General features: G+C 45.8%; 1 protein-coding gene across 2 annotated transcripts; it reads right to left on the reverse strand.

Annotated features, from left to right (window-relative positions):
* Positions 1-6,782: 6,782 nt before the first annotated feature.
* On the reverse strand, positions 6,783-115,385 carry RELT (RELT TNF receptor). Of its 2 annotated transcripts, none has more exons than XM_040340053.1 (11): positions 115,315-115,385; positions 65,910-66,000; positions 48,258-48,374; positions 46,703-46,881; positions 38,736-38,815; positions 36,529-36,777; positions 29,042-29,125; positions 26,407-26,488; positions 24,020-24,241; positions 20,620-20,797; positions 6,783-7,742 (listed from the first exon to the last, which is right to left on the reverse strand). In XM_040340053.1, the coding sequence occupies exons 2-11, from the start codon at positions 65,952-65,954 to the stop codon at positions 7,731-7,733; spliced, it is 1,248 nt and encodes a 415-aa protein (XP_040195987.1). In that variant the 5' UTR covers positions 65,955-66,000; positions 115,315-115,385; the 3' UTR covers positions 6,783-7,730. The 2 variants fall into 2 exon arrangements, with proteins under 2 accessions (XP_040195987.1, XP_040195986.1); XM_040340052.1 differs by having other exon boundaries at positions 24,020-24,244.
* Positions 115,386-144,179: the final 28,794 nt, after the last annotated feature.

Here is a 144,179-nt window from a genome sequence, read left to right on the forward strand (position 1 = left end):
GGCACATTTGAAATTACGCCGGCGTATCAGTAGATACGCTGGCGTACTTGTACTGTGAATCTGGTCCTATATTTATTTGCTCTTTTTAATCACCATTTGTTTTTCCACATTCATTTTGCAAGTTTTTAGCGCAAACACCTTTACGATTTTTTATTTTATTATGTAGGAGGATTGGTTTCATCTCGGTGTTTCACCCAAAGCCAGTCCCCTCACTGGGTAGAAGCGAGAGTTTACTACCACTTTACCTCCCCATTTAATATCCCTTTAAATAGTTTGGGCCATCTTGGCCATTAAAGGTGGAATAAGTCTTTAAACAGCCGTTGTGCCCACAGCATTTGGATCATTTCAGGCTTGCAAAAGGGGCCCAGAACACAAAAAAGGCGCATCTCATTGGTGGTTATGGGTAGTAGTCACATTGATGGAGGTCTGCTCTGTTGAAGGACCTCCTGTAAAATGGCTTGCACTATTAGTGAAGCCTCTCACAGCAGGGGGTCCGGTGCATCCCTGTTCACTGTTTTAGGTCCAAATTTTTGCCTCAATTCGGACTTAAAATGGAGCCAAAGACGCACAGGACCCTTCTGCAATGCGCTTCGTGTCTGCCCCGAAGATGTGTGAACCGACGCCATTGACAGCCGGTCACACTCTCCTGTCATGCAAATTGGATGCGGGCATAAGTGTGAACCTAGGCTCACTTCCCGAGTGGACCGACTCTTTAACCACTTAAGACCCGGACTAAAATGCAGCTAAAAGGACCTTGCCTCTTTTTGCGATTCGGCACTGCGTTGCTTTAACCGACAATTGCGCGGTCGTGCAACGTGGCTCAGAAAAACAAAATTGGCGTCCTTTTTTTCCCACAAATAGAGCTTTCTTTTGGTTGTATTTGATCACCTCTGCGGTTTTAATTTTTTGCGCTATAAACAAAAAAAGAGCGACAATTTTGAAAAAAAATGAAATATTTTTTACTTTTTGCTATAATAAATATCCCCCAAAAATATATATATATAAAAAAAAAATTTCCTCAGTTTAGGCCGATACGTATTCTACCTATTTTTGGTAAAAAATAAATAAAAAAAATCGCAATAAGCGTTTATCAGTTGGTTTGCGCAAAATTTATAGCGTTTACAAAATAGGGGATAGTTTTATTGCATTTTTATTTTTTTTTTATTTTTTTTTTACTACTGATGGCACCGATCAGCGATTTTTTTCGTGACTGCGACATTATGGCAGACACTTCGGACAATTTTTGGGACCATTGTCATTTTCACAGCAAAAAATGCATTTAAATTGCATTGTTTATTGTGAAAATGACAATTGCAGTTTGAGAGTTAACCACAGGGGGTGCTGATGGGGTTATGTGTGACCTCAAGTGTGTTTACAACTGTAGGGGGGTGTGGCTGTAGGTGTGATGTCATCGACTGTGTCCCCCTATAAAAGGGATCACACGATCGATGACGCCGCCACAGTGAAGAATGGGGAAGCTGTGTTTACACACGGCTCTCCCCGTTCTTCAGCTGCAGGGACCGATCGCGGGACTCCAGCGGCGATCAGGTCCGCGAGTCCTGCTGTCACAGAGCTTCGGACCGGGCCGTGGGCGTGCGCCCGCGACCCAGTGGCTGGGCTTAAAGGACAACGTACATATACGTTGATGTGCCCAGCCGTGCCATTCTGCCGACGTATATCGGCGTGAAGGGGTCCTTAAGTGGTTAAATGACAGAGCTAGAACACATTGCAGGACACTGGAGGCCTCTAAGGTAACAATGGCATCCATCTTTGAAAGTTAACAATGTTCACTCCAAGATAAAAGTGACGTCCCTGTGCCAGCTTTCCTGGGACCACATGCCGCACATCACGTACGCATAGTTTCTAATCACTCTAATACTCTTCACTTCACACATGAAGACAAACAAAGCGCTGGGACACTAGATCAGACAAGGAAGAGGGATCAAATACGGCCAGATCACAGTAGACAGAAGCCAGGAGAGGGGCCAAGAGACATGTTTGGATGGGCACCAAAGGTGGTAATGTTACCAGTGTTCCCAAATCATCTGCTGCCTCTCACAGCAAAACAAAACACAAATGGAAGGTAATGGATGCTGTAAAAGGTTACAGTACAACACTTAAAGTGGTTGTAAACCTCAGACATGCAATATGAACAGAACATATCCGCAGGGATATGCAATTAGTGGACCTCCAGCTGTTGCAAAACTACAAGTCCCACCATGCCTCTGACTCTGGTTTCATGCTTGTGGCTGTCAGAGTCTTGCTATGCCTCATGGGAATTGTAGTTCTGCAACAGCTGGAGGTCCGCTCTATAGTGTGTACTTGTCTCAATTAAGAGGACCAAGTGTCCGTTTTCTGCTGCTTCGTTCCTCCATCAGCATGAATCACATCGGACAAGCTTTCCCAACACCAAGAGAAAAATGGTGACAAGTTAGACATTTTCACTTAGGGGTGTACTCACTTTTGTTGCCAGCGGTTTAGACATTAATGGCTGTGTGTTGAGTTATTTTGAGGGGACAACAAATGTACACTGTTATACAAGCTGTACACTCACTACACAACATTGTAGCAAAGTGTCATTTCTTCAGTGTTGTCACATGAAAAGATAGAATAACATATGTACAAAGATGTGAGGGGTGTATTCACTTTTATGAGGAGCAGCCCTGAGAGGAGGAGGACGGGGGGAACCGAGTCAAGGATGATCGGTGTGGCGGTGGGCGGATTACAAGCACTGATCTTCCTGTATAGATTTCAATAAAAGCAGCCGACAGCTGCGGGGGGTTTAGAGGAGAAGCAGCGGTCAGCTGCTTTATTGAAATCTATACAGGGGGATCGGTGCATGCAACTTCCACCACCGCCTCACTGATCATCCCAGAAGTCAGAGCATTTGCATGAGTTCAAACACATACATACATCCTCTGCATGTTTCTTCTGCCATGAAAGCTCTCTGGGCACGCACATTTTTAACAAATCGCATAGTGATACCGTGTTTCCCCGAAAATAAGCCCGGGTCTTATATTAATTTTGGCAACAAAAGACACAGTAGGGCTTATTTTCAGGGTAGGTCTTACCATGTAATGTGCTGTCTTCTCTCCCCCTCTCCCTCCCTGCCTGTCAGGAATCCCCAGTGTGAACTGAGTTAAAATGCTTGTAAAATCTTATAATCCACTCCATTACAGTATTATATAATGTACAATGTGTGTGTTTCTGTATTATAATTGTGCCAAATACCTTCTTTATAGCGCCGCTCTACACTTCTGTGACCCGCCGGAGCTCTCTTGCCCACATTTATATTACAGAAACACACATTGTACATTATGTAATACTGTTATAGAGTGGATTATAGGATTTTAAAAGCATTTTAAACTAGGTCTTATTTTTGGGGTAGGGCTTATATTGCAACACTCCTGGAAAATAACACTAGGTCTTATTTTCAGGGAAACAGGGTAGCAGTACATGCACAGCGAAGCAAGATTTCTGGATGTAGTTACTCCCGTGTGCGCGTTCAAGAGTCAGGCCATCCCAGCCAATAGAGAAGATGGCAGCGGTTAAAAAGGAAGAGCATGGCTCTCAATCATTGGATTTTGGCATTTTGCTAGGCAAGTGTACCATAATGTGGTGTGCATATTTGCAAAAAATTGGCAAAAACTCCTAAGAGCAGTGACGGCAAACCTCGGCACCCCTGATGTTTTGGAACTACATTTCCCATGGTGCTCTTGCACTCTGCAGTGTAGTTGAGCATCATGGATAATGTAGTTCCAAAAAATCTGGGGTGTCAAGGTTTGCCGTCGCTGCTCCTAGGAGTCCCCCAAACACTGTCCAGGGGGCTCCAAAAGTATTGTTCCGCTTTAGATTCAAATGGACGCCTCACACTATCCCCCCTATAGTCCTGTTTGCACACATGGCACGATTTTGAACTGGCTATTGATTGAAAATGCCTTAAAATACAGTTATCTCAGTAAAAATAAGACTTTTTGCCTTCGCGCTGCAGAGCTTTGTGCCGCCAGAGCGGAGTAATGGCCACACCCCTTAGCACAAGTTTCCTTACACAGACTTGTAGTGCAAAAAAAGGGGTGTGTCCAACCAGGTCTGTTACTGACAGCAGATTACCAAGTGCACTGGTCATGGATGGAACAAATCTCAGCTAGTTCAGCGTGGACTGGCAAAGATTCGATCAATCTATGGGGAGGGCTGGTTGTACCCAAGCCGATCCCATCTGCTGGCCAGGAAAGCTCTCCCTGCCCCGAACACAATAGTGCCCCGAGGGAGGGGTAGTTGGTACATATCTATGGGAGAACTGAATCACACCTGTGAGAAAATGTTGAAATTAAGTCTCCAGTTGGGTATCCCGAGAGACCAAATTAAGAAAAATAAAAAATACCAAAAAGTGATACAGACAGCTTCAATTCACAATTTTATTGCTACACGATAGATCACTGAAATGGTACCATACACTCATATGCAGAAGGCAGCCATTTTATAGCTTTATCCAATGGCCAAGAGAAAAAAAAGCCCATGACATGACATCACAACAAACCAGTGACATCACTGGTTCTAGGACACAGACGTGGGCCCCATTCACCATGAACACTGCTTCAGTTACAAAATAGCTGCTGGAATAGTCTTCAGAGAACTGGTTCACCTCATTGGACCCATGTCTTTTGAATGGCTTTAACTTTATTGACATCAGATTAAAACAAGCAGCAGTGGCATCCATCGTGGGCCAACAGCAGAAACCCACCGAGGGGCCAGAGCTCCAACACTATGCTGACAATTAAATAAATTTTATAAATACATTCCATGTTAAAAAAAACTAATATAATAAAACAAAGACATTATTTTTTTACCTTTAGAGCCACCTTATCAGAAAATAAAATGTCTTTCACATAAGACTTGAAAAGTATGACAGAAAGGTTTATGGCACTAATATCCTACTGCCTATGTGGACAGCTTGCCTTCACCATGTCCCTTCTATTTAGTGTACTGCTAAGCTAGTCTGTGATAAAACGTGTATGCGATTACTTGTTCCCGGCATGAGAACCTGCAGCTCAGATTTGGGCTCGCCTATCAAGTGTCTAAAAGGAAGAACCAATTCCAGTAATTGGATGCAAATTTGAGGCTTGGTTAAGACTAGCGTGACCCCCATTGTTGTGCAATACGTGTGCAACAGAGTTGGGACTCCAAGTCGCATCAATGTAGTGTAGGAACTTTGTTTTTTAAGACGCTGCGATTTGAGTCGCATAGATTGGAACGGGTGCCATTGAAGTAATTGGGTTTTGGCTTGTCATGCATCTTTGTGTCGCAAGTTGCATGACAAGTCACATTAGAGTGAACCAAGCTTTATTATTATAATTTTTTTTTTTAAGATGTGAACCTAGAATTTCCACAAAAACAAAATTGATATCCGCAGGGACCCCTCAGTGACATTTTTGTTTTAAACAAAAATGACAAATAGACCCATCTTCCTTTGCCAAGTACACACCCCCACCTTGCCCAAGGTAAAGTGATGTCTCTGCATACACCCCCCCGCCCCCCCCTTTTCTGCAGCAGTCATAGAAATGACTGGTGTTGGAAAACATGGGGAGGGGTAATATTTCCCCCAGTCATGCAACGGTGCTTGGGCCTAGAGCAGGGGTGGCCAACCAGTGGCCCGGGGGCCACATGTGGCCCGTGGAGCCCTCTGATCTGGCCCGCGACCTCCTGCTCTGGAATGGTGAGTTGGTAAGCCCAGATCGCAGGTTGCCGACCCACCATACCACAGCATCAGTGTTGTGAATGAAGCTGGTGGTAGAGGAAGAAAGCGGCTGCAGAGCAGAGCCCCATAAGCCGATGCTTCCTCTAAAGTGTCGGCTTTTGCCACAGGTGGACTCTATGGCAAAGTTCAGCTAACCCGCAGTATAGACACAGGTGCACTACGCTGCACCCACAGTGTGGGTAAACCGCAGCACATCAGTGTGAGCGACAGATGTTTGTTTATGCCCGCCTACCTCCAATCCGAAAAACAGAAGGGCATTTGTCCCCTTTCATCTGGGCGGGCCAGAGGAGGAGCAGCTCGCTGGTCGAGTATTGGTAGAGTATTAGCAGTTGTGGGGGGGGGGGGGGGGTTGAGGTAATGGGAATTTGGCAGAGGCAATGTCACTTTGTCCACTTTCCAGGCTTGGGATGTGGGTGGTGGGGTACTCTACATTTGCAGGGAAGCTAACTTTATCAAAGAGTCCTGTAGTGCTTACAGCACTGGCGTCATGCCACCAGTGCCAGCAACAAGACCTGCTGGCTGCACAGAAAGCCTAGTCTGCCTTACAGGAAAGCAAGCCTGCCTTAAGCCTCATACACACGCATGGGTTTCTTGGCAAGAAAACTGCTGGCAGAGCTTTCTTGCCAAATATACCGAGCGTGTGTACGAGGCTTTGAGGTTTCTCGTCAAGAAAACTGCCCAGAATCTCAACGAGAAAAATAGAGAATCTGCTCCATTTTCTCGTTGTGAGATTCTCGGCAGTGTTTTCCTGCCGAGAAACCAGAGCGTGTGTATACTTGCCTCTCCATGGAAAGCCGCGCATGCTCAAAATTACTGACGCATGCGCTGTCGCTTCCAAGGAATAGGTAGGGTGTAGCAAGATGGTGGCGACGGCATCGAATGTGACGAGCGCATGCTTGTCATACTCGATGACGTCACCACGTATGTGCCATTCAAAAGAACGCGGTTCTTTTGAATGAATGGCGTGTGTGTACACTCAGCCGGCAAGAGAATCTTGCCAGGAATCTCATCAGGAAAAAAACTGAGTTTTTTTCCTGATGAGATTCTGGGCTGTGTGTACAGGGCTTTACAGGAAAGCAAGCCTGCCTAGCAGGCCTGCCTTACAGGAAGAGGGGCCGCATGTGAAAATGCAAAGGGGCTCCTGGGTCCTTTAAGTTCCCACTGCATTATGGGAGAATGAAAGGAATCACATGATTAGCGGATACAATTGTTCCTCATTCAGACACTTAATAAGCGAGTTGTACGCAGCTGGTACTTCAAGTAATATAGAGCTACAGCTCCCAGCATGCCTTGCCAGCCTGCAGCAAGTCATGCCAGCACCAAAGAATACTGGGAATTCAGAAGAATGGCCAACACTTCTGAAATGATATACTTCCCAGCATGCTCTATGCTATACTAGAAAATATGAGCAGCAAACATTTTTCAGTACACATTCCAGCGGCAAAGTTTCCCCTCAGTAACATGTAAAGACGTAACCAGCGCCTATTGTGTTAGCGACATATGCAATAAAATTAAAAAGTAAAATAGCAGCAACACGTTTGTAGAGTTTGAAGATGGAGGCCGAGCTGTCAGTCTTCCGTTCCCTCCAGGTCTGGCGAATGCCGGCCTCCATATTGAGAGCGTCGGATTAGCTGCAATAAAAAGGTCTATTTCTCCATCCCTGCAATTAGTAAAAAATAGACTATTTCCTCCATGATCATGAAAAAACCAACAGCGACCTCTCAGAAAGTCACTTCCCGCTGCCTCAGACTCGCAGAAATCCCTGAATTGCATTTGCGTCGGGTGAAAATTTCTCCGTCATTGTCCTTGAAGGAAACTAAATGTAAAATGCGGTGCAATGCGGGGTGTAGACAGATCTGCGCCATATTCTCCACAATGTGCGCCCGTGTGAGACCTCCTGGGATCGGCAGGAGGACCCTCCCACCGCTAGTCGGGTCTGTGCAGGTGAATGGCTGTTCACGCAAGCTGGGCGGAGTCAGATGACATCCTATAGAGAAGTAGACAAAAAAAAAGTAAGTTAAGGAACACCATCTATAGATATCATTAAGAGAATATTAAACTGAAGGCAAAACTTTTTATAGTTGTAGATAGAGTGGAGAGGGATTAGAACGCCTGGCAGGTTTTTACTGTTGTCCGTGTCCCTGGGACCCTCTATTTACTGTTATCACAGAGAGTGAAAGCAAAAGAAAATCCAAATTTTGGGTTGTCCTCAAGAGTAAGAGGGGAAATCGTCCAATGGGGACACTAGTTCTGGTCACAACCAGGGATTTCCCTTAGTTGAGGGATTTCCTCTCACTTCCTGTTTTGGTTATGAGACAGGAAGTGAAGGGAAATATCATCAATGGGGACACAGACGACAAAGAACTGACAAGGGCTAGAACACCCCACACACTAACCAAAATGTAAAAAGTAAAAAATTACACACATACAGATATTTTGAAAACCCCTCAACCTCCTCCACCACCGAAGTACATTATGCAATTCAGAGCTCCACCCCCCCCCCCCCAAAAAAAAAAAAAAAAACTTCAGCATCTACAAATACTGCAGCTGATGACTTTTAATATTAGGACACTTACCTGTCGAGTGATCCCACGCCGTCGGCACCCCAGCCCATTTTTCAATCATAAGAGAAACTGGCAGTGAAGCCTTGCGACTTCACCGCCGGTTTCCTGCTGAATGGCCCTGCGGCGATGGATGGAGGAGGGGGGCCAAATTTATGGGAGACGGGATGTAGGGATGTAGGGATGAGTCCCTGTCAAAAACCAGGAACCCACTCCCTCCCTGAAATGTGCCAAAACCAGCGGAGCTTCCCCGTTTTGGGTGGAGCTTCACTTTAAGGTTGGCACACGCGGGCTGAAAATAGGTTAGCATCGGCCGGTTCAACAGGAACCGGCCGACATTCAGCAAGTGTGTACAGCAGCCAATCCGGCTTCTGTCGAACGGGGATACTGGTAAAACCAGTAGCCCATCAACATCCAATCAGCGACCGGTGTGTTCTGGCGTGGGGTGGTCCCCCTACCAGAACACAATAGGACAGTGGGGAGAATGCTGTACTAAATGTGAAGCCAGGCTTCACATTTAAGTTGTTCCCCCACTGCTCCTCTATTCAGCGTGTGACTCATGCAAACCAAAGTGCAAGCTAAAATGTTACTTTATTCCCAACAAGGGTTACCTACAGTAACAAACTTGATTAAGAGTTGCTAAGAAAGAAAGAAAGAAAGAAAAGCGAAAAAAGAAAAAAAAGAAAAAAAAGAAAAAGAAAGAAAAGAAAGAAAGAAAGAAAGAAAGAAAGAAAGAAAGAATTTTAAATTCTCATTATTACTCTTTCTCAAAAAGTAGGACTTAAAGCGGAGGTTCACACAAAAGTGAACCTCCGCTTTTTGGATCCCTCCCCTCTTCCGGTGACACATTTGGCACCTTTCAGGGGGGAGGGGGTGCAGATACCTGTCTGAGACCGGTATTTGCACCACTTCCGGGTCTAATCCCCGCGGGGAATCCAGCCTGTGACGTCGCCCCCCTCCGCTGACTTCTGGGAAACACTGTTCCCAGGAGAGAGCGGGGACCAGTGACGTTGCGCCACGAACCTCGCGGATGCACAGTAGGGAATTGGGCAGTGAAGCCGTCAGGCTTCACTTCCTCATTGAGGATGGTGGCGGAAGCAGCCGAGGACCGAGCGATTGCTCAGCCTCGGCTGCTGACATCGCGGGCGCGCTGGATAGGTAAGTGTCCATTTTTTAAAAGTCAGCAGCTGCCGTATTTGTAGCTGCTGACATTTAAAAAAATAAAAATAAAAAATCGGCGGAACCACCACTTTAATATCACCGAGTCGTTGCCCTCATTTATTCTGTATATATCATTTGGCCTTGAATAAACTGTTCATGCCGGTGGAAGTAAATGACGGATATGACGGCCTCATTAAAAAGAAAACTCTCCCTTCTATTTAGCAAGTATGATAATCTTCTCGGCAAGGAAACCGGTCTGGGCGATTCCTAATTCTTCTGACCTCGAGGCCTTTTTACCCAAAATTGTGACTCAGCGTTTCCATCCCTGACACGCCGTGAAATACGTGACCGGTGGATGCAACCCGTCCCTAAATAACCGAGCCAAATTCTGAAAATGGAGACACTGCCGTCACCCCGTCTGTAACAAACCCTCCCATTGCAGGAGACGTCTATCTATAGGACACTTTACAGTTCCATTGGTCTCAGTTTAGGTTTCAAAGATCCGTCATCTACACACAGCAGAGACGTTTAGTCACTCGCTAAATATACAGTGCAGCCCATTGGTTGAGTTATTCTTTTTTTTTTTTGCTTAGCTGATTTTTGTCGATGCACTATACACTTTATTAATCACTATACCGACCTCTATAAAATGTCTATGGCCCAGATTCAGGTAGAATTTGCCCCTTTTTTACGGAGGCACAGGGCAGCGTTTTTGCCCTGCGCCCCCGCAAATTTACTGCGCGCGATTCATGGACCAGTAGCTCCGTAAATTGCATGTGCGCTCTTTAAAATTGCCCTGCGTAAGGGCGCCTAATGTAAATGATCCCGTAGGGGGCGGGAATCATTTAAATTAGGCGCGCTCCCGCACCGAGCGTAGAGCGCATGCTCCGTCGGGAAACTTTCCAGACGTGCATTGGGGCAAATGACGTCGCAAGGACGTCATTTGCTTCAAAGTGAACGTGAATGGCGTCCAGCGCCATTCACGAATCACTTACGCAAACTACGTGAAATTCAAATTTCACGACGCGGGAACGGCGGGTATACTTTAGCATTGGCTGCCCCTACTATCAGAAGGGGCAGCCTTACGCTAAAGACGCCGTACGGAAACTCCGTAACTTGCGTACGCAGGGCCCGCGCAACATTGTGAATCGGTGTTAGTATGCAATTTGCATACTATACACCGAGCACAATGGGAGCGCCCCCTAGCGGTCATCGCAAGAATGCAGCCTAAAATCTGCGTGGCATAAGAGCCTTATGCCACGCAGATTTTAGGCTGCAGTCGGCGTTACAATGTTCCTGAATCAGGAGCATTCGTAACGCCAGAGCAAGTCAGCAATTGCGCTGTGTAACCTATGGTTACGCAGGCGCAATTGCTCTCTGAATCCGGGCCAGTGTTTTCTAAAGGAACATGTGAAAAAAAAAAAAAAGGAAATAATTGCGCTAAACCAAATAGTTTAAATATAACAAACCATCGAACATATGTGGGCCTCAGCCCAAGTTCATGTGCTATATATAACTATAATAACACTCTGATATTGCAGACCAAATGTGTTAATCATGCAGAGTCAGGGGGCCAGAACCACCTGAATCTGTGTAAAAAGAGATTATGGAACCCTTAGTGTTAAGTTGCTACAAAGCAGTCATCAACACAAGCATCACAGCACCATAGAGTTCTCATAACCATAACAATTGTGAACATAAATATATGGAAAAAAAAAAAAAAAAAGGTGGAAAAATCAAAGTCCATAAATCCAAGAATAAATTCAAGTGAACAATAAGTCCATGAAACAATCCATTGGAGATGTGAACCATCTCCATAGAGGTGCATGTTAAATCATCCCTCCAGCGTCTCGGGGCTGCAGCGGCGTCGCACTACAGGCGTATATACGCCTAGGTGTGAACGGGGGCTAACACTCAGCGAGGAGAGCTCTAAGAACTGATTGGAGGGAAGAGACACCCCCCTCCAAAGAGCTCACAGGAACAGAGAGCTGAGACTGTCAATCTGCTGGAGGGGACTCCCGTCACCATTTTTGTCTTGGTGTCAGGAAAACCTGTCAGAAGTGATTCATGCTGATAGCGAAGGAACGAAGCAGCAGACAGAAATGACACTTCGTGCTCTTAATTGAGACAAGTACACACTAAAGAGAAATAGGCTTTGTTCATATCTGAGGTTTACAATCACTTTAAAGAAAAAATCTGTACCAAGTGTGAAAGCTTCAGGCCTCTTCTAAAAAAAAAAAAAAAAAAAAAAAAAAAAAAAAAAAAAAAAGGTAAATGCCTGGCTGTCACGGCGACCCACTTCGGCAATGAGTCACGGGTAAGGAATAACGCAGAACTCGGACCCCGAATTCTGTCCCAAGCTGCAGGTTACTGTTGGAGAGCGTCTCGAAGCACTAAAGCCATTGTATCAGCAAGACAGCCAAGCAGCTAGCATTTTCAGAAACAGAATTATTGGCAGTTTCTAGGTTTCCTTTACAGGGAAAATTCCAGGCCTAACTAATCTTAAAAATGTCCCCTCCCCCCTCCAAACACAGATACCAACTAACCTGTGTAAGAAAGATAAACTGTATATAATTGCCCATTTTTAGCCCGCTCCGCTGTGGTCATGTGATCTGGCTCCCCTGTGACAGTCAGCAGCTGCAGGGGAGAGGGGGGAGTCACAGCAACAAACGGGCCATAGGAGCCTATGGGTGACGTCACCACTCAAGCGTCCTCTCCTCTCCCCTGCAGTCACCACTGCCTGTCAAAGAGGATCATGTGTCAGACCAAAGTGGGCTGGAAATATGTAACTACATATGCATTGTTCTTACACAGGTTAATCTGCATAGGCGTTAGAAGGTGGGAGGAAGCATTTTTATGACGGTTCGGTTTAGTCTGGAATTCTACTTTAAAGTGGTTGTAAACCCTTGTGGTTTTTCACCTTAAAGCGGAGTTCCAGCCACAATTTCACTTTTTAAATATAAATACCCCTATCCCTGACATTGCCTTGTATCCTTGCTTGTGGTGCATGTTGCACCGATTATTAACGTGTCTGTCATCCTTTTTCTTTATGCTCAATAAATGTCGTTTTTGATTTAAAAAAAAATATAAATACCCCTGTAATACACAAGCTTAATGTATTCTAGTAAAGTTAGTCTGTAAACTAAGGTCCGTTTTGTTAGGTTGTTACAGCATTTAGACACTTTATAAAATAGAAATTGACTGGGGCCATCTTAAGTGTGGGCATCATGAAGCCAGACTGTGTGACTTCCTGGATTTAAGCCTTGCAGATCTCGCACATGCTCAGTGCTGCACAAGCAGTGTAATAGGTTTCAGATCAGGTTTCAGCACCTGTACTGTCCAAGTCACATGATTCTACGAGACTGGGGAGTGCACAGACTCCTGGAAAGTTACACCCACTACATTCCCAGGAGTCTGTGCGGTGTAGATTAGGAAGCTTAAGCACCTAGGTGCAGGAAGTGGGAAGATGAACTATTCTGCCTAGCAACAACACTTTGAAGGCATCTAAAAAATAAAAATAAATTCTTAAAGGACTAATGACATTTTTTTTAAAACTACTGATGTAAGGTTATATTTATGGGTGGAACTCCACTTTAATGCAGTTTATGCAATAAAGCGAAAACCCTCCTGTGATGCAGCAGCCCCCTAGAGCCCCCCCTCCTTTTACTTACCTGAACCCCGTCTTTCCAGCGATGGGGACGAGTCCACCTGCTCCAGCTGGTGTCTCTGGTCCTCATTGGACAGATTGATCGCAGCACAGCCATTGGCTCCTGCTGCTGTCAATCAAATCCAATGACGTGGGGGGAGGCTGCTGTCTGTGTCAATGGACACAGCAGCAGGACACGAGAGCGCGCCTGCACAGGTGCCCCAGAGAGCGGCTCTCCAACGGAGCACTGGAGAAGAGGAGGAGCCAGGAGTGCCGCTGAGGGACCCCAGAAGAGGAGGATAAGGGCCACTCTGCAAAAACAACTAACAGAGGAGGCAAGCATTACATGTTTGTTCGTTTTTTGGTTCTTAAATGAACCTTTACATTGCCTTAAAAGGGGTTGTAAAGGTTTGTTTTTTATTTTCTAAATGGGTTCCTTTAAGCTAGTGCATTGTTGGTTCACTTACCTTTTCCTTCCATTTCCCTTCTGTTTTTTTCCCCCCTTTGTCTGAATTCCTCACTTCCTGTTTCTCCTCAGTAAGCTGTTCTGGCTGACTAACCCCCAGCCAGAACGGCTCGGATGTGGGGGGCAAGTTTACTGAGGAACAGGAAGTGATAAATTCAGACAAAGAAAAAAAAAAAAAACATTTAGAAGGGAAATCGAAGGAAAAAGGCAAGTGAACCAACAATGCACTAGCTTTAGAGCCCTTTCACACGCAAGGACAGCATGTCCGTATTTCATCCGTCTGTTTTTGGATAAAATACGGACATACATTAATCCCTATGGGATAGCGATGAACATCCGCTGACACCCGATCTCATCAGTCCCCTCTATGGTCCGATTCTGCAGAGGAAAATCCTCTCTTTTTCCATCCGTCTGTGGATCGGATGAACATGGACAGACAGTCCGTGTTCATCCGATCCCCCCATAGAGGAGAGCGAAGATCTAACAGGGCGGTCCCTGAACAGTGTGCGGGGACTGCCCGGTAATCTTCCGGCTCAGCGGGGATCAACAGAGCGATCCCCGCTGAGCAAGCGGATGAGAACGGTCCGGATCCTCACAGGATCCGTATGCGGGAAAGGGCCCCCAAAAGGAACCCATTTAGAAAATAAAAAAACAAACCTTTACAACCACTTCCCGACCGCCGCATGTAAATGTACGTCCACAGAATGGCACGTACAGGCAAATGGGCGTACATGTACGTCCTTGCCCCCCCCCCCCCCCGCTACATGCGGTGGTCGGGTTCCCTCGGGGAGCGATCCGGGACGACGGCGCGGCCATTTGTTTATAGCCGCTCCGTCGCGATCGCTCCCCGGAGCTGAAGAACGGGGAGAGCTGTGTGTAAACACGGCTTCCCCGTGCTTCACTGTGGCGGTGTATCGATCGAGTCATCCCTTTTATAAGGAGACTCGATCGATGACGTCAGACCTACAGCCACACCCCCCTACAGTTGTAAACACACACTAGGTGAAACATAACTCCTACAGCGCCCCCTGTGGTTAAATCCCAAACTGCAACTGTCATTTTCACAATAAACAATGCAATTTAAATGCATTTTTTGCTGTGAAAATGACAATGGTCCCAAAAATGTGTCAAAATTGTCCGAAGTGTCCGCCATAATGTCGCAGTCACGAAAAAAAAAAAATCGCTGATTGCCGCCATTAGTAGTAAAAAATAAATAATTAGGAAAAATGCAATAAAACTATCCCCTATTTTGTAAACGCTATAAATTTTGTGCAAACCAATCGATAAACGTTTATTGCGATTTTTTTTTACTAAAAATAGGTCGAAGAATACGTATCGGCCTAAACTGAGGGAAAAATTTTTTTTTAGATATATTTTTGGGGGATATTATAACAAAAACTAAAAAATATTGCATTTTTTTCAAAATTGACGCTCTATTTTTGTTTATAGCGCAAAAAATAAAAACCGCAGAGGTGATCAAATACCACCAAAAGAAAGCTCTATTTGTGGGGAAAAAAGGACGCCAATTTTGTTTGGGAGCCACGTCGCACGACCGCGCAAATGTCTGTTAAAACGACGCAGTGCCGAATCGCAAAACCTGGCCTGGGCATTTAGCTGCCTAAAGGTCCGGGGCTTAAGTGGTTAAAGGATTTCTCTACACCTTCTAACCCAGTTCCGTGTGTCGGGGGAACCGCTATAAATCATTTGGTGTTTTTTTTTTTTATGCAGAAGTTAATTACAAAAAAAAAAAAAAAAAAAAAAAAAAAAAAAAAAAGGTAGAAGTAGAAGAGCCTTATTGCAACTCAAAAGCCAATTGGAAATCTCCGCCGAGGTCCCTAAAGTAAACCGAAATCAGGTTTGCTAGAGAACCCGGCGTTTCATTTCTGCTCATCTGCAAGGACCTTTCCCATCAGAGTATAAATAAAAATCAATCAGCTGGTCTAGCTGCAGTGAAGACGGAGGATGTGCAGGGAAACATTAAGTTGCTGCAGCCAAAGGACGCTTGGCGTGCCCTTGAGATGGATTCACGTGCAGCACTGCGATTGGGACTCTTCTCCCCTCCGATGTCCTTTTAAATATTTCCGCAGAGCGCAGAGGAAAAGCTGAATCTACAATGCACATTTTCTGCTGAGCTGGGTTATGATCAGCCGACATTGTGTGGACAATGAGGTCTCTTGTGACAATGCTTCCTACAAACGCTCACATTCTCAGAAATGCGTTGAGCGCGGGAGGCTGGAGCCGGTGCAGACCCCCCAATGATACACCGCTCTGGACTGCAGGCAGGTCACAATGGAGATTTTGGGCCTCGTTACACTTTGCTGGCAGCTTACTGTAAATTTTATTAGGGAGTCTGACCAATGGAAAAAACGCCGCACTGAGGGCTGAAAGATAATTCCACTGCATGGTGAAGGTTCTAGATTTCCAATTACATACACAGAGCCAGGAGACTCCGAAATCCAAAAGCACAACATCCGTTTGCAAACAGCAACCTCAGCTCTAAACTGGGACTCTGCCCGCCCCCCCGGTATTGGCGAGTACTTGAAAAAAAAAAAAAAAAGTATCGGTACTTGTACTCGGTCCTAAAAAAGTGGTATCGGGACAACCCTAATAAAAAGAAATTATATATATATATATATATATATATATATATATATATATATATATATATATATCTAAAAACCGTAGTAGATGGATAATCTTAATAAAGGATACTAGTTCTGGTGATCTGGGGGGGTTCCAGGAGATTCCCTAATTTGGAGAAATATTCTCACACTTCCTGTTTTGGCTATGGGACAGGAAGTGAATGGAAATGGGATAACAGATGGCAAACTTCTAAATCTTCCTTTTATTTTCATTTTGGTTTTGTGCATACAGTAGTTCCATTTTAAGTGTGTGTTTGAATGCTGCGTTTGGTGGGGCTATCCCCACCCCAAAAAACAAACAAACAAACAAACACACACACACACACACAAACTTTAATAAAATGAAACAAAAACACACACACACACACACACACACACACACACACACACACAAACTTTAATAAAATGAAACAAACACACACACACACACACACACACACACACACACATTCATACTACATCGCACATCAAGCGTTAAAAGTGCTAAAAGCATTGCCAATTACAGGCTCAGCTTCCATTTCAGAGGCTCTCTGGAGAAGGAAGTGACTGCTGACAACATTCCCGGGAGAGCTCATTAGTGAGGGACGAGGGGACAGAATGTACAGCTGGAAACGGAAAGGGGCGAAAAGCCTTTTAAATATTGGTATTTGGAAGCTGAGATAGCCGCTTAAAAGAGCTTCATGTGAAGTATTATATAAAAGGTTTTAAAGCAGGAAAAAAAACAAATAAAAAAACACACACACACACACACACACACACACACACACACACACACACACACAAAAGACAAAAAGGCATAATGAGCTAGTATGCATCACATACCAGCTTATTTTTTTAATTACTTCCCTTAGAACAAAGCTCTCTCAGCGGTGTCCGCACACCGCTGATGGGGCTACATTTCCCCCAAAGTCTCTTCTGGGTTTCACGGGCTCTGGCGCTGTGATTGGCCGGAGCTGTGATGACGTCACTTCCACGTGGGAGCTGCCTGCCATGGCACAGGGCCCTAAAGAAATGGCACCGGTGGCCGTTTCTTCAGAGCGCATTCGTGCCACTGACATTGGCGTATATAGGAAATCTCCACTAAACAGTGCAAGTTTAGGAGATATTTACAGTACCTATTATAGGCACAATTAAAAAAGGAAGACTTTGCTTTCTCTTTAATGAAAGCTGTGAATTAAAAGAACTGAAAATGACTTGAAATTATAATAAAACACAAGTTTCTATGCTATCCCTCATTTGTTGGTGGAAAATCCAACAGTTTGTACGCTCCATCGAACAATTGTTGTCGGATTCTCCGTGGACAAATGTCGATTAGCATGCCTTAAAATTTTCCGTCAACAATTGTGTACTGTCGGATTTTCCGATTGTGTGTATACAAGTCCGGACAAAACACCAAAGTACCGTATTTCCCGGCGTATAAGACGACTTTCTGGATGCAAAAAAAAGCATCCAAAGTCGGGGGTCGTCTTATACGTCGGGTACAGTCAAGGTGCTGCGGGCGTCAATGATTTAAAAGACGCTCCTTCTCCTCAGAGTGTTCTGTGATACGCGGAACACAAATCTTCCCAGCAGCGCCTCTGTTCTGTGTTCCTCCTATCACAGATGCTTTCTCATCCTCGGACGAGACGAGAGGACGTCCGTGATAGGCGGAACACAGAACAGAGGCGCTGCTGGGAAGATTTGTGTTCCGCCTATTACAGAACACTCTGAAGAGAAGGCGCGGCTTTCAAATCATTGACGCGCGCAGCACGGAGACCGTCACCGCCTGTCTATTCACACAAAAAAGTGAGTGATTGCACTGTCTGTTTGCGGTGATTGCACTGGGGGGCAAGTTCAGGCACAGAGAGAGGGGCCAAGTTCAGGCACAGAGAGAGGGGCCAAGTTCAGGCACAGAGAGAGGGGCCAAGTTCAGGCACAGAGAGAGGGGCCAAGTTCAGGCACAGAGAGAGGGGCCAAGTTCAGGCACAGAGAGAGGGGCCAAGTTCAGGCACAGAGAGAGGGGCCAAGTTCAGGCACAGAGAGAGGGGCCAAGTTCAGGCACAGAGAGAGGGGCCAAGTTCAGGCACAGAGAGAGGGGCCAAGTGATGGCACAGAGAGAGGGGCCAAGTGATGGCACAGAGAGAGGGGCCAAGTGATGGCACAGAGAGAGGGGCCAAGTGATGGCACAGAGAGAGGGGCCAAGTGATGGCACAGAGAGAGGGGCCAAGTGATGGCACAGAGAGAGGGGCCAAGTGATGGCACAGAGAGAGGGGCCAAGTGATGGCACAGAGAGAGGGGCCAAGTGATGGCACAGAGAGAGGGGCCAAGTGATGGCACAGAGAGAGGGGCCAAGTGATGGCACAGAGAGAGGGGCCAAGTGATGGCACAGAGAGAGGGGCCAAGTGATGGCACAGAGAGAGGGGCCAAGTGATGGCACAGAGAGAGGGGCCAAGTGATGGCACAGAGAGAGGGGCCAAGTGATGGCACAGAGAGAGGGGCCAAGTGATGGCACAGAGAGAGGGGCCAAGTGATGGCACAGAGAGAGGGGCCAAGTGATGGCACAGAGAGAGGGGCCAAGTGATGGCACAGAGAGAGGGGCCAAGTGATGGCACAGAGAGAGGGGCCAAGTGATGGCACAGAGAGAGGGGCCAAGTGATGGCACAGAGAGAGGGGCCAAGTGATGGCACAGAGAGAGGGGCCAAGTGATGGCACAGAGAGAGGGGCCAAGTGATGGCACAGAGAGAGGGGCCAAGTGATGGCACAGAGAGAGGGGCCAAGTGATGGCACAGAGAGAGGGGCCAAGTGATGGCACAGAGAGAGGGGCCAAGTGATGGCACAGAGAGAGGGGCCAAGTGATGGCACAGAGAGAGGGGCCAAGTGATGGCACAGAGAGAGGGGCCAAGTGATGGCACAGAGAGAGGGGCCAAGTGATGGCACAGAGAGAGGGGCCAAGTGATGGCACAGAGAGAGGGGCCAAGTGATGGCACAGAGAGAGGGGCCAAGTGATGGCACAGAGAGAGGGGCCAAGTGATGGCACAGAGAGAGGGGCCAAGTGATGGCACAGAGAGAGGGGCCAAGTGATGGCACAGAGAGAGGGGCAAGTGATGGCACAGAGAGAGGGGCAAGTGATGGCACAGAGAGAGGGGCAAGTGATGGCACAGAGAGAGGGGCAAGTGATGGCACAGAGAGAGGGGCAAGTGATGGCACAGAGAGAGGGGCCAAGTGATGGCACAGAGAGAGGGGCCAAGTGATGGCACAGAGAGAGGGGCCAAGTGATGGCACAGAGAGGGGGCAAGTGATGGCACAGAGAGGGGGCAAGTGATGGCACAGAGAGGGGGCAAGTGATGGCACAGAGAGGGGGCAAGTGATGGCACAGAGAGGGGGCAAGTGATGGCACAGAGAGGGGGCAAGTGATGGCACAGAGAGGGGGCAAGTGATGGCACAGAGAGGGGGCAAGTGATGGCACAGTGAGGGGCAAGTGATGGCACAGTGAGGTGCAAGTGATGGCACAGTGAGGGGCAAGTGATGTAATGGCACAGTGAGGAATGTAATGTAATGGCACAGTGAGATTTGAAAAAGCCCGTTTCTGTCAGCGGTTGTTTTGGCTCCCCCTCAGCTTCCAGAAAGACTTGTAAGAAGGGGGTAGTCTTATACAGTGAGTATATCCCAAAACCAACATTTTTTCTGGAAAATTAGGGGGTCGTCTTATACGCCCAGTCGTCTTATACACCGGCAAATACGGTACAAACACGCATTCTCAGAAGCAATGCTCACCATAACACAACATTAGCAGAAGTTGCCCAAAGGGTGGCGCTAAAGAGCTGAAAAAACATGTTTTGTGTTTGTTGGCTCACAATTCTTTGCCGTTTTGTATGCAATACAATTTCCTGGCCAACGCCCTTCGGACAAAAGTCCTACGCTTTATCCGCAGAAAATCCAATCGTGTGTACCAGGCCTTTTTTAGTACAAGCATTTCCTATAGAGGTAATAGCAACTAAGCTGTGAGGGCTTTTCTGATTAAACAACTAAAGACGGTTTACATTACATGGTTCTGGTAGCTCCAAGGTCACATTCATACGGGCTTATTAATACGCATGCCCATGCAAAGGGCAGTCTTCAGTCACACGGGATGCACAGGTGTTCAGTGCAAGGGTGTGCTGGCATCTTGATAACAGACTGCATGCTGATCTATGCAAAATGCCTGCACAGATGTACACTGAGATGTGCGAGGAGGTCTGAGCATCCCTGGAGGATGAAGACAGACCTTCGCACAGGCGTACAGATCGCTATGTCTGATTTAGACCCCAAAAAAAAAAAAAAAAAAAAAAAAAAAAAAAAAAAAGGAAAGAAGGAGATCTCCCAGTTTTAAAGTGAGCCATAATTATCTGTACGAATAGCACAGCCATTACCTCCAACTTGCTGGTATCTTCTAGACTGTGGTTATTGGCCTTCACAGTGTCCGACATCAGCACTCTTTGCTCAGAAGGCTCACTGCTGGGGACATCTTGCTCATCCTCACCAACTTCAGAAATGGCCTTCACATCTGGAGGGTTTGTCTTCTGCTCTGGTATACGAGCCACACGGAACCTGGAAAACATATAGGGAGTTATCAAAAGTCTGGAATTATATGAAGTTCTGTAGGCATCAAAGACAAGTTCACGATTGCCATGAGCAACTGTAACTTTGCTATAACTTTCCTAGAGCAGGTAAAAAACCAAAGCGATAATGCAGAGTCTCATTTTGACCGTTCAAAGTCTTTAAAAAAGGTACTTAGGAATTATTTCTATTCCTCTGCTGTGCTGCAACTCCTTTCCTCTGCAGTCCAAACCCAAGTAAGTTCTGTGTCAGTATGCAGCGCAGTGGCAGGAGAGAACAGCGAAAGAGTGGGTGTGGGATGCGTTTTAACCAGTTCCGCCCAGGCCATTTGGCTGCCAAATGACCAGGCCACTTCTTTGTGATTCGGCACTGCGTCGCTTTAACTGACAACTGCGCGGTCGTGCGACATGGCTCCCAAACAAAATTGAGGTACTTCTCCTCCACCCCCCCCCCCCCCCACACACACCCAAATAGAGCTTTCTTTTGGTGGTATTTGATCCGCATTTAAAAATGTTTGTGCTATAAAACAAAAATAGAGCGACAATTTAAAAAAAAAAAAAAAAAAAAAAAAACATTTTTTAGGGCTGTTACTGATTAAAATTTTCGTGTTCGATTAATCGATTTTTTTTTAAATCGATTAATTATAACGCACATACAGATCCAACTACTTTTAGCTGATCTCCTTGCATTGCAACTCTGCATTAGTCAGTGGTAAACGTGGTATACACTATATACAATCACCCGACACTAGTTAGTTTCCACAATCCATGACTTAACTTCACATTCACACAAATACGTTTTAAAAATCAAACTGTAGCACTGACGTAAGTAATTTTTTCCTATTAAACTTTAAGAAAACGTAGAAAGTTAGTTTTAACTTTAATTATAAAACGTATCTAGTATATTCACTGTCAGTAACTTTATAGTAGGCAAGTAGGCATCACTTTAGCCAGTCATGCAGAAAACTGCTTAGGACAGGAAAACAATGGTTATTTTTGCCCCCTTCCCCTGATGGAGCCTGATGCATCCTCCTGCTCCACAGATGCAAAGGTACCTCAATCCAATGGGTGCAGTTTGCTCGCATCTAGCAGGGTAAGTCTCACTGTCCAGACTGTCCGGTGAGATCAAGAATTTTGATCGATCAAAAAAATTAAAGATTAAAATCGAGGAATTAATCTTTATTTTCCCCAGCCCTAAAAAATTGTTTTATAATATATATATATATATATATATATATATATATATATATATATATATATATATATATATATATATATATATATATATATATATATATATATATATATATATATATATATATATATATATATATATATAATTTTTTACGTTGTTATAATAAATATCCCCATTTTTTTTTTTAAATAAAAGACAATTTTTTTCTCGGTTTAGGCCGTTATGTATTCTACATATTTTTGGTAAAAAAAATAAATAAATAATAATCGCAATAAGCGTTTGATTGTTTTGCGCAAAAGTTATAGCATCTACAATATAGGGGGGTAGTTTTATGGCATTTTTATAAAAAACATTTTTACTAGTAATGGCGGCGATCAGCGATTTTTATCGTGACTGCGACATTATGGGAGGACACATCGGACACTTGACGCCATTTTGGGACCATTCACATTTATACAGTGATTGGTGCTAAAAAAAATGCACTGATTACTGTATAAATGTGACTGGCAGGGAAGGGGTTAAATACTAGGGAGCGGGGAAGGGGTTAAAGCGGGGGTTCTGCGGTCTGGACGTTTTTTTTTGTTAATTTAACTCTTGTAATGTTCTTAAAGCGGAGGTTCACCCAAAAATCAACTTTCTGCCATTAGATCCAGCATACTGCCGACATCTGCAGTATGCCGTTTTTTTTTTTTGTACTTATCGTTTATCAGCCGTTGTTATCCGGCTCCAAGCGGGGATTCCTGCGGGGAATAGGCATTTCTAAGCCAAGCGGATTTGATTGACGGGCTGCTAAAGCACGTCACGCCTTCCGAAAATACCCGAGGCGACACTCGGGTGTTTACAGCGCCTGCCGTGTAGAGCTGACTGCGCAGGCGTCGTAAACACTCGAGTGTCACTTTGAGTATTTTCGGAAGGCGTGACGCACTTTAGCAGCCCGTCAATCAACTCCGCTTGGCTTAGGAACGCCTATTCCCCGCAGAAATCCCCGCTCGGAGCCGGATAACAAAGGCTGATAAAACGAGAAGTAAAAAAAAAAAAAAAAAAAAAAAGCATACTGCAGATGTCAGCAGTATGCTGGATCTAATGGCAAAAAGTTGATTTTTGGGTGAACCCCCGCTTTAAAATAGTACTCACATGTTTCATGTTCCTAGTGCCCCGCATTCTCCCTCAGCATGAAATGTGTCTTTATAAAAATGTCTTCTGGCCGTTTACATTTTGCTTGTGGGCAGCGTGAAGCCCACAAGCAAATGCTTCCAGGAAGCTGTGAATTGTGTATTAGGAATCATCTCCTGGGAAGCGTCAGGAGACACTGCAATCCTGTCCCATGAAACACTGGGCCGCTGAGGAAAAGGGAGACACACCCACTCCCGCGGGGGGCATAGCATGGAAGTGGCTGCTATTATCTTCAGAATAAAAGGTAAGGAAATCGTTTTAAAAGATAAAGATAGCGGAATGTCGAAGCAAATACGGAGCTGGTCTGAATAAGGTGTAGATGATATTGAGGGTGAACCTCCGCTTTAAGTGTGTCCTAGGAAGTGATTCTAACTGTTAGGGGGCGTGGCTTACTGTGACACATCACTGCTGCCGATGAGAGGAAGCAGAAGACCAGTGTCCCGTCACTAGTCAGAACAGGGAAATGTCTTGTTTACAAAGGCATATCCCTGTTCTGCCGCTCCGTGACACGATCAAGCGGGACACCGGCGGACAGAGTCCACGGCAACGGTCACGGAGACCGCGTTCTCACAAGGGGGTAGGTTCAAAGCAACGTATATATGCACGTTGCTTTGCCTGCCCATGCCATTCTGCTGACGTAAATGTGTGTGAGGCAGTCGGCAAGCGGTTAAAGAGACTGTCATTTCCCAGAACAGTCTTTTTAAGTTAGTTTGATGCACAAGAACCCCACATAATGACTGGGTCTCCACCATTTGTTAGATGCTGAAAAAGTAAAGCACATTTTCCCCGTTGATCTGCTACGATTGCACTGACCCTGAAGGGTTTAGGGACTAACAAGACACTGACCTGCCCACGGAAAGGATGGTGACTTCCCCAGATCTGGAGGTCTTTAACTGATTTCTGCTGAGTTTTATGTTGTTGGCAGACTGCGATGTGGTAAGTACATTAGGCCATTTCTTTTGGCTGCAGCGAGTGCAGCACATGCCGGAGCGGGACGCCGGGCCCTGGACTGTGTGCAGGTGATGCTGGTGCTTGCAGAGGTTCGGCATCTGAGGAAGGAGGTGCATTCTGCTGAAATGAGAAAAAAGGAAAACTCAAGAAACTTTTCACTCATACACCACATTCCACGGGGATAGAAAATGCCATTATAAACGAGTGTGGTTACCAAAGGCAACAGTGGCATTTTTGTTCCACCAAGCTTTAAAAAGCCCCCCCCCCCCCCTACTGCATATGGACAGCAGAGGACTGATGGACTGAAGTAGAAAATGGTGGCTCCTTAAGCGTGTGCTTACCGTTTAAGGTTTATTGGGTCCATATTCCAAAATATATACCATATAATAAATGTTAGTTCTGTGTGGCAACCCAATTTCCTGCTGCAATTTTATATATTCTGGTGTTCATGCTGCCTTAACATGAGAAATATGGACAGTCCCCCCTTCACATCAGTGTCCCCAACAGAGTTCCCCCCCCACATCAGTGTCCCCAACAGAGTTCCCCACCACATCAGTGTCCCCCCCCCCATCAGTGACCCCAACAGAGTTCCCCACCACATCAGTGTCCCCAACAGAGTTCCCCACCACATCAGTGTCCCCCACAGAGTTCCCCCCCCCCCGTGTCCCCCACAGAGTTCCCCCCCCCCGTGTCCCCCACAGAGTTCCCCCCCCCCGTGTCCCCAACAGAGTCCCCCCCCCCCCCATCAGTGTCCCCCACAGAGTTCCCCCCATCAGTGTCCCCAACAGAGTTCCCCCCCCCCACATCAGTGTCCCCAACAGAGTTCCCCCCCCCCACATCAGTGTCCCCAACAGAGTTCCCCCCCCCCACATCAGTGTCCCCAACAGAGTTCCCCCCCCCCCACATCAGTGCCCAACAGAGTTCCCCCCCCCCCCACATCAGTGTCCCCAACAGAGTCCCCCCCCCCCCAACATCAGTGTCCCCAACAGAGTTCCCCCCCCCAACATCAGTGTCCCCAACAGAGTCCTCCCCCCAACATCAGTGTCCCCAACAGAGTCCTCCCCCCAACATCAGTGTCCCCAACAGAGTTCCCCACCACATCAGTGTCCCCAACAGAGTTCCCCACCACATCAGTGTCCCCAACAGAGTTCCCCACCACATCAGTGTCCCCAACAGAGTTCCCCACCACATCAGTGTCCAACAGAGTTCCCCACCACATCAGTGTCCAACAGAGTTCCCCACCACATCAGTGTCCAACAGAGTTCCCCACCACATCAGTGTCCAACAGAGTTCCCCACCACATCAGTGTCCAACAGAGTTCCCCACCACATCAGTGTCCAACAGAGTTCCCCACCACATCAGTGTCCAACAGAGTTCCCCACCACATCAGTGTCCAACAGAGTTCCCCACCACATCAGTGTCCAACAGAGTTCCCCACCACATCAGTGTCCAACAGAGTTCCCCACCACATCAGTGTCCAACAGAGTTCCCCACCACATCAGTGTCCAACAGAGTTCCCCACCACATCAGTGTCCAACAGAGTTCCCCACCACATCAGTGTCCAACAGAGTTCCCCACCACATCAGTGTCCAACAGAGTTCCCCACCACATCAGTGTCCAACAGAGTTCCCCACCACATCAGTGTCCAACAGAGTTCCCCACCACATCAGTGTCCAACAGAGTTCCCCACCACATCAGTGTCCAACAGAGTTCCCCACCACATCAGTGTCCAACAGAGTTCCCCACCACATCAGTGTCCAACAGAGTTCCCCACCACATCAGTCTCCCCATCATAGTTCCCCCTCCCTCACATCAGTCTCCCCATCATAGCCCCCCCATCAGTCCCCCCCATCATAATCCCCCCCCTCCCCACAGTCACATGAGGACAGAACTTCTGATGGGAAGCACAACATTGGTTGCCAATATGTAGGTGGGAACCAATGCATCGAGAGGGAAGGGGGCTGCGGACCAGATACAATCTTGTAGCAGGCCACATGTGGCCCATGGGCCATAGTTTGAAGACCCCCTGCACTAAACTTCATTGGAACTAGCCAACATAGCTCAAAATTAGACAAAAGGGCAGAATTAGGAAAGCATCAGGCATCATCTAGATGTATTTAGATTTTTCAGAATAATAATTAAATGGCTACAAAACCAAAACTAGTCTGCCGACCCTTCCTGCAGGAATGTCCATCCACTGTGACCTTCTGCCACAAGTGTCTATTTTTCCCTGTAGCCATGTCTGGTGACCACTAATCAGAAGTTTTGGCCATTTTACTTACCGTGGAGGCGACTTGCTTCCTACAGTAGGGATCTGCTTGCTATGATAATCCTTCAGTAGTTCTTCCAAAGCAACAGCATTTTCTGAGGGAAGGAAGCAGGAAATTTCTCATTTTAGAAGGTCAGTTTTGCTCAGTACATGGCCAATTTGTAACAGATAGGGTTTACAATATAATAGTGATTTTTATTTATAAAAAAAACAGCATTTCATTCTCCCAACCTATCAGAGACCTAGCATTTCTTTAAACCGCCAGAGCCCAACAACAGGCATGGCTAAGGAGAACAATGGTTGCGCCTGTAACCAGCTGGCAGCCTGCTCCCCCCTGCACTCTACCTGCAACTAGCTTGCAGCCTCTGCCCCCTCCCCTCTACCTGTAACTTGCTTGCAGCCTGCCCCCCCCCCTTCGACTTTACCTGCAACTTGCTTGCAGCCTGCGCCCCCCCCCCCCTCGACTCTACCTGCAACTTGCTTGCAGCCTGCGCCCCCCCCCCCCTCGACTCTACCTGCAACTTGCTTGCAGCCTGCCCCCCCCCCCCCCTAGACTCTAGTTGCAACTTGCTTGCAGCCTGCGCCCCCCCCCCCCTCGACTCTACCTGCAACTTGCTTGCAGCCTGCGCCCCCCCCCCCCCCCCGACTCTACCTGCAACTTGCTTGCAGCCTGCCCCCCCCCCCCCCCCTCGACTCTACCTGCAACTTGCTTGCAGCCTGCGCCCCCCTGGGATGTACCAGTGAGCGTGAAGCTTCAGTCTGCTGAAGTCGCTTTACATCCCATCCATGATAGAGACACCCCAGCAGCAGTCTCAGAGCTTTTTAAATGTTTATATAAGGGAGGCTTTTACAGACAAGGACATGCATCAAATTTGTTAAATGCCCATAAATTTTAATGGGAAAACAGTTGTTTAAATGAATGGTCTGTGAACTGGGTCTAATGCCGCGTACACACGATCATTTTTCGGGTTGTAAAAAAATTACATTTTTTTTTTAATGTCATTAAAAACGATTGTGTGTGGGCTTTAGAGCATTTTTCGGGTTCTGAAAAAGGGGCAAAAAAATTCAAACATGCTCTATTTTTTCACAGCGTTTTTATCGTTTTTCGGGTTGTAAAAAATTATCGTGTGTGGGCTTTGACGTGAAAAATCTGCGCATGCTCAGAAGCAAGTTATGAGGCGGGAGCGCTCGTTCTGGTACAACTACAGGTTGTTTACAACCTGAAAAATGATCGTGTGTACGTGGCATTAGAGTTACCCCAGCAAAAAGTCTGTGAACGGTATCTGTTAATCTATCTGGAAAACAAGTGCAACTGTACTAACACACTATTAGCCAGATTCAGAAAGACTGGCTTAACTTTGAGGCGGCGTAGCGTATCGCCGTAAGTCAGAGAGGCAAGTGCTGTATTCACAAAGCACTTGCCTCCCAAGTTACGGCGGCATAGCGTAAATGGGCCGGCCTAAGCGCGCCTAATTCAAATGAGTAACAGGGCGGCGTGTTTTATGTAAATGATTCGTGACCTGACGTGATTGACGTGTTTAACGAACGGCGCATGCGCCGTCCGTGGACATATCCCAGTGTGCATTGCTCCAAAGTATGCCGCAAGGACGTATTGGTTCTGACGTGAACGTAAATTATGTCCAGCCCCATTCACGGACGACTTACGCAAACAAAGTAACATTTTCAAAATTCGACGCGGGAACGACAGCCATACTTAACATCGACTAGGCCAGCTATTTGTTCGACTAAATTTACGCCGGAAAACGCCTTACGTAAACGGCATATCTTTACTGCGACGGGCAAGCGTACGTTCGTGAATCGGCGCATCTCGCTGATTTACGTATTCTAAGCGTAAATCAGCGTTCACGCCCCTAGCGGCCGGCGAAACTAGACAGCTAAGATACGACGGCGCAGGCAGTCGTAGCTTAGCTACATCTAAGTGTAACTCAATTGGAGAATACACTTAAATGTACGACGGCTTAGATTCAGAATTACGACGCTTTGTGAACCTGGCTATATGTCTACTCAACTAACCAATGAAATTATTTCTAAATAAAAAAAAAAAAAAAAAATCCAAGAATACTTTGTTCTTTTAAACATAGGGCAGCAAGTGGCAGATTAATTTCCTGCTGGATCTTCTGAAATTCTAGCCATGGGTGCCCTGTTGCCCCCACTCATCGCAACAAAAGGTCGGTTTAAAAATTCACTAAGCCGGGTGGAAAATCATCAGATGCAGTTACAGTTTAGGTATTCAGGCAGCAGCAAGTGTCATTGATGCCTAAATTCTATAGCCGGCAGTGGAGATTTCCGTCGGACATGTTCGGTCGTCTGTACAGACTCACCGTACATGTCCGCTCGGCCGAAAGCCCTCGCATGCGTCGAAGTGATTCGACGCATGCGTGGAAGCATTGACCTTCCAGGGCCGCGCACGTTGCCGCGTCATCGTCACGGCCACGTCACCGTGTATCGTGTCCGCGAGGATTTCTGTCTGATGGTGTGTACAACCATCAGACAGAAATCTCCGAGCGGACATGTCCGCTGAAAACGGTCCGGCGGACCATTTTCAGCGGACAGTCCGTCCGTGTGTACGAAGCCTAACATTACAACACAGATAAAACCACATGAAAAGACAACAATATTCCACTGACCTCTCTTCTCTGTAATAAGACGCACCAGAACCCCGATGGTGTCCTCATTGCCGTTCTCCTCCAATAGGATGGAGGGGTTAATGCCTGCCAATATGAAAACAGGGAAAATAAATTTCTGCTGCGTCGTACATTCTCCAAACAAACAGCATCTTATTTGACATTTGTAATCTGTCAGGACAGCACATGGTGTGCGAATAAAAGGCCACGTGAGCTCATCGCACCTTGGGCCACCCACGGGCATACGCCCGCCACAGGCTGATTGAATGCTCAGCAGACACCTTGACTAAACAATCTAGACAATAATGTGTATATGCAAATGACACTCAGAATTCAGATTTTCAAAACATGTAATTTCTATGGTATGTGCTAGGGATGTAAAAGATTTTGCAGAGGTCATGGTGACTTCATTGTACAATCACATTAAACATATCTGCAGGTTATAGAGTGCCAAAAATAATAATAAAAATAATAATAAACACCCCCAAACACACACACACACACACACACACACACACACACACTTTTTGCTGCACTGAAGCCCATTTCAATTATCACAGGGTGGTGGGGTAGTGAGAACAGGCCTCAGATTCTCTGTTCTGGTGTATAATAAACAAATAAAAATAATTACATAATTATTATTACTACTACTACAACAATCTTATGCCCCTTTCACACGTGCAGGCCGTATGTCCGCATTTTCAGCCATCCGTTTGCGGATGAAAAAAAAAAAAAGGGACATACATTGGTCCCTATGAGATTGCGGGTGTCAGCGGATGAACATCCGCTGACAACCGATCTCTTCCGCCTCCGCAATGATCCGATTCTGCAGACGGAAGAAAACCCTATTTTTCCTTCCGTCTGCGGATCGGATGAAGACGGACATACGGTCCGTGTTCATCCGATCCCCCCATAGGGGAGAGTGGAGAAAAGACAGGGCGGTCCCTGCACAGTGTGCGGGGACCGCCCCGTCATCCGCCGGCTCAGCGGGGATCAACAGGACGATCCCCGCTGAGCATACGGAGGCGGATCATTACTGATCCGCCGCGTGTGAAAGGGGCCTTACTGTATTGAAAACCAACAACAATAATGGAATGGATTGCTGCTTATTTTTTTATTTTGGTGGCTGCTTTGGGACTTATTTTCTCCTTTATTCTCACCTAATGATTCTGCCAACAGCACACACACTTCCTGTCCCTGAAGGAGCAGAGTAGTCACCCTAGACCAGGACTACAGAACACCTCCCCCTACTTTTCTCCATAACATAGGGGGAGGTGTTCTATATTCTAGAGATAACTGGGAACAATGTAACCAATACGAGTGAAGCATAGGCAGCAAGCACAGGAAGCTAGCTTACTTTTTTTCCTGCCAGGAGGAACAGATTATTATTATTATTTTTTGCGAAAATGTATAAGAAAGAACCGGGACGGCCACACTCCAAAAATAAAAATGTGTTCCTTTTAATAAAAACTGGTCACAACATGGATGTCACAGCAAAAAATCAGGAAAAAGGGCTAACGCATTTCACACTCTCATACAGTGCTTATTCATAGCTATGAAGTGCTTATTCATGCTATGAATAAGCACTGTATGAGAGTGTGAAACGCGTTAGACCTTTTTCCTGATTTTTTGCTGTGACATCCATGTTGTGACCAGTTTTTATTAAAAGGAACAAATTTTTATTTTTGGAGTGCGGCCGTCCCGGTTCTTTTATACATTTTTGCATACTATTGCAGTGCCTGCACCCAAGAGTTTGGACTCCACTTTGCAGTTCTCTGGGACTTCTGAGCGGTAAACTTTCTTTATTATTTTTTGCGCTTATAGACCAGGTATAAATGAAATGTTAGCCTAGGTTCACATTGGAGCGATTTGAGAGATCGCGTGACAAGTCGCAGCCTATTGGAGGCAATGACACCGTTTCAATTGGTGCGACACCTATTTTGCTTGGCCTCGGCGATTTGCAAAAGCAATTCCTGCGCTACTTTTGCCGATTTCAGGTGCGACTTCAATAAACAACTGTGTATGAAGACACACAGATGTATATCAAGTACCACCTAAATTCGCGCTGACCTTGCTGCTTTGAAATCGTGGTACTGCAAGTGAAGTAGCACGATTTCAAAGTAGCATCAATGTGAACCAGGGAAGATGCATTTGACACATCAAAAGGGAACAAATAAGAGAAGGACATGGTTGGGGTTTACACGCACTTATGCCGGGTACACATGCTGAAAAAATAAATAAAAAATGGCCGATTAAGCAAGAACTAGGTGACTGTGCACAGCTCCCTGCCCATCAAGCAGTCTCAGGCCCGCCTTCTTAAACAGGCATGCTGGAAAACCAGCATCCGATCAGTCCTGGCAGCCAATGGCTGCGAGCGCTGACTGGCGTTTTCTGGCCCCCTGTCAAAACACAATAATAGCACAGCAGGGGAGATCAATGTACTGATGGGTTGGAAAATAAAAAAAAAGTGTGTACCAGGCTTTATCATTTAAAGCATATATCATCACCCCAGAAACACTACAAGCATTCTATCATAATAGATCAATAAGCACAAAGCTGCAGCCCCTCCTGCTATTGGCAAAACTATAGACAAGTCATCCACAACCCTTACAAATGGATGGAAAAAAAAAAAAAAAAAAAAAACTCAAGACACCAACGCTGAGGGTTTTAAATAGGAAGTCAGCTGTGCTGGGACCATCTCCCTCCCCGGGGGGAGGGGAAGGCGCCTGTGTGATGACAATTTATGATCTGTCACATATGTCTGGAGCTCCAACATAAAGTGTCTACGGGGACTTGTTCATCCAAATGGGTATAGTCTGTTAGACAGAAACCACTCAATTCCTATAGCGACAATAGATTTGCTAACCTGGTGACATACAGTAGTCATATTAATGGAGAGTTATAGTCACAACTGAACACTGCTCACTGCAATGTTTCATGTATGGCTACAAAAAGGTCAAGTAGCTGTAACCCCCAACTAGATGCCACTTAGCTTGCTAAAGCACAATGTATCAAACCACTCTGCTTTTTTCCATAATAAAATGCAATTTTTCATGTTAGTGCTGTTGATATTCCTCAGCCAGTTACAGTGCAAACATTACAGTGTTGGCTAAACATCACTGCTCTGGACTGGTTTACCGATGCCGACACGTCAACCACTTGTGACATGCATTGTGACTGGGTACATGACTTGCGTCAAGGGTGGACCATGTCCAAGTCACTGATCTAGATCAGGGTGGACCATGTCTGCAATTAACTGATCATAACCAGGATGGGCCAGGTCTGTGCAATACGTGTCAGCATGGCTGCTTGTAGTGTCTACCAAGGGTGCATGCGACTGATGAGGCTCGATCTCAGCTGCGACATTAAAGCGGAGGATCACCCTAAAAAACTACTTTCTACCATGCCATGCAGCATACTAGCGTCAGCTACAGTATGCCTTTATTTTATTTTTTTGCGCTGTACTCACAGTGTAATCCAATAGTTTCGTTTCAGACTCCCGCGGGGAATAGGCGTTCCTATCAAGAGGGGAACATTATTGATGGCCGGCTATGGTGCGTCACGCTTCCCGAAAATAGCCGGAGTAGGTCTCGGCTCTTCATGGCGCTATACGGCGCCTGCGCACAGACTAGGAGCTGACTGCGCAGGCCCCGTGAAGAGCCAAGTCTTATTTCGGCTGTTTTCGGGAAGCGCGACGCGCCATAGCTGGCCGTCAATCATGTTCCCCTCTTGATAGGAACGCCTACTCCCCGAGGGAGTCTGAAATGGATTAAACTGCGAGTACAGCGGAAAAAAATAAAATAAATGCATACTGTAGCCGACGCTAGTATGCTGCATGGCATGATAGACAAAAAAAAAAAATTTTTTTTTAGTGTGAACCCCCACTTTGAGGGTTGGGTCAGAATTTGGTGTAAACATGAAAGCATGGATACATCCTGCCTTGTATCAACGGTTCCGGCTGGTGGTGGTGGTGTAATGGTGTGGGGGCAATTTTTCTTGGCACACTTTGGGGTCCCTTAGTACCAATTGAGCATCGTTTAAAACCCATGGGTGCTCAACCTGTGGCCCTCCAGCTGTTGCGGAACTACAACTCCCATCGTGCCTCTGCATTTTGGGAGACATGCTTGTAACCATCAGCCTTGTAATGCGCCATGAGACTTGTAGTTCCGCAACAGCTGGAGGGCCACAGGTTGAGCACCCCTGGTTAAAATGCCATGGCCTACACGACTATTGTTTCTGACCATGTCCATCCCTTTAGGGTTAGAGTGTACCCATCGTCTGATGGCGCCTTACAGCAGGATAATGTCACCATGTCACAAAGCTCCAATCATCTCACCACTGGTTTCTTGAAGATGACAATGAGGTCACTGCACTCCTATGGCCTCCACAGTCACCAGATCTCATCCAATAGTTACATAGTTAGTCAGGTTGAAAAAAGACACAAGTCCATCCAGTTCAACCACAAAAAACAAAATAAAAAAACACAGTAAAATCCTATACACCCAACTCCATACCCACAGTTGATCCAGAGGAAGGCAAAAAACCCCAATAGCGCACCTTTGGGATGTGGTGAAACTCGAGAGTCGATTCATGGATGTGCAACAAATCTGCAGCATCTGGGTGATGATATCATGGAAATATGGACCAAAATCTGAGGAATGTTTCCAACACCTTGTTGAATCTATGCCACAAAGAATTAAGGCAGTTCTGAAGGGAAAGGGGGCCCAACCCGCTACTAGCAAGGTGTACCCAATAAAAGTGGCTGCCGATGAGTGTGTATTTTATTATATTATATTTTTTTTAGATATAGATAGACAGAGATTATATATATATATAAAAAAATATAATATAACACACACACACACACACACACACCTGGAACACAGAACAGGGGCACCACAGCTTCCAGTTTTGTAGGCCCTCCTCCTCCTCAGCTTTTATATAATAACATTGTTGACCTTCCCTCTGCGCTTCCTATACACTGCCTAATCTCTTCCCATCTCCCAGCATCTGAAACGCATCACACTGGCATTATTGTGCAATTCAGTAGAGCCTTATGGTCTTGCAGTGTAAAGACTACCCACGCAGTTTTATAATTGCCATGCAAAAAAAAAAAAATTAAAACCATATGGCCATTTATAATATTTTATATTAAAAGTAATCTACTTCACAATTTTAATACATAATTGGACCATGGGGTGATTTCTGTTTTATATCTGCCTATCATTCTTCTTTCAAACAGATCCATTTTGTATTTTTTTCTCATCTAAAAAACCATTGCTGCCCAATACGAATTCTTTGGCAGTCAGTGATGGCAAACTAATTTTATTCGCTCAGTTGTCCAAATTAAACATGAGCAGATAAGAAGTCTTGTCCTGAAGGCTGTACAGTGGGTTCCTTTTAATGACACAATTTATTCCTTTTAGCAATATGTTTAACAAGGTGGCAACCCTGAACAGACCCGGGAAGCATGCAATTTATTAGCACACAAAGATTCATTCGTTCTCGTAGCGCTCTGCTCCTCTGAGGTCTGCAGACCCTCCGAGGAATTCGTCATTTGCGTCTGGTTTCATACTGCGTTCCCAGTCTGACGTCAGTCATGTACCCAAACACAGTGCATGAAACTAAAGTGATCCTGTCACAAATGGGTGCAGTACAAAGTATCGGAGGATCACCAAGTACCTGTAAACACCAGTACTGTCTACATAGGACCTGGGAGAAACTGAACCCTATGCATATAGCATGGAGAGCTCAACTTTTATCCTCCATGAATGGGGAAGGGAAACTGGAGGGGGTGGAGGCTAGGTGTCACCGGATCTCAAGTTCAAAACATTTCAAATTATACAAGCCATCAACCACCTTGAATTGATTATAAAAACGTCTAATTTGGCACCATCCCCAACTGCCACCAGGTTCCCCATTAGTCAAGAACTGAACCATCATTTTAAAAAGAATGGGTGGGGGGTTTGGCAAGAGGGAAGGAGATCAGTAGTCAGCGGATCTCATCACCTGCTGCGCCTACTATGCAGACTCACCCCCTTTATCCCTAAAGAGGACATAGCAGTTGTGGTGGGAACAATCATCAATTCCATACTTGACTACGCAAATGCCCTCTATTTAGGTCTCCCCAAATACCAAATCACTCGTCTGCAAGTGGAAGCTGTGGAATGCGCTACCAACTACCATCCGACTGGAGTCGGACCACTTGGCCTTCAGGAGAAAGATTAAAACCCATCTCTTCTGAGGTCAAGGGGTTTTCCTTACCCATGAAATGACTACAGCGCCCAGAGGCGATTCAGTTCGCATGTGTTGCGCTTTACAAGTTTCTCACTCATCAAAAACAGCTTTTATAGGCCAAGTCCAGATTTGCGCATAACATAAGCTGCGTTCATCTCTGGATTTTCGGATCGTATAAACCAGAGGTCTCTCAACTTTATAAACAAAAAGGGCCAGTTTACTGTGCTTCAAACTTTAGGGGTGGGGGGCTGTGGTTAGCAGGGGAAGAAAATTTCCTGGTGTCAGTGGAAGTAAACAATACCTTATGATTGGTATTATTAGGAGGAGGAAGAGTACCCCCATCATTGGTGTCAGTGGGAGGAAGAGTAACCCCATCAATGGTGTCAGTGGGAGGAAGAGTAACCCCATCATTGGTGTCAGTGGGAGGAAGAGTAACCCCATCATTGGTGTCAGTGGGAGGAAGAGTAACCCCATCATTGGTGTCAGTGGGAGGAAGAGTAACCCCATCATTGGTGTCAGTGGGAGGAAGAGTAACCCCATCATTGGTGTCAGTGGGAGGAAGAGTAACCCCATCATTGGTGTCAGTGGGAGGAAGAGTAACCCCATCATTGGTGTCAGTGGGAGGAAGAGTAACCCCCATCATTGGTGTCAGTGGGAGGAAGAGTAACCCCCATCATTGGTGTCAGTGGGAGGAAGAGTAACCCCCATCATTGGTGTCAGTGGGAGGAAGAGTAACCCCCATCATTGGTGTCAGTGGGAGGAAGAGTACCCCCATCATTGTGTCAGATATAGTGTCCCATCGATGGTGTCAGTAGGAAAAAGGACAAGAACGATGCCCCACTGTTGCTCATGGTAGAAAAAATAATGCCCCAAGGGCCAGATAAAAGCAAGTGGCCGCAGTTTGGAGACCGCTGGTATAAACATGCGTTCAACAAGAATAGCCCGGGTTAGTAACAAGTCTTTATTTGGTTATGGCAGCCTAAAGGAGGGAACAAGACAACTAATGACATTTTTCTCTATGGTTTCACTGGATGGAACCTCCCTATGGTCTCCTAAAATTGTACCTACCTTCTTTTCCCATATTCTGCCTAAAATTTCTGAATTATCCAATGAAGATAATGAAACCTGTTCATTACATCATTTTCATAAACTGATTTTAGCAGGTCTGCTAGATCAAGACATGCCAAAGTCACATGAACTGGTGGCCAGGAAGGTCTGTTGGCCAGTGAATGATGTCTACATGTCAAACTCACCTTCTTTCTCAGGAACAGCCTCCTCGTCTGGCTTATGGGAAGTGCAGCGATAACCTTTTTTCTTCAGCAGGTTACAAAGGAAAATGCCCGTCAGGCCCATCATACAGAAGACTGGCACGATTGCCAACACGGCATACTGAGTCCGAGAGTCATCCGGCATACCTTTATGCGTACCGTTTTGAGAGGCCTTATCTGCGTTACTGGCAGCCTCTAATGTCCTAGGAGCTCGAGGCCGCAAAGTTCTCTCACCTGCAACAAGCAAAAGAAACAAGAGGAAAATTAACTACCGTAACTTTGTCACCCTGGATCGAAGGCATACTAAGTGGGTGCATAACTTTAGAATAAACAATTTGGGTCTTAATAGTCAGCATACAAAACAGTAACAGGAAGCTCTGCTAAACATTCCTCAGTTTCTGGACTCTGAAGAGCTGTGAAGCCCTGTACACACGGCCCGGATTCTCGTCAGGAAAAACAACTTTATTTTTTTTATTTTTTTTCCTAACAAGGTTCCTGGCAAGATTCTCTTGCTGGCCGAGTGTACACACGTACGAATAAAACGAACCGATGTTCTTTTGAATGGCACGAACGTGGTGACGTCATCAACTATGTAGAGCATGCGTCATCACATTCGATGCCGCCGCCGCCATCTTGCATCACCCTACCTATGCCTTGAAAGCTACCGCGCATGCATCGAAGTCATTTCAAGCATGCGCGGGTTTCATGGAGACAGGCAAGTATACACACGCTCGAGTTTCTCAAAACACTGCCGAGAATCACAATGAGAAAATAGAGAGCAGGTTCTCCATTTCTCTAGTCTAGATTCTGGGCAGTTTTCTTGAAGAAAAACCTCAAAGCCTCGTACACACGCACGGTATACTCGGCAAGAGATCTCTGCCAGCAGTTTTCTTGCCGAGAAAACCGTGCATGTGTACGAGTCTTGAGAAGCAGCTTCTGTCCCGACACTGGTAGATAATAGGTAAAATGTATCTAAACCCAAGGCAGCTTCATTAGTTATATTTTAACCCGCTTTTTCCTTTATTTTTATCCGGCAATCCTGCCTGCAAGGCCCCTTTCACAGCGATCAGCTTCGCCTGTCTTTTTCAGGCGGACCCGATCGGACCATCCGTCTCCTCTATGGAGCAGCAGGGGTAAGTTGATGTGTCTGTGTACACCCGCCTACATCCGATCCCATCTGGAAAAAAACAGACAGATGGAGATCCATTCCCATCCATCTGGCGGATTGGATCAGATGGCAGTCAGGTGTAAATGGACAGGCGGTCAATTAACATCCGACCACCCATATAGGAGAATGAGCTGTGTCCGCTATACATAAGGAGAGCACACATACAGACCAGCCACCCGCCTGCGGGAAACATCAGACAGATTCACCACTGAGCAAGCCAAAGCTCACTTACAGTATCTATGAAACATTGTCACCCTAGCATTGTGTGTGCGCACTAAAAAACACCTCCCTTTCTAATCTCTAACACAGAGAGGTGTTCTGTAGTTCCAACATGCTTCCTGATAACATTGCTAGAGTAAGACTGAAGAACGGCTATTTGGCATGATCAACAGGTATTATTTCATACTTCTTAAGCCAAACTGAAGGGATATTAGCCAATAAAACTAAAATTGTTCTAAAGCATCAGTACGCAACAGGAATATTTTAGTTAAAGGTGGAGCGTAGTAGATGGAGTCAGCTCTTTGATATAGGCCTATACTCCAAGGAGTGAAATTTCCCCCCTAAAATCTCAGGCTCCATTCCTGTTCCCCTGGCAATTTCGGTTGTTCTCTTGTGTGCCCAACTCCTCCCCATTACCGGATTCATACCATAAAATAAATACATCTAGCAGGGATGGTGGTAGCCCCTCATAATGTGCACAGCAGAGATCTCACCAACAGAGCCCCCGAAAGATTAAATGGTCCATGGTTTTTGAATGGTTTAACTCCACCAGCATCTACCATGAAGTAAAATGTCTAGTTTGGGTGGACTGACCCTTTAAATTACCATAGTGTTCTGTTTGATGCCATTCTGGGAGAAATGCTAGTTTCAGGGCAGCCTGCACCAGTGCAAAAAAAAATAAAAAAATCGCAGTGCCCCAACACTAGAACCACCTCGAGGAATTGACCAATAGCAGGACAGATTGAAGCCTCCACTGACAGATATCCATGCTGACACGAACACTAAAAGGTACAGAACTGCTCACCTTCACATCCCACAGTTTCTGGAGGAGCCAGCCAACAAGCGACACAGACGTTGGGACTTTTGGGTACTAGAGGGAAATGCCTAAAAGGAGACCGACAAAAAGGACAAGATTTAATGTGCATTCCCACATTTCAGCAAAATACACAACACCTGAGTGCCACACCTGATGGGAAGTTCTAGGTGTCGAGATCAGACCAGGAAAAAGGCACAGCATGAAGCACACTTAACACATCTACATTTTTATATTAACATGCCTGAAGTCAGGGCAACTTAAAAGTCCAGCTTCAATAATCCCCCCTTCATACATATTGTGTTAGAGGTCTTCAGGCTGGTAACATAACACATGGGATGATTTACTAAAACTGGAGAGTGCAAAAATCTGGTGAAGCTGTGCATAGAAACCAATCAGCTTCCAGGTTTTATTGTCAAAAAATAACTGAATAAGCTGAAGTTAGAAGCAGATGGTCTTCCATGTATAGCTGCACCAGATTTTGAACTCCCCAGATTTAGTAACTCAACCCCGCAGTGTCCTTTTGGCCTCATCTCCAGTGCTCAATGATGCAGAGTTCTCTGCGCCACTGTATTATGAGTGCAGAGTGTTGCGATGACCACTCCTCGGCAGCTGCGGTGCATCCATAGAGGGCGCAGGAGCGCCGCCCTCTCTCTCCTGCACCGCCACTGAATACAATACATAGATTCATGCATTGCATGAATCTATGTTTTGTTGCTGCCGCCCATGATTCTGATGGTCGGCCCCCTGGCGAGTGCCAGCCATCTGAATAACGGCAGCTGGTTGGCTTTGGAAGTGCCTATCAGAGCCAGCGGCCTGAGGGCTGTAATCGGCTTCCAAATAGTTAACCAGGGGACGCACGGGGGGTGCATTCCCTGGCTAACACTGACAGGCGTCTCAGCCAATCAGGTTCACCATTTCTGGTTACCGGTAACCTGATTGGCTGAAGCGTCATCGAGGGTGGGAGAAGACAGACATCGAGGGACGGTGGAAGCAGGATGGCTGACCCCAGAAAGGCAAGTGCCGGGGGGGGGGGGGGGGGGGGGCGACAATCTGGCAGCATTTTACAGGGCACAGTGGCAACAATTAATGGGCACAGTGGCTGTGTTTGATGGCATGGCACAGTGGCGACATTTGATGGGCACAGTGAGGCTGCAATTGATGGGCACAGTGAGGCTGCAATTGTTTTGTTTTTTGTTTGTTTGCACCCCCCTAAAAATTTTGAGCACCAGCCTCCACTGCTTCTCGGGATGCAGACTCGTGACGCGCTGCACTCATAGAAGTAGGTTGAATGACAGCGTCAGTCAACATGGTAAGGACCAGCACTAGATCGCAGAGTGGTGAGTCTGCAAGGATAGCACTGGAGAGGAAGAGAGTATTGTAGCAAAGGCTGGAATTTGTTTAATTGATGGGCATCTATTAAAAATAAAACTAATTGGGCTTTAAACCGATGACATATGGGGGGGGGGGGGGTTATTTACTTAAGGCAAATCCACTTTGCACTATAAAGTGTAAACTACAAGTGTAAAGTGCACTTGGAAGTGCAGTCGCTGTAGATCTGAGGGGGACATGCAAGGGAAATAAAAAAAAAACAAAAAAAAAATAAAACAGCATTTTAGCTTGCACATGATTGAATAAAATCAGCAGAGCTTCCCCTCAGATTTACAGCGACTGCACTTCCAAGTGCCCTTTCAGGGCAATTTAAAGTTCACTTTGCACTTGTAGTGCAAAGTGGATTTGCCTTTCGTAAATAACCTCCTATGGTCTTTACTGATCACCAGATCCAGAGACATATATCGCTCAAGTCTTTGGCAGATTGTGACTTGTTAAAGTCAAGCTTAGGCCCACCCATTACTACCTTTGGATACTAAAGCAACCCATCATACTCAAGGATGTTCTAAGGTCATCAGTGGTGTACACCAAGGTTCAGTGTTGGGACCCTTACATTTTAACATATGTATAAATGATATAGGTTCTGGGATTAAAAGTACCATTTCAGTCTTTGCAGATGACAGAGATATGCAGTGGAATAACGTCCTTACAGGACATCTCCAGCTTGTAAGCCAACCTCAGTTCAGGATTTAATTGGCCAATTATGTGGCAAATAAGGTTTGATGTTGATAAAGTTAAGCACTTGATGGCTACAAACATGGGTACATCATGTATACTAGAAGAACAGCAGTGGGAGTCAATGGTAGCGAAGGATCTGGGTGTTCTGGTAGATCATAAGCTAAAAAGCATGAAAGCTGCAGCTTCTAAAAGGGGAGCAATAGCCCTTCTTGTATTAAAGATGCAGAGACTTCATGAAGACACATAATTTTGTCCCTGTACAAATTACACTGGTCTACAAGTGTTGGGAAATTATCGTATAATATGTATAGATCGATGGCGCAAAAACCAGGAGAGCACAGTCAATAATAATAATAATAAGTACATATATCATATGGTCCATGTCAATAACAAAAATAGGAACATAATAAATGAATAAAATAAGTCAATGGATCAATAATCCAATATAAGTCCGATAGCACAATAGTGGCAGCAAAATCCGGAGGTAGAAGCAGACTCTGAAAGATATGTTTAAAAAGAGAAAATGCGCCAACCTAAGTGCAGTAAGTAGGTATTTAATTCAAGCAGTTTGCACAGTAAAAGTGGCTACTCACAAAACCAGTATAAATACAGGCATGTAATGGAGGAGACGGCTGGTCCGATGTCACAACTTGTAGTCAGCAATGCAACAGGCTGGTCTCTTATCCTGGTCCCCCGGGTGATGGAAATAAAGGTCCAAGATGTTCGGGAGCCTTTGGGGAACCCCACAGAGAACAGGAGCCGTGGATGCTGTACCAGAAACGGCGTGCGTTCCAGCGTGGAACGCAACGTATCGCCGTATAACCGGAAGTGACGTAGGGGCTTCGGACAGCCAATGGGATGACGCGTTTCTCAGCCTCCGCTGGTTCATCAGATCTGATGAACCAGCGGAGGCTGAGAAACGCGTCATCCCATTGGCTGTCCGAAGCCCCTACGTCACTTCCGGTTATACGGCGATACGTTGCGTTCCACGCTGGAACGCACGCCGTTTCTGGTACAGCATCCACGGCTCCTGTTCTCTGTGGGGTTCCCCAAAGGCTCCCGAACATCTTGGACCTTTATTTCCATCACCCGGGGGACCAGGATAAGAGACCAGCCTGTTGCATTGCTGACTACAAGTTGTGACATCGGACCAGCCGTCTCCTCCATTACATGCCTGTATTTATACTGGTTTTGTGAGTAGCCACTTTTACTGCGCAAACTGCTTGAATTAAATACCTACTTACTGCACTTAGCTTGGGAAATTATCGCCCTTTAGAGATAAAAATGTGCAAATTCTTACATATTTTAAATTGGACGAATTAGAAAAAATACATGATAAAGGGTGCTGGTTGACTAATGTTTTCAATATATATTTTACGAAAAAAATAATACAAAAATGTATACACAGGAGAGTACATTTGCCTACAAGGGAGGAGGGTGTCCGATGATCACGATGCCTTGCAACTTCGACAAAGTACGGTAGAACAAAAAAAAACGGTACCACATTGAAGTGTATAAATTATTTTCACTTTGAGACTAAAGATTATTACCCAGCTGTAATTTATTAAAAAAATATGGGCTAACCTTACTGGCTAGTTTTTTTTTAATTCATTAAAGTAATTTTGTCCCCAAAAAATTGCATTTAAAAAGACTGCTGCGCAAATACAGTGCAACATAAAATATTGCAACAACCGCCATTTTATTCTCTAGGGCAGTGGTCTCCAAACTGCAGCCCGGGGGCCAGATGTGGCCCTTTGCTTGATTTTATCTGGCCCTTGGGGTGCTTTTTTATTCATTGGCACCAATGAAGGGCAGAATTCCTTCCAATATCACTAATGATGGGGCAGAATTTCTCCCAATGATACGGCAGAATTCCTCCCAGTTATTGGGCAGACTTACTCCCAATGACACCAATAATGGGGTCCAATGACACCAATGATAGGGGATTTTGTACTCTTGATGGCCACAGTCCGGCCCCCTTAAAGTCTGGAGAACAGTAGTCCGGCCCTTTGTTTAGAAAGTTTGGAGACCCCTGCTCTAGGGTCTCTACTAAAAAAAAATATATAGTGTTTGGGGATTCTAAGTAATTTTCTAGCAAAAAAAAAAAAAATGATTTTAACTTGATTTTAACCTGTCAGAAAAAGGTTTGGTGTTTAAGTGGTTAAACGTTCCCTAATTTACATACAGAAATGTATTCCTTTGAAGTGATACAGGGCTGGATTCAGATAGGAGATACGCCGTTGTATCTCTGAGTGCGGGCCGTCGTATCTATGAGCCTGATTCAGAGAATCAGTTACGCATAGATTTCCCTAAGATCCGACGGGCGTAAGTGTCTTACACTGTCGTATCTTAGGCTGCATATTTACGATGGCCGCTAGGTGGCGCTTCCGTATAGTTACGCAAGGAATATGCCAATTAGGTATTTACGCCGATTCAGAAACGTATGTCCCGCGGGCGCATTTGTTTACGTCGTTTACGTTAGGCTTTTTCCGGCGTAAAGTTACCCCTGCTATATGAGGCGTAGCTAATGTTAAGTATGGACGTCGTTCCCGCGCCGAGTTTTGAAAATGTTACGTCGTTTGCGTACGTCGTTTGCGAATAGGGCTTTGCGTAAGTTACGTTCACGTCGAAACCAATGCGGCTTTGCGGCGTAATTTCAAACATGCGCACTGGGATTCTTTCACGAACGACGCCGTTCACAAAAAACGTCAAATACGCGGGGTCAAGTGAAATTTAAATAAAACACGCCCCCAACATCCCCATTTGAATTAGGCGGGCTTACGCCGCCACACATACGTTACGCCGCCGTAACTAAGGGAGCAAGTTCTTTCTGCATACGGAACTACAAGGAAGGAAGGTGTCTGATGATCACGATGCGGCGGCGTAACGCATCTGAGATATGTTACGCCAGCAGAAAGATCCGCTGATCTTTCTGAATCCAGCCCACAATGTTTAGACTGAACGTTCCACTGATAAAGAATGTATTTAAAACTTGGCAGGCTGCCCAGACTGACTTTTGGCTGAGAGTAGACAGGAAATTCTTTGCATACCAAAGTGCAGAGAGAACATTATTTTCATGTTAAAGATCGCAAAACCCTGTGTCAATAATTGCAACAGGAAAAAGATTGCGATAACGATTCTTGACGATTAATTGTGCAGCTCTAATACAGATACATCTGGTGGCTTGTGAAAGTGTCATTACCAAGGAACAGTTGTGTGATATTTTTCCTCAGAAGACAAGATGCCTCGAAACTGTGTAAACCACGCAGGTAACTTCTGTTACATTTGTGGCGAGGTTACATTTCCATTTTAAAAGTGCAGAATGAAGGCCGTGGTAAAGGCATACCGCTTATATTGTGGATGAAAAATAGGGGGATCAGCACAAGAGTTGGGCCCCTCATTGTTGTTGAATTACATGTGCAACTTATCCGCGTCATTGGCTAAACAAAAAGTCCATGCCTTCTGCAGTCCCAATAGTGTGGAGCGAGCATGAAAAGGTTACATGAAAAAACAATAACTGAATGGCAAGTTATGTTCTTGGTATCAATCAAAAAAATAAATAAAAAGGTTTTATAATGATTGGTGTGGCACCATTCTCATTGTCCCCTCATAATTTTGAATTATTTTGATGCAATTTTGACCTGAAGCTGTAACTTGAAAAACTGGAGTCAATTAATACTCCGGGACTTAACATTTTCCTTTATTAGTGACTCAATTCTGGTAATATTTTGATACTTTCATTTCCAAGGTTTTCTCCTTGTAGACCAGTGTTAAGACCTCATCTGGAATATACAGTTCAGTTTTGGGTACCTGTTCACAACAAGAATATTGAGGAGCTGGAGAAAGGGCAGAGAAGGACAACCAAACTAAGAGGCATGGAGGAGCTTAGCTATGAGGACAGATCAGGGGAACTGAATTTGTTTTCTATTAGGAGGCACATATGATCACCATATATAAATACTTAAAGAGGAGTTCCACCCAAATTTGGAACTTCCTCTTAACCCACTCCTCTCCCCCTTACATGCCACATTTGGCATGTAATTTTTTTTGGGGGGGGGGGGGGGGTAGGGGCTTCAGGAGGAGTGGGACTTCCTGTCCCACTTTCTCCTTCCGGGTAGACGATTAAGCCTAATCGCCTAGGTGATTAAGCTTAATCACCTACAGGAAGGGGCTGCTATAGGCGATCGCCCAGGACACGTCACAGGTCCTCGGCGATCGCCTGTCCAATCAGACGGCGCCTCGCCGGGCCGCTCGCGCATGCGCAGTGGGTGCCCGGCCGTGAAGCCGAAAGCTGTCACGGCCGGGTGCCCACACTGAGCATGAAGACGCCGGCCGGCGAGGAGTGGAGCCCCGTCCGGCGCGTTGCTGGAGCCGTGGAGCAGGTAAGTGTCGGTTTATTAAAAGCCAGCAGCTACACTTTTTGTAGCTGCTGACTTTTAATAAACTTACAAAATGGGTGGAAAACCCCTTTAAGTGGTCCATATGGGGGAACTTGTTATTCACTTTCAGGTCATTACAGACAATAAGGGGGCACTCTATGTCCGCTTTTTCATCCATCAATTTACGGATAAATAAAAGGGGCACACTTTACATGTATCCCTATTGGATAGTGGGTGTCAGCAGATGAACATCCGCTGACACCCGATATCAGTCCCCGCTACGGTCCGATTCTGCAGACGAGGAAAATCCTATTTTTTCCCATCCGTCTACAGAGCAGATCGGGTGAACACGGACAGACGGTCCGTGTTCATCCAATCCCCCCCATAGGGGAGAGCGGCGATCTGACAGGGCGGTCCCTGCCCAGTGGGCAGGGACCGCCTTGTCATCTGCCAGCTCAGCAGGGATCAACGGGTAACTGGGTACTAACATTTATAGGTACAGTTGATCCAGGGAAAATCCGATTGTCTCTCGGGGGAAATTGGAGCATGCTCTGTTTTTTTTTGCCTTCCTCTGGATCAACTGTGGGTATAGAATTGGTTATATGGACTGTACGATATTTTATTTATTTTTATGGTTGAACCGGATGGACTTTTCCCGATTCGACCCCAAAACCAATTAGAAAAAAATCGAACAAACGTTCTTAAAAAAATAAAAAAAAATATTAAGGAAGATATTGTTGTATGGCCAGCATATAATATTTTACAGTTCTGTTTGAAAATTTGCAAAAAACAGTCTAACATTTCTTTTAATAAAAAAAATTGGATCTTGGTCTGATGATATTTACCAGATTCACCCTCTAATAGTATATACCGTATATCTCTTCGGTCTTACTCTCAGAGTGGATTAGAGATTTTGCTCCCTAACCATATAGTTGGTTATTTATATTTACCACTTTATAGAGATATTTAAGAATAAAAATTTCCTTTTTTTTTATTTTTTTAAGACTAAATTAATTATACACCACACTTTTTAAGGTTATTAACCGATTATTCGAAACAATCAATCGGCCAACTAATCGATTATGAAAATCATCGTTAGTTGCAGCCCCATCTTAAAAAAAAAAAAAAAAAAAAAACACAAGTAAAAACCCATACTTCTTTTAAACCCAAGCATTCAAGCCACTGCTCTCCCCCTCTTAAAAACTCCGATGTACATGGATTAAGTAAAAGCTGATAAAGGATCAATTTCAGGTACTTTGTTGCTTGCATTAAAAAAATATTAATGCATTCATTTGTGTTCTTTTTAGATCTTCAGCGCAAACTTCTATGGATACCTAAAGCAATTGGCATAGCCACAGATACAGAATGTTCAAAATTACCTGCTCATGTACCAGTTGGAGTTAAGGTAATAAAAAAAAAAAGCATTTAAAAAACTTTTTTTTAGCCTGTGCCACAAGTCCAAAACCACACAGGACCATCTCGGTCTATGAAATGGTTTTTGTTACATACCTTGGTATGCAGTCTCCACACACAGCATCTGCATTCGGTGTACCGACTCTCAGCGCTATCCGCTTTTTCTTGTCACACTGAGTGTGCATACTACAGGCGGCCAATCCATGACGGCTGGAGAACATGCCAGAGGCACAGGGCCTGCATCCAACCTTGGTGCCAATGCCAAAGCCACATACCTGCAAAGTTTAAATTGCAAATATTAGTACATTTCAGGAATCAGGGTACTGATCAAGCTTGGAATTGTTTACCAAATATTAGAGTGGAACTAAAAAAAGGCAAAAAATGCGAATAGGCAGGCTTTTTATTGCAGAACAGACATGCAACGTCTTCTGTTGTAAAACACACTTACCTGCTTGTTCACAATCCCCCTGTAGAATATACACTGAGCTGCATGTGCATTTACCGTATTTATCGGCGTATACCGTGCACTTTTTTGCCCTGAACATCAGGGCAAAATCGTGGGTGCGCGGTATACGCCGATAGCCGCTTTCCCGTGCCGAGTTTGAATACTGCGCCGACATATACCGAGCGCAGTACACTCGTGTATTGTCGGGCAGTCTCGGCTCCTCCCTCGCTGACGTCCTGGACGTCAGCGCGAGAGTAGCCAAGCATTGCCAACAATATACGAGTGTACTGCGCTCTGTATATGTCGGCGCAGTATTCAAACTCGGCGCGGGAAACGAGCGGGGAGGACGTCGGACCCGACGAAGAGGACACCCGAAGCCACAGACGGACGCCGGACCCGGCGAGGCCGGCGATGGACGCCGCGCAAGACACCAAAACTGTAAGTACAAAAAAAACTTTTTTTCCACAGGATTCGGGGCAACTTTAGGGGTGCGCGGTATAGGCGGGAGCGCGCTACACCGCGATAAATACGGTAGTTTACATTTCAGCACACTCGCTGGGATGACTGCACTGCTGCACATGCGCAAGAGTGAAATCATCTTGTACTTTACAACCAAAAGATGGCTGAAGACCGACACCTGGAAGAAGCCGGGAACACAATGTTACACAAGTTACTGGCTTCGGTTATAATATTTTGTATTTTTTCCTCCTTCACCGATGGGCACTGATATGCAGCACTATCAGGCATTACTGATTGGCATCCCTGGTGGGCATCGGTGGGTCTGCACTGATAATCACAGCAGACCCCCGTGTCAGGAAAGCAGCCGATTAGCTTGCGTCTGTCAGTGCGAGTAGAGGAAAAGCCGATAAAAGGCTATTCCAGTTTACACTGTGATTGGACAAAGCTAATCACATGGTATAGAGCCTACATCAGAGGCTCTTTACAGAGATAGATGTGGTATGTCAGGCTGACACACCACCGATCACTGCTGGACGTCATGCGACGTTCAGTCAGGAAAATTAAACCACTTTCCGAACATTCTGCTATATGGCAGGTGGGAAGTAGTTAATGTAGACACCAGAGTGAATATATTAATTAATAATATTATTAGCAAAATCACACAAGCCAGAAAGGCTGCACTGTAACAGGCTGGTAGGACAACCCTCGTCCACCGCACTACAGAGAAAAAGGAACAAAGATTATTACCCCTTCTGGTTCCTTCCCGGGCGGACACTTTGTGCAAGGCATACACTGCCCGCTGTCGTCCTGGTAATCCATTTTGCCGCACACTTCCTCCTGGGACAGCGCTTCCCACACCTGAACCTGTGGAAGACAAAATGATTATTAGAACATTTACCACTAGTGTGCAGCCTTAAAACAAAAAGGTGGTGTTAAAGCCCAACTCCGGCCAAAACTAATTTTGATGCCAACGGAGAATTAAACAGTAAGAAGAGTTAAAAAGTTTACAGAGAACATGAACTCTGGAAGGCAGGCTTACAATCATTTCCCCATTACTGAATTACTATGCTTTGTTTTGCACGGTGTCGCTGTATGTAGGTGGCCATCTTGGCAGAGGCAGGGCTTTGCCTCCTCATGTGAGAGCTTCCAGCAAGGAGAGCAGTGAACAGTATAGTGGTGGAATCCCTAAATGTCACTCCAAATCTCCATTCAGAGGCAGCAGTGGCTTAGATCTCACACTGCAGATATACAGCTAGTGCAAGGCGATTGTTTTTAGGCACTCCAGGGTCACTACAGGACATGACATTGATGTATGGGGGTCAGTGGGACAAAACACTGTGGGGACACAGGACGACGACACTCCTGGTTTTCAGCACAAGTAGCGAGTGAGGCAAGTATTTACACTAGGGTTGTCCCGATACCATTTTTTAGGACCGAGTACAAGTACCTTTTTTTTCCCCCCCATGTACTCGCCGATACCGAATACCGATACTTTTTTTTAAAATGTGTCCCCAAATGCAGCCATGTCCCCCCACATATATCCAGCCATGTCCCCCCACATATATCCAGCCATGTCCCCCCACATATATCCAGCCATGTCCCCCCACATATATCCAGCCATGTCCCCCCACATATATCCAGCCATGTCCCCCCACATATATCCAGCCATGTCCCCCCACATATATCCAGCCATGTCCCCCCACATATATCCAGCCATGTCCCCCCACATAATGCAGCCATGTCCCCCACATACCTGGATGATGCGGCACGTGCCGCGTTAATCAGCGTGCGGGGAACATTACAGCTTTCGTTTGAATAGCTGTATCCCCGCCGCGCATAGACACTCCCCCTTGCTCGGGATTGGACAGATCATCCGTCCAATCCCGCGCAAGGGGGAGCGTCTATACGCGGCGGGGATACAGCTATTCAAACGAAAGCTGTAATGTTCCCCGCATGCTGATTAACGCGGCGGCGGCTTTGCGGTGGGCAAGTATTCTATATCGGGACAACCCTAATTTACACTGCATTATATGCAATGTCAAAACCATTAGAAGATTCAAAAATAGGAAGCTGAAGCATGAAAATGTCAAAACTTTTCTGGTAAGTCACATTTCATGCCACCCTTTCTGCCACCTAGGCCATTCTATTTGCCACAGAGGCCGCTAGTCACATTAAAAAAGCTGGTTATACACTATGCTAGTTTTTTTTGTGCAGCCAGCAGGATGAAGGAAAAAAATAAATAAAAAAAATAAAAAAACAACCAGATTGCAACATTTATGATAGCAGCACATATATACGAATCTCACCCTGCTGAGCAATCAGACAGCCGGTGTCGGCGGCTGTCAGAAAAGCCAAACAGAAGATGCATCCGATTGGATGTAATGAAAATCACTATTCAGCCAACAAATTTTCCACCCTGCTACTTTTTTTTTTTTTTTCTCCTCAAGGAGGTTTGCTAGGAGGGGGTAACAAAGTAAAAATTTGCCATATGGGCAGCTTAAGTGCACCAACAAGGAGGCTCGACTCTCAAAGGATGTCTGACGTTTCCCAGATGTATGTGGCTCGCCTTCCACAATTAAAATATGCTTTTACAAAACCCAACACAGATAATCTATACCTATTTCCACAAGTATAGAAAAAATAAATAAAAAATAATTTATCTAGATCTATAGCTTTACCTAACCATCACCATTCCAATTTTAGACTCTGCTTGAAGATGCAATAAATCTTCCGGCCCTGAAGGTGAACTCTGTTAATTGCATAAAGAACATTAGCTGGATGCGGAGGCGAGATGTACTGCCCTCAGATGCACAACTGCCTCCCAGCCCAATGAGCCTTCATTACTCAATGGGGAAAAACATCAGACTCTGTCCTTGTGCAAGAAAACACATCAATGCCTTGTAAATATGAAGAGTTGCTCAATGCAGACTCAAAAAAACATTTATGTTTCCAACTGTTGGAAAGGATGAATTTGATTGGTGGTTGTGGGCAACACTGACAGCCTGGTGACCAACCATAAGACACGTGGCATCTCCTGGAAATTGAAGGCCAGGCATATAGTTGTATGACATTAAACCGATTGCTAAAGTGCTGGGAGCTGCCATCTCATTTGACATTGCCAAATCAGTTTATTGATCCTTCTTCTCTGGAAGAGATTTACAAATAGGTATACATATATATTAGTGTGGGGAGACAAGGCCAGGCAAAGGCACACATTAGCGACCCTATTGAAGCAACAAGTAGATTCATTTTCAGGATCAATAAAGTGCATCTAAACCCCAAAACAATTTACTATACAGCAGCTTATCAATCTTAAAAAAGGGACACTAAAAAGGTTCCCCCCATCCAAAAAAAAACAAACACACACACACACACCATGTTATACTTACCTCCACTGTACAGCTCGTTTTGCACACAGTGGCCCCGATCCTAGTCTTCTGGGGTCCCTTGGTGGCTGCCTCGGCTCCTCCCTGCAAGAGCTTACCCCCCCTTCATGGGAGCCCTCTCCCACGGGGGTTAGTTCTTGCGGGTGCGCTCACGTGATACAGCCAGCGGCTACAGTCGCAGACTGTATCACTTTGCCCCACGTGCACGCCGCGTCATCGGATTTGATTGACAGCCGCGCGATCCTATGGCTTTGCTGCTATCAATCCAGCCAATCTAATGGCCAGACTGAGTGGAGAAGAGGACGTTGTGGGGCGAGCGCAGCAGGTGAACGGGCTCAGGTAAGTAAAATGGGGGGGGGGCCTTCATTGCCAGGTTTTTTTTCTTTCACCTTAATACATAGGATGCATTAAGGCGGGGAAGAAAAAAAAAAAACACCTTACAACCTCTTTAAGATAAGGTGGCTGCATTCATTTTATTTTCAGGCTTCCCCCTCACCCACACTTTATTTTCATATCAAATTCTAGAGCGGCCATGTTCACTCTTCCACTGCATCTATGGGGGGGGGGGGGGCAGCCAAGGGAAAAATGCAACTACCACATCTAAGGACTGGTAAGCTGCAACATATATTACATTTTAAAATGAGGTTTTATTTTTGAGAAACACTGCTTATACCTGTAATAAATTGGGGAATTTTTCAGACCATAACTGGGCACACAAGGTAAAGATGCGCCTAGGCCACGTGAACAAGTTGAGATTATTCCAGTCTCCATTTTGTATTAAAGCTCACACTTGCAGTACATCTATGAGACATCGGCACAAATACATAGTTATGTTGGTCTAAGCCGGACCAATGTAATTATGTATATACCATAACTGTGGGATCCCTCTAGAGCAGGGGTCTCAAACTGGCAGCCCTCCAGCTGTTGCGAAACTACAAGTCCCATCATGCCTCTGCCTGTGGGAGTCACTCTTGTAATGCCTCATGGGACTTGTAGTTTTGCAACAGCTGGAGGGCCACCAGTTTGAGACCCTTGCTCTAGAACCTGGAAATCACTGTAAGACACCGCTATTTATTACAATGCCGATTTATAGTTATGAACAAACATATTTTTATGGGATACAGCGCCATCTATATATTTCTTAGGGTGCATGTACAGTAGGTACTGAACAAACTTGTGTATTGGTCCGTAGTAGTCCATAAAGCTGGGTTTTTGTTTTAGTGGATAATCTTTAAAACAAATATCAATAACAAATAAATAAAAAAACAGGCACTTAAAAAGGGGTTGTAAAGGTACAATTTTTTTTTCCTAAATAGCTTCCTTTACCTTAGTACAGTCCTCCTTCACTTACCTCATCCTTCCAGTTTGCTTTTAAATGTCCTTATTTCTTCTGAGAAATCCTCACTTCCTGTTCTTCTGTCTGTAACTCCACACAGTAATGCAAGGCTTTCTCCCTGGTGTGGAGTGTCGTGCTCACCCCCTCCCTTGCACTACAGGAGAGCCTCATGTATTAAGTTTCCAGTCTATGACCACTATAACAGGGTACTAGGAAAACAGATTGGGGTCTGCAGGGGCCCCCGAGGAGCGCACAAAAAGCGTCAAATGAGGCTCCCAGGGCGCAGATTGGACACCAGGGGTAAAAGGGTGCCATGCTGAAGCTTCTCAATTTCAAAGCTCAGTGGCGGGCAAGGGAAGTCGGGTTGCTATGCAGGGTTTCCAAACTGGACACTCTGTTTACCAAATGAAAGAACTTGGCGAGGTTTATAAAAACTGGATGGCTGCCAGACTCCAGCTACATGTCCCATCATCGGAAACCACTTCAGCTTTACAACTTGTGAAATCATAGCCCTTAAAAAAAACACACACACACACACACACACACACACACACACACACACACACACACACACTACAGAAGGGAAGTAATTATATATATATATATATATATAAAACCAGCTCTCTTTTTTTCGACTGACCTTTTCCCCGTCAGAAATCCCGAGCGTGTGTACTGGGCATAACTGGACACGTGTTACTATATGAACACGACTAAGGCCTCATTCACTCCTTATGTGCATAAAAACTGATGGAAAAACATGCAGATTTGACTTTATGTTTTGGGTTTGTTCACACTATGTGCAGAGACATGCATATTTCAAATGTAGGTCTCTGCAAGAACACAAAAAAAAAAAAAAAAAACTCCTCCATGTGCCCTGTTCTCACCACAATGTTGTGCAAGTTTTTTTCTGCTCAGAAAACTGCATTCATGTTGCACATTTAAGCGCATAACAAAAGCCTCACAATACCAGTGTTGTGGTCTGAACAGGGCACATGGAGATCAATTGGTTTCTTTGTGTCCTTGCGAGGCCTACGCTAGAAATATGCTGGTCTCTTCACATGGTGTGAATGACGCCCAAATCCATCATCTGTGTGAACGAGTTTATGAAGTAAAGGAAACCAAAAAAAAAAAGCCATTGGTGACACACACTATTTTACACACACACACACTTTAAAACTAACGCCTCAGGGTACACAGCTACCTGAGGTGGATGGTGAGGCCCTCTGGGAGAAATGGCACTCACTCTCTGTCAAAAAAATGGAGGGAAGGGACCTTAAATCTGCCTGCACTTTCCTCCTCAAATCAAGATGTAGCACAGCCGGCCATTTTATCTTATGGATATCACCGCATTGCTTTAATGACTACATTAGACAGATGCTGTACACACATTTGTGGTACATGGACAGCATAGTAAAGCAGCAAGAGATCCATGTATTCATCGCACAGCAGATTGTGGTTACAAAGAGACTGCGCAAGGCCTGCAACTTGGACACGGCATAAACAGATCTGTATTCAGTAAGTCAGCCTGACAGGATAAGAGAATCTGGCGGTTTCTTATTACATAAATGCATACCTCCCAACTCTTCAACTTCAGAATGAGGGACAAATGAGCATACCCCCCCAAACAAAGTTTGGGGGGGGAATCGCGGGACAATAGCACTGCTCGCGGGACTGCTGGATTTACCGCAAATCTCGGGACATTCCCGCGAAATCCGGGACGGTTGGGAGGTATGTAAATGCGTCGGCCTTCATTCGGAAAATGGTGGACGAAAAAAAAAAAAAAAAGTTAATGGTGCATGCATTGTTTACTTGCAAGTTCGGTTCAGCTCCAGACAGGTTTGTGACTGTATACTGGCAAATGTAGAGTATAAAGTTTAGGTCAAGCTAAAGTAGTGTATAAAAGTTAGGATGGGGGGGGGGGGGAATAGAACACCGGTCAGCTTTTTACAGCTCCATGTGCTGACCATTTTTGTATTCAACGACATCACAATTGGCCTTGAACCCTCTGGATAGCGGTTTAGTCCCAGTTTACACCAATGCGACTTGATATGCAATGTGACAGTTAAAAAATAAATGCATGACAAGTTACACCCCATTTGTGCCTATAGAACTGTTCAAATTGGTGCGACGCAGATTTTGAAAAAAAGATTAAAAAATAAAAAATCAGGGAGTTTTTTGTTTTGTTTCTGCACGTGTCTTGCACATTTTCCATGACTTCCTGTCTGATAAACACTTGTAAGGGAGGACAGAAAGCAAGAGGAAGTCTCTCCAATGGAGCCTCGGATAGCAGTAAAAAAAAAAAAAAAAAAAATTGGCTGGTCTTAGGCCTACTGTAATGCATTATGTTTCCATGTTACCAGGGATAGATAGACACATACAGTATCTCACAAAAGTAAGTACACCCCTCACATTTTTGTAAACATTTTATTATATATCTTTTTATGCGACAACACTGAAGAAATGACACTTTGCTACAATGTAAGGCTGCATTCACACCTAATCGCCGCGTTTTGTCCCGCGAATTGTGACGACAAATTGCAGCGGTTTGTACCGCGATTTGCGGCGACAAAAATGCCACGATTTTAACCCCCAGGTCCACATCTCCTATGCCGAACGCCGAAGCCGCCTGAAAAAAAGGGTCCGGGACTTGTTTTGAGCTTCAGGCGTTCGACGTGGAGATGTGAACCATCTCCATAGAGGGCAATGGTATTTCTTCCCTCCAGCGTATCGAGCGTCGGGCGTAAATACGCCTAGGTGTGAATGGACACTAAAGTAGTGAATGTACAGCTTGTATAACAGTGTAAATTTGCGGTCCACTCAAAATAACTCAACACACAGCCATTAATGTCTAAACGGCTGGCAACAAAAGCGAACACACAAGTGAAAATGTCCAAATTGGGCCCAAAGTGTCAATATTTTGTGTGGTCACCATTATTTTCCAGCACTGCCTTAACCCTCTTGGGCATGGAGTTCACCAGAGCTTCACAGGTTGCCACTAGAATCCTCTTCCACTCCTCCATGACGACATCACGGAGCTGGTGGATGTTGGAGACAAAATACCCCCTCCCCGGGGAACCTGCAGCCAGTATTTTTTTTCAACCCAGGGTTCTTTCTAATTACACTTCCCTGGATCAGGATATTTTAATTGTATCCTTCAATAACTACATCGGTGATATCTGCTGTAATTATTTTTATTATTTATCTTTATTAGTTTTCCAAATACACGTATCATTATTACTTAATACATAACATACATTTTTTTTTATTATTAATAGATCAAAAAATATCCTAAGTCCTCCCCACCTCTCCCCTCTAATTTATCTCCAAATTCCATATTCTCTCTTTATTATGTACTTTTCTCCTCCTCTTCCTTCTACCCAATTTATTTCAGATTTATTATATTGTCCTGTACCATATCATGTCATACGGAAAATACAATACCATACAATACTGCATAAAATCATACAACTATTTTATTATTTTTTTAAACTCCCATCACTTCTGCGTATATCTGCTATAACAACATCTCCAGTATTTGTTCAATTCCATTTATAAGAAACTGCAGCTGGGAGCAGTCATCGCTGACCTCCCAATAAGGTTAGCTGCCTGGCCGTTATCCTGAACCCCTGGCTTCAGCACTGCATCTAATGGGAGTTTCATAGTATAGTAATCAATGAGATCATGATTCCTAACTGGGTCTTGTACAGTGATAAAGAAAAGAAGGGAGGGCGCACCGACTTAGGATGCAGTACCGCGGCCGCCGCAAGTCTTTTTTACCGTCGCGATTCACAAAACGTCGGCGTGTCGTAACTTCGCGCAAAGCACGTCGGGAAATTTGCGACGGGAGCATGCGCAGTACGTCCGGCGCGGGAGCGCGCCTAATTTAAATGGGACTCGCCCCATTCGATTGGGCACGCCTTGCGCCGGATGGGTTTAGGATACACCGCCGCAAATTTCCAGGTAAGTGCTTTGTGGATCGGGCACCAACTTGGAAAAATTGTGGCGGTGTAACTTAAACCAGTTACGTTACGCTGCGCCCGGGCTATGTGAATCTGGCCCTTTGTTCTGAGGAGGGCTACAAGATTTTAGACTTTGCCGTGAGACTATACTACACCACCCGGGTTTGGCGAAACACCAGAGAGCAGGAGAATTTTGTTTCACTGTCTTGTACAGTGATGCCATCCATTAGGCCAGGCCCTAATGCAAACCTCCACCCTCCTTATCCATCAAAAGACTCCCCCCTACATCATTTTCTCCCACATTTCTAGTTTCTCACCCAAGACTGACATAGCTTCTGCTGCACACTTACATCAAGCATCCCAGGAGGCTTTGTGGCAATGCATAGCAAATTTGCATGCACCAAGTCTTCAGGAGCCTGGCTGGCTAATCCTGGTATTTACAGCCAGTCCCCTAATGGCAAGCGTAAGTATCAATAGGGGACTGGCTGGAAGAACCAGGAACAGACAGCCGACTCCCGATGTGGTGGTGGTGGTGGGAGGGGGCTATGTGTGGAAAAAAAAAAAAAAAAAAAACTCACGCATTAGGTGGGTCCTGAGGGTTACTTAAAACAGACACTGCCATCTGTTGAATGAATGACTGCCTGCACCTGATCAAGCTCCTTCCTTAAAGTGGTTGTAAAGCTTTGTTTTTTCACCTTAATGCATCCTATGCATTAAGGTGAAAAAAACATCTTGCACTCTCCGACCACCCAGCTGCTCCGTTTTACTTACCTGAATGCCGAATCTCCGTGGGCGCAATCCCGCAATGGTTTCTCCCAGCTTGAGGTGGCTCTTCATTGGATGGTTGATAGCAGCACAGCCATTGGCTCCCACTGCTGTCAAAGATGTGGCGCACCGGGGGTCGCGGCCGAGTGATACACATGGCGGGGATCAAACAGGAGCGCGCTTGCAAGCCAATGCCCTTGGGAGTGTGCTTCCCAGGAGGGGTTAGCTCTTGAAGGGAAGAGCCGAGACAACCACCGAGGGACCCCAGAAGTCAAGGATCGGGGCCACGCTGTGGAAAACAAACTGCACAGTGGAGGCAAGTATGGTACCTTTGTTATTTAAAAAAAAATAAACCTTTGCACACCCTTTAAATGTTTTATGCAGAGAACCAGAGGTCAACTTGTAGGCATTTCCTGAAAGTATGCATTGCTGGGATTAGAGTAAAGGCATAACCTCGTATTTCACATTTTTATAATATATATATTATATATATATATATATATTACACAGTGATGAAAATAAGTATTTGAACACCCTGCTATTTTGCAAGTTCTCCCACTTGGAAATCATGGAGGGGTCTGAAATTGTTATCGTAGGTGCATGTCCACTGTGAGAGACATAATCAAAAAAAAAAAAAAAAAACAGAAATCACAATGTACGATTTTTTTTAACTATTTATTTGTATGATACAGCTGCAAATAAGTATTTGAACACCTGAGAAAAACAATGTTAATATTTGGTACATTAGCCTTTGTTTGCAATTACAGAGGTCAAACGTTTCTTGTAGTTTTTCACCAGGTTTGCACACACTGGAGGAGGGATTTTGGCCCACTCCTCCACACAGATCTTCTCTAGATCAGTCAGGTTTCTGGGCTGTCGCTGAGAAACACGGAGTTTGAGCTCCCTCCAAAGATTCTCTATTGGGTTTAGGTCTGGAGACTGGCTAGGCCACGCCAGAACCTTGATATGCTTCTTACAGAGCCACTCCTTGGTTATCCTGGCTGTGTGCTTCGGGTCATTGTCATGTTGGAAGACCCAGCCTCGACCCATCTTCAAAGCTCTAACTGAGGGAAGGAGGTTGTTGCCCAAAATCTCGCAATACATGGCCCCGGTCATCCTCTCCTTAATACAGTGCAGTCGCCCTGTCCCATGTGCAGAAAAACACCCCCAAAGCATGATGCTACCACCCCCATGCTTCACAGTAGGGATGGTGTTCTTGGGATGGTACTCATCATTCTTCTTCCTCCAAACACGGTTAGTGGAATTATGACCAAAAAGTTCTATTTTGGTCTCATCTGACCACATGACTTTCTCCCATGACTCCTCTGGATCATCCAAATGGTCATTGGCAAACTTAAGACGGGCCTTGACATGTGCTGGTTTAAGCAGGGGAACCTTCCGTGCCATGCATGATTTCAAACCATGACGTCTTAGTGTATTACCAACAGTAACCTTGGAAACGGTGGTCCCAGCTCTTTTCAGGTCATTGACCAGCTCCTCCTGTGTAGTCCTGGGCTGATTTCTCACCTTTCTTAGGATCATTGAGACCCCACGAGGTGAGATTTTGCATGGAGCTCCAGTCCGAGGGAGATTGACAGTCATGTTTAGCTTCTTCCATTTCCTAATGATTGCTCCAACAGTGGACCTTTTTTCACCAAGCTGCTTGGCAATTTCCCCGTAGCCCTTTCCAGCCTTGTGGAGGTGTACAATTTTGTCTCTAGTGTCTTTGGACAGCTCTTTGGTCTTGGCCATGTTAGTAGTTGGATTCTTACTGATTGTATGGGGTGGACAGGTATCTTTATGCAGCTAATGACCTCAAACAGGTGCATCTAATTTAGGATAATAAATGGAGTGGAGGTGGACATTTTAAAGGCAGACTAACAGGTCTTTGAGGGTCAGAATTCTAGCTGATAGACAGGTGTTCAAATACTTATTTGCAGCTGCATCATACAAATAAATAGTTAAAAAAATCATAAATTGTGATTTCTGGAATTTTTTTTTTGATTATGTCTCTCACAGTGGACATGCACCTACGATGACAATTTCAGACCCCTCCATGATTTCCAAGTGGGAGAACTTGCAAAATAGCAGGGTGTTCAAATACTTATTTTCATGTATGTATGTATGTATGTATGTATGTATGTATGTATGTATGTATGTATGTATGTATGTATGTATGTATGTATGTATGTATGTATGTATGTATGTATGTATGTATGTATGTATGTATGTATATATATATATATATATATATATATATATATATATATATATATATATATATATATATAGCACTTGCCCTGGGCCCAATCTTTGTAGGGGGCCCCACGCTACCCGTGAATTAGGGCCCTGATGGACGGCTTTGCAGAGTGCAGTAGTGCACAGAGGACACAAGAGGCTGTATTCCCGATCTAGCTAGCAGTGAGGGGGCGGGGTCGGGAGCTCCACTGATGCAATGACCCCGCCCCATGTAGCCTGTATGCAGAGCAGCAGTAATAAGAGCAGTGATCAGAGTGGGCACGTCAGTGGAGATCCTGACCCCGCCCCCTCTATACTGGTTGGGGAATACAGAGGTCCAGGGGCCGGGAGCTCCACTGATGCACCCACTCTGATCACTGGCTCTCACTACAGCCGCTCTGTTCCGAGTGGAGCTCCCAGCCACGCCCCCTCTCTGCTGGCTAGCACGGGAATACAGCCTCCTATGTCCTCTGCAAAGTCTGTCATCGGGGGCCCCAATTCACAGAATCACAGGTAATCTCGTGCAGCATGTCCGCAGTCTCTGGTAATCTCGTGCAGCATGTCCGCAGTCTCTGGTAATCTCGTGCAGCATGTCCGCAGTCTCTGGTAATCTCGTGCAGCATGTCCGCAGTCTCTGGTAATCTCGTGCAGCATGTCCGCAGTCTCTGGTAATCTCGTGCAGCATGTCCGCAGTCTCTGGTAATCTCGTGCAGCATGTCCGCAGTCTCTGGTAATCTCGTGCAGCATGTCCGCAGTCTCTGGTAATCTCGTGCAGCATGTCCGCAGTCTCTGGTAATCTCGTGCAGCATGTCCGCAGTCTCTGGTAATCTCGTGCAGCATGTCCGCAGTCTCTGGTAATCTCGTGCAGCATGTCCGCAGTCCTAACTTGCTAAATTATTTGGGAATTGCTCAGTGAGTGGCAATGATGTGCACTAACCTATAGCAACCAATCGGCAAGCAGAAATTATGTGTTGTAACCTCTAGCAACCAGCCAGTGAGCGGTAAGGATAGGCTGTAACCTCTGGCAAACAATTGCAATTGCTGCGTGATTGGCTGCAGTAAACTGATTTTGAGTCTGCTATTTTTTTGTATGCTCAGGGCGTCTCCATTCTGAGACATATTAGCCTTTTTTAGCAATTACAGAGCAAAATCAGGTAAAACATGTGCAACAACATCTGCTAAAGTTCTTGCATTTTTTTTATTTTAGCTGACCAAAGCAATTTCTTAGCTCTAGTCTGATGTTCCAACACGAGCTTCATGAACACCAACCTGCCAATTCAATCCCCATCTGTGTATTACAGATCTGCCGGCACGCAGGAGGCAATGTCACAAGAGAACTCCCTGTCCTAGATCACGGTGGCCCAGCTCAGTGGAAAAATATACACTGTAGATTCAGCGATTCCTCTGTGCTGTAAAGAAATATATATATAAAAAAAAAAAATAAAAAAAAAAAGACATTGGAGGGGGAGAGGAGGAGAGAGCAGAGTCTCAATCACAGCGCGTCACCTGCACCTGACTGCAGTGCAGACTCAAGGACACGATTCTCTTTCACGCTGTGCGTCCGTCTGTCAGAGGCGGCTGCAGCGACGTCATCATTCCCTGCACATCATCCATTAGCATCACCGCCGCTGCAGCTATACCAGCTCATTGATTTCCAATTATAATCCAAGGGGCAAAGTTCTCACAAATTATACAGAGGAGAAATATCGCATGCAGGAAAAATGCTGCATTGTGTCGTAATGCACAGCAACCAATCTGATGTCATTCTTGTAGAGCATTAAAAAAAAAAAAAAAAAAAAAGTACAATCTAAATCGGATTACATTTTTAACCACTTCAAAACTGGGCACTTTCTTCCCAGACCAATTTTCAGCTTTCAGCAATCTTGCATTTTCAATGAGAATTGCGCGGTCATGCAACGCAGCACCCAAATTACATTTTTATAATTTTGTTCACGCAAATAAGAGCTTTCTTTTGGTGGTATTTATTCTGTGCAATATAAGCGGGGGGGGGGGGGACCTCTGTCATGGGCACATCACTGCCTGCATTTTATGAATGGGCTGTAAATTACAAGTGGTGGTGCAGGGTGGAGAGTGATATGGGGACTGTTGTAAACCATTCTGAAAAATCAAAGCTTCTCCTCCATATGCAAACACGTGAATGTTTGCCATTTTAAAATGGGCAGAGGGAGAGAAATACATGTGTTTTTCGTAACTTTAGCACTCATAATAATAGGCCTGCTCAATGCACATCAAGCTAGGACAAAAAATAAATAAAAAACACAACACACCCGAACTAATCATCAGATTAGCTGCATTAAATTTATGATTGAAGACATGTGGAACTGGCTGAGATTTCAACCATCTATGGGCAGGCTGACAACCAGCGATTACGGTCAGTGGCTATAGCCACTAGCAACAATCGCTGTGTTCCCCTTGCTCCCCGCTGAAAGCACAAAAATCAAATAAAAAGAAAATCTATCTATCTGTATTTATCTATCTATCTATCTATCTATCTATCAAAAAAATCAAATAAAAAAGAAAATATATAATGCCACTGAACTTTCCGCTATAAAAAGGGTTTGCCGTGGAAGGATTTAAAACGGAATCACTCCTTTTCTCGTAAGTAAAGTTTTGCAATATTTTTATGTTTACACATCACAGCAGAGCAGGAATCAGTAAAGACAACCTAAAGTCCCAGCTACCTATTTACTAAACACTCACATGGCACATGTCCAGAGGACGTTCCCTGAGCCCTTGACTTGAATACATTGAATGTTGCATGGAGAATGATAGTTGAGGGAGATCAAACAGTCCTAGAGATAGACTCCTTATAATACATACAAATGTTGGCCACACACCAGTAGAATTTGGCACGGACCTTTTTGTACACGTGTGCCAATTTCTAATGGTCACTGGAGGTCAAATCATCAATCGTTTTCAACCAAAGTGATGAGAAAATTAGGAGTGGGATGGAAATGTTAACTGGAAAATGCGGTCTTTGCGGAAGAAAAAAAATTAAACACATTGTAATGTGCAGTCCAGGTACAAAAGATATCGGTTTACTTCCAATCAAATAGCAGATCTGGGCAAAATTGAGGACTTTCGAACAAAATTGGTTGACTCAATGGTAGAAAGATGGAAACAATTCTTTATAATGTCTATACCAGTGATGGCGATCCTTGGCACCCCGGATGTTTTGGAACTACATTTCCCATGATGCTCATGCACTCTGCAGTGTAGTGGAGCATCATGGGAAATGCATTTCCAAATCATCAAGGTTCACCATCACTGGTCTATACAAAGTAAATTCAACTGGTGTATGGCCAGCTTTAGTGCACCTGTGCCCAGACTATGGATGTTAAATTATTTATTTATTTTTTTCTTCAATACCTTTAACCACTTAAGCCCCGGACCAATATGCTGCTAAATGCCCAAAGGCGTTTTTACAATTCGGCACTGCGTCGCTTTAACAGACAATTGCGCGGTCGTGCGACGTGGCTCCCAAACAAAATTTACGTCCTTTTTTCCCCACAAATAGAGCTTTCTTTTGGTGGTATTTGATCACCTATGCGGTTTTTATTTTTTGCGCTATAAACAAAAATAGAGCGACAATTTTGAAAGAAAATGCAATATTTTTTACTTTTTGCTGTAATAAATATCCCCCAAAAACATACACACACACACACACACACACACACACACAAAAAATTCCTCAGTTTAGGCCGATACGTATTCTTCTACATCTTTTTGGTAAAAAAAAAAAAAAAAAAAATCGCAATAAGCGTTTATCGATTGGTTTGTGCAAAATGTATAGCATTTACAAAATAGGGGATAGTTTTATTCGTTTTTTTTTTTTTACTACTAATGGCGGCGATCAGCGATTTTTTTCATGACTGCGGCATTATGGCGGACACTTCGGACAATTTTGACACATTTTTGGGACCATTGTCATTTTCACAGCAAAAAATGCATTTAAATTGCATTGTTTATTGTGAAAATGACAGTTGCAGTTTGGGAGTTAACCACAGGGGGCGCTGTAGGAGTTAGGGTTCACCTAGTGTGCGTTTACAACTGTAGGGGGGTGTGGCTGTAGGACTGACGTCATCGATCGAGTCTCCCTATAAAAAGGGATCACTCGATCGATGCAGCCGCCACAGTGAAGCACGGGGAAGCCGTGTTTACATACGGCTCTCCCCGGTCTTCAGCTCCGGGGAGCGATCGCCACGGAGCGGCTATAAACGAATAGCCGCGCCGTCGTCCCGGATCGCTCCCCGCGGGAATCCGACCGCCACATGTAGTGGGGGGGGTCACGATCGGACCCCCGACCCACGGAAAGGCAAGGACGTACATGTACGCCCATTTGCCTGTACGTGCCATTCTGTGGATGAACATATACATGCGGTGGTCGGGAAGTGGTTAAAACCAAGCCATTCCCAAATTCTCTAGTTTCTTGTAGCTTAAAACTACAGGATTTTAAATCCCTGTGGCTTTCGCTCATCTTCTCCAGCGCTGACAGGACAGGCTACGCAGGTTCCAATTGGACGGTGCCGCCCATGTGATGATGCCGACCAATTAGAATGCCTCCTATACGTACCTTTACGAGGTATGTGGATTAAGCCGCAGGGATTTCTGATCCCCAGACAGGTAAAGCATCTTTATGATGCGTCAGAGCGGGTGATCACCGAACTTCAGGTCAGCAGGACCGGGGAGGATGGGGAGAGGTGTAATGCTCGCCGTACACTATACGAAAAATCGTTCTAACCCATTTTTCGAAAAACAAACACTCCGTAGTGAGAGAAAACACTAGTGCCATCATGTAATTATAATAATAATAATAATAATAATAATAATAATAATGACTGATAAATCATTTAATGGACATAAATTAATATTTTGTTTGTTTTTTCACATATACCTAGTGCAAACAGTTTGGACGGGAAACGCATTGAAGCGGTTGTATACCCCACTTTGTAATTTTTACCAACAGGTAAGCCTATAAAAGCGTACCTGTACGTAAAATTAATATTTTCTAAACATGTACGGTTTAGGCGATATTCACCTTGCATGCAGCCGCTGATGTCAGGGGCGCATGTGCTCTGAAGGTCCGCAGATGCTGTTCCAAAAATCAGAGCTCCTTGCCGGAACAGAGGACTCCCACGCATGACATCATCACGGGTCCAGCCACTCACAGCGCTGGAGCTGCAAACCCGGACAAGAAGCTGAGGGAACAGGTCAGCTCCCTCAGCAGTGACCGGGAGGCGGTACGGGGGCTTTGTTCCAAGGTACACATTTCATCGTTCCAAGGTAAGCATACTCATAATGAGCTAGCATAAGGATTAGCACTTATGTTACCACTCTAATAGGCTGTGACAGTGGTCACATGATCGGGAGCCTGTCCCAGCTACCTTTTGTTAGTGGGGACCAAGAGCCATCTTCCACAGGTCGGTCTCTGTGCCAGGAACGCTCAGTGAGCATGCTTTCAGCAGAGACAGCTGCCCAATGACACATGTCTGGCACACGTGTTACACGGGTGGTAACAGATTAATTCTGAAAAGATCAACATAGTATTTAAAGCGGTTGTATACCCGCATTTGTTTTTTTGTTTTTTTACACCTGAAACGTAAAAGTCATAATGCAGTGCATACTAGCTCATTATGAAATACTTACCTTAAAACGAGATGTAGGGAACTTACCTGGTCCACGCCGAGCGAGAGGTCATCTTGCTCCGGCGTGTCTTCCGGGTATCGCCGCTCCAGTGCTGTGATTGGCTGGAGCGGCGATGAGAGATATCATTTCGGCAAGGGCCTGCGGTGGCCGGCCCTTTAGCCGAGGATCCCCCCTGCGCATGCGCCGCTGCAATCAGCGGCGCATTGCGAGGGGAATATCTCCTAAACCGTACAGGTTTAGGAGATATTCTTTTACCTACAGGTAAGCCTATAATAAGGCTTACCTGTAGGTATAAAGTCAAAAAGTGGGGTTTACAACCACTTTAAACATGACTGTATACCTTTTGAAGACCTACTTTTTTTTCCTGGGTGAGCACAGCTGTCCTGCATTGTGTGAACCCTTATTAGTACCGCAACAGTAGTTGGACTTGAGGATTTCCATTAGAGAAACACTGGGACTGTTGTGGATTAATGTAGCAAGGGTCATCTCCTTTATGTATTGGATAAATTAGATTTGCTATCAATATGCCCAAAAATATTAAAGGGGTTAGTTTACTAAAACTGGAGTGAGCAAAATCTGGTGCAGCTTTGTATAGAAACCAATCAGCTTCCAGGGTTATTTTTTGTCAAATCTTAAAAGTGCAACACACGCATGCCCACCCTCGCCTTCTTCTAAACCATGCCAAGTCAAATGCCCTCAACATGGTGTTTGGATTCAGCATCCGAACTTAGGCAAGTAGGTAAAAATCTGGTCTCAGTCATCATATACCATCATTGTACCACCATCTGAGCTGCCCAGACATTCAGTTGGGGCAAACGATCCTTCCGTTCGACCACAAGTGTGAATGACCAAGCTGGACACAGGATCATTAGGACATGGTGGAAGGTGTCCAATAATGCAATAATATTTTACCAGCTACTTCTTAGCCAGGGCAATTCCAGCCTTGGGAAGATGGCCATAACAACGGAGGAAGTGTTCAATGCCTATTCGAAGGATGCATAGACACCCCACTATAGTGATGTACCGGGTAAGAAACTAGTCTACTCACCAGTAACAAGCAAGAGGCCAACGCTTGGCAAGTGTTCCTCATCATGACGACTTGTAGGAGAGGGTTTTCTTTTTTTTTTACCAGAAATTATCTGTAAAAAGAAGAAGACAACCAATGTTAAATGGAATCCAACATAACCGTATCCATATAAAAAAAAAAATATATATATTATATTTTATATAATAAGAATATATAGACCAGCAGGAGGCCCGGATCCATTCCAGTTTTGGCATGGCTTCATAGCCTCTTGGATGGATCCAAACAAAAAAAAAAGGCATAGCTCCTTAGCCCCAAAGGGTCTATCTAGCAGGGCTTCCTTATCACTTCTCCACGCGTCCTACACCTTAGACACTGTTGAAAAAAACAGAGGTACTTCCCGGATGGGAGGAGCTATATGGAGGGGAACTGACTCCGATTGGTTTTGCCAGTGTCCAATCACCTCTGGTGAGCATATAACCCATTATGTAAAGACCTATAGCTGGATTAAGGTAGCTGTGCCTAACGTTAGGCAGGCGTAGCGTATCTCATATACGCTACGCCGCCGTAAGTTAGAGAGGCAAGTGCTGTATTCACAAAGCACTTGCGTCCTAAGTTACGGCGGCGTAGCGTAAATGTGCCGGCGTAAGCGCGCCTAATTCAAATTGTGAAGAGGTGGGCGTGTTTTATGTAAATAAAGCATGACCCCACGTAAATGAAGTTTTGAACGAACGGCGCATGTGCCGTCCGTGGACGTATCCCAGTGTGCATGCTCCAAATTACGCCACAAAGACTCATTGGTTTCGACGTGAACGTAAATTACGCCCAGCCCCATTCACGGACGACTTACGCAAACGACGTAAACATTTAAAAATTTGACGTGGGTCCAACGTCCATACATAACATTGGCTGCCCCATCTTTTTGGTGGATTATCTTTAGGCCTGAAAACGCCTTACGTAAATGGCGTATCTTTACTGCGACGAGCAAGCGTATGTTCGGGAATAGGCGCATCTCGCTGATTTACGCATTCTAGGCGTAAATCAGCGTACATGCCCCTAGCGGCCGGCGTAAATAGACAGCTAAGATACGACGGCGCCGGCGGTCGTATCTTAGCTACATTTAAGTGCATCTCAATTTAAGAATACACTTAAATATACGACGGCGCAGATTCGGAGTTACGACCTGTACGTGAATCTGGCTACTAGTCTCTGTGTCCCGTGGTGTACGATAAAGAAATGGGGATGTTTAGCTCTCATGGTAGATGCATTTGTAAAGCGAGTCCACGTCAAGCGGGAACAAAAGTGAAGGGGTTGGCAGCCCAAATTTTATTAAATGAAATTAAAGCAAAGTTCAAAACGCAGGCTACATTACAGAAGCTTTGCTGCGGTTGGCATTAGTATTCCTAACCACAAGCTGTCTTGGTTACAGCACCTTACAGGGCTGCTCCTGGCCCTCCTGACAGGGTTTTGCTTGCTCTTTCAGACTTCCTCCAGCCCCCCTGGAGCCGCTAGCTGCCTCAGCCCCCAGACCCTCCGCCTCCCAGACCTGCATAGTGGTCAGATTTCCCCAGTCCTTTGGGCCAGAAGTCCCCCTTACAAGGGATGCAGTCTCTGACAGGAACAATCAGATTTCCTGACGTGTCTCCAAATGACAGCAACTGCCCTGATTTACCCTCAGATCTGGCTTATAATGATCCTGCAGGCATCTAGCAAAGGTCTGACACAGGACTGAACACTCGATTCCATACTCTTTGGAACCGTCAAGCTCCAGGCCGCGATCCTGAACTACCAAACTAAAGCAGGCCATACACGGTCGAATTTTGAACAAATTTTCCGATGACACCACCATTAATTTTCAAAATTCGGCCGACCAAACCTTCATGTTCCCGGAGAGAAACGAATATTCCCGGCAATATTCTTTTCTTGCACATGCGCATTTTTTTCTATTACATTTCTCGCACGATTCTCCCATCATTGATCAGAAAATCTTTTTTTTCCCCCCAAAAACTTCCGACATGACGGATTCCTCAAATTTGTTTGCCGCATGAAAATTGGCTGTTGCTGCAGCCCACTAACGGTGCGAAATACATACGAAAATTCTTTGATAAGAAAATTCTTTCGGAATTCGAACCATGTATGGCCGCCTTGATAGAACACTTAAGACGCAAACCACCTTCTGGAACTTCGCAAAGTGGATGTTTGAGAGGCCGGTGTCATCTCTATACCAATTTACTCAACTAGAACTGCGGCAAGGTCTCCCACAGTCCTACCCCTGCTATGCAGTATGGTTGGATGGTGCAAAAAATAAATAAAAAAATTTAGGTCCTGCAATACAAAATTGCTTTGCATTCATTGAGAAAAGGCTGAAGGGCGCCCGTGTCTAGTTGTTCACAAAACAGCAGGGTAGCCGTGTCACAAAGAACCCAGAAACCAATGGAGATCTTTGTACTAGCAGTGACTACTACAGTGGATTCCAGCTTCTAGAGGGATCCCACAGATATTGTATATACATCGTTTCAAACTGGATCAATGTAATCAGTGGCGGCTGGTGCTCAAAATTTTTGGGGGGGCGCAAATGAAAAAAACCAAAACACAATTGCAGCCTTACTGTGACCATCAAATGCAGCCACTGTGCCATGCCATCAATTGCCGCCACTGTGCCCATCAATTGCCGCCACTGTGCCCATCAATTGCCGCCACTGTGCCCATCAATTGCCGCCACTGTGCCCATCAATTGCCGCCACTGTGCCCATCAATTGCCGCCACTGTGCCCATCAATTGCCGCCACTGTGCCCATCAATTGCCGCCACCGTGCCCATCAATTGCCGCCACCGTGCCCAGTAAAATGCTGCCGCTGTGACCTGTAAAATGCCCCCCCCCCCCCCCGGCACTTACCTTTTTGGGGTCAGCCGTGCTTCTACCGTCTCTCGATGTCCCTCGTCCCGCTTCAGCCAATCAGGTTACCGATTACCAGAATCAGATTACCCGATTGGCTGAGACGCCTGTCAATCTTATCCAAGGAACGCACCGCCGGTACGTCCCGAGGATAAGCATTCAGGAAGCCGACTACAGCCTCAGGGCTGTACTCTGAAAGCCTATCAGAGCCGCTGGCTCTGATAGGCACTTCCACACAGCCAACCAGCTGCCGTTATTCAGCTGGCTGTCGCTCAACATCCGGCCAGCTGAATAGTGGGCGGCAGCGGCGAAAATATATAGATTCATACAATGCATGAATCTATATATTTTAGTGGCTGTGCAAGAGCCAGAGGGGGCGGCGCTCTCTATGGACGAACTGCTCCTGAATGTAATCATGCAAAAAATACATATTCGGAATTCTTCGTAAAATATGGGGCATGCATCTTCCCAGAGTCAGCTTTAAAAGCCTTCTGTTGGGACCTCAGAAAAAAGTAAGGAGAACACAGAGAGCAATAAAAACCCAACAACATCAGAAACTCCTTCCTACTCTGAAAAAATAAAAATATGGTTGGGTTTTCAATTGTAAGTATTGCCATAGATAGCCAGACATTTACCGTATTTATCGGCGTATATCGCGCACTTTTTCGCCCTGAAAATCAGGGCAAAATCGTGGGTGCGCGATATACGCCGATACCCGTTTTCCTGCGCCGACATATACAGAGCGCAGTACACTCGCAGTACACTCGGGTATAGTCGGCCAGTCTCTGCTTCTTCCGCGGTCACGTCCTGGACGTACAGGACGTGAGCGCGACAGTTGCCGAGCCTGCCCGAGTGTACTGCGCTCGGTATATGCTGGCGCAGTATTCAAAACTCGACGCAGAAGGACGCCGGACCCGCCGAAGAGGACACCGGACACGCCGCAGAAGGACACCGGACACGCCGCAGAAGGACACCGGACACGCCGCAGAAGGACACCGGACACGCCGCAGAAGGACACCGGACACGCCGCAGAAGGACACCGGACACGCCGCAGAAGGACACCGGACACGCCGCAGAAGGACACCGGACACGCCGCAGAAGGACACCGGACACGCCGCAGAAGGACACCGGACACGCCGCAGAAGGACACCGGACACGCCGCAGAAGGACACCGGACACGCCGCAGATGGACACCCGAAGCCGCAGAAGGACGCCGGACCCGCCGAAGAGGACACCCGAAGCTGCAGAAGGACGCCGGACCCGACGAGGCCGCCGCGCAAGACACCAAAACTGTAAGTACAAAAATAAACTTTTTTTCCCCACAGGATTGAGGGTCACTTTGGGGGTGCGCGGTATACGCGGGAGCGGGTTATACCACGATAAATACGGTAATTGACAGGACATTAGATCTGCCCGAGTGCCCGTAGTTTTGAGACCAGAGGCTGTTAAAAAAAAAAAAACATGACATCGGGACAGGAAAAGAATGTTCACATACATTGAAGACATCCATCCATGTAATCCGCAGAAGCTATTCAGTATACAGGAAAAGCTACGTAGACAATAAGCACCTCTGCAGATCACACAAGCTGCCTATTACTCTTAAGGGCCTTACTTAAAATCTAGGTGTGTACGGATGCCCCAATCACAAAATCTGCACCACACTGCTACACAGGAAACATTTTCTAACATCTACCACAAACTTTTACTTCAATATGAAGCATCCAACAAGCTGCAATGCAGCAGAGAGACACCATTCTTGAACAAAGGCCAGATGGTTCCTGTCAGACATGTTCTGTCATGAGGCATGGAATGACACGCTTTCTCCCATACGGAAGTGACAGATTTATATCAGTAGTATTGCTCCAGTGATGACAAACCTCAGTGGGAGGTCTCTGTCGGTATCATACTGCGGTCGGCAGTTTCATTACACTCATCAGAAGCGCTCACGGTTCTCGCGGTCCTCTTTACTCATGACTGCTCCCGGGTCACAATGTGGACGGCTCACGACTCTGACATTCAGCCGTCTATATATAAAAAGGCTCCTTGCGTGATCTAATTAGAATTCTATTACGAGATATTGCATACACACTGAACAAGTATAACAAACGGGGAGGTTGATTTACTAAAAGGCAAAAGTACTGCAGTTGCTCTAGCGCGGAGGGGAAGTTCCAAAACGAGGGGAAGTTCTGACAATTGCGATCATCCAATCACATGCAAGAAATTTTTTTTTTATTTTTTTTTTTAAACATTTTTCTTGAATGTGATTGAGTATTCTTTGCAAAGTGAAGCTTTAGCTTATTTTATTTGTGTATGGGGGACTCACCCCCACGACAAAAGCTTGGCTCAAGGGATGACTTTCAATAGATCGCAGTGAGGTAGCTGCTCCGCTACGCACGAAACCCTGACCCAGGATCACGTCGTCTACGAGCGATTTAGCACCGGGTTCCCAACGAACATGCGATGCGCTCCAGGAGAGAGGCGGTCCGTAGCTTCTGTCCTGAGGCTATGCGCCGCCCCCCACCCCGGCGAAGGAGTGGTAGGGGCCGGCTATCCCTGGCACTGCGGTATCATCACCTTTAGGCTGCATTCACAGGCGTACAAAATCGCAGCGTTTTGTCCCGCGAATTGCGGCGAGAAAACTCTGCGATTGTGAATGCAGCCTCACCCCCTCTATGGAGATGGTTCACATCTCCTATGCCGAACGCTGAAAGCCGCCTGAAAAACAGGTCCGGGACTTTTTTTCAGGCGGCAGGCGTTCGGCGTGGAGATGTGAACCATCTCCATAGGGGCAATGTGTTTTCATCCCTCCAGCGTCTCGGGGCTGCTGCGGCGTCACACTGCAGGCGACAAAACGCCTAGGTGTGAATGGGGGCTTAGGAGGGATTCTGACTTGGAGGCGTTCAGTCATAATCCCACAGATGGTAGCTTCGCCCCATTGGCTCCTCAGCCAAGCACATACACCAAATGTCAAGCTTTACCTTATTTACCAAGCTCTGGATCAAGTGCACAGCATATTTGCCTTTACTAAAATCAACCCCAATGTGAGAAACTGCTACCACCGCCTAGATCCCAATTCTTAAAGTGGTAGTAAAGTCTTTCATGTAGACGCTGAATATCTTCTAAACCGTTTAGGACAGAGATAGGCAATTAGCAGACCTCCAGCTGTTGCAGAACTACAAGTCCCATGAGGCAAAGCAAGTCTGACAGCCACAAGCATGACACCCAGAGGCAGAGGCATGATGGGACGTGTAGTTTTGCAACAGCTGGAGGTCCGCTAATTGCATATACCTGGTTGAGGAGATATTCAGAGTGCATGCAGCCGGTGAGGTTACCGGCTCCCGCGCTCTGAGGCTGCATTCACACCTGAGCGTAGCGTTTTTGCGGCGTTTTTTACCGCGAAAAACCGCTGTGGTTTTTTTTACAGGTCTAGGGTCACCAATGTAAAACGCCTAAACGCCCAAATTCGAGCGACAAAAAAGGGTCCAGAACTTGTTTGGGCTTCAGGCGTTTTGTAGTGGAGATGTGAACCATCTCCATAGAGAATAATGTATTTTTTTCCCCCTCTAGCGTTTTGGGACGTCGCGCTTCAGGCGACAAAACGCTCAGGTGTGAATGCAGCCTTAAGGTCTGGCATAGTTTCGGACCTTCAGCGTCCGTTGCATAAATGGAGGCTCCCGCACACATGCGCAGGAGTGACGTTTTCACGCCCCCGGCCACCCATGTAGCCAGAGGATGCAAACCCGAAAGGAAGACTGGGGAAAGAGGTCAGACCTCAGCGGTGACAGCACTGCGCTAGAGGGCTTCATCTTAAGGCAAGCCTCTCATAATGTGCCAATAGCACATTATGACATTGCCTTGTAGGGGACCCCCCCCTCCCTCAATTAACTGCGGTTTACTACCACTTTAAAGTAAAGCTAAGGAAATTAAAATTAAACATTTGTTAGTTTTAAGGGGGGGGGGGGGCATGAGTTCTTACATTTAACAGACAGGGTTGCTTTAAAGTGAATTGAACAGCAATTTTCAGAGCTGTCTGAATGTGTGGTGTATTTTTTTTTTATCCCTTTTCTTTAATGGCAATAATGGAGGTCTTCTCTAACACGCCAATAGATCTAACCGTCCGCTGGGAGCCGCACATACGTTCGACCTACAGTTTCTAAATTAAGCAGTCAGCGGCGAGCTAAATATAGAAAAGAACGGCAAGGAATTTCTGCTATGTCATCACCTGAAAGACAGAGCGCAGGAATGAGCCGCCACCGAGTCATCTGTACAGTGCAGTGGATGTTATTGCCTACTGTATGAGAGGGACAGGGTGTGCCAACGATAGTGCCCATACAGCGACGACACTGCTACTTCCTACTTAATGGGGACATGTGGGGGGAGGGGGGATAGAAAGCGCCAGCTATACAGCAAGGACACTGCCACTTCCTACTCAATGGGGACATGTGGGGGGGGAATAGAAAGCGCCAGCTATACAGCAAGGACACTGCCACTTCCTACTTAATGGGGACATGGGGGGGGGGGGGGGGGGGAGTAGGAAGTGCCACCTATACAGCAACGACACTGCTACTTCCTACTCAATGGGGACATGTGGGGGGGGAATAGAAAGCGCCAGCTATACAGCAAGGACACTGCCACTTCCTACTCAATGGGGACATGAGGGGGGGGGGGGGTAGAAAGTGCCAGCTATACAGCAACGACACTGCCACTTCCTACTCAATGGGGACATGGGGGGGGGGGGGAATAGAAAGCGCCAGCTATACAGCAAGGACACTGCCACTTCCTACTTAATGGGGACATGAGGGGAGGGGGGGGGATAGAAAGCGCCAGCTATACAGCAAGGACACTGCCACTTCCTACTTAATGGGGACATGGGGGGGGGGGGGGGGGGGAGTAGGAAGTGCCACCTATACAGCAACGACACTGCCACTTCCTACTCAATGGGGACATGGGGGGGGGGGGGAATAGAAAGCGCCAGCTATACAGCAAGGACACTGCCACTTCCTACTCAATGGGGACATGGGGGGGGGAATGGAAAGTGCCAGCTATACAGCAAGGACACTGCCACTTCCTACTCAATGGGGACATGAGGGGGGGGGGGAATAGAAAGCGCCAGCTATACAGCAAGGACACTGCCACTTCCTACTCAATGGGGACATGAGGGGGGGGGATAGAAAGTGCCAGCTATACAGCAACGACACTGCCACTTCCTACTCAATGGGGACATGAGGGGGGGGATAGAAAGTGCCAGCTATACAGCAAGGACACTGCCACTTCCTACTCAATGGGGACATGGGGGGGGGAATGGAAAGTGCCAGCTATACAGCAAGGACACTGCCACTTCCTACTCAATGGGGACATGAGGGGGGGGGGGGGGGTAGAAAGTGCCAGCTATACAGCAACGACACTGCCACTTCCTACTCAATGGGGACATGAGGGGGGGGGGGTAGAAAGTGCCAGCTATACAGCAACGACACTGCCACTTCCTACTCAATGGGGACATGAGGGGGGGGGGGGAATAGAAAGCGCCAGCTATACAGCAAGGACACTGCCACTTCCTACTCAATGGGGACATGAGGGGGGGGGGATAGGAAAGTGCCAGCTATACAGCAACGACACTGCCACTTCCTACTCAATGGGGACATGAGGGGGGGGATAGAAAGTGCCAGCTATACAGCAAGGACACTGCCACTTCCTACTCAATGGGGACATAAGGGGGGGGGGGTAGAAAGCGCCAGCTATACAGCAAGGACACTGCCACTTCCTACTCAATGGGGACAGGAGGGGGTGGGAGAGTCTGGAGGAGGACTAGGAGGGCTGGAAGTCTCCAGCAGCTGCAGGAGAGGTGCGAGGGCCACATGAAATGGCCTGGAGGGCCGGATTCAGCCCGTGGGCCTTGTGTTTGACACCAGTGTCCTACTGCATCAGGATGACAGGATGGGAAGCCTTGCGGCAGTATAGTCATCATAGCCATCACTGGAGATAGGGAAAAACAAACGCACAACTATTCTGAAGGTTATCCACAGGATGTTTTGCTGACATTACATCCTCCTTTCAGACAGGAATGAAACAGGAACCACTTCCGAGAGCCGTGGCTTAAAGTGGGTCTGTGTTCCTTTTTATGTTATTGGCGTGTACATCTAGGAAAAAAGTACAGAACCCCCCATCCCCCGGACTCTCTACCAATGGACGATCCCCTCAGCATTCTCATGCCGCGTACACAAGACCGTTTTTCATGAGGAGAAAAATGCCATTTTTTTAATTGGTCGTTAAAAAAGGTCGTGTGTAGGCTCCAGAGCATTTTTCGCAACGAGAAAAACCTCCATTAAAAAATTTAGAACCTGCTCTATTTTTTGTTGTCGTTTTTCATGTCGTGAAAATTGGTCGTGTGTACGCCTTCAACGGGGGGGGGGGAAATGCGCATTCTCAGAAGCAAGTTAGAGACGGGGAAATGAGCATAATCAGCCCAAAGGGTGGCGCCATTAGTCACCGCGCTTTGCTCGAGCATTTTTTTTCCACAAATGTGTTTTTGCAAGGCAGGCTTGAGAGGAATCGCGTCAAGAAAAACGTTGTTCCCCCCCCCATGACATGAATAACGGTCGTGTGTACGTAGCACAACATCCAATGCAGGATCAGGCAAGAAAACCGGTTTTACCCAGTCCAAGAGACCTAAACAAAGCAGTTATCTTTTTTCAGCAAGCGTTCAGATTTAAATTAGGGGGGGGGGGGGGGAGGTGCTGTAGTCTCCACCTAAAAATAAATAATATTTCTTCATCCTTGAACTCCACCCTGTGACTTTGCAGCAGACTGATGGCATCACCTCAGCCTTGGCAAACACGAGGAAGCATTTCCCACAGTGTTTACGACTTTGAAGCAAGTCACAGTCACAAGGTGGGGAGGTGGCAGCAGGGGCTGATCTGCGTGGCCCCCTCAGGTGAGGCCTTCATCCTTCTGAGGAGAAAAGTAGAGTAAATCATTGCCAGAGGGGAGTATGGTGAACTCAGAGAGGGGCAATACCCAAGTGTATTACACCAACATGGTCCAGATGGCACCCCCCCCCCCCCCTTTTTTTTTTATTCGCAGCGGCCCCACCGCTTCTCAACTTGCGACACTCCCTCCGCTACTCAATTTGCGGCGGCAGGCCCCCCCCCCCCCACCCCCAGGTTCTCTGCTCCAGGGGGCCCATGCCTGAAGCTGTGTAAGGGGCCCCAAAATCCCTGCAAACACGGGGAGAAGAACCGTGTATAAACACGGCTTCCCCGTGCTTCACTGTGGAGGCTGCATCGATCGAGTCATCCCTTTTATAGGGGGACACAATCGATGACGTCACACCCCCTACAGTTGTAAACACACTTCAGGGAACACATAACCCCATCAGCACCCCCCTTGTGGTTAACTCCCAAACTGCAACTGTCATTTTCACAATAAACAATGCATTTTAAATGCATTTTTTTTTTGCTGTGAAAATGCCAATGGTCCCAAAAATGTGTCCGCCATAATGTCGGTCACGGAATTTTTATTTATTTTTTTATAAAAATGCAATAAGTAGGGAGCTGCGGTGGCTCAACGCGATTGGCACTGCGCTGATAAGCCATTCACCTCTGCAGCTAGGGGTTCGGCCCGGCTCCCGGTGGGTGTGCTATGCGAGGTAAGCCAGCGCTTAGTACGCCCACCCCCCTCCCACAAAAACCACCACACTTACACGCACTCAAAATTGGGTTAACATGCACGCACTTTGACCACGCGGTCTCTAAAAAGAGAGGCGAAGGACTAACGGGGCTGGTTGAGCGGGCAAATCCTCACTCCCTTATAGGGAGTCCCTCTGCCCCGTTGGGCTTCAAAGCGGAGCAGGTAGGGCGGGCTGTGTGGGAGGACCCCCTCACACACCCGCCATTGCCACCCGGGGCATGGAGAAAGATGGCAGATTGCCTCTGGGGGAGGCCTGCCTACTGCCAACTCCTGCAGTCCGGCTCCTCTCTCGAGTACACGCACAAAATACACTTAGAAAAAAAAAAGAAAAAAAAAAAATGCAATAAAACTATCCCCCATTTTGTAAACGTTATAAATGTTGCGCAAACCAACCGATAAACGCTTATTGCGATTTTTTACCAAAAATAGGTAGAATACGTATCGGCCTAAACTGAGTAAAAAAAAAATATTTTTTTATATATATTTTTGGGGGATATTTATTGTAGCAAAAAGTAAAAAATATTGCATTTTTTTCAAAATTGACGCTCTATTTTTGGTTATAGCGCAAAAAAAAAAAAAAAAAAAAAACGCAGGAGGTGATCAAATACCACCAAAAGAAAGCTCCATTTGTGGGGAAAAAAAGGACGCCAATTTTGTTTGGGAGCCACGTCGCACGACCGCGCAATTGTCTGTTAAAGCGACGCAGTGCCGAATCGCAAAAAAGGGGCAAGGTCCTTTAGCTGCATTTTGGTCCGGGTCTTAAGTGGTTAAATACAACATCCCGCTGCTGCATCCAGGGAGCGATGGACGAGGATGTAGAGCGCCGGACCGGATGTCAACTTCCCATATCCATGGCATACGATGAGGTCACATCATCACTAATTATAGACAACAGTATGATTGCTAAAACTCAGGATGTGTCTACATGTTGGATATCCTGGATGACCGCCATGCTGGAAGTGATCGTCGCACTTCACTTCAACGCCTGGAATCTGGAGAAGGGACAATATTGTCCAAATACAAGAGTTCTGTACACTACACTAAAAAACAAACAAAAAAAAAGTCTTGGCCTTACACACACACAAAACTTTAATGGCGTCCCAGTCTTAGGCTCGATTCACACCTATGCATGTTGCTTTTGAGCGTTTTTGCAGTGCTTGCTGCATTTTTTGACGTGCGTTTTTACCGCAATTTGCGTTTTTTTTTAGCCATCAATTAAAATTGTTTTACATTTCCTTTAAACAACCAGCTATAAACAGGTTAAAAAAAAAACGCAAATCACGGCAAACACGCGGCACTTGCGTTTTGGATGCGGGTCCATTGAATCCCATTACATGCAAAACGCTGCTTTTTGCGGGGAAAAAAAGTCCGACCTTTTACAAAAATGCAGAGGCACAAAAAAGAGATTTTTAATACAGCTTACCTGTAAAATCTTTTTCTTGGAGTACATCACGGGACACAGAGCGGCATTCATTACTATATGGGTTATATGGAGTACCTTCAGGTGTAGACACTGGCAATCTTCAAACAGGAAATGCCCCTCCCTATATAACCCCCTCCCATAGGAGGAGTACCTCAGTTTTGTAGCAAGCAGTATGCCTCCCAAAATGGTCCTCAAAAGAGGGGTGGGAGCTCTGTGTCCCGTGATGTACTCCAAGAAAAAGATTTTACAGGTAAGCTGTATTAAAAATCTCTTTTTCTTTATCGTTACATCACGGGACACAGAGCGGCATTCATTACTATATGGGATGTCCCAAAGCAATGCTTACAATGAGGGGAGGGAGAACATCTCCAAGACAAAAGGATTTAATTTAGAGATATACTCAAATCATAATAAATCCAACTTATTTGAGAAAAATAATCTTAAATTTTAAATTTAACTCAAAAAAAGAGGAGCCCCCGGAATCCGAGGGTCTCAAACTGCAGCCTGCAGCACTGCCTGCCCGAAGGCAGTATCAGTATTCCTTCTTACGTCCAACTTGTAGAATTTTGTAAATGTGTGGACAGAAGACCAAGTTTGCCGCCTTGCAAACTTGAGCCATAGAGATCTGGTGGTGTGCTGCCCAGGAGGCGCCCATGGCTCTAGTAGAATGAGCCCTTAATGATACTGGAGGAGGCAACCCTTTCAAGCCGTAGGCCTGAGTGATCAATTGCTTAATCCACCTAGAAATGGTGGACTTTGCAGCTGCCTGCCCCTTCTTGGGCCCATCCGGTAGAATAAACAGCACATCTGTTTTCCGGATCTTCTCTGTAGCTTTAAGATAGGCCTTCATGGCCCTGACAATATCCAAGGTATGCAGCAACCCTTCCTTTCTGGAAGTAGGTTTAGGGAAGAAGGATGGTAATACCAAATCCTGGTTCAAATGAAAACTGGATATGACCTTCGGTAAGAAGGAAGGATGAGGGCGGAGAACGACCTTGTCCTTATGAAATATAAGATATGGTTCCTTACAGGATAAGGCTGCCAGTTCCGAAACTCTTCTTGCGGAAACTATGGCAACCAAAAACACCAACTTCCTTGTCAGTAGAACCAAAGGAACTTCAGCCAACGGCTCAAACGGTTGTTTCTGTAAACTCGACAGAACAAGATTTAAATCCCACGGACAAAGCGGGGATTTAACTGGAGGTTTAATACGTAAGACCCCTTGAAGGAAGGTCTTAACCAGCGAGTGGGTGGCCAGTGGCCGCTGAAACCACACTGACAGGGCAGAAATCTGTCCTTTGATTGTGCTTAATGCCAATCCTTTATCCACTCCTAGCTGGAGAAAACTTAAAACTCTATCTATGGTGAACTTGCGAGGAAGCCATAGCTTGGACTCGCACCAGCCTATATAGGCCTTCCAGACCCTGTGATAAATCACCCTAGAGACCGGTTTCCTGGCTCTGATTAGGGTAGAGATTACTTTCTGAGACAGACCTCTACCCCTGAGAATCAAGGATTCAGCTTCCAGGCCGTCAAATTTAGATGCCGTAAGGCAGGGTGGAGGATCGGACCTTGCGATAGCAGGTCTGGCCTTAGAGGCAGAGTCCAAGGGTTTCCCACTACCATCCTTAGGATTAGTGAGTACCAAGCCCTTCTGGGCCATGCTGGAGCTACCAGGATAACTGGTATGTGCTCCACCCGGATCCTGCGCAGCAGGCGGGGGGTAGTAACTGGAGCGGGGGAAACGCATAAAGAAGCTTGAACTGATGCCAAGGGCAAACCAGAGCATCGGTTCCGCAGGCCATCGGATCCCTTGAGCGGGACATGAACCTGTCTAGCTTCTTGTTGAGTCTCGATGCCATGATATCCACGTCCGGCACTCCCCATCTTTGGCAGAGTGCTTGAAAGACTTGTGGATGCAGAGACCATTCCCCCGGCCATAGAGTCTGGCGGCTTAAGAAGTCCGCCTGAAAGTTGTCCACTCCGGGAATGAATATTGCCGATATGCAGGGCACATGAGCCTCTGCCCATAGGAGAATCAAGCTCACTTCTCTCTGAGCGGCCTGACTCCTGGTCCCCCCTTGGTGATTTATGTATGCCACTGCCGTGGCATTGTCTGATTGAATTCTCACCGGGAGCCCCTGCAATTTCGACGTCCAAGCCCTGAGGGCTAGTCGAACAGCTCTGAGCTCCAAGATGTTGATGGGTAAAAGCTTCTCTGGCTTTGCCCAAATACCTTGGCGAGTGGAACCATCCACAATCGCTCCCCAGCCCGTCAGGCTGGCGTCTGTGGTCACTATCTTCCAAGCCACTGGGCTGAAAGATTTTCCCTTCAGTAGATTCTGAGGGTCTAACCACCAACACAGACTTTGCCGGACTCTTGATGAGAGAGGCAACGGGATATCCAAGGCCTGTGGCCTTCTGCTCCATGCTGACAGGATGGCTGCCTGCAGGATGCGAGTGTGGCTCTGGGCGTATGGCACCGCCTCGAAAGTAGCCACCATCTTGCCTAGTAATCTCATACATAGGCGAATAGTCGGTTCTTTCTTGCTTAGAACCAGTAGGATTAATTCCTTGATGGCTTTGACCTTCCTCAGAGGTAGGAACACCCCTTGTTGTTCCGTGTCTAATCTCATGCCGAGATATTCCAACTGCCTTGTGGGCTGGAATGCTGACTTTTCTCGATTTAGGACCCAGCCGAACCTCTCGAGGTATTGGACCGTGAGGGCCACTGCTCGTTCCAAGCCGGGAGACGAGTGGTCTATGACTAGGAGGTCGTCCAGGTATGCTAGGATCGTGACCCCTTGGATCCTTAGCTTGGCTAGGATTGGAGCTAGAACCTTCGTGAACACCCGGGGGGCCGTAGCCAACCCGAAGGGAAGCGCCACGAATTGGAAATGACGCGAAGCCACCATAAAGCGTAGATATCTTTGATGTGGCTGATAAATTGGAACATGAAGGTAGGCATCCTTTATGTCTATGGACGCCATGAAGTCGTCTTTTTGGAGTGTGGCAGCTGCTGACCGCACGGATTCCATCCGAAATGAGCGGACTTTTAAGTATGCATTTACCATCTTTAGGTCCAAAATTGGCCTGACATCTCCATTGGGCTTTAGGATGATGAATAGGTTGGAGTAGAAACCCAGCCCCTGTTCCAGGACTGGTACCTCTACTATTACTTCCTGGGAAAGTAGATGATCTAGAGCCGACCTTAATGCGGCTCTTTTCTCCAGATCGTTTGGAATCCTCGACTCCTGGAAATGAGGAGGAGGAAACCTTAGGAATTCTAGCTTGTAGCCTGTGGCCACGGAAGACCGTACCCACTCGTCGGGAATGCTGGCTTCCCAAATCTCCGAAAAGAGTCGCAGCCTTCCCCCCACCTTCGTGGGTGGGGGCGCCCCTTCATGAGGTAGACTTGGGGGCTGGTTTTGCTGGCTTGCGAAACCACTGCCTCTTGCCCCTAACAGCCTGTCCTCGTGATCTGCTGTTGAAGCCGAAGTTTGTTCTTGCAGGAGGCCGTCGATACTGCTTGGCATTAGAGGGCCCCTGCCCAGGGGAGGACTGTCGTTTAAACGCAGGTCCCTGAACCCTCTTCTTAGTTGGCAAGAGAGTACTCTTGCCGCTTGAAATGGTCTGAATGTATTTACCTAAGTCCTCTCCGAAGAGCCGTCCTCCATGGAAGGGAAACCCTGCCAGGAGCTTCTTGCATGGGGGCTCAGCCTCCCAGCTTTTTAACCATAAGAGTCTTCTCATATGGATAAGGGATAATGATAAACGTGACGCTTGTTGGATAGAATCCTTGATTGCGTCTACCGTAAAACATATGGCCTTAGGGACATCCGAAAATTCTTCTGCCTGCTCGGCAGGAATAAGTTCAAGCATTTGCTTAAATTGATCCGATAAAGCTTGAGCGACTCCAATCGCAGCCACGGCTGGCTGTACTACTGCCCCTGCAGAAGTGAAGGAGTTCTTAAGTAGGGCTTCCAAGCGTCTATCAACTGGATCTTTGAAAACCTGTACGTTTTCTACAGGACATGTTAACGATTTGTTAACACATGAGATGGCTGCGTCTACTGCAGGAGAAGCCCATCTCTTGGAAAACTTTTCTTCCATAGGATATAAGACAGAAAATTTCTTAGGTGGAAAGAAAACCTTGTCTGGTTTGTTCCACTCTTGGAACAAGACTTCCTCCAATAGAGGATGGATCGGAAACACAGCACTGCTTTGAGGCGCCCTCAGTGAGCCCAAAGCTGAAACCGTCGATACCTGGAGATCTGGTACAGGCAGGTTGAATGCCTTATGGACCAAGTCCGTCAAGCCCTGAATCCACCAGCTCTCCCTCAGGGAGACTGCCCCAGACTCCTCTGTATCCGGATCTTCGATCCCTGAACCTACTTGGTCTCTGTCCAAGAGGTCCAATTCCCCAGAGGAAAGGACCTCCTCTTCCGAGGGTCCGCGCACGGGTGACGGAGATCTATTCCGCTTACTACCCCGCATGGCTGCGGCTATCATTTCTCCCATGCTTCTCCGCATCTCATTTAAAGAGGCGAGTAACACCTCCTCCGTGACCACCTTAGGGTTGGGTTGACTCGCGTCAGCTCTAGCCCCAGACCCCGATGGCCCAAAGGCTCCCTGTGGGGAAAGCAGCGGCATAGCTCTATCCGAGACCTCAGATTCTGCGGGGGAATCCCCACCTTTTGTACCCTCTGATCTTGATGCCATGGTACAATACCGAGGTACACCTGCTACTTATTGGTACCTGGGACTTATAATAGTTAAATGCCCAAACACCTGTTTGGGGAATAAAAAATGTTTCCTCTACCCTAGATGACACTTTTTTTTTTTTTTTTTTTTTTTTCAAAGAAAAACTTTTCTTCTTTTTTTTTTTTTTTTTTTTTCAATCTAGGCAAGAAAAAACATTCTATCCCCCTGAGTAGTATTGCCAAAGAAAAGACTATGAGATGGAAAAGAAAACCAGCCTATTCCTAGGCTAAACCACAATCTTCTGAAGACTGTAGTATTCTTTCTGGCCACTGTGTGTCCTCAGCGCCCCGTGCTTCACTCCAGTCCTTCCTCCCTTAAGCCAGAGAAATGAATGAGCTGTGGCATCTAAGGAAGGGCCGCCCCTTCCTTTAAACCACTGACCCGCCCTTCCCCCCCAGCTAAAACGGCGCCAAATGCGTCTATAACACGTGCACGCGCACCGCGCGCGCGCCCGCCGACGGGGGGGGGGGGGTTGGGAGGAAGGGCCTCTCTGTTCCTGCAGCCGCAGGCCTGGAACACACGAGGAGGTCAGCGTTTTGCCTGCCTTGCAGGCATGAGGGAGAGGACTGGATAGAGCATCGCCTGGAGGCTTGCAGGTAAGCATAGCTCTCTGACACACATATACACTTGTACATAAAAGGCCCCACTCACAGCTTTTCCAACACTACCAGGGAGGTCACTTTTTATGGGGAAATATAACATATAGAGCCATCCTATCTTCATGATATGTGACTGGTTTGCCAGATGCAATGCATAACCTTAGGCATGTCCCCTGTGACCTCCCAGAAAAAAACTTGCTAAGAGCCAAGCCCCGCAGGTTTTTCCCCTTACTTACCTGCTCCATGCCGCAGGACTTTGCCAAGCAAGAGGTCCAATCTTCCCCCATCTCCGTGGGGATGTCTAGACCTTCAGGCCCTGGGAACCTTCTTCTTCCATGAAGGATCCACTGTCCTGGGCCCATACAGCACCCTGGCAAACAGAAAACATTAGGCGCCCCAAAGGTTTTCTAAGTTCTGGGCCCAGGGTCCAGCTCTCTTAAAAAGAAAGCATTATGGGCTATACCCCAAGGGTTTGGGGTCCGGTTACTGACCACTTTAGCGCGCAGGCTTTTTTGGACAGAACCGGTAGCTCACCTAATCCCAAGGATGCGGAGGCAAGCTAAACCATGACTAACACCTAAGACACTGGCGTAAAAACTGAGGTACTCCTCCTATGGGAGGGGGTTATATAGGGAGGGGCATTTCCTGTTTGAAGATTGCCAGTGTCTACACCTGAAGGTACTCCATATAACCCATATAGTAATGAATGCCGCTCTGTGTCCCGTGATGTAACGATAAAGAAAAAGCATTGATGTGAACATGTTCCATAGGAACCTATGTTAAAAAATTTCCCTGCTTTTCTGCAAAATGCACCAAAAAACGCATTAATGTGAATGGAGTCTTAGTCCGTAGGGTTCAAAATTGAGTTGGCCCCGCCCTTTGCAGCTATAACAACTTCAACTCTTCTGGGAAGGCTGTCCACAAGGTTTAGGAGTGTGTCTATGGGAATGTTTGACCATTCTTCCAGAAGTGCATTTGTGAGGTCAGGCACTGATGTGGATGAGGAGGCCTGGCTCGCAGTCTCCAATTAATTATTACTGAAGGTGTTCCATCGGGTTGAGGTCAGGACTCTGTGCAGGACAGTCAAGTTCCTCCACCCCAAACTCACTTATCCGACACAAGGCCGGTGTTTTTTTTTTTTGTCAGCACATACCTGTTAATCCCGATTTTCGCCTCACGGTGATCCCGCGGGAGTGGGCGTTCCCAAGCACTGCCTGTGATTGACAGGCTTCCGAATGGCGCATACTGCGCGTCACAGGTTGCCGGAAAAACCCGAACGTCGGTGCGGCTCTATACGGCGCCTGCGCACCGACGTTCGGGTTCTGTCGGCAACCTGTGACGCGCAGTATGCGCCATTCGGAAGCCTGTCAATCACAGGCAGTGCTTGGGAACGCCCACTCCCGCGGGATCGCCGTGAGGTGAAAATCGGGATTAACAGGTATGTGCTGACAAAAAAAAAAAACACCGGCCTTGTGTCGGTAGGATGGCGCGACTTTGTGTAGTGTCAAAAAATGTTTTAAAGGGTGAACCTCCGCTTTAAACAAAACAAAAAAAAAAAACTTTCTAACCAAAACTCTACCAGTGTATGGCCAGCAGAGATTGATGGTTCCAGCAATAAAAGGTCTCGATTTTTACTTTGAGTAACGGGTGAGATGACATTGACGTCATGGCGTTCCATTATGTAGGACTTGGTCTTGTACTACCAGCTTTCTCAGAATGAGCTTCTATTGTTTGCTACACAAAGACAGCAGCAAATCCAATGAATAATACAGAGAGCTCCAGGGTGTCCTGCAGATCAGGTGACCTGATAACCGAAATGTAAAACCTCAGGTGGTCAGGTGACCTTTATGTTCTGCAAAGTGAAGGAGATGGCTTTTTGCTTCACTGTTCCTCCATGGTTGTGAATGGCGGCACTTGGGTGTCTCACCTCTGGGTGCACCGATTTCCTCCAAAACCCCATTTATATACTGTATTTAGCCAAGACTGCCTCTAGTATGTATACAGCCAAGTGGATGGCGAGTGCATATACATTACACCGACGCCCCTCCCTGCCTGGAGTTTGCGTGTTCTCCCTGTACTCCGGCTTCCTCTAACACTCCAAAGACTTTGTTAATTAGCTCCTGTTAAATTTGCCCTAGTATGTATATGTATAGAGCAAGTTAGACCCCTCTCACACTGAGGAGTTTTTCAGGCGGTACAGTGCTAAAAATAGCGCTGCTATACCGCCTGAAAAACTCCTTCACTGCATACTCAATGTTAAAGCCTGAGGGCCTTCACCCTGAGGCGATGCACTGGCGGGAGAGAAAAAAAAAATCTCCTGTCAGCAGCATCTTTGGAGCGGTGAGAGGAGCGGCATGTATACCGCTCCTTTCCATTTAAAAGGATGGGAAACCGCGGCAATACCGCCCACAATGCGCCTCTGCAGAGGCGCATTGCAGGCGGTATAAACCGTTTATCGGCCGCTAGCGGGGGTTAATACCGCACCGCTAGCGGCCGATTCCCGCGGCAATCCCGGCGGTATATCGCCACTATTTTTAGCGGCGCTAAACCGCCACCGCGGCTCCCGCTCCAATGTGAAAGGGGCCTTAGGTACCTTAGATTGCTTGAAAGCTCCATTAGGGCAGGGACTGATGTAAATGTGCAATGTAATGTATATGTAAAGCACTGCGTAAAATTTATGGCAAAAAACAAAAGAACAAAAGCTGGACAGCCGCACTCCAAAATTTTCTTTAAAAGAGATGTCTTTATTTTCAACTGTGCATACAGTCACTGCAAGCCCACAAAAAAAAGTATGGCCAACGTTTCGCACTGGCGTCAGTACTTAGTCATGGCTAAGCACTGACGCCAGTGCGAAACATTGGCCATACTGATTTTTGTTCTTTTGTTTTTTGCCATTACCGCATTGCCAGCACCCTGGTGGTTCAACAACCCCTGATCATCACGAGGCTCACCTGGAGCGGTGAGAATTCTGTCTGTGCGTAAAATTTATGGCGCTATACACAGTGCAAATAAATATGTGAAAAGTGTGGCGTGCATTTGTATTCAGTCCCCTTTACTCTGATACCCCCAACTAAAATCTAGTAGAACTAAATCGCCTTCAAAAGTCACCCAATTAGTAAATAGAGGCCACTTATGTGCAGTATAAAATACAGCTGTTCTGTGAAGCCCTTAGAGGTTTGTTAGAGAACTTTAGTGAACAAACAGCATCAAGGAATACACCAGACAGGTCAGGAATGAAGTTGTGAAATTTTTTAAATCAGGGTTAGGTTATAAGAAAAATATCCCAAGCTTTGAACATCTCACAGAGCACTGTTCAATCCATCATCTGAAAATGGAAAGAGTATGGCACAACTGCAAACCTACAAAGACATGGCCGTCCACCTAAACCGACAGGCCGGGTAAGGAGAGCATTCATCAGAGAAGCAGCCTAGCAGCCCATGGGAACTGGAGGAGCTGCAGAGATCCACAGCTCAGGTGGGAGAATCTGTCCACAGGAAAACTATTAGTCGGTGATTTCCACACATCTTCCCTTTGCAGAAAAGTGGCAAGAAGAAAGTCACAAGAAGTCCCATTTTCAGTTTGTAAGAAACATGGGGGGCACAGCAAACATGTGGAAGAAGGCGCTCTGGTCAGATGAGGCCAAAATTGAACGTTTTGGCCTAAAAGCAAAAAAATAAACACACATCACCCAAAATACACACCATCCCCACCGTGAAACATGGTGGTGGCAGCATCATGCTCTGGGGAGGCTTTTCATCAGCAGGGACAGGGAAGCTGGTCAGAGTTGATGGGAAGATGGATGAAGCCAAATACAGGCCAATCTTAGAAGAAAAACCTGTTTGAGTCTGCAAAATACTTGCCCTTCTGGTAGGTGAACCTCCTTCTCAGTCTCAACAACCCTAAACATACAGTGAGGGAAAAAAAAAAAAAAAAAAAGTATTTGATCCCCTGCTGATTCTGTACGTTTTGCCCACTGACAAAGAAATGATCAGTCTATAAATGGTAGATTTTAAACGCAGTGACGGAACAAAAAATATCCAGAAAAAAAAAAACGCATTTCAAAAAAAGTTATGATTGGTTTTGATCCCCTATCAGCAAGATAGTTGTCCCAGTTGTCTTCTATACAGGTAACAAGCTAAGATTAGGAGCACTTCTAAAAAGGGAGTGCTTCTAATCTCAGCTTGTTAGCTGTAAAAAGGCACCTTTCCACAGAAGCAATGAATCAGATTCCAATCTCTCCACCATGGCCAAGACCAAAGAGCTGTCCAAGGATGTCGGGGACAAGATTGTAGACCTACACAAGGCCGGAATGGGCTACAAGACCATCGCCAAGAAGCTTGGTGAGAGGGTGACAACATTTGGTGTGATGTTTCACCAATGGAAGAAACACAAAATAACTGTCATTCTCCCTCAGTCTGGGGCTCCATGGAAGATCTCACCTCGTGGAGTTTCAATGATCATGAGAACGGTGAGGAATCAGCCCAGAACTACACGGGAGAATCTTGTCAATGATCTCAAGGCAGCTGGGACCACAGTCACCAAGAAAACAATTGGTAACACACTACACCGCAAAGGACTAAAATCCTGCAGATCCCACAAGGTCCCCCTGCTCAAGAAAGCACATGTACAGCCCGTCTGAAGTTTGCTAATGAACATCTGAATGATTCAGAGGAGAACTGCGTGAAAGTGTTGTGGTCAGAGGAGACCAAAATCAAGCTCTTTGGCATCAACTCAACTCGCCGTGTTTGGAGGAGGAGGAATGCCGACCATGACCAAGAACATTGAGGTGGAAACATAATTCATTGGGGGAGTTTCTCTGCTAAGGGGACGGGACAACTTCAGTGCATCAAAGGGACAATGGACAGGGGCCATGTACCATCAAATCTTGGGTGAGAACCTCCTTCCCTCAGCCAGGGCATTGAAAATGGGTATTCCAGCATGACAATGACCCAAAAAACACGGCCAAGGCAACGTGGCTCAAGAAGAAGCACATTAAGGTCCTGGAGTGGCCTAGCCAATCTTCAGACCCTAATCCCATAGAAAATATGTGGAGGGAGCTGAAGGTTCAAGTTATCAAATGTCAGCTTTGAAACCTTAATGGGTCACTAAAAGGAAAAAAAAAAAAAATGTTTGCCTAAAATGAATGTCTGCAAGGTAGACAGACAGAATAGTGTAATGATTCTGTTAAACAAGTAAATACCTATTAAATTCCTTCATCTATATCACCTCCGGCATTCTAGTTTCTGTTCGCTCATTCACTTCCTGGTTTGCGGCGCTCGTTCATGTAAGAACTACATTTCCCAGTATGAATTGCGGCACGCCCAGTAAGTCACACCTCCTTGAAGTCTAACATATAGAGATCGTCCTGCTGCACAGATGTAGTTCCCAGGAGGGGGCGAGCACGTCACTGACCACCGCAGTAAACCCTCCCATCACGGTGGTGAGTAAAATCAGACAAGCAGGAAGTGAACAGAACAGAGAAGAAATAGAGCAACTTCTGAGCAAAAACGAACAATGAGGAAGTGAAAAGAGGAATGTCTGCAGGTAAAGGATGCTTATTATGAAAAAAAAAAATGTTTTCCTTTACAACCCCTTTAATGACTTGGAGAGAATCTACAAAGTAGAGTGGGGCAAAATCCCTCCTGAGATGTGTGCAAACCTGGTATCCAACTACAAGAAACGTCTGACCTCTGATTGCCAACAAGGGTTTTGCCACCAAGTACTGTGAAGGGGTCAAATACTTATTTCATACATTAAAATGCAAATCAATTTATAACATTTTTGAAATGTGTTTTTTTATTATTATTATTATTATTATTATTCCATCTCCCACTGTTAAAATAAACCTACCAATAAAATTAGACTGATTACTTGTCAGTGGGCAAACATACAAAAGCAGCAGGGGATCAAATTCACTCTCTCCCCCCCACTGTACAGCCAGAGCTGCAATTAAATGGTTTAGAACTTTAGATCAAAAGACTTGAGACTGGGGCGGAGCAGGACAACGACCCTAAACATACAGCCAGAGCTACAATGGAATGGTTTAAAGCAGGGGTATGCAATTAGCGGACCTCCAGCTGTTGCGAAACTACAATTCCCATCATGCCTCTGGGTGTCATGCTTGTGGCTGTCAGTCTTGCTATGCCTCATGGGACTTGTAGTTCTGCAACAGCTGGAGGTCCGCTAATTGAATATCCCTGGTTTAGAGCAAAGCATATTCATGCGTCCAGACCTAAAGCCAATTGAAAATCTGTGGTAAGACTTGAAAAATTGCTGTTCACAGACGCTCTCCATCCAATCTGACAGAACTTGAGATATTTTGCAAAGAAGAATGGGAAATAAATGACACTCTAGATCAGGGGTCTTCAAACCACGGCCCTCCATTTGTTCAGGAACTACAATTCCCATCATGCCTAGTCATGTCTGTGAATGTCAGAGTTTTACAATGCCTCATGGGATGTGTAGTTCCACAACAGCTGGAGGGCCGTAGTTTGAGGATCCCTGCTCTAGATGTGCAAAGCTGGTAGAGACATCCCCAAAAAGACTTGCAGCTGTAATTGCAGTGAAAGGAGGTTCTACAAAAGTATTGCCTCCGGGGGGCGCCATACAAATTACTTTTTTTTTTAAAGCATACATTTTCTTTACACTTCACAAGTATGTGTTAGTCTGCCACATAAATGTATTTTATGGTTTTGGCTGTAACATGATAAAAGCATAGAAAGATTTCCAGGGGTATGACAACTTTTTCAAGGCAAAAAAAAATAAAAATAAATTTAAAATACATTACACACACACACACACACACACCCCAAAAAAACAAAACACCAAACACACACAAAGCAATAATATTAATAAAAACAATTTTGGGCAAAAATAAACACATTAATGCATGGACTACATGCAGCCGGCTAAAGCTATACAAGCCATAACATGGAGCCGGCTATCCTGTGCCAGTACCCATCCAGGCACTGAAGGAGTAAACACACAGTCTGTTATCAGTCGGCAGACGGCGAGCAGCCGCATACAGAACATGCGCACACTCAGGGTGGAGGACCAGGTCTGGACATGAAGATTACACACAACACACGCCTACTTTCCCTGGAAGCAGAACGTCACCGCAGCAGCGATTTTTTAAATCCCCAAAACAGACAGGACACGGATGTACAAGCTACAGGTGTGAATAGGATTCTCCAAAACGAGGACCGTTCAACTTCCAGCAACCAATCAGATTATAGGTCGTAAAAAAAAAAAAAGAGCCAAAGTCCAAACCCAGAAGAAAGGTCACAACATACCAGTACGTCACCCAGCCTGCAGCTGCCATCCACTGGCAGTACAACTACTGGGGGCAGGTGGCAAGCAGTTATATTGAGTTTTACAAGGTGAGGGTTTACAATCACTTTATTTGGAGAGAAAGAAGAAAAAGAAAGAAAGAAAAAGAAAGAAAAAAGAAAAAGAAAGAAAGAAAAAGAAAGAAAGAAAAAGATAGAAAGAAAAAGATAGAAAGAAAGAAAGAAAAGAAAAATAAAAGAGCCCACTAAGATAGCAAATGGTTGATTTCCCCCTCTTCAGGGTGGGTGTTGGTCACTTTTGTAAATCACGGAGGCGCCCCCTCCCCCACCCAGTTGTGCTCGGTCACAAAAGTAGAACCAATGTCAGAGGAAGACCAGCATTCCAGTGAAGTCATTTACAAAGCAAGAAAAGGAAGAAGATTGGCCAGATTTGTCGGAAGGTTGAGGGCTCCATTTCTTTCGGAGAGTTTTAGTACAATAGAAATTAGAACACTCATCCGAAGACGACTCGAGGCTTCTGGGATAGTGATGATTCAGCCTCTGGGTCACGGATCCAAGACACCCCGGTGATCCGCATAATGACTCAATCTTCAGTCCTCCTCCCTCCGGAGTCACAGCATCCTGATCTCATTAACAATGCAAATGTCAGTGTGGCTCCTTCATTACCAACACAATAAAGTGACTACACAACGAGAGATGCGAAACTCCCTCCAGAGTTGGTGGAGGACGATATGGATGTTCCAAGCGAGAGCACGGATCCCCCCAGCATATATATATATATATATATATATATATATATATATATATATATATATATATATATATATATATTAAAAAAAAAATTTAACGGTATGTTGCCAGCTATTAAAATTAGGGTTGCACCGAAAAAAAACGGTGGCTGATACATATCGGCCGAAAACAGCTTTTTTTGGCGACATGCCGAAACAGCTTAAAAATTGCCGATATGGGCATCGGGTGCCCGTAAAAATGATGGCCGCTGGGCTGTCACGGCTCCGTCCTCTGCCTATGGTGAGTGTCGCTGCCAAAGTGTCCCTCCTGACTTAATATTATTATTGTTATTATTGCCAGCATTTTTGGGGCTACATTTGGCAGTTTGGTCCAACCCATGCCACCCTCTTAAGGCCAATGAGTACAGGCAGATGTTTACCCATCATGCAACGCAATCAGGAAGGAGCCTAATCAGTCCTAACCTCCTTATGAGACAACGACCCCAAACCCACCCACACAAAATAAATGATCTGCTGTGAGAAGAGCAACAGGGAATCGTGCAACAGATGGTGAGGACCCCCCACAGAGCCTGGACCTCACCAAGCCGTAACCCCCCCCCCCCCCACCCATGTACACGGGACGCTGCTAAAACGTACGTTCAGAGGCAGTTGGACACTTTTTTCATCTGTCCCTGAACAATGTGACCATGTACACAGTCTCGTTTATTGCCTTTTTTTTTTTAGGCGGTTGCGTTTAACAATTTATTTGAAAGCAAAAAAATATGGGTTTAGACGCTAAACGCAGGACCCACGTATCTTTTATTTTTTGGGTGCTTTTCGGTTGTAAAAGTGTCCTGTGTATATGGAGCCTTAAAAGAATAGTTCATCACACTGAATTTTTCATTTCTAGGAGGGTTTTTATTAATAACAGAAATTATACAATAATTTTATGTATTCATATACCATCCCTGACCGGCACCAGAAACTGGCACTTTAATACAACAGGGGCAACGCCATAACCACCATCTTCTATACAAATATCAGATTTATTTTTCCCCTATACGATATTATAGGAATTTCTCAGGAGACATTTTATTAATATTCTGTACGCGGTTTTTGTTTTAGAGCACACTGCTGCGGTACGAATTTAGCACAAATTTGATCCAATTGTAGTGCGAATTTTCATTGCAAATTGTTTGTGTGTTCTTGCGATTCTACTGCAAATACTGCAGTCTATGGCGCCAAAGTCGCATCGCACACGGATCAAACTCGCACAGGACCTCTTTTTTTTTTTTAAACACGCAGATTAGATTCGCAACGCATTGATGTGAGCGGCACTCATGGAAAACTAGGTTATCAAAATGACTTGTGAGTTTGAGCGATTGCAAAGGATTACATTTGCAATAGAATTCACAGCAGTGTGAAACGGCCCTTACAGATATACCGCCCAATAGTGCTGCACCGAAATTAAAATTTTGGTGTCAAAACCGAAAATCCAGGAGGCACTTAAAAAGTGGCTGAAACATAAAAAAAAAAAAAAAAAAAATTGTAAATTTTAATACACATTTTTATAAAATAATTGTATTCGAATTCGCTTTTTACTTAAAGCAGAAGTAAAGTTTGCTATATTTTGGGTTTTTTAAGGCCCCCCAGGTGAGTTATGTCATGATGTATTGGTATGCACAGCATAATCGTATATTATGGCAGACTTACCTGCCCAAAAAAATTGCATCATACAAAAAAGGGTTAAGGGGGGGCACCCTCAACTCTAAGGTTGGTGCTGCTATAGAGACCAATATATAGGGGCTGCAACTAACGATTATTTTCATAAATCGATTAGTTGGCTGATTGTTTTGATTAATAACTTTGCAATTAGCATTTTTAACCTTTTTTTTTTCCCAATTTGTTGGCAGATTAAAAACACAAATTGCTGCAAAAAAACGCATTATATGCTTTTCTGCAGCTTCTCCATTGAAGTATATTGAACCAAAAAACGAAATGGCACCGTGTCCCATAGGAAACCATGTAAAAAGAACTGTACAGTAGTGTGTTTCTGCAAAAAGCTAAAAAAAGAAAAAAAAAAAAAAAAAAAGAAGAAGTGTGACCCAGGCCCGAGATGTTTAGTAACATAAAATGGGATTAAAAAGAAATAAAAAAATATTGTACAAAAAGAGCAAATAATCGCCATTGTAAAAGATACATTTTTTTTACTGTGGGACTGTGAAATATCTACAGTAGCGATTTGCTCTTTTTGTATCATAAAGGGATAATTTTAGTTATTATGTTACTGGCCGATTAATCGATTATGAAAATAGTAATCGATTCGTTGTTTCGGCCCTACTAATATACAAATGGAACCACAGAGAAAAGCGCAAACACAAAAAAATAAAAAATGGTTGCTTTCAAATCACATTTAGGCCGGATTCACACTTGTGCGTTGCGAATTCCAGCTCCGTTATCTCTGCAGAGAGATAAGAGAACTGTTCAGCAGATCATCTCAGTTTTAGCTGCGAATTTGGAGACCTGGGAGAGGGGAGGGGGAGGGGGGGGAAGTGTATTGAGGAGAATGAGAGAAATCCTGAAGAGAAATGAACACATCTGCGACTCAGATGCGTCCCCATAGAAGATAATGGGCCTGAATTCGCACCGCAATGCCTAGAAAATGCATAAGTTTTTTCGGCAATGCGCAGTGCGAATGCATCGCACATATGTGAACCAGCCTTATTGAACACAATGAGCCAGATTCACGCCGACGTATCTCGAGATACGCTGCGTAAGTCAAAATGTGCGCCGTCGTATCTATGCGCCTTATTCTCAAGACTAGATACGCCTGAATTCTGGCCTCATCCGACCGACGTAAGTCTCCTACGCCGTCGGATCTCGGGCACATATTTACACTGGTCGATGGGGCGCTTCCATAGATTTACGCGTCGAATATGTAAATGAGTTACATACGCCGATTCACAAACGTACTTGCGCCCGTCGCAGTAAGCTACGCCGTTTACGTAAGTTGTATGTCCAGCGTACAGTTATCCCTCATAAAGCAGGGGTAAGTCATGTTGGGGTATGGACGTTGGAACAGCCGTCGGATTTTACGTAAGTTGTACGTGAATGGGGCTGGGCGTCGGTTACGTTCACATTGAGCCGTCGTATCTTAGGGAGTATATGCGACTTGATTCTGAGCATACGCCGTTCGGTCGGCCCTTCATTTACATGGGGTCACGGTTAATTTAAATGTAGAATGCCCACTACCTGCCTACTTTGAATTAGGCGGGCTTACGTCCAACCAAATTACGCTACGCCGGCGCAACGTACGGGGCAAGTGCTTTGTGAATACTGCTCTTGCCTCTCAGAGTTCCGTTGGCGTAGCGCATATGAGATGCGCTACGCCGGAAACAAAGATGCGCCGAGCTACCTAAATCTAGCTCAATGTATTTAGAAATGTTCTGCGAATTGAATGCGGTTTAAGCCGCACTCAATTCGCATAGGTGTGAATCCGGCCTTACTACTTTATCTTAACCACTCAATTTACTTTAAGCCTGAAGGCTCCACTGCTGGTTTCCCTTAGTTGGAATGGCGGCACCTGCATCCGATCTGATGGACGGATCAGCCTTGGGAGGTTGGGTTTCTACCTCCTGACTTTTTTTTCAAAAAAGTTTTTGGCAGCCATCCCCCCCCCCCCCTTTTCGGAACAACGCTGAAAGTACTATTTTCGGCGGCCGAAATTTCAGCGCATTTCTACTGCCCAGTATAAAACAAGGCTGGCTACAACCAATTATTATAGTTATAAAACTGCACACTAATCCAAATGTTGCGAGTACACCAATAAAAACGTCACAGGCACCAATGAAACAATGGCAACCATTTTAAATGTTAACTAGAGCATAAAAATGGCATTTACATAATGTGACCCGAGTGTCACCAGGGCAGCCAGCTGGTGGCAGGGAAGCAGACAGAGGCTGGTGACCCAGAATGTCTTATTTAGGTGATCTGTCATCACATTCTACAGATTGTTGGAAGTGAAAAACATTTTTATGCCTTTATTTTTTATAACAAACAAATAGTAGAAGAGAAAAATTGTAGTAAAGTAGAACTATAGGCAAAACTTTTTTTTTTCTTCCCCATTTTAAATACAATCTGGGAGGGCAACATCCTCTGTCAGATTTTTTATTGCCATCTGTGTCCCATTGTGGAGATTTCCCATCACTTCCTGTCCCATAGCCAAAACAGGAAGCGAGAAGAAATCCCTGCAAATTAAGGGAAATCCTTGGGGACCCCCCAGGTCACCATAACTACGTTACTTTAACTGACAATTTCGTGGTTGTGCAACACTGTACCCATATAAAATGCATGTTCTTTTTTTTCATTGTGTTTTTTTTTTTTACTAGTAATGGCGGCGATCAGCGCATAGCATAGCAGGACTGTGATATTGTGGCGGACAATCGGACACTGACACTTTTTGGGGACCAGTGCTAAAAATATGCACGGTCACTGTACCAATGACACTGGCTGGGAAGGGGTTAACATAAGGGGCGATCAAAGGGTGTGCCTAGCCAGCGTTTTTTGTACAGTGTGGGAGGTGTATTTAGTTGGGGGAAAGGCATTGATCCATGTCCCTGCTTTGCAGAGATTCAGGGTCCAAGCCTTCTCTCCTGTAAAAAAATAAAAAAAATATATATATATATATATATATATATATATCTCCAATTAAATGTTAGTGCAGGGTTTGACAAATTTGCTTGGAATCTAGGAGCCAGGTAAAAAAAGTTAGGAGCCAGGAAACGCGCCCCGTCTCGCCAAGCTTGCGCGCAGAAGCGAACACATACGCGAGTAGCGCCCGCATATGTAAACGGTATTCAAACCACACATGTGAGGTATTGCCGCGATCGTTAGAGCGAGAGCAATAATTCTAGACCTCCTCTGTAACTCAAAACATGCATCCTGTAGATTTTTTTTAAACGCTGCCTATGGAGATTTTAAAGGGTAAAAGTTTGTCGCCATTCCACGAGCGGATGCAATTTTGAAGCGTGACATGTTGGGTATCAATTTACTTGGCGTAACATTATCTTTCACAATATATAAAAAAAAAAAATTGGGCTAACTTTACTGTTGTCTTATTTTTTAATTAAACAAAAAAGTGTATTTTTTTTCCCAAAAAAAAGTGCGCTTGTAAGGCCGCTGCGCAAATACGACGTGACCGAAAGTATTGCAACGATTGCCATTTTATTCTCTAGGGTGTTAGAATAAAAAAAATATATATAATGTTTGGGGGTTCTAATTAGAGGGAAGGAGATGGCAGTAAAAAATAACATATTAGAACTTGTAGGCCGCAAAGCCGCGGCCTCAATTACCGGCGGGCGCCAGGTCACAATTTCTTGTGGCAATTGCAACCTGGCGCCCGGATATTGTCGAGCCCTGGCCTAGCCAGTGTTTTTTGTACAGTGTGGGAGGTGCTTTTGGTAGGGGGAAAGGCATTGATCCATGTCCCTGCTTTGCAGAGATTCAGGGTCCAAGACTACTCTCCTGACACACACACACACACACACACACACACACACACACAATAAGAGGACCGTGTGAAAGCTCCAATTAAATGTTAGTGTTCAGGTTAGATCGGTTTTAAATCCCTAAAACCAGTTGAGGGCCACAAGGAAGGAGTCGGATACACGGGACTTCTTTGAGTTTGTTAGATTAGGCCTCTAATCCTCCATAGAACAAAACATGACTCAACACTGACCAATGAGGGAAGGAAAATGTTTGTTAGAGGTGGAAAGCCATCATAGAGGGATGGTGGGACTTCCTCGTTCATACCCATCAGATCATCCCTGGTGTGTCAGAGAAGGTCATTAATGGGAAGAGCTATTTTTACCTACAAACAGATTAAAAATTAATGAAATGAAAACAGCAAGAGGAAATAAAAAAAATAAAAATAATAATGGATGAAGTGTACATCAGTTTTTCACATCTGCCAGCTAGAGTCCTTGAGGTGAAAGTTCACCTTTACAGGAAAAAAAAAAAAAAAAATCTGAACTTACACTGGACCCCCTTCCCCACCACACCTTGTCCCACAGAACCTGATCATCCGCACTGACATCAGATCACCGCTTTACCGGTCCAGGGATTTGAAATCCCCGCGGCTTTCCCCCATCGCCGACAGGAGGCGCTACACATGCGACAGCGCCGACCAATCAGGACGCCCACTAACACACAGCTCCTTTCTCTATCTGCAACGTAGAGAGCGTCCCGACTCTTCTGTAGTCCAAGGGAGGGGGCGAGCACGACACTCCACACCAGGGAGAAAGCCTTGCATTACTGTGTGGAGTTACAGACAGAAGAACAGGGAGTGAGGATTTCTCACAAGAAATAAAGACATTTAAAAGAAAAATGAAAGGATGAGGTAAGTGAAGGAGGACTGCACTGAGGTAAAGGAAGCCATTTAGAAAAAAAAAAAGTTAATGCATCCTATGGTGAAAAAACATCCGATGGTACCGTTTCCCCCCCCCCCCCCTTCGAAAGTCCCGGGCGCGTCCATGTGATCTTCTTTGGTTACCAGCCTGGCCGTTGATTGGCTAGGCGGATTGATAGCAGCGCAGCCACTGGCTGGCACCGGGAGAGCCGGGCCGAGTGATACAGTCGGCAGGTATTGCCGCCGCTGTATCACGGGAGCACACTCGCAAAAGCTTTCTACAATGCAAGCTCGCATGAAGGTAGAACGTTTTTGTGAGGAGGAGCCGAGACAGCCGCCGAGGGACCCCAGAAGACAGGGTTAGGGGACACTCTGTGCAAAACTAGCTGTTTTTTAAAGTGAAAGATGACGTTACGCCGCGAGAATCGTGATCCATCTTCTAAGAAAAAAAATAAATAAATTGCGATTCTCATTTTAGCCAGAAGCGTGCAGCTCTAGACTGAAGTGATGCATTAAAAGCTGACCAATTTTCATTAAATTGTGCAATGATATGACATAATCAAAAGTCTAAACTCTGCCTGCCCTTTCTATGCCATGTAAGGACAAGAGAAAACTCTAGACCACATCATTGATTGCACAGGCGGTAGGAAATGGAACGGCAAACCTGTGCCGTCAATGAGACGTAACTGCAGCCAGATCAATAGACATCTAGAAGATCATTTTAGAAAGAGCGGAGCAGTTGGTTATGGCACAACACCAGGAGACATTCCACTACCAGAACATGGGGCCTGCAACTACGGCCAGGTGACAAGGGAGAGGCCGTGTAGTAGAGCCGGGTTACCTCACCTTGTACAATGCAATGACACAGGGCTTCGCCCCATACAACATCCTATTATATACTCCACCCAAGTTGGTTCAGATCCAAAAATATATCTACATACAGACAAGAGCCTTGAAACCGGTCACACAGCCCTTGGCCAAATTTAGCATTCATGTCACATTGGGATTAAGGATGAGCTCCGGCGTGTTCGCATAGAACACGTGCAGAGCCCGCCAGGAAGTCGGCACCCGCGCTGCACTAATCACAGCCAGGCAGACATTGTCCGATGATTAGCGCGGGTGCCGACTTCCTGGCGGGCTCTGCACGTGTTCTAGGCGAACACGCAGGAACTCATCCTTAATTGGGATATATTAAAAAAAAAAAAAGAACACGCTAAAGCTTTTCTAATATACAAAAAAACAATGCTGCAAACCTAAAACCAAAAATGTGCCGACTGCTTTAAAAAATGTTGAGCCGCTGGTTGGAGAATTCAAACCAACGGCATGAGATGAAAGAAGAGAAGGTTCCATGTTATTTGAGCTACGCAGAGTCTACATCGCCCCTTCCCTATCCAGTCCTGCTGCACCCCTCACAATTCAGCTTCACTGCTTGACAGACCACCAGTGGAGCTCAGCAAAAACAAGAATGGAGGGAAAAACCAACAAAAATCCATCTCATTAGGTCAAGAGTCCACTGCATGACTAAAGCTTTACAAGACGATTGTACAATCTCCTCTACCAAATGTAAAGCAGAAGGCCCAACCCAAATACAAGATTGAAGGGGGGGAGGGTGGACACAAAGATAAAAAAGGTGGGAAAAGATCTGAAATGATTTAACTGCTTGATGCCCACCCACCCTCAGTGCAGCTCTCGTTCTGGGTGGACGTCATGATGCCGCGCACAGGGCCGCACTGTGTTGCTAGGGGACAGCGTGACCCCGATCTCTGGCTCTTAAATCATGTGTCCAATCACAGCCAGTCACATGTAAAACACGCAAATGGCGGTAATCGGCTCTCATCGCCTCACACTGACAGAGCCTGTGGCGAGGAGAGCCGATCAGCGGCATCTCCTCACAGGGGACATCGAGACATGTAATCAGGGCATTGATCAGTGCCCGGTTACAATAAAGCACCACCAGTTCCAACAATCTGATGCCAGTCAGTGTTGCCCATCATTGCCACCCATCAGTGCGGCATATTAGTGCCACCTTTCCTGACATTTTTAGTCGCATTCCTACAGCAAAAGCCATGGTCCGCAGAGAGCTTCCAAAGCATCGGAGGGATCTCATTGTTAATAAATAATACCGTATTTATCGGCGTATACCGCGCACTTTTTTGCCCTGAAAATCAGGGCAAAATCGTGGGTGCGCGGTATACGCCGATACCCGCGCCGACATATACCGAGCGCAGTACAGTCTCGGCTCCTTCCGCGCTCACGTCCTGGACGTCAGCGCGAGAGTTGCCGAGCATTGCCGACAATACACGAGTGTACTGCGCTCTGTATATGTCGGCGCAGTATTCAAACTCGGCGCAGGAAATGAGCGGGGAGGACGCCGCAGAAGGACGCCGGACCCGACGAAGAGGACACCCGAAGCTGCAGACGGACGCCAGACCCGACGAGGCCGTCGCACAAGACACCAAAACTAAGTACAAAAAAAACTTTTTTCCACAGGAATCCGCTGCAACTTCAGGGGTGCGCGCTATACCCCAATAAATACGGTAATCATCCACAGGATTTATATAGCGACAACAGTTTACACAGCGCTTTACACTTGAGGGTAGACAGTACAATTACAATACACTAGGAATCAGAGGGCCCTGCTCCTTAGAGATTGTTAAAAGGCATCAGTCAGGAGAAGGGTACAAAGGAATTTCCAAGGCATTAGACAATGGAACAGTGAAGATAGGCATCATCAAGTGGAGATCTACAGCAACATTAAAGGATCTGCAGGAATATCTGGCAAGTACTGGCTGTGTGGTACATGTTACAACAATCTCCCATATTCTTCATATGTCTGGGCTATTCCATAGAGTGGCAAGATGGAAAAAGGAAAAAAAAAAAAAAAACACACACACACACATCCTAGGTGTCCATGCACACCTAGGCCATTATCAGCGTTTTATAGCAGGGAGTTTTCTGTCTAGAAACCTCCCCCCATAACTAGTGGATTTTAACCACTTCAGGCCTATAGCAGAATGACGGCCGGGCGGTGGTTCAGTTATCCTGACTGGGCGTCATGACATCCAGCAGGATAACAGCCGCCACGTGCCCGTAGAGGCGCACAACGCAGCGGTCGCTGGTGCGGCGTCAGTCTGACACACCGATCTCGGTAAAGAGCCTCTGATGGAGGCTCTTTACCATGTGATCAGCCGTGTCCAATCACGGCTGATCAGGATGTAAACAGGAAAAGCCGTTGATCGCGTCTGACAGCTAATGCTACTGGCGTTTTAATAACGTCCAGTGTGCACGAGGCCCAATCCCCAAAGTTCTCTGAATTGTGTGTTTTTTGGCTGTTAATGGGAAAAAAAAAATGGACGTTACTTACCGGTAACGGTGTTTCTATGAACCTTCCAGGACGGCACCCGAGAGATGATGGCTCCTCCCCACAGGAAACACAATCACTTAACAATTTAAAAGTCCCCACCCTTCCCCTTGATCCTCAGTATGAATTAGAGTAGTCCTGAACTGGTTCACAAGGGACATTGTTCCGTATAGGTACTTACCACCTAGCGTTTAGCTTATCTTTTCCCTCCACATAGGGCGGGAAGTAGGCCTGCCGTCCTGGAAGGTTCATAGAAACACCGTTACCGGTAAGTAACGTCCATTTTCTCTCATCACCTTCCAGGACGGCACCCGAGAGGATAGACGAGTAACCAACAGGCCTACTTTAGGGTGGGACCCTTGCCTGCAAGGTCTTTTGCTAGATGTCAGAATCTGATTTTATTTCACCACTTCCACTTCCTAGTGTGTGATGAGGGTATCCTAGCTGGATCATGAAAATGACCTGCAGGTCTGCTCCACCTATGCTCTTGTCTCCTCTTTGGATGCAGAGTCTAGGTGGCACGTGCTCTTAAAGAAAAAAATTCTGAGAGCTTGAGTATTCTTTAGGATAGAAAGGTTGGCTGCGCCAATATTCTGGCCATCGTGGTTGATAGTGTCTGCAAAGCTGCATAAGACCATCCAAAGTTTAGTCAGAGATTTGTTCTGTGAAACAAAGACCTACTTTGATCAACCCAGAAAAAAAGAAAAAAACAACATGTGGTTTTAAGCCACTAGTCTGTACAGGAGAATGGTTTAGAAAGAAACAGGGTCTCCCGACGTACAATCCTTGTGGGTCCCCCTTTTTTGTTTGCCAAAGTCCTGGTGAAACAAGGAAATAAACCCACTCAAGGATACTAGATTAAGGGAAGTCTATTCCCTTCACTCAAATGACTGGACAGGTATGTGACCAAGCAGGGCGTTTGGTGTGCTCCTGCACTCCCTTCAGTCCACCTGTCCACCTCCATTCATTGGAATGCATGTGACTTTATAGCGAGGACACTTATTGGTCAGTGTCTGGACCACAGGATACCTTGGCGTGGCTCGTTCGTGCGTCCGCTAATACGCGTGGACAGACTCCTGTCTCCAACGTACACTGCTAGACCGGACAAAAACAGCTGCTCTGCAAGCCGGTTGACAAGCAAGTCCCATCCTGGTCATTCCCCATTTCTGGGTTCCTTCCCATCTGAATACCGACATGTCAGATGTGAGATTGTTCTATATACCCTAGGCTCCTTATAACCCTGCGAGTCGATCATTAAACTACGCAGAAAGGAGCCTGTTACGAAATTGCGAGTAACCACTGCATTCATTGGTATATAACAGAAAAGAACAAAGGTGTCGGGGAAAGAAAACTTTTCACCGCCCCCCGCGTATAATATGCAGATACATTTTACCCTATAATCTCAGGGTAAACCCATGAGTGCCACACGCCAACAGAATACAGTATTCTGTAAAAATCCAGTGTTTGAGGTCATGATCCACTCCACGCACCAAGGAGTGTTAAGTTAAGCAGATCCCTACCACAAGGGACCAATGCCATAGTAGGAGTAAAAGATGAATATTGGTTATTCATATCCAGTTCGTCCGAGGGGGTGACATGAAGGACATACACTGAGCTATAAAGCTCGGATCGCATCGGGAGAACCAGTCAGAAAGAATCCTGATGCTGAATTTTTTAGGCAAACAGCCCCTAACAGCGTAACCCCTTTCCTACTAAAAAGAACCTACTAGGTGATTTTATGACCTCCTTCCAGTGTCCTATAACCCTACTGGGTTCAGGTCTAGGGAATGTCCCTGGCATGCCTAGAAGTAAAGGCCCGCAATCAGAAATCCTGTTCCTTCCATGTGAATGGAAAATAAGGTCTGAAATAAAGTGACCGAAATGAAGTGACCAAAATGTCCCAGATATACAGGTCCTAGATCTTGTATTTCCGAAGGACAGCAAGCTCAGACTCAATATGGAAAGACAGATAGACACCCCCAGCCTCCACTGCTGTGTTTTCTGATATACAGACACCTGTAGGATAGAGAAGACACAACCAACCTTAGGTGTGTATTTCTCATATGTAGTAAGATACCATATAACCTAAGCCCAGAGAAAGGACAGAAGCTCCAAGTGTGAGCTTCTGATGCTTAATAGGTTTATAGGTCCTGTATCCAACAGAGAGGCCACTAGCCAATCTGGAGTTTTTTTTTTTTTTTTTTTTGAGTAATAAACAACGCAGAGGACACAGACACCTTCTACTGCTGTGTTTTATTTATGTGCAGCGACCCAAGGTAATAGATTCGGGACAGAAGGACAAGAACCACTATAGTGTTGTCTATTCCTGACTGACTGCAGTACGGTCTTCCAATCAACAGAAAATAATACTAGCACCTATAGTATATCTCTGATGATCATAGAAAAAAACAAACAGTCGCATGGCCAGTATGACCAAAAGGACATATGCGGCCTCAACCGTGTATTGCTGGTGTTATACTCCCTGCAGTCATAACTAGCAGAGAGTGGTATTAGCATACTTCAGATAAACAATAGGGTATAGGACAAGGGACCGAAATGTTACAGACAGTAACATTGTGTATTCCAACACCCACAGTCATATACCTGATAGAAACGTCACTAGCAAGAACACTCAATGCTGTGCGTTTCTGGATAGTAACAGTATACCGTCATGAACCCACAATACCAGTTGTGCATTATTTTGATTAGAAAAAAAAAACTTGGAAAGTTTATATGACCAACAGCATGTTGTCAGCAACCCAATGTGTTACTTAATGCAACCTTGTCGGGTCATCTAATCAACAGAAATGTCACTAGCAAAAAAGGACCCTTAAAGCAGTGCATATCTGAATTTATAAATATCCTTAACAATAATACAATGCTATGCGTTTCTAATCAGCAAAATTGCATAGTCATATAACCAGCAGAAGTGTCGCTATCAGTAACTCAGCATCATGCGTTTCTGATAAGTAATAGTGTACCAACATGTAACCTCCAGAAATTTTTACCAACAGTAACTCAGTGTGGTATGTTTCTGAATAACCATAGTGTGCGGTTTATATAATAGAGGTGTCACCGACAAATCAATGTCATGCTTCTCTGATAAGCAATAATATACATTCCTGTATCCGACAGAAATTACACCGACAGTAACTCAATGTGGTATATTTCTGAATAACCATAGTGTGCGGTTTATATAATAGAGGTGTCACCGACAAATCAATGTCATGCTTCTCTGATAAGCAATAATATACATTCCTGTATCCGACAGAAATTACACCGACAGTAACTCAATGTGGTATATTTCTGAATGACCATAGTGTGCGAATATACCATAGAGGCGTCACCACCATTCAGTGTTATGCGTTTGATAAGGAACAGAGTACCGTTATCTAATCAATTTTAGGCATTTCTGGTGAGTCATAAGATATCCCTTGATCATCAGTCTACATATATACACACACACAAATATATATATATATACATACACACACATATATCTCAGAAATGACCCAAGATAAACCCATGTTGTGCATTTCTGATGTGTGGACAGACCAACGCTCTATCCTAGCATAACCTGAGTTTCAGATATTGATCCTTCATCCCAGTGAAGGAACATGGTAGTTCCAAATACTGGAAATCCGAGGTGTGTGACTATACCATAATAGTGGTAGCTGCTATTCTGCTATTGCAAAGGTCTGAGTAGGTGTAGCTGGTCCACACACAGGTGGGAGCTAGTCCAAGCCTTTAAGGTCTTAACGAGCACAGACTCAGAAATCAATTAGGTCTCTCATGAAGAGGTGACCATAGTCTCAGGCTGGAGGCAATCAGACACCTGTATGGCTGATTTTCATAGTTTTAACACAGGGGTTTGTACCAGAGAAACTCCCAATTAAGGGTTGCAGGCTAGCATTTTATGCTTCTCACACCACCTAAATGGTTTGTTGCCTGAGCCACCTTTAGGGTGGGACCCTTGCCATAGTGTGCGGTTTAGATTAACTCTAACACACTGACAGATATACCAGCAGTGTAAGGAGGAAGTGATCGGTTGGAACTTGGGAGATATTGTAACCAATAAACAACCCCCACAAGGGTAATAAACCCACTAGTATGCCCCCTGTTGGGCCTATCCTAAGAGTTTAGGAGGTCAGTTTTTTGGCTAAAAAACCTAACTGCACCCTTGTGATCTGCCTGTCAGATTCATGGCAGGCTGGCCCTAACTGGATTGAGCCTTGCTCAGCCCCCTTTTATGAGATTATTCTAGGGATTTTATAATCTCCTCAGAGGCCTGTAATTGCCTGCAGGAGTCCAACCAGACCCTCTAGGGTGAATGGCTCCTGTTTAGCTTGGCTTACCATATCCTCCCTGTCCTCCTTAAGCTTCCTCTACCTGGACTAGAGGGAATGACTGTGAGGGCGGGGGAAGGGCACTAGGTTCCGTTCGGACGAGGCCTTCTTGGGAGGATATGTCTTCTCTAGGGATAAGCTCCTCTATGTCAGACCTTAAGTTACGGACTGCCTGGCGGCTTCATGGAAAGTTTTTCCTTTCTCTGCCAAGTTATGAGGAGCTATGCCCTGTAGCGGTAGGAGACTGTTTATTTGGGGTCTCCTGGGATCCGCTGGGGGGTTTTTGCAAGACAAGAGATATACATATATGCATAATATTACTTTGTCCTCCCCCAGGACTGCAGGTTTGTACTGGGGAGGTGAAAGGGTGAGAAGTAAAAACCAGTCCTGTGCTGGCTGGCTGGCCCCAGAGACTCAGACCCTGAAGACCAGGACTCTCACTCCCTTTCCTCCTCCCTTTCCAAGGGGGAATGTACTCACTGCGCCCCGACCTGGATCTGCCTGCAGTCACATTTGCCTTCATCTCCTCCTGTCCATGAGGAGGTTTGGCTGGGTCCCCGGCTGTCGGTACCTCTTGTAAGGGCTATCCGCAAGCCGACCCTTCCACCGCCATGCTTCTCTCCGGCGTCCCTTCCGGGTTGCGCTGTGAGGCAAAAGCCCACCTTCACTCAGAGAGGCTTGGAGCGCCATGTTTCCAAAAGTAGGAAGCAGTACCCGGGAAGAGAGAGCTCTTCAAATGGCGGCGTTTCTTCTGCACCCTAGCGATGGCAAGCCTCCCCGCAGCTCAGAGCGCTGGTGCACGCCTGGGGCGACCTGTGAGTTAGACCCGAAGGCCTACAGGTTAGTTCAGCCCTCCCCGGCCTCCCTAAGACCTGTCTCAACAGGGGTACCTTCGACCCTCCCCGGTCTCTAGGTTTTCAAACAAAACAAACGTGACGATGTGTTCGGAGAAACACAATCAATACTGAGGATCAAGGGGAAGGGTGGGGACTTTTAAATTGTTAAGTGATTGTGTTTCCTGTGGGGAGGAGCCATCATCTCTCGGGTGCCGTCCTGGAAGGTGATGAGAGAAAAATATGATTTCTGGTGGGGAGAAAACCCCCGATCTTGGGTTTCTCAAGCTGGCCATACACAGAGGGGATAACAATTGATCAGTTGAGAATGTAAAAGCCAATCTTCAAACAATAGTCAAAAGTAACGATCAGGAACAAAAGAGACAAAAAAGGAGAAGGGTGAGTGCATTATGGGTAATGACATAGCCCATAGCCTCCAGGAAAGTTTATGTTAAGCTCTCAGAGTTTACACCAACACAACATTCTTTACGGGAAATGCCAAGTTCTCTATAACATTCTGTACATATTGTCCAGGAAAGCCAAGCATCATGTTTTTCTAATGAAATACTGTGCCATGTACACCATCTCATTCCATTTCTGTGTGAGGAGTCGTTACGTCTCAGTGGGTGCCTCTCTGGCTGGAGGAGACGATTTTCCTAATGTGAAAACACTTATGCCGCGTACACATGATCATTTTTCGGCATGAAAAAAAACGTTTTTCAAAAATGTCATTTAAAATGATCGTGTGTGGGCTTCACATTATTTTTCAAGTTCTGAAAAAAAATAAAATAAAAAAATTTTTCCCGAACATGCATTTTTTAACGTCGTTTTTCGGGTTGTAAAAAATGTTGGTGTGTGGGCTAAAACGACGTAAAAAACCCGCGCATGCTCAGAAGCAAGTTATGAGACGGGAGCGCTCGTTCTGGTAAAACTACCGTTCATAATGGAGTAAGCACATTCATCACGCTGCAACAGACAGAAAAGCACAAATCGACTTTTACTAACAAGGAATTAGCTAAAGCAGCCCAAAGGTGAATGAAACTTCCCCTTTATAGTGCCGTCGTACGTGCTGTGCGTCACCGCGCTTTGCTAGATAATTTTTTAAAAACCATGGTGTGTAGACAACATCGTTTTAATGATAAAAGTTGGGAAAACTTCATGACTAGATTCAGGTAGGGGCGCGCAATGTTACGGCGGCGCAGCGTATCCTATTTACGCTACGCCGCCGTAAATCAGAGAGGCGAGTGCTGTATTCACAAAGCACTTGCCTCCTAAGTTACGGCGGCGTAGCGTAAATGGGGCCGGCGTAAGCGCGCCTAATTCAAATGAGCATGAGGGGGGCGTGTTTTGTAATGTAAATGGGTGGTGACCCGACGTGATTGACGTTCTTTTACGAACGGCGCATGCGCCGTCCGTGTACATATCCCAGTGTGCATTGCTCCAAAGTATGCCGCAAGGACGTATTGGTTTCGACGTGAACGTAAATTACATCCAGCCCTATTCGCGAACGACTTACGCAAACGTTGTAAAAAATTCAAAATTCAACGCGGGAACGACATCCATACTTAACATTGCGTACGCCTCATAGAAGCAGGAGCAACGTTACGTCGGAAAAGCCTTACGCAAAAAAATTCCGCCGGGCGCACGTACGTTTGTGAATCGACGTATCTAGGTCATTTGCATATTCTACGCTGAAATCTACGGAAGCGCCCCTAGCGGCCAGCGTAAAATTGCACACAATTAAACGCCGGCGTATTCAAGTTACGTCGGCGGAGGAAGCCTATTTTTTAAACGTATCTGCCTTTGAGAATTGGCGTAAAGATACGACGGCGCAGATTTTAAATTACGGTGGCGTATCTGGGGATACGCCGCCGTATCTTGTTGCTAAATCTAGCCCTACGTTTTTTTTCCCCCATGCTGAAAAATTATCGTGTGTACGCGGCATTAGAGGCGCCGAACAGTAAAGCTGGACATACACCGGCAGAATTTCACTTAAACATTTAGAAAAATAATTAAGAACTTGACAAAATGCTATAAAAAAAAAAAAAAAAACGTATTTTTGAAAAAATGTCACTTGAGTGCCATGTAACTTTTACATTCGATTTTGGGAGGACACGCACACAAGTACAAATCTTTCCTGAATACAGACCACATACAGTTATGCCGCGTACACACAATCGGAAATTCCGACAAACGTCCGATGTGAGCTTTTGGATGGAAATGCCGACCGTATTCATGCTCCATCGGAATTTCGCTGGTCGGAATTTCCACCAACAAAAGACAAAGCAGGTTCTCTATTTTTCCTACGGAAAAAAAGTTCCCGTCGGAAAATACGCTCGTCTGTATGCAATTTCAATGCGCAAAAAAACCTGCATGCTCAAGAATCAAGCAGAAGAGCCGAACTGCCTATTGAACTTCATTGATCTCGGCTCGTCGTACGTCTTGCACATCACTGCGTTCTTGACGGTCGGAATTGCCGACAAGATTTGTGTGACCGTGTGTGCGCAACATAAGTTTGAGCCAACATTCCATTGGAAAAAAAAAAAAGTTTTCTTGTCGGAATTTCCGATCGTGTGTACGCGCCATTAGAATGCAATTCGTTCCAGTGAAATTTTCCATTCTTCCACTTCAATCTTGACTGTAGTGGCATGATAAAAAAAAAAAAAAATTGATCATCCAGTTGACCCATCACCCATTAGAAAATGCAATAAAATGTTCCAAAATGAGATCCTACCGATGTGAGGCCCCATTTAGAAAGAAGAGTAGAGATCTCATCACTGACTCAGGAATTCTGGAGAGTTGGAGCTTCTCTGGTTACAGCATCACAGCAGGAGAATTCTGATGGGAGGGAGGGGGACCTCCTGATCAGTGGAGCCTCCATGTGACCTGAATGGGGTAGGAGAGACTCTGAAAGCCAACACCATATACTACAAGTGGGGAGGGTCAGGGCACTGAAACTGCAATCTGTTGCTAATGTAACCATCTTTTTGGCACCATAGATTTTAATGGAAACACTCAAAACACAGGTTTACACCAGTCCCATTTAAAAATCTATGGTGCCCAAAACACGATGAGCTCATGCTAAAGTGAATGAGAGCTAACAAAACAAAAAAGTTCTGTCCCCCCCCCCCCCCCCCCCACCATTAATGGCATTCTTCCCCTAGAAAATTTGGCAACGTTATCCATTAAAAACTGGGTCAGTGTAGAAGGTTGCCCTCATGCAAGTGTGGCCAGTGTAGAAGGTTGCCCTCATGCAAGGGTGGCCAGTGTAGAAGGTTGCCCTCATGCAAGGGTGGCCAGTGTAGAAGGTTGCCCTCATGCAAGGGTGGCCAGTGTAGAAGGTTGCCCTCATGCAAGGGTGGCCAGTGTAGGAGAGGAGTAGAAGATTGCCCTCATGCAAGGGTGGCCAGTGTAGGAGAGGAGTAGAAGATTGCCCTCATGCAAGGGTGGCCAGTGTAGGAGAGGAGTAGAAGATTGCCCTCATGCAAGGGTGGCCAGTGTAGAAGGTTGCCCTCATGCAAGGGTGGCCAGTGTAGGAGTAGAAGGTTGCCCTCATGCAAGGGTGGCCAGTGTAGGAGGTTGCCCTCATGCAAGGGTGGCCGGTGTAGAAGGTTGCCCTCATGCAAGGGTGGCCGGTGTAGAAGGTTGCCCTCATGCAAGGGTGGCCGGTGTAGAAGGTTGCCCTCATGCAAGGGTGGCCGGTGTAGGAGTAGAAGGTTGCCCTCATGCAAGGGTGGCCGGTGTAGGAGTAGAAGGTTGCCCTCATGCAAGGGTGGCCGGTGTAGAAGGTTGCCCTCATGCAAGAGTGGCCAGTGTAGAAGGTTGCCCTCATGCAAGGGTGGCCGGTGTAGAAGGTTGCCCTCATGCAAGGGTGGCCGGTGTAGAAGGTCGCCCTTTGCAACAGTTGTCACTGTAAGTCCCCCTATGCAATGGTGGTCAGTGTAGGTGTGTAGAAGGTCCCCCTATGCAATGGTGGTCGATGTAGGTGTAGAAGGTCCCACCTACATTAATGGTCAGTATAGGTGTAAAATGCCCCCCTACAACCCTGGTGGTTAGTGTAGGTAGGAGATTTGTCATTATAAATAGCTATGGTTCTGGCCAGCTCAGTAGATTGATTCAATTTGCTTCAGCAGGGGGGGGGGGGGGTTTCATTCTGTTTTTGTTTTTTTGCCTTTCTCTGGATCAATTGTAATTATATGGAGGTTTTCTATGTGTGCGTTTTTTCCCCACTGTTGGTTGAACTGGTGTCTTTTTTCAACCAGATTAACTAATTGCCCACTAGTCAGACCTAAAATCCTCGGGAGGAACCCTAGTTGAGAAACATTGGTCTAATCTGATCTCTGCATACTTTTAGTAAAAGATTATAAAATGCCCCCCATCCAGCCATTTGGTGACCTGGGGCCAATCACCTGTTCTGGACACAAATGCGCATACTGGTCACAAAGGAACCTTCCAGGAGGTCAGACTCCATTCAGCAACAACAGTCTCCATCCTGAACACATAGCACAGAAGACCATCTCCGCAGATAATGGATCTGCAACAGGTTATAGTGAAGGTGACCACCCTGCCCGCCCAGGATCACCCCGACACAATGACCTGAAGTTTCTGGTGGGCTTTGTCTTGAAGCTCCACTGCTTTGCTGTTCCCGGGCTGCACCAAGTATTAATCTTGTTTCACAAGTCGAATACCTTGCTACCACCACAAATGGCTATTGTTCCGCCTGCTGGTTCGAATGTCTTGTATAAAAACATATGGTTTGGTGGACCGAACCAAAGCATGGGGGGGGGGGCAGGAATTCTACACATTCCACATCAGGGGAGCAGTGCATCGTTTAACAAATGGGTCCGTGTGAAAGGCAACATTCTTGCGTCAGAGATTTTTCCTTATGAAGTGAATGCTTGTCAACCAATGTGGCTAAATTATGTGTCAATGTAACACTTCCAGGCATTTACTACTTCTCACAGAGATGGTGCCAGCTTTGATCAGGCATCACCCAGGGTCACCACCTACTTCCTGAAATGATGCCCGCTCTGAGAGGACAATCCCATATATCCGAGTGCCTGTGCAGTTTTTAGTTGCATTCACAAATGTGCGACACAGATCAGCGCCTCATCTTGCGACAGAATACAAAAATTACAATGTTGAAGTCTGATCATTGGAGGGGGGTGGGGTGGGAGAGGAGACTATGAAAATGCTTTCTCTGGCCTGCAGCAGACTGATGATCGCAGCCTAGGAGAAGTCTTTGGACTGGTGCTCATAAAACTGATTTTTAATAGGTAGCATTTTCTAGAAAATTATACCATCCATGAAAAGCTACTGGTATATTAAAGTGGAAATCCATGCTAAAACTAAAATAGCTGCATCTATAGCCACCAGCATTTCTAACACTAACCCTGTAAAGAAAAAAAAAAAAAAAAAATTATATATATAATCTATCCCCGGTTTCCCTAAAAATAAGACCTAGTGTTTGTCTAGAACAGTGGTCTCCAAACTGTGGGGGTCCAAATGCAGCCCTTTGATCTTTTCCGGCCCTTGGTGTACCAATCCCCCCCCCTCCCGACAGGGCGTAATTCTCCCCCCCCCCCCAATGACACCAACCACAACTCCCCCCCCCCCAATGACACCAACGATGGGGAGCTAATCCTTCCACCGACAAAAAAAAATGGGGCATTGTTTATTCCCACCGACGTCAGACCCTCTTCTACTGCCAATGGCCAAAAGTTTGCCCCCCCCTTAAGTCTGAAATACAATAACCGGCCCCTTTGTTTAGAAAGTTTGGAGACCCCCCCTGGTCTAAAACTAACTTTTTCATGAATTCAAACTATATTATTCCAAAAAATCAACTTTATTAAGAAAATACAAATTGAAGAGCAAAATGGGGGGAAGGTTAAAACCACTGTTGGGTAATTTTCCAACTGTGTTCCGATAGGGAGCCTTCCCTTGATTTCCTGTCCTGCAGGCTCTACAGGAAGTGAAGGGACATCTTTACAATGTAAGGGAAGTTCCCAGTTAGTCGACACTAGTTTCTATGAGCAACTTAAAATTTTGGACCCTTACTTGCATTCTGGGGACCAATTAGAGAGGGCGATTCTCCCTAATGGGGATAGCAATGAAAACCAAGAGGTTCTACCCCCCCCCCCCCCAATCCAATTCCAAAATATACTTTAAAACAGACCCCAGTGCAACAGACAGACCCGGAAAGGGCAAACAATTGGCGAGCCAGCCGGGAGAACGTTCCAACTAGCAAACAATATCACAATTGTATTATCAGTATGGAAAGTTCTAAAAAAAAAAAAAAAAAAAAAAAAAAAAAAAAAACTCTACTTTTAAAAGTGCATAAAAAAATAAAAAAAGTTTTGAAATCCATAAGCAGAATTATTATTGTACTGTTAGGCCCCTTTCACATTGAGGCGTTTTTCATGCGGTACAGCGCTAAAAATAGCGATGCTATACCGCATGAAAAAACCTGCCCTGTAGTGTTCAATGTGAAAGCCCGAAGGCTTTCACATTGAAGCGGTGCGCTAGCAGGAGCGCTCCAAAAGTCCTGCTAGCCGCATCTTCACTGCGGTATAGGAGCGGTGTGTTCACCGCGCCTTCCCATTGAAACCAATGAGAAAGCGCGGTAATACCGCCCGCAACGTGGGCGGTATTAACCCTTTTTCGGCCGCTAGCAGGGGTTAAAACCTCACCGCTAGAGCCCGAATATCGTGGTAAATACGACGGTATAGCCGCGCTACAAATAACGCGGCTATACCGTCACCGCGGCTCCACGCTGCAATGTGAAAGAGGTCTAATAAGCAAAATGCAACATGAAACATCTAGAAATATTAAAATCTGAATCACAGGCTGGTCACGGTTTACATCCAGGAGCAACTTGATCAGAGATACACCATAAAGAAGGATGAGTAGCCATAGCAACCGCACTGTACTGGTCTGACACTAGTAGTAATATGTATTCTGATTGGTTGCTATGGGTTATGGCACTTTTTTTCTTTGCACTAGATCAGCAGCTCTCTGTACACCCGACCACCAATGATCTACACATCCAATCAGGAAAAAATAAAGTGGTCCTAAAGGGCAGGATTTGCAAAATGGGGCACAGGTAAGTATAATGGGGGGGGGGGGGAAGCAGCATTGCAGAAGCATTTGTACACATACATACATAATATCACACCTTGGGGGCACTCAGCTGGGGGAGCCAGAGGGTCGCCCTGAGAAGGAGGAGGATCAGGGATGCTCTGTGCAAAAACCAACTACACAGAGCAGGTAAGTACAACTTGGTTGTTACATTTACAAAATAAAAAGGGATCCTTTACAATCATGAAGAGGCATTGGGAACAGCTGGGCTCATAAATATCCAGAACATACACTGAGGAGAATGAGCAATGTATACAACACTCCCCAACAGATGTGTACAAGATCACCACCCGAGGATTCCCAGGACTCTGACATCATCACCCCAAATCCTGGCAGGAGCGCCCCATACAACCCAACGTCAGTGTACAGTCCCCGAGCGCCCCATACAACCCAACGTCAGTGTACAGTCCCCGAGCGCCCCATACAACCCAACGTCAGTGTACAGTCCCCGAGCGCCCCATACAACCCAACGTCAGTGTACAGTCCCCGAGCGCCCCATACAACCCAACGTCAGTGTACAGTCCCCGAGCGCCCCATACAACCCAACGTCAGTGTACAGTCCCCGAGCGCCCCATACAACCCAACGTCAGTGTACAGTCCCCGAGCGCCCCATACAACCCAACGTCAGTGTACAGTCCCCGAGCGCCCCATACAACCCAACGTCAGTGTACAGTCACTGTGTACATCTGGGGTGTAAAAGATTGCAAATTCCCACAGAAACCAGACACCGGCTATGGGCAGATGCCCACAGTGGCTCAGCTCAGAGCAGATGCCCACAGCAGCCAGAGAGCGGCTCAGCTCAAATGCCCACAGCTGCTCAGTGCAGATGCTCACAGCAACCAAATAGAGGCTCAGCGCACATGCCCACAGCGGCTCGGCTCAGGTGCCCACAGCAACCACCTCAGGGCAGATGCCCACAGCAACCAGCTTAGATGCCCACAGCAACCAGACACTGGTTTAGCGCAGATGCCCTCAGAAACCGGCTCGGGGGAGATGCCCACAGCAGCCAGACAGCGGCTCAGCTCAAATGCCTACAGCTGCTCAGTGCAGATGCTCACAGCAACCAAATAGTGGCTCAGCGCACATGCCCACAGCGGCTCGGGTGCCCACAGCAACCAGACACCGGTTTAGCACAAATGCCCACAGCAGCCAGACACCGGCTCGGGGCAGATGCCCACAGCAGCCAGACACCGGCTCGGGGCATATGCCCACAGCAACCAGACACCGGTTTAGCACAGATGCCCACAGCAGCCAGACACCGGTTTAGCACAGATGCCCACAGCAGCCGGCTCGGGGGCAGATGCCCACACCAGACAGATATCAGTGTAATGACAGGCAGATTGTGATTGTTTATCCTGTACACAGATCAGAGACCCCCCAGGAGAAGCTCTGCAGAGCGTGCCAATGTCACACAGATCACCCCTCATCTCTGCAGAGAATCACAGCCACCCCCACACTGCAGAGCATCACCTGTGTTCCTACATGCTGCATATTACTGGGACCTCCAAGACTTTTTGTGATCTTTTGCTGATCATCATCAATAACCATCTTTGTTCCCCCCCCCTTTCCTGCAGATTATCACAAATGTGTCCCCCCACCAAGTGTCTGCTTGCTGCAGAGCATCACCCCCACCAATCAATGTGCCCCTTTCCTGCAGATCATCTCTCATCACAAGTCTTGTCCCCTGTCTGCAGACCTTTGAAACCTGACCCCCCAGCTGTGCAGACCCCCCCCCCCCCATGGGTGCCCCTAATACTATCCCTCCCCTTTCTACTCACCCCATGCAGAGCATCACTTCCTCACCATCACCTTTGTAGTTTCCTGCCCCGCAGAGCATCTCACCCAACACTCAGTATAACTTTTCTCACACAGATTATCCCTCCACCCCCCAGCTGTCCTGGCAGCTCCGGTAGAACCCCATCCAGCGGGGATCAGTGTCCGGTCCCCGGTGTTCTCTCTTACCTGTACAGCGCCGATCACACGGAGCTCCTCCGCCGGTACAATGTGATGTGTGCGCAGCGCTCAGCTCTCTATATCCCGCACACCTCCGCCCCGCCCCCTCACCGCAGTACCCGCCGGGGACATCTAGTGGCCGCACTGGGGCACAGCACGCTCCCTCCACTCATCATAATGCTGAAGATATGGGACATCCGTCTGGTGTCATACCGGCTTCCAATCAGAGCCCAGCACCAGACTCCCTTTGGCGGGTGTTACTGACAAAACATGAAATATTTACTGACGGAGCACATTTTTTTGTTAACTGATAACCTGAAAAATGTCACAACTATTAAAGGCTAAGACAATTATTACTATTTTTTACATTTTTATGTTTTTAATTATTTTTTACAATATTATTTTTTCACCATTTTTATTTCTTAATGATTTTTTTTTTACCATTTAATTGTTTCTGTATTTTTTACAATATTATTTTTTATTTTTTTAAATATTTTTTTATATTTATTTTTTTATTGTTTGTTTTACAATTTTATAATTTTAATACGTTTTTTACAATATATATATATATATATATATATATATATATATATATATATATATATATATATATATATATATATATATATACAATTTATATTATTTAAATTATTTGTTACAATATTTTCTTTATTCATTTTTACAACTTAAAATTTTTTTAATTATTTTTTTACAATATTATTTTTTTTGTATTTTTTTTACCATTTAATTTTTTTGATATTTTTTACAATATTATTTTTCATTATTTTTAAATATTTTTAAATAATTTTTTATATATTATTTTTTTATTGTTTGTTTTACAATTTTATCATTTTAATAAGTTTTTTACAATATATATATATATATATATATATATATATATATATATATATATATATATATATATATATATATATATATTTACAATTTCTATTATTTTAATTTTTTTACAATATTTTATTTATTTATTTTTACAACTTTAAATTTTATTTTACAATATTATTTAATATTATTTTCTACAGTTTTTTTTATTACCTTTTACAACATTATTTTTCATTATTTTTTTTACAATTTCTTTATTATATTTTACAATAACATTTTGGATTATTTTTTACAATTTTTATTTAAAAATATTTTTTACAATATTATATATTTTTTTTCTATTATTATTTAAATTTTAAATATTTTTCCTAAATCAAATTTTATTGTATACAAGGGATAAGGTACATAAAGAGAACAGATCATGTGATACATAAACTCCAAAACAATGCATTGGTATAATAAATCAAGATTGACGTCAGCATGTATACAATATATCTAAACAGGGTATATAAAAAAAAAAGAACATTTAAACATTGTGGGGTACCATGTCCATAGGAATGATGTCAGGTAAGAGAGTAGTTAGGTCTAGACAGGAGTTATGGCAGCTGGCAGGTAAGAGAGTAGTTGAACCTAATATGGAGTCATGGCAGGTGGAAGGTAAGAGAGTAGTCAAGTCCAGACAGAGGGACATGGTAGGTGGCAGAGAAGAAAGTAGTCGAGTCCAGTCAGGAGTCATGGCAGGTGGCAGGTAAGAGAGTAGTTGGTTCTAGACAAAAGTCATGGCAGGTATAAGAATAGTTGGGTCCAGATAGGAGTCATGGCAGCTGGCAGGTAAGAAAGTAGTCAAATCTAATATGGAGTCATGGCAGGTGGCAGAGAAGAGAGTAGTCGAGTGCAGACAGGAGTCATGGCAGGTGGCAGAGAAGAGAGTAGTCGAGTGCAGACAGGAGTCATGGCAGGTGGCAGAGAAGAGAGTAGTCGAGTGCAGACAGGAGTCATGGCAGGTGACAGAGAAGAAACTAGTCGGGTCTAGACAGGAGTTATGGCAGCTGGCAGGTAAGAGAGTAGTTGGATCTAATATGGAGTCATGGCAGGTAAGAGAGTAGTTGGTTCTAGACAGGAGTCATGGCAGGTGGCAGGTATAAGAATAGTCGGGTCTAGATAGGGGTCATGGCAGGTGGCAGGTATAAGAATAGTCGGGTCTAGAAAGGGGTCATTGCAGGTGGCAGGTAAGAGAGTAGTCGGATCCAATATGGAGTCGTGGCAGGTAAGAGAGTAGTTGGTTCTAGACAGGAGTCATGGCAGGTAAGAGAACAGTCAGGTACAGACAGAGGTCATGGCAGAGGGCAGGTAAGAGAGTAGTCAGGTACAGACAGAGGTCATGGTAGGTAAGAGAGTAGTCAGGTACAGACAGAGGTCATGGCAGAGGGCAAGTAAGAGAGTAGTCAGGTACAGACAGAGGTCATGGCAGAGGGCAGGTAAGAGAGTAGTCAGGTACAGACAGAGGTCATGGCAGAGGGCAGGTAGGAGAGTAGTCAGGTACAGACAGAGGGCAGGTAAGAGAGTAGTCAGGTACAGACAGAGGTGATGGCAGAGGGCAGGTAGGAGAGTAGTCAGGTACAGACAGAGGTCATGGCAGGTAAGAGAGTAGTCAGGTACAGACAGAGGTCATGGCAGGTAAGAGAGTAGTCAGGTACAGACAGAGGTCATGGCAGAGGGCAGTTAAGAGAGTAGTCAGGTACAGACAGAGGTCATGGCAGAGGGCAGGTAAGAGAGTAGCCAGGTACAGACAGAGGTCATGGCAGAGGGCAGGTAAGAGAGTAGTCAGGTACAGACAGAGGTCATGGCAGAGGGCAGGTAAGAGAGTGGTCAGGTACAGACAGAGGTCATGGCAGAGGGCAGGTAGGAGAGTAGTCAGGTACAAACAGAGGTCATGGCAGAGGGCAGGTAAGAGAGTAGTCAGGTACAGACAGAGGTCATGGCAGAGGGCAGTTAAGAGAGTAGTCAGGTACAGACAGAGGTCATGGCAGAGGGCAGGTAAGAGAGTAGTCAGGTACAGACAGAGGTCATGGCAGAGGGCAGGTAAGAGAGTGGTCAGGTACAGACAGAGGTCATGGCAGAGGTCAGGTAGGAGAGTAGTCAGGTACAGACAGAGGTCATGGCAGAGGGCAGGTAAGAGAGTAGTCAGGTACAGACAGAGGTCATGGCAGAGGACAGGTAGGAGAGTAGTCAGGTACAGACAGAGGTCATGGCAGGTAAGAGAGTAGTCAGGTACAGACAGAGGTCATGGCAGAGGGCAGGTAAGAGAGTAGTCAGGTACAGACAGAGGTCATGGCAGAGGGCAGGTAAGAGAGTAGTCAGGTACAGACAGAGGTCATGGCAGAGGACAGGTAGGAGAGTAGTCAGGTACAGACAGAGGTCATGGCAGGTAAGAGAGTAGTCAGGTACAGACAGAGGTCATGGCAGAGGGCAGGTAAGAGAGTAGTCAGGTACAGACAGAGGTCATGGCAGAGGGCAGGTAGGAGAGTAGTCAGGTACAGACAGAGGTCATGGCAGAGGGCAGGTAGGAGAGTAGTCAGGTACAGACAGAGGTCATGGCAGAGGGCAGGTAGATCTGGTAGTGGAGGTCCTAGGAATCCTGGAAGACCCTGCAGGGATCCTGTAAGAAATCTTGGAAGACCCAGCAGGGTTCTTGTGAGAACTGTAAGAGGCTCATTACAGTGCATTACTGCACACATGTTAACGCACATTACGTCACATATTCGTTAAGCAAAGCGCCACAATGGACATTATATGTGTTGGTGGAACATTGTTGTGTGCTGTGTGTTGGACCCTACTGTACAATGTGTTGAGATGCCAATCATAATGAATGGCACCTCATCTTATGGCACATAGAGCAAGTGCATTGTGAATGGGCCCCTCTGTGACCTTGTTGTCACATCCTGTGAGGGGAAAATACAGGGTCACTTTAACACTTTTCTAAGTCTATTTATTTGTATTTCTCTAATAATTTGTTTATCGCTATAATTCTGTTTTTCCAACCTTTCCTGACTCATCGTCCTGAGACTGAGGTGATAACACCTTCGGTGGTCACAAACATATAAAAACAGGCTCCAGCCACTGACCACATTCCAAGCTCCCCAAAAATATTTTCTCTTCCAGTTTCCCGCCTGTTTTTCTGCATTGTGCCCAGGGATTATATTGTGTTATGTTGATATGAAGAAGAAATGACAAATCTATTGTGCAGACAGGTGGTGGTGAATGAACCGGAGAAAACATATCATTATCTCTGTACTGTTACGGGGAGGCTGTTATGTATACAGAATTACAGATGTATTATTATTATGCAGGGAGGAGACCAGTAGAAACTCGGTAATATTTAAAAAAATCGCTCCATCGGAAGCCTATATTTCAGCTTGTGGTGGATGTCGGAGACGTAAACCACCTTCTATTTCTCGGAGACTGTTGATGAGATTCTGGTTCTACACACTTGGGCCCAGATCTACGAAGAACTTACGGCAGCGTATATCTATTGATACGCCGCGTAAGTTATACGATTGTATTCACAAAACAAGAAACGCCTCAATGTGGGCTAGATCCAACTGACGTACGTCTTAGTACGCCGTCGGATCATAGGTGCATATTTACGCTGGCCGCTAGGTGGCGCTTCCGTTGATTTACACGTAGAGTATGCAAATTAGCTAGATACGCCGATTCTCAGAACGTACGTCCGCCCGGCGCATTTTTTTACGTCGTTTGCGTAAGGCTTTTTCCGGCGTATAGTTACCCCTGCTCTATGAGGCGTACGCATTGTTAAGTATGGACGTCAGGCCAGCGTAGAATTTTCCGTCGTTTGCGTAAAACGCTCGCGAATAGGGCTTTGCGTAAATTACGTTTACGTCGTCTAGGCATTGAGCGGGCGTAATTTAATTCGAAAATTCGACGTGATACTGAGCATGCGCACACATGCGATGTTCGAAAAAAGCGTCATTTACGTGGGGTCATGCTTAGTTTACATAAAACACGCCCCCCTGTTCCTCATTTGATTTAGGCGCGCTTACGCCGGAACATTTACGATACGCCGCCGTAACTTTAGACGCAAGTGCTTTGTGAATACAGCACTTGCCTCTCAAAGTTGCTGCGGCGTAGCGTAACTACGATACGCTACGCCCGCTAAATTTTACGCCTATCTTCCCAAGCCGCACAAGGACCATGATCTTTGCGAATCCTACAGACCAATATCGCTAATTAATGTCGACGCAAAGATCCTTGCTAAATTACTGGCTAAACGTCTGAATCCAAAGATTGCGTCCGTAATTCATCAAGACCAGACGGGTTTTATACCTGAGAGGTCGATAGCAATTAACCTGCGACGGCTTTTCACTATTTTACAGTCTGTGGGATCCACGCCGGATACTAGAGTGGTGGTGTCCCTGGACACGCATAAAGCGTTTGACTCCATAGAATGGTCTTACCTCATAGCGGTCCTTGGGCGGTTGGGGTTCGGCCCCAGATTTACAAAGTGGGTCCAAATATTGTACGCTGCCCCACGGGCTAGGCTTAGGGTTAATAATGCCATCACGGATTCCTTCCCAATTGCTAGGGGCACACGGCAGGGGTGCCCGTTGTCACCCCTGTTGTTTGCTCTGGCAATAGAGCCACTGGCTGCACAGCTGAGAGAGGATGTGAATGTCAGGGGCTGTAGGATCAATGAGTTAGAAGAAAAGACATCCCTCTACGCTGACGATATGCTTCTGTATCTGGCAGAGGCAGAGGGATCGCTGACCACCGCTCTGGGCTTAATATCAGACTTTGGAAACTTCTCAGGTTTTAAGGTGAACTGGAATAAATCTATTGTGTTTCCCTTTAGCTCTGATGGACTCCTGCGGTTGCCCCCGGATGTCCCTCTTAGGCCCCATACACACGAGAGGATTTATCTGCGGATACGGTCCTCTCGAGGATTTTGATCCGATGGAGTGTACTCACCATCGGATCGAAATCCGCGCCGAAATCCCATCGCGATGACGTGTCGCGCCGTCGCCGCGATGATGACGCGGCGACGTGCGCGACGCTGTCATATAAGGAATTCCACGCATGCGTCGAATCATTACGACGCATGCGGGGGATTGATTCGGACGGATTGATCCAGTGAGTCTGTACAGACCAGCCGGGATGGATTCAAGCGGATAGATTTGAAAGCATGTCTTCAAATTTTTATCCGCTGGAAATCCATCCCAGGGGATAAAAATCCGCGGAAACAGATCCGCTGGATCGTACACACCAGGGGATCTATCCGCTGGAGCCGGTCAGCGGATCAATTCCAGCGGATGGATCCTCTCGTGTGTATGGGGCCTTAGAGTAGTGTCTAAGGCCCCGTACACACGACCGAGTTTCTCGGCAGAATTCAGCCAGAAACTCGGTCGGAGCTGCATTCTGCCAAGAAACCCGGCCGTGTGTACACTTTCGGCCGAGGAAGCCGACGAGGACCTCGGCGAGGAAATAGAGAACATGTTCTCTATTTCCTCGTTGTTCAATGGGAAATTTCAGCTCGCCGAGGTCCTCGGCGGCTTCACAAGGAACTCGACGGACAAAACGATGTGTTTTGCCCGTCGAGTTCCTCGGACGTGTGTACGGGGCCTAAGTTTCGTTATCTGGGAGTGGATGTCCAGCTACCGATAGGGACCTATATGTGCAATAACCTGACCCCTATGAAGGCCCGCTTGAAGGAAAGTCTGATAGCATGGGCTAAATTACCATTGGGCCTCCTCGGGAGAATTAACATCTTCAAGATGATCTATTTACCTAGGTTTCTTTACTTATTCTGGCATGCCCCAATCTATATCCCTAAAAAATGGTTTGCAAAAATCAATACGATGCTAACATCCTTTCTCTGGGGCCTTAAGCCCGCAAGGGTGTCCCTGGAAACGCTCCATTTGCTGATAAGGGAGTGGGGACTGGCCCTGCCGAATCTGTATTGTTATTACCTTGCAGCCCAGTTAACACACGTGCACTGGTGGGGGTTCCCGAACTTATGTATTGCATCGGTGGCCACTCAGGCGGCCCTGGTCCACTCGTTTGAAGGACTGATTAATGTGCTATACAGTATAGAAATGGCCCATATCCACTGGGAGGGGGGGAAATACTGAAAATGTTGTATAAAATATACCATATATGCAATAAAAGGGTGGGGGGCTCTAGTCTTGAGGCATCCCCCAATGCCCCTCTGTGGCACAACCCCCAACTAAAAGAGATAGTCAAGGTACCGGATGGGGCGCGCTGGGCGACGTATGGAGTCAAGTATGCCCATCAGCTGTTCAGGAATGGGGTGTTTAGAAGTTTTGTAGATCTGAAAACTGAGTACGGGGTCCCTAACACTTTCTTTTTTAGATACCTTCAGCTGCGGCATGCTGTAACGGCTCAGTACGGTGGGGGGGTGGTGGCGCTCTCCCCCTCCAAAATGGAAAAATTGCTCACTGACGGGGATCACTCGCAATTGATCTCTAGGTACTATTTTATGCTGCTGACGTCCTCCTCTCCTAGAATGGAGAGGGTTAGGGCGCAGTGGCAAGCGAACATACCATCCCTTACTGAGGAATCCTGGTCTGAGGCCCTTGAATCACTGGTACCATCGATGATCTCAGCTAGAGACAAGCTAACGCAATTTAATTACTTACAGAGAGTATACTACACTCCCAAACGGTTACACAACATGGGTAGAGGGGAGTCATCTGAGTGCCCCCGCTGCCAGGCGGCGGAGGGCAACTTTTTCCATATGGTGTGGCAGTGTCCTCGAGTGGAGGGGTTTTGGAAGGAGATATTATTTCTGGAGGCTAACTTGGAACTACCTAATATATATTCCCCAGCTAGGTGCCTGTTAGGTGACCTGGAAGAGGAGGAATTATCTGTATCAAAGAAAACACTATTGAGAATACTCTTCTGCTATGCTAAAAAGGCCCTGGCCATTAACTGGCGAAAACCATCTCCCCCATCTCTGCAGGGTTGGTTGAAACTGGTGAATAATGCACTGCCAATGTACAAACTGACTTACGCAGCTCGGGGTTGCCCAAAAAAATTCGAGAAGGTGTGGGCGGGATGGATTGAGAAGGTCTCGGGAGACGTAGAGGTGTAATGGAGATGTTGGGCATGCTGAAGATAACGATGGTTAAGGTGGGAACATGATGATCTGACCAGGGCTGAATTGAAATGTGTTAAAGCGGGGGTTCACCCTTAGAGGGCACTTTTTCCCCTTAGATTCCTGCTCGTTTTCTCTAGGGGAATCGGCAATTTGTTTTAAAATATGTGCCGTACTTACCCGTTTACGAGATGCATCCTCTCCGCCGCTTCTGGGTATGGGCTTCGGGAATGGGCGTTCCTTCTTGATTGACAGTCTTCCGAGAGGCTTCCGACGGTCGCATCCATCGCGTCACGATTTTCCGAAAGAAGCCGAACGTCGGTGCGCAGGCGCAGTATACAGCCGCACCGACGTTCGGCTTCTTTCGGCTACGAGTGACGCGATGGATGCGACCATCGGAAGCCTCTCGGAAGACTGTCAATCAAGAAGGAACGCCCGCTCCCGAAGACCCATACCCGGAAGCGACGGAAGAAGATGCAGCTCGAAAACGGGTAAGTAATGCTCATATTTTAATACAACTAGCCGATTCCCCTAGACCGAACGAGCAGGAATCTAAGGGGAGAAAATTTTTTTTTTTAGAAATGGGTGAACTCCCGCTTTAAGTACTAGGAGGCACAGGGGGGAAACTCCCTTTCGGGGTTTTTCTCCCCCCCCCCCCTTTTATATATTTTTTTTTTTTCTCCTCTCCTTTTGTTCTGTTGTTGGGATTATGTTGTAAGAAAACGGGAAAAGGGTAAGATTGCTATACTTGTCGGATTTTATGTATGTGTTGTATTGTCATGGCTTTGAACTTGACTGTAAAAAACAAAAAAATTTCTGACCCATGGGATATGAAAATGTGTACTGTACTATGATGTTTTGTTATGCTTTGAACATGTACAATAAAATTTACACTTTAAAAAAAATAATTTTACGCCTATCTACGTGGATCTGGCCCCTGATGTGCCCGTTATGAGGAGTATCCTCTAAACCTGCTTTTTTTTAATATTATTATTGCATATGAAATAATGTAATCTGATATATTTATCATTGTACTAACTGCTGCTTTCAGTACTTGCTATATATACTTTTACGTTGGCAGAATGGCACGGCTGCGCAAAGTAACGTATATGTACATTACTTTGAATTTCGTGTGCACGCGCCCCTGCCGCAAGCTCCGTGACCGTGCCCGTGGGACCCGCAGACTCGATGCCCGCCAGTGTCCCGCGATCAGGTCACAGAGCAACAGAACAGGGGGATGCCTGTGTAAACAAGGCTTTTCCCCGTTCTGCCTAGTGACAGGACACTGATCGTCTGCTCCCTCTCATCGGGAGCAGTGATCAGTGTCGTGTCACAATAAGCCCCGCCCCCATACAGTTAGAATCACTCCCTAGGACACACTTAACCCCTTCCTAGCCCCCTAGTGGTTAACCCCTTCCCTGCCAGTCACATTTAGGCCGGGTTCACACTGGTGCGACAAATGCTCCGACATTGGGAGCTCATGTCACATGACGTGTGAAAATCAATGTTTCCCTATGAGAGCCGTCTTAACTGGTACGACACAAGTCGGTCCGACTTTGAAAATGCTCCCTGTGATACTTTGGTCCGACTTTTATCCTACTTCAGCCCATGGAATATCATTGAAGTCAGATCAAAGTCGGAACGCCGTCTTGCATGCTCGACTTTGGCATGCGACTTGCGCTCTGCTGATCTTGAGGGGGAACTCCACAAATTTTAAACAAAAAACTGGCATGGGTTCCCCTTCAAAGGCAATCCAGGCCCTTCGGCGTAGGGGGTTCCCCTTAAAACCCATACCAGACCGAAGGGCCCGGTATGCGCTTGGAGGGGGAACCCATGCCGGTTTTTTATTTAAAATTTGGAGTAGAGTTTCCCCTCAAGATTCATACCATACACAGTGCCTGGTATTGGTGGGGATCCGAGTCGGATCCCCGTTCATTGAAAGTCGGACGTATGTCGGCTTCAAGTCGCAGGGCAAAGTCGGATCCAAAGTAGAAGAAGGAGAGATGGCCGCTCCAGGTGGAGACCTTGGCAATAATCCACCCCACAGAGATCCCAGGTGCAGGCAATGCAATCAGCAAGGCAGGAATAACAAGGATATATTTCTGGACAGCCGCACTCTTGAACAATAGTTGCCTTTATTTAAAATAGGAACAGCACTACAAGTCACAGCACTCGAACCTCGGACAGCTGACGCGTTTCACACTATATCTAGCGTTTAGTCGGATCCAAATTAGTACGACTGTCAGGTCACACCAGTGTGAACCAAGCCTTATACAGTAATCAGTGCATTTTTATAGCACTGATCGCTGTATAAATGTGAATGGTCCCAAAATAGCATCAAAAATGTCCGATGTGTCCGCCATAATGTCGCAGTCATGATAAAAATCACTGGTTGCCGCCATTACTAGTATAAAAAAATATATTAATAAAAATGCCATAAATCTATCCCCTATTTTGTAGACGCTATGGGCCAGATTCTCAAAGAAGCGCCTATCTTTAGGCGGGCGTAGCGTATCTCAGATACACTACGCCGCCATAACTTAGAGCGGCAGGTCCCGTATTCAGAAAGAACTTGCACTCTAAGTTACGGTGGCGTAGTGTAAATGGACCAGCGTAAGCCCACGTAATTCAAACTAGGCTGGTAGGGGGTGTGTTGTATGTAAATGATTTGTGACCCCACGTAAATGACGCGCTTAACGAACGGCGCATGCGCGCGCATGCTCAGTATCACGTCGAATTTTCAAAGTAAATTACGCCCGCTCAATGCTTAGTCGACGTGAACGTAACCTACGCCCAGCCCCATTCACGACGTAAAATACGACGCTGTTCGGACGTTTCCGATGTCCATACCTAACATGACTTACCCCTGCTTTATGAGGGGTAACTTTATGCCGGTCAGACGCCTTACGTACACGACGTATCTTGATACGCCAGGCGCACGTACGTTCGTGAATCGGCGTATATAGCTCATTTGCATATTCGACGTGGAAATATACGGAAGCGCCCCTAGCGGCCAGCGTAAATATGCACCCCAAGATACGATGGTGTAGGAGACTTACGCCGCTCGTATCTAGGCAAAATTCATGCGTAACTGATTCTAAGAATCAGGCGCATAGATACGACGGCGCACATTCGGACTTACGACGGCGTACGCCGTCATAAGTCCTTTGTGAATCTGGGCCTATAACTTTTGCACAAACCAATCAATAAACGCTTATTGCGATTTCATTTTACCAAAAATATGTAGAAGAATACGTATCGGCCTAAACTGAAGAAAACATTTTTTTTTATATGTTTTTTATTTATTATAGCAAAAAGTAAAAAATATTGCTTTTTTTCAAAATTGTCGCTCTATTTTTGTTTATAGCGCAAAGAATAAAAACCGCAGAGGTGATCAAATACCACCAAAAGAAAGCTCTATTTGTGGGAAGAAAAGGACGTCAATTTTGTTTATGAGCCACGTCGCACGACCGCGCAATTGTCAGTTAAAGCAACGCAGTGCCGAATAACAAAAAGTGACCAGGTCCTTTGGCAGCCAAATCCGCTGGGGCTGAAGTGGTTAATGTCTGGTGGTTGAGTACGATTGTATGTATAGACATGAGTCTACCACAGAATCACCAAGGATATTAGTTATCATTATATATTAATAAAGTAGAGCTGAAGGCAAAAATGTTTGGATAGAGTAAGGATCGGGGGGGATAATAACTTAATTTTTTTGCCATCTGTATCTCATTGGGGAGATTTCACTTCACTTCCTGTTCCATAGCTAAAACAGGAAGTGAGGCAAATCCTTGGTGGTCACCAGAGCTTGTGTCCTCATTGGAAGACTTATCCCGCGTACACATGTCCATTTTTAATGGTCTAGAAAAAACTATGGGCCAGATCCACATAGAAATGGATCGGCGCAGCGTATCAGAGATACGCTACGCCGCCGTAACTTTTCCGGCTTTGGTTCGAATCCTGAAAGATTGCGCGCCGAAAGTTACGGCGGCGTAGTGTATTTCTGGCGGCGGAATTCAAATCAGCGATTAGGGGGCGTGATTCATTTAAATGAAGCGCGTCCCTGCGCCGATTGAACTGCGCATGCTCAGTTTCAAAATTTCCTGCTGTGCTTTGTGGGAAATGACACCGCAACAACGTCATTTTTTGAACTTAGACGTGACTTACATCCATCCCTATTCACGGACGACTTACGCAAAAAAAAAAAAATTTAAATTTCGACGCGGGAACGACGGCCATACTTAACATGGCAAGTCTATCTATACGCCGCAAAATACCAGTTTTAACTATACGCCGGGAAAAGCCGACTAGAGACGACGTAAGAGAATGCGACGGCCGCGCGTATGTTCGTGGATCGTCGGAAAAAGCTAATTTGCATACCCGACGCGGAAAATGATGCGAACTCCACCCAGCGGACGCCGAAGTATTGCATCTATGATCCGAAGGCGTACGAAGCCGTACGCCTGTCGGATCGAACCCAGATGCCGTAGTATCTTGGTTTGAGGATTCAAACTAAAGATACGACGCGGGTAATTTGAAAGTACGCCGGCGTATATCAGTAGGTAGATACGCCGGCGTTCTCTCTCTCTGGATCTGGCCCTATGTTTTTTTCAACCTGATTCCTGTCAAGCCTGCCTTGCCTACACACGATCGTGAAAAAAAATGTTGGAGAAAAGCGCGGTGACGTACAACACGTACAACGGCACTATAAAGGGGAAGTTCCATTCAGATGGCGCCACCCTTTGGGGCTACTTTTGCTGATTTCGTGTTAGTAAAAGTTTGGTGAGAGATGATTCGCGCTTTTCAGTCTGTTACAGCGGGGACGAATGTGCTATCTCTATTACGAACACTACTTTTACCAGAACGATCGCTCCCGTCTTATAACTTGCTTCTAAAGCATGCACGTTTTTTTAATGTCGTTAAAGCCTTTCAATACGTGAAAAATGATGCGAAAAAATAGAGCATGTTCTAAATTTTTAATGCCCATTTTTCACGTCATGGGAAATGCTCTTCAGCCCACACACGATCGCTTTTAAAGCGGAGGTTCACCCTAAAACAATTATATACCATTCCATCCAGCATACTGCCGACATCTACAGTATGCTGTTTTTTTTTTTTGCGCTGTACATACCGTTTAATCGTTCTTTTTCTTTTCAGACTCCCGTGGGTAATAGGCGTTCCTATGAAGAGGCGTAGATGATTGACGTGCGGCTAAGGCGCGTCACGCGTTCTGAAAATAGCCGGACTGGGACTCGGCTCTATACGGCGCCTGCGCACAGACTAGGAGCTGACTGCGCAGGCGCCGTATATAGCCCAGTTTGGCTATTTTCGGAACGCGTGACGCGCCTTAGCCGCACGTCAATCATCTACGCCTCTTCATAGGAACGCCTATTCCCCGCGGGAGTCTGAAAAGAAAAAGAACGATTAAACGGTATGTACAGCGCAAAAAAAAACCCAGCATACTGTAGATGTCGGCAGTATGCTGGATGCATGCATGCTCCAAATTTCGCCGCAAATCGTCAATGCTTTAGATGTGAACGTAACTTACGTACAGCGCTATTCGCGAACGACTTACGCAAACGACGTAAAAATTTCAAAATTCGACGCGGGAACGACGTCCATACTTAACATTGCGTACGCCTCATATAGCAGGAGTAACCTTATGCCTAACGTAAACGACGTAAAAAAATGCGCCGGGCGTACGTACGTTTGTGAATCGGCGTATCTACCTAATTAGCATATTCCTTGCGTAAATCGACGGAAGCGCCACCTAGCGGCCAGCGTAAAATTGCAACTAAGATACGACGGCGTAAGAGACTTACGCCGGTCGGATCTTAGTCAAATCTATGCGTAACTGATTCTAAGAATCAGGCGCATAGATACCACACCGCACACTCAGAGATACGACGGCGTATCTGGAGATACGCCGTCGTATCTCGTACCTGAATCTAGCCCAAAGTTTTGTCTTCTGTTACGCCGCATACACATGACCGTTTTTTGGGTTCTAAAAAGTGACGTTTCTCTTTTTTATGTCATTAAAAACGATCGTGTGTGGGCTCCAGAGCATTTTTCGGGTTCTAAAAAACGGGCAAAAAAAATTCATACACGCTCTATTTTTTCACAACGTGTTTAACGTTGTCGTTTTTAAGGTTGAAAAAAAATGGTCGTGTGTGGGCTTTAACGACATGAAAAACCCGCACATGCCCAGAAGCAAGTTATGAGACGGGAGCGCTCGTTCTGGTAAAACTACCATTCGTAATGGAGTAAGCACATTCATCACGCTGTAACAGACAGAAAAGCGCGAATCGTCTTTTACCAACACAAAATCAGCTAAAGCAGCCCAAAGGGTGGCGCCATCCGAATGGAACTTCCCCTTTATAGTGCGGTCGTACGTGTTGTAGGTCACCGCGCTTTGCTAGAGCATTTATTTTTTTCACGATCGTTTGTAGGCAAGGCCATTTTAATGATCGGGTTTAAAAAAAAATAGTTTTTTTCTAGACCCTTGAAGTGGAGGTTCACCGGTAATATGCTCTTTTTACCCTTAGATGTATGCTTATTTAGTCTAGGGGACTCGGCTAGTTGTTTTAAAATCCGAGCATTACTTACCGTTGTAGAGAGCGATCTTCTCCGCCACTTCCGGGTATGGGCTGCGGGACTGGGCGTTCCTATTTGATTGACAGTCTTCCGAAAGGCTTCCGACGGTCGCATCCATCGCGTCACGATTTTCCGAAAGTAGCCAAACGTCGGTGCGCAGTATAGAGCCGCACCGACGTTCGGCTACTCGTGACGCGATGGATGCGACCGTCGGAAGCCTGTCGGAAGACTGTCAATCAAGAAGGAACGCCCAGTTCCGAAGACCCATACCCGGAAGCGGCGGAGAAGATCGCTCTCTACAACGGTAAGTAATGCTCGGATTTTAAAACAACTAGCCGATTCCCCTAGACCAAATGAGCCTCAATCTAAGGGTATCAAAGGTTAAAAAAACATTTATGGGAGAACCCCCTCTTTAAAAACTTCGGCCAGATTCACAAAAGAGATAGGACGGCGTATCTCCTGATACGCCGTCGTATCTCCTGATACGCCGTCGTATCTCTGAGATACGATTGTCGTATCTATGCGCCTAATTCATAAAATCAGGTTACACATAGATAGCCCTAAGATCCGACAGGTGTAAGTGACTTACACCGTCGGATCTTAGGCTGCAATTCTAGGCCGGCCGCTAGGTGGCGATTCCATTGCGGTCGGCGTAGAATATGCAAATGACTAGTTACGCCGATTCACGAACGTCCGCTTTGCCCGTCGCTCTAAATTTACGTAGTTTCCGCAGAGATACTTCGCGTAAAACTAAGCATGCCCTCTAGGTGGTCTAACCAATGTTAAGTATGGCCGTCGTTCCCGGGTCGAATTTTTAAATTTCACATAGTTTGCGTAAGTCGTCCGTGAATGGCGCTGGACGCCATTTACGTTAACGTCGAAACCAATGACGTCCTTGCGACGTCATTTAGCGCAATGCACGTCGGGAAATTTTAGGGACGGAGCATGCGCAGTACGTTCGGCGCGGGAACGCGTCTAATTTAAATGGTCCCCGCCCCATTTGAATTAGGAGGGGTTGCGCCGGGCGGATTTACACTACGCCGCCGCAAGTTTACAGGTAAGTGCTTTGTGAATCAGGCACTTACGCTGTAAACTTGCGGCGGTGTAACGTAAATGGGATACGTTACGCCGCCGCAGCGTAGCCCATTTCTACGTGAATCTGGCCTTTCATTTTTTAGAACCCGAAAAACGGTTGTGTGTACGCGGCATTATACTTATAACCACTTCATCACCTCTTATGGACCAAACCATTTTTACATTACAGCTAGGGGACTATTGACTTTTAACATTACTTATCCTACTTACATTAATTGACATACAGTATAAACGTATAGTATACAGCAATAGAAGATGTTACCTGCACTCTGTAATGTCTGGGTGCATCACACAGTAAACTTGTATCCAGCACACCAAACAGTTTACACTCCACTGGACTTAAAATAGGCACAAATAGCATAAGAGGTTATTAATAGCACCAACATCGATACTATTAAAACCCCCTAATGCTATTTTTGTCAAGTCCTGTAGAGCGTTCACTGTTTTGTCTCATATTACCAAAAGTATTGGGACGCCTGCCTTTACACGCACATGAACTTTAATGACATCCCAGCAGGGGCGGACTGACCATTGGGACTTTCGGGCACTGCCCGAGGGCCCTATGCCACTAGGGGGCCCCATCAGGGTTGCCATGCTCAATAAAACCAGGGACAGTATGTAAAAATCTGTGTTTTTTTTACATCTGTCCCTGATATGTCTGAAACCGACATGCTTTTGATGTGAAAATCCAGAGATTTTAACTGCCCTGCCTCTGCACTGCCTCCTGGCATGGTGGCCATCTGTAAGCCCGGGGGCCCCATAATCTTCTATTGCCCGGGGGCCCCATAGTCTTCTATTGCCCGGAGGCCCCATGAGTTGTCAGTCCGCCCCTGCATCCCAGTCTTAGTCCGTAGGGTTCAATATTGAGTTGGCCCACCCTTTGCAGCTATAACAGCTTCAACTCTTCTGGGAAGGCTGTCCACAAGGTTTAGGAGTGTGTCTATGGCAATGTTTGACCATTCTTCCAGAAGTGCATTTGTGAGGTCAGGCACTGATGTTGGACGAGAAGGCCTGGCTCACAGTCTCCGCTATACTTCATCCCAAAAGGTGTGTAGTATCCTTTAGCATGGGCGTCCGCTGAACTTTTTTCAGGGAGGGGCGATTCGGCAGCAGCGATACACAGTCGCATTTAACCCTTTCTTCAAACGCTAGCGGGGGTTAAAAGCACCGCGCTAGCGCCCGAATATCGCAGCTAAAACGATGGTAAAGCGACGATTTTTTGCGCCGCTTTACCGATAATACGGCCAGCCGGCAGTGTGAAATAGCTCTAGAGATAATTCAGCTTCACTCCATGCCCATATAAATATAGCCTAGAGAATGTACAGACCCCCCTTCAGCACAGACCCCTCTATTCAGCACAGATGGACCCCCCTTCAGCACACAACCCCCATTCTACACAAACCCCTCCATTCCGCACAGATGGACCCCCCCTTCAGCACAGACCCCCCCTTCAGCACAGACCCCTCCATTCAGCACAGATGGACCCCCTCTTCAGCACAGACCCCCCATTCTGCACAAACCCCTCCATTCAGCACAGATGGACCCCCCCCTTCAGCACAGACCCCCCATTCCGCACAGACCCCTCCATTCATCACAGACCCCCCTTCAGCAAAGATGGACCCCCTTTAAGCACAGACCCCCCCTTCAGCACAGATGAACCCCCCCTTCAGCACATACCCCCCCTCCCTTCAATACAGACCCCAATTTCAGCACAGATGGACCCCCCCATTCAGCACAAACCCCCCTTCAGCACAGACAGACCCCCCCTCCCCCATCCCATTCAGTACCTCAGATTAGCCATCAGCGCTGCACAGGCACAGCAGGTTTCCTGGAGGGGGAGGCGGATTCACTCTGCTGGCTGTGCCTGTGTGACATCTGGCCCGGGACCGCTCAGACAGCCCGCGGCCGCAAAACTCTTCAACACCTTCTCGATTTTCAAAGGGGGGTCAATTGCCCCCCTTGCCCTATGGAGCGGACGCCCATGCCCTTTAGCGTGTTAGAAGTGTAAAGAGTTTTTTTGTTGTGTAGGTATGTTTCCAGGCTTAGCTGCCAAGCCAAGCTTGTGTGTTTCCTGATATAGTATAACAGAAAAGCAGCGTTTTAAGGTGAGAGAATCAATTATACAAACAAATACAAAATTTATTGATACATAAACAGTATCAAACTACTTATACCAGGGGTGTCCAAACTTTTTTCAAAGAGGGCCAGATTTCATGAAGTGAACATGCTTGAGGGCCGACCATTTTGCCTGACATTCTTTAACCACTTGGGATCCGCGCTATGGACGAAAGACGTCCACAGCGTGGCTCTCAAGTGGAGAGTTGACGTCTTTGGACGTCCTCTTGTTTACATTCCCCGTGCGCGCTGCTGGGGGCGCGCAGCGGGAAAACAACATGCCCGGCGCATCGGTGGGAAGCCGATGCGTGTGCCTGGCGGCCGCGATGTCCGCCAGGTACCCGCGATCGGTGGTAACAGCAGGGACGTGGAGCTCTGTGTGTAAACACAGAGCTCCACGTCCTGTCAGGGAGAGAGAAGACCGATGCTGTGTCCCTTGTACATAGAGACACAGCATCGGTCACCTCCCCCAGTCAGTCCCCCTCCCCCTACAGTTAGAACACACCCAGGATACACATTTAACCCCTTCCTCACCCCCTAGTGTTAACCCCTTCACTGCCAGTCACATTTATACAGTAATTAGTGCATTTTTATATGTGAATGGTCCCAAAATTGTGTCAAAAGTGTCCGATACGTCCGCCGCAATATCGCAGGCCTGACAAAAAAAACGCAGATCGCCGCCATTACTAGTAAAAATTAAAAAAAATCATAAATCTATCCCCTATTTAGTAGGCGCTATAACTTTTGCGCAAACCAATCAATATATGCTTATTGCGATTTTTTTAAACAAAAATATGTAGAAGAATACATATCGGCCTAAGGCTGCTTTCACATTGCAGCGTGGAGCCGCGGTGACGGTATAGCCGCGCTATTTGTAGCGCGGCTATACCGTCGTATTTACCGCGATATTTGGGCGCTAGCGGTTTTAACCCCCGCTAGCGGCCGAAAAAGGGTTAATACCACCCGCGTTGCGGGCGGTATTACCGCGCTTTCCCATTGATTTCAATGGGAAGGCGCGGTATAGGAGCGGTGAACACCCCGCTCCTATACCGCGGTAAAGATGCGGCTAGCAGGACTTTTGGTGCGCTCCTGCTAGCGCACCGCTTCAATGTGAAAGCCTTCGGGCTTTCACATTGAACACTGCAGGGCATGATTTTTCATGCAGTATAGCAGCGCTATTTTTAGCGCTGTACCGCATGAAAAACGCCCCAGTGTGCAAGGGGCCTAAACCGAGGGAATTTTTTTTTTTTTTTTATTTGGATATTATTATATCAAAAAGTAAAAAATATTGTGTTTTTTTTCAAAAATTTTTATGTTTATAGCGCAAAAAATAAAAATCGCAGAGATGATCAAATACCACCAAAAGAAAGCTCTCTTTATGGGAAAAAAATAATAAAAATATAATTTGGGTACAGTGTTGTATGACCGCGCAATTGTCATTCAAAATGCGTCAGCGCTGAAAGCTGAAAATTGGTCTGGGCACGAAGGGGGTGTAAGTGCCCAGTAATGAAGTGGTTAAACCATTAAAACTTGTGGCTGTGTGTGGTGAAGCGATGAGCTTAGGCGTATTATTTGGATATACCGTATTTATCGGCTTATAAAATCTTACATTTTAAATAAAGAACTGTGAAGCAAAATAAGGGTCAGTGCCCATTAATGCAGCCTAATCAGTGCCCATCTGCAGCCTCACACGTGCCATGAATGCAGCACTCACCATATTGCCATGAATGCAGCACCCACTCCATTGCCATGAATGCAGCACCCACTCCATTGCCATGAATGCCACACTCCATTGCCATTAATGCAGCAACCACTGTATTGCCATTAGGGCCGCCATCAGGGGGGTACAGGCAGTACACCTGTAAGGGGCCCGGAGGTCCCCAGGGGCCTGGATGGCAACCCCCTTTAAAAAAAACAATTATTTTTTAATTTTTTTTAGGGGTCCGGAGGCCCCCAGATGGCAACCCCCCTTTTTTATTTTATAAAGAAAAAAATATATATATTTTTAATATATTCTTATTTTATTTTTTAATAAAGGGCCAATTTTTTTTCCAGAGGCCTGGAGGTCCCCAGGGGCCCGGAGATCCCCAGGGCCCCGGATGACAACCCCCCCCCCCCCCCCCTTTTTAAAAAAAAATTATCTTTTTTTAATATATTTTTTTTATTTATATTATATTATATATATATTTTATTATTATTATTAAAGGGCCCAGAGGTCCCCAGGGCCCCGGATGGCAACCCCCCTTTTTTATATATATATATTTTTTGTATATTATTTTCTTTTTTATATATATATATATATATATATATATATATATATATATAATTTTTATTAAAGGGCTCAGAGGTCCCCAGGGCCCCATGTGGCAAACCCCCCTTTTTTTTTTATAAATGTTTATTTTTTTATGTTTGTTTATATATATTTTTTATTTATTAAAGGGGCCAGAGGTCCACAGGGCCCTGGATGGCAACCCCCTTTTTTTTATTTTTTTATGTTTATTTATTTATTTTATATATATTTTTTTTATTAAAGGGTCCAGAGGTTTTTTTTTTATTATTATTATTAAAGGGCCCAGAGGTCCCGGATGGCAACCCCCCTTTTTTTGTAATTTCTTTAAAAAAAAAAATTATATATATATATATATATATATATTTTTTTTTTTTATTAAAGGGCCCAGAGGTCCCCAGATGGCTACACCCCTTTTTTTATATATGTTTTTCTTTATTTCTTCTTTTTTTTTTGTAAAGGGCCCCCGCTTCTCAATACGCGGCCCTGGTGGTGTGTGTGTAGTGGGTCTGGGACAAAGGCTGGTTTTTGGGGATTTGCTCAGGACATTTTCAGATCAGGACATTGAACTGATTTCCGGGAATGTCCCGGGCAAATCGGGACTGTTGGCCACTATGGTACTTTACTGGTACTATCTGATGTGAAATTGTGTTGGATTCAACTTTTGTCCTATTGAAGATTTAAGCTGCCTGTGGTTGGTGCCAAGTCAGCAGGTAAGCATACTGTCTGGACAGATGGGTTCTATGGAAGTACATCAATGCATAAGGTGGTATTTTTACAGAACATTGAATTGGGGAAGAGAAGGTGCCTTCAGAGAGCTGGTAATATCCTGAATAGTGCCCACCCTGTGAATGCCTTCTGTACAGTTTTTCCCTCTAGCCGGCAATTTAGGGGTATTTCCTCTCTTACCACCAGGCTGCAAAACAGCTAGGGCCAGATTCAGATAGGAGATACGACGGCGTATCTCCTGATACGCCGTCGTATCTCCAAGGCCGGCCGGTCGTATCTATGCGCCTGATTCATAGAATCAGTTACGCATAGATATCCCTAAGATCCGACAGGTGTAAGTGACTTACACCGTCGGATCTTAGGCTGCAATTCCAGGCCGGCCGCTAGGTGGCGCTTCCGTGTCTTTTACGCGTCGAATATGCTAATGAGCATTTACGCCGATTCAGAAACGAACGACCGCCCGGCGATTTTTTTATACGTCGTTTGCGTTCGGTTTTTTCCAACGGAAAGTTACCCCTGCTATAGCAGGGGTAAGTGCGGCGTATCCTATGTTAAGTATGACCGTCGTTCCCGTGCCGAGTTTTGAATTTTTTACGTCCTTGCGACGTCATTTGGAGCAATGCACGCTGGGAAAATTTCCGGACGGCGCATGCGCTGTTCGATCGGCGCGGGGACGCGCGTGATTTGAATATTACACTCCCCCTAGCCACGGAATTTGAATTCCGCCGGGGGATTTACCATACGCCGCCGCAAGTTTTGAGGTAAGTGCTTTCTGAATTAAGCACTCGCCTCAAAAACTTGCGGCGGCGGATCGTAAATCAGATAGGTTACGCGGATCTAAAGATCCGCGTAACCTATCTGAATCCGGCCCCTTCTTTCCGCAGTCCATACGTTTTTTGAATGCTAGAGGCTTTTTAGGGTAAATGAAATGCGCTGTATGCATTTTTTTTAATGCAATGTATGTGTTGTTTTTATGAAGATAATGTCCATGTGAGGTATGCAATGTCTTTTATGCAAGGTGGCTGAATCTGCATTTCATTTTATGGTTTTTATTATTAAAGGATAATAAATTATTCCGATTCTGATTTTTGAAACCGAACGTGCTGGCTGTAATACGCCCCCTGTGGTGAGGGTATTCTTAGATGGTGGTGTCATTTAAAAATGGACTTTAACCATTTGCCGACCAAGTCGTCCAGTTCTGGGAGGCCGTCGTCTGTGTTCGGACACTGCCAAACACAGATTGATGTAAAGAGCCAATCAGCGGTTCTTTACCACGTGATCAGCTGTGTCCAATTACAGCCGATTACGATGTCAACAGAAACTGGTTACCGGCTCTCTTCACCACTCCTTCTCATGCTGTCAGCGCGTGGAGGAGAGGAGAAAAGAGCCGATAATCGACTTCTGTAAAAAAGCTGCCAATCTGTGCCCACCACTGCTGCCAATCTGTACCCACCACTGTCTCCTCATTGATGTCACCTATCAGTACCCATCAGTGTTGCCTACCAGTACCCATCTACCCATCAGTGCCCCCTATCAGTGCAGCCTCATCAGTGTCTCTTCATCAGTGGCCACCTCATCAGTGCAGGACATTAGTGTCCATTAGTGCAGCCTATTAGTGACCATCAGTGCAGCCTATCACTGCTGCGTCATCAGTGCACATCAGTGAAACAGAAATATTAACCGTTTTCAAAATTTTAAAACAAACTATGAAAAAAAAAATTCACCATTTTCAGTCTTTGTTTATTTAGCAAAAAAACAAACAAACAAAAAAACTCAGTAGTGATTAAATACCACCAAAAAAAACTATATTTGTGTAAAAAATATAAATAAAATCATAATAGTGTAGCATGACTGCGCAGTTGTCATTCAAGGCGCGACAGCGCTGAAAGCTGAAAACTGGCTTGAGTAGGAAGTGGTATAAGTGGCCAGTGGGCAAGTGGTTAAAGCTAAACTTACCTTTTCTTCAACGGTCCCCACCCCTTTGCCAGCAGTCCCAGAAAGGTAACCCCTGTGTATCGCTCTTCATTTACATTTTTAAACTCTTTACTTCTTGTAATGTATAAGAATAAACAACTCAAAACACAACTTGTACGATTCAACACAAGTGAACTTTATTTACAAAGAATCCACAGTGACAAAAATAAAAAGACAAGTACTGGAGTAATATGGCAGTCATAGCAACTCACGCGGTACACCGAGAGGACGCGAACCATCCCTCGAAGGTGCTGGAGTGGTTACAACTTCCATGTGAGGGTGGGGGGGGGGGGGAGGGACTTCAGACAAGTTATATAAAAATATGCCATCAAAATTATTTGGACAATCAGACGCTGAGAACACTATTTACAGAAAATAGGCAATATACTGTATGTTTCCTATTTACAATACATTAGGGTTAATTCATATTTTTTACTTTTCCACAAAAAAAAAAAAAAAAGGAATAAAGATAGTTTTATATCTTCTGTAACCCCTTAAGTGCTGGAGGGAGCTAGATACAGTGCAATATGTAGCAGCACTAGCAGGAATCAGTGGGGAACGGCCATTTTGTCCTGCAGCACTAAAGGGAGTTAGTGAACAGTTCGGGGGCCGGCTTGATGCCTTCAGGCATTCGAGACGGACCACGAGAAAATGCGATTGCATTATTTTGTGGTAAAATGCCCTTTTATATGTGCGAGTAGTGGCTCTAAAAAGTAGTGGTCTAAGTGCTGGGGTGCGGACCAAGCTGTGTGTGGGAACAGAAGTCTCATGACTAGGCCTGAAAGCCCTGCGACTCCGCGGGAACAATCCTGCATGCTTACATTTAGCTATAATAAATATTTTTTTAATGGAGACCAATGGCGGCCCAACTTCAGAAGCATTTAGAAATGGCGACCGCAAAGGTCTGCAACGATCTTCCACAATGGTTTTGCCATTTATGATCAATCAGCAATGTGGTGGAAATTGACCTCCTCGGTGTCACTTTCTGTCCAACCCAGTTCAGAACATTTGGCCATGGAAGTTTGGGAAACGGGAGTGGCGGATTGCGGAAGGTCCTTCAGAAAATGTATGGTTTTCCAATTTGAAAGCCTCAAAAAATTGGCACGTGTATAGGGTGCATGAGGATGGGTGATCACCAATTACGACGCATGCAGAGGGGCTTGTGGGTGCTTCTGCCTATTGCATGGTGTGTAAAAGTGTCCGTCGCAGCTCGCCTCTTTTGGGTGGAGCGGTCATGGATACTTTGCTGCGTGCTGCATTGTGGATAAGTATTATGCCCCGTACACACCATCACTTTATGTGATGAAAAAAAATGACATTTTCTGTGAAGTAAAAAATGACGTTTTTGAAACTTCAATTTTCAAAGACGAAGTTGCCTACACACCATCGTTTTTCTCACAATGTTCTAGCAAAGCGAGGTTACGTTCACCACGTTTTTCCATTGAAGCTCGCTTCATAAGTAGCTTCTGGGCATGCGCGGATGAAAAAACGTCGTTTTAAACGACGTTTTTGCTACACACGGTCAATTTCTGTGAAGTAAAAGTTGACGTTTTGAAAAACGACACATAAAATTGAAGCATGCTTCAATTTTTTTTGGTCGTTTTTTAGAAGACATAAAACGACGTTTTCCCCCACACACGGTCAATTAAAGTGACGTTTTTAAAAACGTCATTTTTTTTCATCACATAAAGTGATGGTGCGTACGCGGCATTAGATTTAGGCCCCCTCAAAAAGGCCATATAAGGGGGACTTGCAGTGTCTCATAGCTATGAGTAAACCATGTTCAGGGCTCACTCATGATGTACCGTGCGTATTGCAGGGAATCACCCACGTTGCCACATTACGGATTATACGCGTGACACATGGACCCAAGCGTAAAAAAAGCAAAAAACTAAAAATATATAATGAAAAAAAAATAACGCCTGACCTGTCCCTCAGCGCACTGCAACATGGAAAATATCTGTGTTGCCTTGAAGTACATTAGAAAAAAAAAAATTCAGGGGTGTCCATTTTATTTTATGGGGGACACGTTTAGGGCTCACACCATGCAACACACACCAACGTGTCAAAAAAATAAATGTGCAACAAAATGAACAAGCTCTCAAAAGGAAACTGTCAAAGCAGAAAAGAAGGAGCTGCCATTGGCCAATTTCGTTTGGCAGGGCATGTCCTGTAAGAATCACTGACCTGGGACAAGTATGAAGATGACCTCCCATTACCTCAGAATGTAATGGAGTCAGGATGAAAGTGACAGCTCCAGGAACACGCACGGTCAAAGACAAGTCAGCAATGGCAGTGTGTGTATATCCAACCCTGGCAGGTTCCCTTTAACTGGTTTTCAGAATATGGTTAGCCTTTTGCTAACCAGAACATCCAGATCATCTGAGTTTGTGGCATGCTGGTTATTGTGGTCCCACTTCCCTTATCACAGTCAGGATTGATACACCTCACACTTCAAAACACCAGAGGAGCCACAAGTCCCAGCACACCCACCCAGCAAAGGCCGGCTGACACTGAGCTCCAGTACCAAATAACATTTTTTATATGGTGAAAGGATTTACAATACAATACCAAAAATATATTTTTGGAAAAAAAATAAAACATTCTCTTCTATTTTTTTTTTTACTTGCAACATCCAGAAACCCCAAATATCCCTCTTTAGTAACGCGGCCGTGTGAAAATATATGGATTTGGGGTTAAACATACATGTACAATCGGTACTAAAGGAAAATTTACCTCAGGCACTGGGTGGCAGCCATTTTGTCACAGGCCCCAGCGGCAGCCAAGCTCCCACTTTAGAGGAAACAAACTTCTAATGAGAAATATTAAAGGAAAAAATACCAGTTTTCAGCATTTGACACTCAATTCATGTTATGCCAGTCATCTACAATAACATATACCATGCGTTCTTTTCACTCGCTCTGCGCCCATTTTCTCTATACAACGTCAATATCCACAGTCAGGTCTCCACTCTTCTCTTTTGCTTTCAATTCTTGGTCATCCTGTTCTAAAACTTGGAACACAAAACTTGTATACCCAACATGACTACAACCGCTCTGGTGGATACCAATCACTTCGTAGAAGGAACGCACATTACTAATGCCTGCGCTCACACAGGCTCTGAAAGTGGGCAGTGCTCCGGCTTTACTAGATCTACCTCACAGTGGAAGAGATTTACTAAAACTGGTGCACACAGAATCTGTTGCAGCTGTACAGCAACCAACTTCTAACTTCAGCTTGTTCAAGTAAGGCCAGGTTCACATATATGCAAATTGGATCCAAGTTTCTCCACATCCAATTCGCATGACAGGCAAGTGTGACCGTTTCTCAATGGATCTGGTTCACACAGGTCCAGGGTACCCGCAGTCTACATTCAGAAAGGGCCCTGTGCGTAAGTTAGCCTTTAAAAGAGAAGTATGGGGTTGGGGGTTATTGCACTTACCTAGGTGGCTGGAGCATTGGTCCGATGCAGCATCTGTCCCCCGGCATCTCTGCACCGAGAACCAATCGATTGGAGAACCGAGGCATCGGCGGTGTTCGAGCAGAGAGTTGCTGCCTGTCAATCAGCAGCTCTCCTTTCTGCTCCTCCACCGGAGAGCGGAGCTGTGGAGGGGAGTGAGCGGCCGTCTCAGCGGCTCACTGAGAAGCTGAGACGGTTATCAGTCCAGGCACCTGGCGGATCCCATTGTTGGGATGACGCGGCGCCTGGACTGATATTGGTGACGTCAGCAGAGAGTGGACTTCAGACCGCTCTCTGCTGAAAACGGGTCACAGGAGTGCAAAACAAATGACACTCCTGTGATACAGAGGAGAAGCCCAGTCTAACAAGCTCAGGCTGGACTTCTCCTTTAAGCTAGAAGCTGATTGGTTACTATGCACAGTTGCACCATTTTTTTAACCAGTTTTAGTACATTTCCCCCAGTGATTGTAAGATTCTACACTGTGGATGTTGGTTTCTGGACAGAGATTGATAGTGAAGTTTTATTTTAAAACTTAGCCACACCATGTCCATCAATCGGCATTGTTCACAACGTTCTCAACGTGTCCTGTTCACACAAACTTTAACACATAACACGATATAATGTGTTAAACAGAGCGCCAAGGTGGAAAGGATTAAAAACAATATATAATGGAGCCCCAGGGTATCTAGAATTGCAGTCAAGTATCAAATCACTTGCAGATTCTTTCTCATACATAACTTCAACATATACACAACGTAAACGTACACTGCCATTGTTATACAGAATCAAGATGGGAAGGCCATTCACAATTCAAATCTTGGCAGGAACCAGCCGAGATTCAAACCGTGTGTGGGCAGGCTGAATGTTTGAACTGGCCGAGATTCAAACCGTGTGTGGGCAGGCTGAATCGGCCGAGATTTAAACCGTGTGTGGGCAGGCTGAATGTTTGAATCGGCGGTCATTTGAACCGTGTGTGGGCAGGCTGAATGTTTGAACCGGCCGAGATTCAAACCGTGTGTGGGCAGGCTGAATGTTTGAACCGGCCGAGATTCAAACCGTGTGTGGGCAGGCTGAATGTTTGAACCGGCTGTGATTCGAACCGTGTGTGGGCAGGCTGAATGTTTGAACCGGCCGAGATTCGAACCGTGTGTGGGCAGGCTGAATGTTTGAACCGGCCGAGATTCGAACCGTGTGTGGGCAGGCTGAATGTTTGAACCGGCTGTGATTCGAACCGTGTGTGGGCAGGCTGAATGTTTGAACCGGCTGTGATTCGAACCGTGTGTGGGCAGGCTGAATGTTTGAACCGGCCGAGATTCGAACCGTGTATGGGCAGGCTGAATGTTTGAACCGGCCGAGATTCGAACCGTGTGTGGGTAGGCTGAATGTTTGAACCGGCTGTAATTCAAACCGTGTGTGGGCAGGCTGAATGTTTGAACCGGCTGTGATTCGAACCTTGTGTGGGCAGGCTGAATGTTTGAACCGGCCGAGATTCAAACCGTGTGTGGGCAGGCTGAATGTTTGAACCGGCTGTGATTCTAAACCGTGTGAAGGCAGGCTGAATGTACCAAGTTGATTGATCGATCAACTTGGGTACAACAGGCATGAAGGGTTTTACCTGTGATTATCGCTAGTGGCTGCTATAGCCGCTAGTGATAATCACTGTCTTCTCCCGGCGGGGACAGCTCCCCCCCCACCCCGGGATGAGACAGAGACCTGGCAGGAAACATCAGCACGCCCTGTGTTGATGTGGGGAAATCAAGCAAATTTATTTTCTGCAACCCGTGGTTACAGGAAATAAATTGTCTCCGTGTGTGGCCGGCCTAAAGCCCCGTACACACGATCGGATTTTCCAACGGGAATTGTGTGATGCCAGGATGTTGTCTTGTGTGATGCCAGGATGTTGTCGGATAATCCGACCATTTGTACGCTCCATCTGAGAAAACTGTTGTCAGATTTTCCGATAACAAATGTGGGATAGCATGCTTTAAAATTTTCTGACAACAAAATGTGTGATGTCGGATTATCCGATCGTGTGTACACGCATGCTCAGAAGCAATGCTCACCATAACACAACATTAGCAGAAGTTGCCCAAAGGGTGGCGCTAAAGAGCTGAAAAAACACATTGTTTTGTGTTGGCTGGCCAACAATTCTTTGCCGTTTGTATGCAATACAAGTTCACGGACAACGCCATTCAAACAAAAGTCCTACGATTTGGCTGCAGAAAATCCGATCGCGTGTACGAGGCTTTAGGTTTGCAATGCAGGATGTGAGACTAACCAGCCCTTCCTACAGAAACCAATAGAATTCCAGCTTTGCTAGCGTATGGCTCAATGTGACAGCCCATTACGCACATTAATGTCTTAGGACCACAGGATTTGCCTCGGCTTCCTGTCCTGGTGAGATTCGGTGTCTCAGAGGGAGAAACCTCCCCGTCGGGGGCACTGCAATAAAAGTCTGGCAGAGGATCAAACCCTTCCACATTTTATATGAGATTATAAAAACTTTTGGCTGGAGCTAGGTTGAGGTCTACCATATTTTTTTCTATATCACTATAAAAGGTTTTGTATTGAGAAAGCACTAATGACGTATTCCAGGGCAATATAAAAAAAAAAAATCACTGTTGCTGGAATAAATATTTTTGACTGA

This window comes from Rana temporaria, chromosome 2 (assembly GCF_905171775.1).
Source record: "Rana temporaria chromosome 2, aRanTem1.1, whole genome shotgun sequence".
NCBI classification, from domain to species: domain Eukaryota; kingdom Metazoa; phylum Chordata; class Amphibia; order Anura; family Ranidae; genus Rana; species Rana temporaria.

Bases quoted from the DNA above. Each gene is read 5' to 3' on its own strand.
- RELT (XM_040340052.1), bottom strand. From the start codon at position 65,954: ATGATGAGGAACACTTGCCAAGCGTTGGCCTCTTGCTTGTTACTG. The intron at 24,245-26,406 runs GTAAGTAAAATG...TTCTCATTTCAG, and splicing joins GGAAGCAAGTCGCCTCCACG to CAGAATGCACCTCCTTCCTC. The intron at 20,798-24,019 runs GTCAGTGTCTTG...TATGTTTTCCAG, and splicing joins ACCATCCTTTCCGTGGGCAG to GTTCCGTGTGGCTCGTATAC.